At 39.0% G+C, this 144,179-nt stretch overlaps 1 long non-coding RNA gene across 1 annotated transcript; it reads right to left on the bottom strand.

Moving 5' to 3' along the window:
* Positions 1–12,652: 12,652 nt before the first annotated feature.
* Positions 12,653–102,346, bottom strand: LOC128653676 (uncharacterized). The gene is made up of 3 exons (XR_008401384.1): positions 102,249–102,346; positions 46,231–46,332; positions 12,653–12,705 (listed from the first exon to the last, which is right to left on the bottom strand). It is a non-coding gene; the product is annotated as an uncharacterized LOC128653676 (long non-coding RNA).
* Positions 102,347–144,179: the final 41,833 nt, after the last annotated feature.

Raw genomic sequence — 144,179 nt, forward strand, 5'->3', positions numbered from 1 at the left:
TCATTGACTGTACATTAGATGGAAGTAATATCTGCCACAGACTAAGTAAGGTTGCATATTTCTAGGAGCTGACAATACACAAATGTGCTAATATTAGGATAGTAATAGATTAACTTGCAAGTTATATCAGTAAGATCAAAAGGATTACCACAGTTGAAATTAACCCGTAAATGTACTAAGCAAATGAAGACAATCTATGGCAGTAAGTGATTTAAAGCAAGGTGTGGTGCCAGGGCATAATATACGGTAAATATTAAAAAAGTTACTAACAATACAGGAGGTTGGGTGCTGGTAAAATAATATCTTAAAACAGTAGACAACTAAACCAAAAGCAAAATGGAATAGGTGCATCTTGTCTCTATTCAGGTAAATAGCATCCTTTAATGATTACATAATAATGCAGCAGCCAATCAAGACTGGACTCCAGTCAGCCTCTCTGGTACCGTTCTGCCGTGAACTAGAGGGGATTGCATTGGAAGTCCATTGTTGAGAAATAGGCTGGAGTATCTTTAAGTAGAATTTCACAGGGGATCTGATAATATCAGATATTAATTCGGTAAATGAGTATCATAAAATGAAACTTAAACCGTGAAACGAAGACTAAATATTCAATCATATAATATAGGGTAATATATGTATTCCAACTAGCAGGTAATGCAGATTTGACTCATGAAATCAAACAGCATTAACACTTTACAGCAGTGTAGATGATTTTTTAACACAAGCACGCTGTTAATGATAGGAGCAGACATAGGAAAACAGGACTAATCATAAATTATTCCCTAATGGTAAGGAATTTTTCTTAAGGATATGCGAGGCAGTAAAGCAGCTATCCATTTATGTTGTAGGTAAAGGATTACACTTCAACCAATACCCTTTCTCACGATGCAACTCCTGTAGACAAGCGAGCCTCATTAAGCCTGGAGTTCCATTCCTGTAGTATAGGATAAAGAGCGTTTTCTTTGAGCTGATGCATGATGGTTATTGGCAGATGTTGTGAACTGTTGTTGTGGGTGATTTCCTCTTCACTGCTTGATCTGGCTGGAGTATGCGCTAGGGTGGGTAATACAGATAGCAGTTTGCCCCATGTTAGATCACAAGGTGAATCTATGGCAAGTTCTGGCACATGTAGACAGGAGGGAGTTGCCCTAGTCACCGGACTTACTGTTACATCTCTCAACTGTGCGGGTGCTGGGTCCATGAGACATCCATCCGTCTCCCGTGGGTGGGATGCAGCATCGCCTGTCATGGTCTGCAAAGAAGGGCTACATTGACTGGAGATGATTTCCTCCAGCTGAAGAGATTGTTCCGTTAGCTTCATCTCTGCACGCAAGTCTGCGCAGGAGGATAAAAGTCAGTTCAATCTAGGTAGGAATATGGCTTTTATTTCAGCTGGAACTTGGGTGTCTGTGAACGGCTCTTTGGTGGTGTATATATCCATTGTATAGGCACAGTAAAGGGCGCCAAAAGTTGACTAGAAACTATATACAATGTGGCGGTAGAAAACACGCCACTGCGCCAAATGTCCTTTTCTCCTTAACTTGCTTCTCGGCGGCCAAGGGGTGGCATGCCTTGATCCAAGAGGATTCCCGGCACAGATTTTGCCAAGTGATGTGAGGATGACTAAGTTTAAAGTCACTTTTTCTGCAAGCTGCACAAAGCTTCAAGAATTTGTGACCATCTTTAAATGCCGCCCACCGGAAGTTGCGCAAAAGTTATTTTTAGTACTCTAGCAAAAGTCTAGGGCACACTAATATCTTCATGCTGGATAGCACAGGGGCTATATCCCTCACATAACAGACTTCAATGGGGCGTGCAAAACAATTAGTGTTTGATATCACTTGAGCACTAAGCTAATTGTGCTCTGAGTGCACTAAACTGATGATTCTGTGCTATAATATTAATAATATAGAAATTTTACACAGCCCCGCCAGTGTCACTGTTAAAAAAAAATTCAAACGTTCCCACGTTGTTATACACGGTGCTCACAATGCAATACATCATGAGCATGGTATATTATATTGTTCCCACAATTTGACTATTTTGTGAGCACGCCTTAATGGTGGTTGCTTGGGGAAAAAAATTGCCCCAGAGATGTAGTTACATTGTGAGCACAAAATAGATAATTCATGCTCTAGAAGATTGTATAAGTTTAAATATGGTCGCTGCTTCATTACTACATTATAATATCATATTATAAAATACTGTGGAGGTTTGAGAGTTTTATTTTGGAATTATATTTTTTTTTATTATTAAAGGGACAGGAAACCCTAAAATTTTCTTTCGTGATTCAGATAGAACATACAATTTTAATCAACTTTCCAATGTACTTCTAGTATCAAATTGCCTTCATTCCCTTTTTATCTTTTGCTGAAGGAACATTGGAAGCGAGCTGAACACCAGGGCCGGACTGGAAAATCATACCGGCCCTGGAAATTTGTATTAGACCGGCCCAGCCATGCCCCCCAGCCCAGCCATGCACAAGGATCAATTTACTTATGTCTGATCTTCTATGGTAAATCTGAGAAGAGTGTTGCATGTCAACCATTATTACTAATAATCTCATAAACATAAAGGGTGAATGGGATGCACCATCAGAAACCTTTCTGTCCTCATTACATGCAGAGTAGAGTGGGAGAACCTCCTTTGACTCTTTACAACATGTTATTAATCTGAGATCTCAGTTAAAAATATTGCAGCAATAATCAGGACAGACATATACAATATGGATATCTGCATCCACGCCACCACTGCATGATATAGAATAGACTAGTATCAACATAATCAGGACAGACAGACATATACACTAATGTGGGCAGTAGCTAGCTGCGCCCATGACTCACCAGTGCGCCACGACCACTCGCTACCGTACCTGCATGATATAGAAGAATAGACTGACTATCAACATAATCAGGAGTCGCCAGTCAGACAGACATATACACTGATGGGTAGTAGCTGTGCCCCCCGCCTCACCACGCCACCACATACTATCCCGCCTGCTGCCGCCTCTGTACCTGTGAACTGCACATAGTGTGCACTGCTCAGTCAAGATTGTAAATATTCTGTGCACGCCATGGCACCTGGGTGGGTGGAGCTGGAGCCTGGAGTGGAGGTGATTAATATGTGGATCGGATCCACACCCGGTCCACATATTGCAGGGGATGCTCTGTATGCTGCCTGCCTGCCAGCCAGGCCAGAACTTCACGATCACACTGACTCTGCATTACCTCATCTGAGACGACAAAGTGCTTGCACTCTCCCAGCCCTCCACCGCATAAGTGAACGGCTGATCACTCCCACCCCAGAAAGTTGCAGGCTTAAATATATATATATAAAAATAATCTGCAGCTGAGCAGCCTCAACCAGCCGGCGGCCCACCAGGATTTTTCCCGGTATCCCGACGGCCCAATCCGGCCCTGTTGAACACGTCTAATTAGTCAATCACAAGAGACAAATTTGTGCTGGCACTAATCAGCAGCTAGCTCCCATTAGTGTAGAATATGTGCGTATTCGTTTTTAAAGGGACACTGAACCCAAATTTTTTATTTCATGATTCAGATAGAGCATTAAATTTTAAGCAATTTTCTAATTTACTCATATTATCAAATTTTCTTTATTCTCTTGGTATCTTTATTTGAAATGCAAGAATGTAAGTTTAAATGCCGGCCCATTTTTGGTGAACAACCTAGGTTGTCCTTGCTGATTGGTGGATAAATTCATCCACCAATAAAAAAGTGCTGTCCAGAGATCTGAACCAAGAAAAAAGGTTAGATGCCTTCTTTTTCAAATAAAGAAAGCAAGAGAACAAAGAAAAAATGATAACAGGAGTAAATTAGAAAGCTGCTTAAAATTATATGCTCTATCTGAATCACAAAAGAAAAAAATTTGGGTTCAGTGTCCCTTTAACAAGGGATACTAAGAAAACAAAGCATATTGGAAAATAGAAGTGAATTTAAAAGTGTCTTAAAACTGAAACTTTGGCAATACAATATATTTTTTCAATCAAATTCCATATGCTTTTTAATATGAAAAAGGCTGCCATTTATGCAGTGAGGGTGCTGTGTGTTGTGATAATGAGGGTTTAAATGTAAGTATTAAAGCTAAACTTTGGCTAATAATTTGAACCATGGTTTGACTTTCATGCATGCATGATATAAAGGTGTAGAGTTAAGTGACCATAAAATATAAATAATTATAATTAAATTAATAATTTTTTGTTTAATAATGTTTTGTTTAACATATTTATCTGCGATATCAGCAAAGGGCTACAGGGGAAAGTATGTCTCTTTCCAGATGATACAAAAATTTGCAACAGAGTGGATGTTCCAGGGGGGGGGGTAGACAAAATGAGAAGTGATATACAACAATTGGAGGATTGGACAAACGACTGGAATCTAAAGTTTAACACAGCAAATTGTAAAATAATGCATTTAGGGAAGAAAAATCCAAATGTTAATTACAGACTCAATGACACTTTACTGACTGTTACAGACGAGGAACAGGACTTGGGAATTATTATTTCAGATGATTTAAAACTTAGTAAACAATGTAGTAATGCAGCGAGTAAGGCTAGCAGAATGCTTGGATGTATTGGTAGAGGTATTTGCAGCAGAAATAGTAAGGTTCTTATGCCACTTTATAGATCATTAGTTAGGCCTCATCTTGAGTATTGTGTGCAGTTCTGGAGGCCATATCTTCAGAAGGATATTAGCAAACTTGAATCTGTGCAAAGGAGGGCTACCAAAATGGTACATGGTCTAAAAAATAAAACTTACCAGGATAGGCTCAATGACTTAAATATGTATAGCTTAGAGGAGAGAAGGGAAAGAGGTGATATGATAGCAACTTTCAAGTACATTAAAGGGTTTAGTAAAACTGAGGCTGTGGGTATTTTACATAAAATGGAAAATTCAAGAACCAGGGGTCATGAGCTCAAGCTGAAGGGTAGTAGATTCAGGAGTGATTTGAGGAAGCACTTCTTTACAGAAAGAGTGATTGATTTATGGAATAAACTTCCTCAAGAGGTAGTAGCAACAAACACTGTGGGGGACTTTAAAAATGCATGGGACAAGCATAGGGCTATCCTACGAACTAGATAAGATTATACTGTTAGGTAAGGTCGGGCAGACTTGCTGGGCCTATGGCTCTTATCTGCTGTCAATATCTATGTTTCTATGTTTCTATGTTTAATATAGGAATCTATACATACCTACTTTAGCAGAAATGCATATGTATATATAATAACAACAACAACTTGTATATAGCACTTTTACCCAGGTTGGACTCAAAGGGATATTTACATAAGAGGGTTAGAAGTTACTGTCACAACCATGAACGGATTTGAATTTGGGACTCTAGATTCACAACCTGTTCCTCTGTTCCTGCACCAGCAGAGGGCTATGCATTCTGTGGAAGTTTTTGGAGACCTGTTACTTGCAGTGGTTAGCTCTCTGGCGCCACCTGCTTGCCAGCTGCAGGTAGTTCTGCAATCAGCTCTCCTATAAAAAGCTGCTTCACAGACCACTCCCTGCTCTGAACTGGTTCATCTTGTTAGTACCACTAACCATGTCTGAATTTCCCGTTTGGTTCCTGAATCCAGCTTGTTCTCTGACTAACCTTTTGAATCTCCCTTAAATTTGATGTAAGATTGGACTACTTTTCTGTTTACTGAACTTGGCATTGTACCATGACTATTTTAATGGATCTCCCTGGATTTGGTGACTTTTCTCACTGCTCTAAGGTATCTGACCCTTGGCTTTTCTCATCGCTATCCACTCAGTACTAGCCAGTCTCTGCTTTCAGTTTTTTCCTGTGGCATCATTCTCTGGCATCCTGTTCCTGTATCCTAAACCTTCAGAGGGCGCCTGTCAAGTGCTGGTATCATGTTCTAGTGCCTAGCTCTGCAGAGGGTGTTTGCCAAGTTCCTGTATACAGCGCATGTACCCAAGCACTGCAGAGAGTATCTGTCAAGTACCAGTCACCCACTTCTGCATCTAAGTTCTGCAGAGGGTTTCTGACAAGTTCCAGTCTCCAGCTACTGTGCCCAAGTTCTGTAGAGGGTCTCTGCCAAGTGCCAGTATTTCTGTCAAGCATCTGTGTCCTGCTCCTGTCTTGTCCCCAGTGGCCATTCCTGTCTCGGCCTCCAGTGGGCACTCCTGACTTAGGGCTAATTTAGCATTTTGTTCCTGGACGATCCTGCTCCTGGCCCTTTCGTGGGCATTACCTCAGACTCCTGTTCTGGTGTGGACGCACCTGCTCGCCTATCCTGTTTCCAGTCTCCAGTTCCAGTACAATAAACTTGCTTTCTTTCTGTTATTAACCCATGACTGAAAGGGGTAGTACTGTAAAGAAAATCATACCTCTGGCCCCTTTTAGTGCTCATGATGGGACTGTCTGACACCTCTACCCATGAGCTCCAAACCCTGAACCCACTCTGCAGAGAGTGACAGTTACAGATTTGATTCTTGAAAGGTTTGTGTAAACAGGTAGGTCTTGAGTCTTTGGGGCCTGTCTATCAAGCTCCGAAAGGAGCTTAACGACCCGTGTTTCTGGCGAGTCTGAAGACTCGCCAGAAACAGCAGTTATGAAGCAGCGGTCACAAAGACCGCTGCTCCATAACCCTGTCTGCCTGTGTCATGAACTCCTCAGTTCCACCTTAACTTATGTTACTACATCTCACATACCACCTTAAGAATCAATTATCTGGCTCTCTTTTCCTTTAAAAGCTTTCCATTTCCCATACACCTTTGCTGGTTTATTGAAGGTTGATACCCACTCACTCTCCAGCCTTTCTTGTTACTTGAATAAAGCAGAGTATCACTTGTTCTGTGATTAGCTCTGTCTCCTTCAACTGAAGCTACTTCTCATCTAAAGCAGAAGTCACCTGTTGCAACTGCAGCACGCATGCCGCTCTAACAGCTTCCAGCTTAACGGACACAGGCCGCAATCTGCAGAGAGGATCAGAGAGGCTGCACGCACACAGCTGCAAGAGCCAGGTTCCGTATACAAGTGTTAGCATTGCCGTTAAGACTGTGAACTTATCTTTACCGTATGGTGTAATGTTTAACAGCGCAGCAAGCTTATACAGTATTCTTAACACTGTTTACAAATCTTTACTGCAAAGTGTATTATTTAAAGGTCCAGCAAGCTGAAACAGTAAACTTAAGACTGTGAACTTAGCTTTACCACAAGGTGTATTATTTAAAGGGCCAGCAAGCTGAAACAGTAAACTTAACACTGTGAACTTATCTTTACCACAAGGTGTATTATTTAAAGGGCCAGCAAGCTGAAACATTATACTCCACACTGTGAACTTATCTTTACCGCAAGGTGTATTATTTAAAGGCACAGTATTACCTTAAAGGGGACCTCACTTATCTGTCACAAACCTATATAAACTGCTACTTATTATCTAAAAGTTTACATAGTACAAACTTATCTCTGGACCCAGATATAATTCACCTGATCTTACTACTTATAATTTTGAGGTGAATATTCCGGGCTACATTAATCCAGGTGATTAAGACTCTGTCTCCTCACTAGCAGACAGACTTAATCACATGATACATACAAACTATTTACCAGAGAATACTCATAATCAGACTAAAGAAACAGCAATCGAATTGCTGATCATTACAGCCTGCTCTGAGCAGGCAGACAGGAATCGCAACAATTCAACCCGATCGAGTATGATCGTGTTGATTGACACCCCCAGCTGGCAGCCCATTGGCCGTGAGTCTGCAGGGGGGCGGCGTTGCACCAGCAGCTCTTGTGAGCTGCTGGTGCAATGTTAAATGCGGAGAGCATATTACTCCCGGCATTCAGAGATGTCTTGCGGACCTGATCCGCACTGTTGGATCAGGTCCGCAAGACATTTCTTATATATGCCTCTTTGTTTGGCTTCTTTGCTGTGCATGGGAGAACTATTTTTATCATAATTAAATCTGGGTGCATTGAACCATGTCTATATTGCTGTTATCCTTTATATTCCACCTTTGTCTCTGTCCAGGGTGCTAGATGTTTTTTGCTTGGAACCTTAAACAGCATTTCCTCGGTTACTGTTTCTCCCCAAATATAAGGAACTATTTTCCCCTCCACTAACATGTTTTTCTTGGCCCTTCAAATATATCCTGCTAGGGCTGAGCGATATGGGGGGGAAATAATCGCAATTTTTTTCAAAAAACCTGCAATTGCGAATTAATTGCGATTTTCTTAAAAATTGCTATAACACCATCATTTTTCATTAAAAAGTTTATTTAACACTACAGAATCTTAATGTACTTGTTTCTCAATATCCAATACACTCTTGGGGCATAAAAATACAAACCACAAAATAGTTAAAATAAAATTAGCTGCCTGTGCTGTGGTTACATAGTAGCAACTAGCCAGTTCTTAGGTCTTCTGACACACCATTGTCATGTTTTCTTGTACAGTCAGTCTAACTGTGGTAAGATTAACATATGAAGCAGTGTATGCATGGAGAAACCTGAAAAGTGCTGAATTTACAGCAGTATGATTTGTGTACAAGTATACAGTAAAGGTAGTACAATGCACACACAGCTAAATGAATAGCATATGCAGCAGAGTGACTGTATTCTGTAGTACATAACAGAACACTAAGAACAGAATGATATAGTTAGAGAGTACATAATACAAACAAGTGAACTCAAGACACACAAAGCTAATTGAAATGAAATTAGCTGGAGTGGCCAGTTCTTACCACATTGTCCATCTTTTCTTGAGCAGTCAGTCTAGCTGTGGTATGAGTAACAAGTACAAATGAAGCAGTGTATGCATGGAGTAACCTGAAAACTGCTAACTTGATTTTTGACTGACTGATTGATTGATTTTTGACTGACTGATTTGATCAATTGATTGATTTGACTGACTGACTGATGATTTGTGTTTCTAATTGTTGTAAAGGTAGTACAATTCAAACTGCTTCATGTGTTAGTATTTAGCTGAGTGACTGCCCAGGAAAACATGAGGGATGTGGCACTGACAAGGTCAATCCTGACATCCTGCACTGCCTGTCATATTACATAACACAGCTATTCTGTAGTACATAACATAACACTAAGAACAGAATGATATAGTTAGAGAATACAAACAAGTGAACTCAAGACACACAAAGCTAATTGAAATGAAATTAGCTGGAGTGGCCTGTTCTTACCACATTGTCCATGTTTTCTTTGGCAGTCAGTCTAGCTGTGGTATGAGTAACAATTACAAATGAAGCAGTGTATGCGTGGCTAAACCTGAAAACTGCTGACTTGATTTTTGACTGACTGATTGATTGATTTTTGACTGACTGATTTGATTTATTGATTGATCTGACTGACTGATGATTTGTGTTTCTAATGGTAGTAAAGTTAGTACAATGCACACTGCTTCAGGTGTTAGTCATTTAGCTGAGTGACTGCCCACCCAGGATAACATGAGGGATGTGGCACTGACAAGGTCAATCCTGACATCCTGCACTGCCTGTCGTATTACATCACACAGCTATTCTGTAGTATATAACAAAACACTAAAAACCAATATAGTTAGAGTACATAATACAAACAAGTGAACTCAAGACACACAAAGCTAATTTAAATGAAATTAGCTGGCCAGTTCTTACCACATTGTCCATGTTTTTTTGGGCAGTGAGTCTAGCTGTGGTATGAGTAACAATTGCCAATGAAGCAATGTATGCATGGAGAAACCTGAAAACTGCTGACTTGATTTTTGACTGACTGATTGATTTGATTGATTGATTTTTGACTGACTGATTTGATTGATTAATTTGACTGACTGATGATTTGTGTTTCTAATTGTAGTAAAGGTTGTTAGCCATTTAGCCTAGTGACTATCCAGGAAAACATGAGGGATGTGGCATTGACAAGGTAAATCCTGCAACCTGTTTTTAACATCCATGCATTAACTAATAGCAGCAGCACTCCAGCATAGTACAGTACTGTAAGAGTATATTTTTTTTAAATTAAAAGAGAGAATACAATACAAAACATTGGAAATTTGAACCTGCCTTGGTTATGGCATTTATGGCACTGTTTCTTCTTCTACATCTATTACTTTGCATGGGGGACTGCTGATTGCTTGGCTTGGATTCTGCATGACTTGCTACTCAGACACAACGGCCATATCAGACATCACCCTGGCCTTGATGCTTGTAATTTTATCTGCATTTATGTAGGCTGTCTTGAATCATGGATCAAGGAATGATGCCATTATCTAGCATATCTTGAGTATCTTCATCTTCATCATTTCTATTCATATATTAAAGAATTTTGGATTTCAGTGTCTTGGTAAGGTCAGAATCATCTACCTCCAGAGCCAGTATCTTTGTGTTTAATAGATGCAGAACTGGTTTCACATGTGATACACTGACTTTGTTTTCTCCAGAAGTAATAGCGAGATGGCAGTTGGTATCTCTTGTCGAGTGTGTTTATCATTCTTTTGAAGCCTTCTTTACTAACCGTGTATGCAGGCACCATGTCTTTGCATATATAATATGCAATAGCGTTGGTTATTTCTCTATGCCTTTTAGAGGTCTTCGCATATGGTGATGTCACTGTGTTTGCAAATGCCTTTATGATTGATTGTTGCTGCTCAACTTTAGCTTAACAGCTTGTTTGTGTTGTCTTTTCTCTATCAGGGTTTCTTTTTGCCATACATAGTTCAAAGATTTCCTTATGCCGCTGTTTAAGGTGCTGGAACAGGTTTGATGTGTTAGTTCGTTTTGGTTCAACACTCGTTCCACAAGTCTTGCAGATTACTTGGTTCTGTTTCAATTCATCTTCTCTGAATCCAAAATATTCCCCAACAACTGATGTTGAATTTTTCTTTGACACCAACAATTCATTAGCAACATCAATATCATCATCGTTATTGTTGGACACAGACAGCTCTTCAGAACTCATCTTGAATTTTCTGTACAGCGCGCCACACAAAATACCAGCTGGCACGAAAAATTAGGAGATTTAAACTACCGGAGTCTACCGCACACACTGCAAGTTGTCACAAAAAATGAGGAGATTTTACTACCCCACACACTGCTAGTATCACTGGCAATTGTGGCACCATGATAGACAAGAGACCACAGGCTTGCACTTGAATAGAAAGACAGACAACAATTGAATGGCCTTGATTGATGATGCAGTTAGCTGTTAGCTTAGCTCTGATTATGCTAGCATAGCTTCTTCAAGTTGCAGAGATGACACAGCGGAAGCAGTCTTAAAAAAGCTTCTGAAAGATTTTCGAATCCCAATTTTTTTGGATCAATAATAAGGAGGATGATCTTCTTCTGCTGCAATTAAGACAAGAGACCACAGACTTGCACATGAATATAAAGAAAACAACAATAGGCTTGATGATGAAGTCACCTTGATTGAGAAGAGACAAGAGACCACAGGCTTACACTTGAAATGAACTGAATATTAAAAAAAAGACAACAATGTGCTTGATGAAGCAGTCACCTGGGTTGAAGAGAACACAGGCTTGCTGTGCTTGGATATAAAGAAGATAACAATAGGCTTGATGGAGCAGTCACCTTGATTGAAGAGAACACACTCAGGCTTGCTGCACTTCAATATAAAGAGGACAGCAATGGGCTTAATGAAGCAGTCACCTTGATTGAAGAGAACACACTCAGGTTTGCTGCACTTGAATATAAAGAAGACAACAATGGCCTTGATGAAGCAGTCACCTTGATTGAAGAGAACACATGCTTGCTGCACTTGAATATACAGAAGACAACAATGGGCTTGATGATGCAGTCACCTTGATTGAGAAGAGACAAGAGACCAGAGGCTTACACTTGAAATGATTTGAAAATAAAAAAAACAACAATGTGCTTGATGAAGCAGTCACCTTGATTGAAGAGAACACAGGCTTGCTGCGCTTGAATATAAAGAAAACAACAATGGGCTTGATGAAGCAGTCACCTTGATTGAAGAGAACACACTCAGGTTTGCTGCACTTGAATATAAAGAAGACAACAATGGCCTTGATGAAGCAGTCACCTTGATTGAAGAGAACACAGGCTTGCTGCACTTGAATATAAAGATGACAACCATGGGCTTGATGATGTAGTGACATCACCTGGATTGAGAGACAAGAGATCACAGGCTTGCACTTGAATATAAATAAGACAACAATTGGCTTAATGATGATGCAGTCACCTTGATTGTGTAGAGACAAGAGACCACAAGCTTACACTTGAAATTAATTGAATATAAAGAAGACAACAATGGGCTTGCTCATCATCATGTTTATTTGAGACTGAGGCAACACTGGCTTTCACTGAAGACTTACCTTGCAGTTGTAGAATACACTGGCTCTGGAGGACTGACCTTTTGTAGAAAACACTGGCTTTGGATGACTGACCTTGCTTTTGTAGAAAACACTGGCTTTGGACGACTGACCTTGCAGTTGTAGAAGACACTGGCTTTGGATGACTGACCTTTCTGTTGTAGAAAACACTGGCTGAATAGCTGACCTTGCTGTTGTAGAAGACACAGGCTTGCAGAGTTGCAGTGCACTTGCAAGATGACTTTGCTGTTGTAGAAGAAGAAACAGGCTGCAGGATGTGGATGACCTTGCTGTTGTAGAAGAAACAGACTGCAAGTGCAATCTGGAACCACAGGTGTTGGCTGACTTTGGTGAACTTGATACTAGTAGGAGACGACACACAGGCAGTCTTTGCTGTTGGTTGAACAATGAACATAAAAGATTTTTAGAATAAGGTGGTGGGAGGGAGGCAACAATAGACAACATAGAATAGGGGTGTTCAGGGGAGACAAGTTCTACTTTATGGAAATACAACAAACAAACACACAGAAATCATAATGGACTTGTGTTCATGTAATTTATTTTGCGTTCTGAATCAATCAAGAGCAATAGAGCATGCAATTTTAAACAACATTCACAATTGAATTGATGTATATTAGCTTAGCTATTTTCTTATTTCTTAACCCCTTAATGACCACAGCACTTTTCCATTTTCTGTCCGTTTGGGACCAAGGCTATTTTTACATTTTTGAGGTGTTTGTGTTTAGCTGTAATTTTCCTCTTACTCATTTACTGTACCCACACATTATATACCGTTTTTCTCGCCATTAAATGGACTTTCTAAAGATACCATTATTTTCATCATATCTTATAATTTACTTTAAAAAAAATTATAAAATATGAGGAAAAAATGGAAAAAAACACACTTTTTCTAACTTTGACCCCCAAAATCTGTTACACATCTACAACCACAAAAAAACACCCATGCTAAATAGTTTCTAAATTTTGTCCTGAATTTAGAAATACCCAATGTTAACATGTTCTTTGCTTTTTTTGTAAACTATAGGGCCATAAATACAAGTAGCACTTTGCTATTTCCAAACCATTTCTTTTCAAAATTAGCGCTAGTTACATTAGAACACTGATATCTTTCAGGAATCTTTGAATATCCATTGACATGTATATATTTTTTTTTAGTAGACAACCCAAAGTATTGATCTAGGCCCATTTTGGTATATTTCATGCCACCATTTCACCGCCAAATGCAATCAAATACAAAAAATCGTTCACTTTTCACAAATTTTTTCACAAACTTTTGGTTTCTAACTTAAATTATTTACAAACAGCTTGTGCAATTATGGCATAAATTGTTGTAAATTCTTATCTGGGATCCCCTTTGTTCAGAAATAGCAGACATATATGACTTTGGCGTTGCTTTTTGGTAATTAGAAGGCCGCTAAATGCCACTGCGCACCACACGTGTATTATGCCCAGCAGTGAAGGGGTTAATTAGGGAGCATGTAGGGAGCTTTTTGGGATAGTTTTAGCTTTAGTGTAGTGTAGTAGACAACCCCAAGTATTGATCTAGGCCAATTTTAGTATATTTTATGCCACCATTTCACCGCCAAATGCGATCAAATTAAAAAAAAAGTTAAATTTTTCTCAATTTTAGGTTTCTCACTGAAATTATTTACAAACAGCTTGTGCAATTATGGCACAAATGGTTGTAAATGCTTCTCTGGGATCCCCTTTGTTCAGAAATAGCAGACATATATGGCTTTGGCATTGCTTTTTGGTAATTAGAAGGCCTCTAAATGCCGCTGCGCATCACACGTGTATTATGGCTAGCAGTGAAGGGGTTAATTATGTAGCTTGTAGGGAGCTTGCAGGGTTAATTTTATCTTTAGTGTAGAGCTCAGACTCCCACCTGAAACATCAGACCCCCTGATCCCTCCCAAACAGCTCTCTTCCCTCCCCCACCCCACAATTGTCCCCGCCATCTTAAGTACTGGCAGAAACTCTGCCAGTACTAAAATAAAAGGTATTTGGCCATTTTTAAAAAAAAAAAAAAAAGCATATTTACATATGCTGATGTGTATGATCCCCCCTTAGACCCCAACCTCACTGATCCCCCACCTAACAGCTCTCTAACCCTTCCCCTCTGCCTTAATGGGCGCCATCTTGGGTACTGGCAGCTGTCTGCCAGTACCCAGTTTTGCAAAAAAAGTGCCATTTTATTAAAAAAAAAGCAATTTTCTGTAGTGTAGCTTTCCCCCCCACCAAGACCAACCCCCCACCCCTTCCAGATCCCTGAGATTATATTTTTTCAATTTTAAACTTAATTTTTTTTTAATACTTTTTACTAAGTTTTTCTGTAGTGTAGCGGTTCCCACCCGCTCCCGCCCCGTGCACGCGCCCGCCCTCCAACCCCCGTGCACGCGCGCGCTCCCGTGCGCGCCCCCGTGGGTCCTGCCCCCGATCCCGCCCCCCTCCACTCTATACACAACATCGATGGCCGCCCACCCGCCTCCCACGTAAGCTCCCACCCACCAACGATACCGGCCATCGATGTCCGGTGCAGAGAGGGCCACAGAGTGGCTCTCTCTGCATCGGATGGCCAAGGGGGGTTATTGCAGGATGCCTCCATATCGAGGCATCACTGCAATAACCGGAAAGCAGCTGGAAGCGAGCAGGATCGCTTCCAGCTGCTTTCCAGACCAAGGACGTACGCCACACGTCCTCGGTCATTAAGTGTATTTTTTTAGAGGACGTGTGGCGTACGTCCTTGGTCGTTAAGGGGTTAAACACAATTGATTAGGCATACTTCATTCAGGGCTGCTATTTTCTGGCTGCAATAGGGCATTGCACACCTGACACAATGAATGCAGATTGCACATTAAAGCATCATGCTATTTTTAATAATTTTGGCTCACCAAAATGCATTAATGATTTTTTATTGTTGCAGCACTAGCCTAGCAGCGATGATAAAGAAAACAAACTGACTTGCATTGCAGCTTACAATAAAAAATTATTCCAATTTTTTTTATTAATTTTTTTTTAAATGACTTTCATTGCACTGCAGCAGCATCCATCCATAAAGAATGACAAAATAAAAATGTTATTAAACAAAAATTATTTTTTGGGAACATAAATTACAGAATAGATCAATAGATCATTTTTGATTAATTATAAAAAAAATATTTGTGTTATGGTACACTACTGGACTGCAAACTGGTATAATAAGGGTAATGGTAATGTAAATATAAAATCAACACTTATAATTAGAGGAAACATATAATAAAAAAAGAATTGTTGTGCACTGCACCACTGTGTGATTGACAATCTATCTTCTGGGAATCTACACTCACTCAAGTAAATTATATATTAAATAAATATAAATATAATAATTAAATATATCATCCATCTAGTAAGTAACTCTATATCATTCATCCTCTATAATCGATCTACTAGATAGATGATAGAGACAGAGTAGTAGATATTATTTTATACATATATTTTTGTAACATCATGTTGAATATATTATTATTTACAATTCACTTCACAATACATCATACAAGCATGAACATATATAAATAAAATATATTATAAAATGTAATCAAACTCAATGTTATGCGTCACAGAAGTTTAAAAAAAGTCAGTAAGGCACTTTCAAGTTTTTGTACAATACTCACTTTATTGCTCACAACTTTAAGCTGTCCCACCACCACACCACCATTTGACCACCGCCACACCACCGCTTGACCACCGCCACACCACTCCCAGAAGACTCCCAGATGAATGCCTGTTGCTCCCACACACTCTGCAATCTCTGCAAAATGGCTGTTTTGCAGGCATTCTCAGGTTCACCCGCGGCTGCACACTGGTCTGCCTCTCATCCTCCCTCTCTTTCATGACAAACAGAGTATTTTTTTTTTTTTTAAAAAAACCGTGTACTCTCGCGATTTTAAAATTATGGCAATTAATCATGGTTTAAAACCGCATTTGCGATTAATCGTGCAGCCCTACTAACTACCAGTCCTTTACTTTTGCCATACCATGACTGCAGATACATAAACTTCTACTGACCCATTGGGTTCTATTAGGAAGCATGAGTTTTATATTTTAACTACTTGCTGTCTAATTACATGGCTAGCTGGTGTATAAAAGAAATATATCAAATTGAATAAAATAAGCATCTAATTTAATAAAGCAGACAATGTAATGAGGTCCCAGTTAGTCCACAGTATAATTAAAACCCACTATAGCATCAAGGAGAAGTTAAATTGATGTAAAACAGTTTGTTTCATTGTTGTAATAACAAAGCACAAATCATTGCAATATGTATTATTCATAATTTTAAAATTATTCTCCCTTTTTATTTTTTTTTAAACTTAAGTTTTGCAGGGTCCATTACATTCTGTCACAACTCTAAAAGGCACTAGGGTCTCTAGAGGAAGCCAAAGGATGTATGTTTGTGTGGGAGTGAATATATATATATATATATAATGAGCTTATTATGTTTATTTCATAGATTAAACCACTTTCAAAAATTCACTCAAAACCTCTTAAAACATTTTAATGGTAATAAAAAAATGTTTTCAATCAAAATAGATAGTTAAATAAATAAGTAAAATATTTATGAATACTATATAGTTCAATCAATAAATTACATTTAATAACAAATTTGGAATGAAGGAGGGGGTTCCCTGTGCTACAGAGATTTTTTTGATGAGGGAAAAAGAAGAATGGGCCACTACGCTACAGAAACGGGTGAGTGGGGCTTCCTTAGATACAAATCGCTTGGGGGGAGGGGCGATTGTTGCACTACAGAATATTTTTTTTATTATTAAACAATTAAAAAGAAGAGAGATACTACAAACTGGGTACAGTCAGTGTAACAAACAGCAAGCATGCATCTTCTCAGTGTCAGGTGGCGTGCTGTTGTTTTGAATGTAACAAACTGGAATTAATGGCTGAGAGACTCAGCTCACCAAAAGCCCTTACTGATGCACTGAACGTTAACAACATAGTGCCAGATTACAAGTGGAGCGCAAACAATTGTGCATAAGCAATATTGGGTTTTTGTGATTATTTGCGCACTCATATTACGAGTGGAAAATAAACGCGATTGCGCTCCAGCTAGATTTGAGCTAGAATGAGTACAGCAACTTCCGAGCTGTGGTTAGCACAAAGCGCATAACAAATAAAATACAGTTGCACTTATATTTACACCATCTAATAAAAGTTATTAAAAAAGAATTGCACTCAAAAGTGTTCAAAGATATGAGGTCTCAGGTATTAGAAAAAAAAGGCAGGCAAAGGGCTTTAAAATAGACATAAATACATATACATACCTTATGAGGTATATGTATGTGTATATATATATATATATATATATATATATATATATATATATATATATATATATATATATATATATATATATATATATACAGGGAGTGCAGAATTATTAGGCAGGTTGTATTTTTGAGGATTAATTTTATTATTGAACAACAACCATGTTCTCAATGAACCCAAAAAACTCATTAATATCAAAGCTGAATAGTTTTGGAAGTAGTTTTTAGTTTGTTTTTAGTTATAGCTATTTTAGGGGGATATCTGTGTGTGCAGGTGACTATTACTGTGCATAATTATTAGGCAACTTAACAAAAAACAAATATATACCCATTTCAATTATTTATTTTTACCAGTGAAACCAATATAACATCTCAACATTCACAAATGTACATTTCTGACATTCAAAAACAAAACAAAAACAAATCAGTGACCAATATAGCCACCTTTCTTTGCAAGGACACTCAAAAGCCTGCCATCCATGGATTCTGTCAGTGTTTTGATCTGTTCACCATCAACATTGCGTGCAGCAGCAACCACAGCCTCCCAGACACTGTTCAGAGAGGTGTACTGTTTTCCCTCCTTGTAAATCTCACATTTGATGATGGACCACAGGTTCTCAATGGGGTTCAGATCAGGTGAACAAGGAGGCCATGTCATTAGATTTTCTTCTTTTATACCCTTTCTTGCCAGCCACGCTGTGGAGTACTTGGACGCGTGTGATGGAGCATTGTCCTGCATGAAAATCATGTTTTTCTTGAAGGATGCAGACTTCTTCCTGTACCACTGCTTGAAGAAGGTGTCTTCCAGAAACTGGCAGTAGGACTGGGAGTTGAGCTTGACTCCATACTCAACCCGAAAAGGCCCCACAAGCTCATCTTTGATGATACCAGCCCAAACCAGTACTCCACCTCCACCTTGCTGGTGTCTGAGTTGGACTGGAGCTCTCTGCCCTTTACCAATCCAGCCACGGGCCCATCCATCTGGCCCATCAAGACTCACTCTCATTTCATCAGTCCATAAAACCTTAGAAAAATCAGTCTTGAGATATTTCTTGGCCCAGTCTTGACGTTTCAGCTTGTGTGTCTTGTTCAGTGGTGGGCGTCTTTCAGCCTTTCTTACCTTGGCCATGTCTCTGAGTACTGTACACCTTGTGCTTTTGGGCACTCCAGTGATGTTGCAGCTCTGAAATATGGCCAAACTGGTGGCAAGTGGCATCTTGGCAGCTGCACGCTTGACTTTTCTCAGTTCATGGGCAGTTATTTTGCACCTTGGTTTTTCCACACGCTTCTTGTGACCCTGTTGACTATTTTGAATGAAACGCTTGATTGTTCGATGATCACGCTTCAGAAGCTTTGCAATTTTAAGAGTGCTGCATCCCTCTGCAAGATATCTCACTATTTTTGACTTTTCTGAGCCTGTCAAGTCCTTCTTTTGACCCATTTTGCCAAAGGAAAGGAAGTTGCCTAATAATTATGCACACCTGATATAGGGTGTTGATGTCATTAGACCACACCCCTTCTCATTACAGAGATGCACATCACCTAATATGCTTAATTGGTAGTAGGCTTTCGAGCCTATACAGCTTGGAGTAAGACAACATGCATAAAGAGGATGATGTGGTCAAAATACTAATTTGCCGAATAATTCTGCACTCCCTGTATATATTATATATGTATACATATATTTATATGTGTATATATGTATCTACAGACATATATTCACATATAAACACATAAATATGTATACATATATATAGACATACTGTATATAGAAGTGCATTTGGAGTCATTTGCATTAAGTAGATGAAAGCATGTAAAATCATATTTATGAAATATTCATTTTTAATAAAGGCTTTATCTATGTATTTAGTGTAAATAGTTCACATTCCCATGTTCTGCACATAGCAGAATATGTTCTATGTATTTCTAAATAGATATTCGTATATATATATATATATATATATATATATATATATATATATATATATATATATATATATATATATATATAAATAGCAAGAACTAGCACTCGCTGGACTTTTTCAAACACCAAAAAGTTTTAACGTGACGTTTCGGAGACAAAGTATCCCCTTCCTCAGACAAAGGTGAAATGGCAATACAAGCAGTATAAAAAGCAAACAAAGTGATAACCCCTCCCCCCAATTAAGACAAAAAAACGCCAAAAATGGTAGTCATGGCAACCACACCAAACATAGTATCAGTGTTGCTAAACCAAACAACAAATTTGAAAACTTTAGGTTTAGTGATCAAGTGATAAAGATTCAAGCGTGAAGCACTATATAAATGTGAAACCATAATTAAATGTCTGTACACATATATCCAACAATATGAAATAATGATAAAATGAAACATAACATAAGAAATTAATATCCACAAATGGACAAATATTTCACAAACATATCACATTCTGAAACTGTTAGATGGAGAAACCAGCGTAATTAGGAAAATGGGAAGCATATACACGCATACAAATCTCACTATCAAATCGTTCAAAAGTAAGAGACTAAGAGCATGCACAACATAATGGTTTTGGGGAGTGATTATTATACCACAACGCTTATTTCAAAATACTTAAGTACACTTACTTAGTGGCGAACAAAATTCTGAGTCTGTAAACTAATCCTGGTCCGTTCACGCCAAGAACCGGAAGGGCAGGGGCGTGTGATGACATCACGTCACCTAGACTACAGGAGCGTAATGCGCACACAGTGCCAGTTCGCACCGCAAACAAAAGTGACAGGAACAAAAAGTAAAAAGTAAAAAGTAAACATCAGTGGGCTAAGAGCCTAAACACCCAAGGTCTAATATAAATTTCACACACCAATGGGGCTAAGTGGGTAGCATCGCTAATCTAAAGCATATATATTTAAACTGCTTAACTATAAACATGGAACAAGAGGTCCTGCATGACAGATTCCACTAAACCAATGGAAGAGTAAAATGATGAAACTGGTAAAGAGCTACAACTAACCTATACATACAGTGTGAACATAAAATATAAATTGTAAATATAAAACTAACACCCAACACCTCACAATCCCAATATTGTGGGACAGAAATTAAATAACCTAAAAATGGGAGATAGATATCAAAGGCTTTCAATTACCAAATGTGGGCAATACATGGTTCAAGTCATGTCCCCCTAGAACAATAGTGGCAGTGGGGGGAGGGGTTATCACTTTGTTTGCTTTTTATACTGCTTGTATTGCCATTTCACCTTTGTCTGAGGAAGGGGATACATGGGGGTCGATCCGATAAAAATCGTCGCCCGCAAAAGCCGGCGACGCCAATAATTGCGCGGATTTGGTATCCTATATACGGCGTAAGCTAGAAGTTACGTGCGTATATTTCTGCCGTCGCCCGCAGTTTTTAGGGCCATAGGCAGGTATACCAAACCCGCGCAGTTTGGTATCCAATATGCAGCGTAAGGACTTACGTGGCGAAAATGGAGAAAACTTACTCCATTTTCACCTCGCCACAAAAAGCAGCCGTAAGAAGCCTTACGCTGACTATTGGAGCCCCGTAACTCCCTAAACTAGCTGCTAAAATAAACCTAACACCTAACGCATGCGCAATGTCTATCTCCCTGTCAACCGCGATCTTCTAAAATAAACCTAACACCTAACGCATGCGCAATGTCTATCTCCCTGTCAACCGCGATCCCCCCCCGAAATCCCTAATAAAGTTATTACCCCCTAAAACGCCGCTCCCGGACCCCGCCGCCATCTACATAAACTAACCCCCTACTGTGAGCCCCTAAAACCGCCGCCATCTACCTTATCTATCCCGTAATCTGACCCCTTACACCGCCGCCACCTATATAAAAATGATTAACCCCTAATTTAATCTACCTACCCCGCCGCCAGCTATGTTATCTATATTAACCCTAAGTATATTATAGTTAATATAGTTATTACATTATATATATTAACTATATTAACCCTAATTATATTAGGGTTAATATAGTTAATATAGTTACTATAGTATTTATATTAACTATATTAACTCTATCTAACCCTAACACCCCTAACTAAATTTATATTAAATTAATCTAATTAATTTATAAACTAAAATATTCCTATTTAAATCTAAATACTTACCTATAAAATAAACCCTAAGATAGCTACAATATAATTAATAATTACATTATAGCTATGTTAGGGTTAATATTTATTTTACAGGTAAATAGTTAATTATTTTAACTAGGTATAATAGATATTAAATAGTTATTAACTATTTAATATCTACCTAGTTAAAATAATTACCCAATTACCTGTAAAATAAATCCTAACCTAAGTTACAAATACACCTACACTATCAATAAATTTAATAAACTACAAACATCTATCTAAAAATACAATTAAATTAACTAAACTAAATTACAAAAAAAAACAAACACTAAATTACAAAAAATAAAAAAAAGATTACAAGATTTTTAAGCTAATTACACCTATTCTAAGCCCCCTAATAAAATAATAAACCCCCAAAATAACAAAAATTCCCTGCCCTATTCTAAATTAAACAAATTTCAAAGCTCTTTACCTTACCAGCCCTTAAAAGGGCCTTTTGTGGGGCATGCCCCAAAGAATTCAGCTCTTTTGCATTCAACAAATACAATCCCCCCCCCCCCCCATTACAACCCACCACCCACATACCCCTATTCTAAACCCACCCAAACCCCCCTTAAAAATTCCTAACACTACCCCCCTGAAGATCTCCCTACCTTGTCTTCACCACACCGGGCCGAACTCCTGATCCGATCCGGGCGATGTCGTCCTCCAAGCGGCAAAGAAGAAATCTTCCTCCGGCGATGTCATCCTCCAAGCGGCAAAGAAGAATTCTTCCTCCGGCGACGTCTTCCTCCAAGCGGCAGCAAAGTCTTCATTCTTCCGGCGGCATCTTCAATCTTCTTTCTTCGCTCCGCCGCCGCGGAGCATCCATCCCGGCCGACTGCTAAACTTGGAATGAGGTACCTTTAAATGACGTCATCCAAGATGGCGTCCGCCGAATTCCGATTGGCTGATAGGATTCTATCAGCCAATCGGAATTAAGTTAAAAAAATCTGATTGGCTGATTGAATCAGCCAATCAGATTCAAGTTCAATCCGATTGGCTGATCCAATCAGATTGAGCTCGCATTCTATTGGCTGTTCCGATCAGCCAATAGAATGCGAGCTCAATCTGATTGGATCAGCCAATCAGATTGAACTTGAATCTGATTGGCTGATTCAATCAGCCAATCAGATTTTTTTAACTTAATTCCGATTGGCTGATAGAATCCTATCAGCCAAGCGGAATTCGGCGGACGCCATCTTGGATGACGTCATTTAAAGGTACCTCATTCCAAGTTTAGCAGTCGGCCGGGATGGATGCTCCGCGGCGGCGGAGCGAAGAAAGAAGATTGAAGATGCCGCCGGAAGAATGAAGACTTTGCTGCCGCTTGGAGGAAGACGTCGCCGGAGGAAGAATTCTTCTTTGCCGCTTGGAGGATGACATCGCCGGAAGAAGATTTCTTCTTTGCCGCTTGGAGGACGACATCGCCCGGATCGGATCAGGAGTTCGGCCCGGTGTGGTGAAGACAAGGTAGGGAGATCTTCAGGGGGGTAGTGTTAGGAATTTTTAAGGGGGGTTTGGGTGGGTTTAGAATAGGGGTATGTGGGTGGTGGGTTGTAATGGGGGGGGGGGATTGTATTTGTTGAATGCAAAAGAGCTGAATTCTTTGGGGCATGCCCCACAAAAGGCCCTTTTAAGGGCTGGTAAGGTAAAGAGCTTTGAAATTTGTTTAATTTAGAATAGGGCAGGGAATATTTGTTATTTTGGGGGTTTATTATTTTATTAGGGGGCTTAGAATAGGTGTAATTAGCTTAAAAATCTTGTAATCTTTTTTTTATTTTTTGTAATTTAGTGTTTGTTTTTTTTTGTAATTTAGTTTAGTTAATTTAATTGTATTTTTAGATAGATGTTTGTAGTTTATTAAATTTATTGATAGTGTAGGTGTATTTGTAACTTAGGTTAGGATTTATTTTACAGGTAATTGGGTAATTATTTTAACTAGGTAGATATTAAATAGTTAATAACTATTTAATATCTATTATACCTAGTTAAAATAATTAACTATTTACCTGTAAAATAAATATTAACCCTAACATAGCTATAATGTAATTATTAATTATATTGTAGCTATCTTAGGGTTTATTTTATAGGTAAGTATTTAGATTTAAATAGGAATATTTTAGTTTATAAATGAATTAGATTAATTTAATATAAATTTAGTTAGGGGTGTTAGGGTTAGATAGAGTTAATATAGTTAATATAAATACTATAGTAACTATATTAACTATATTAACCCTAATATAATTAGGGTTAATATAGTTAATATATATAATGTAATACCTATATTAACTATAATATACTTAGGGTTAATATAGATAATATAGCTGGCGGCGGGGTAGGTAGATTAAATTAGGGGTTAATCATTTTAATAGAGATGGCGGCGGTGTAAGGGGCTTACATTAGGGGTTAATAATTTTAATATAGATGGCGGCGGTGTTAGGGGCTCACTTTAGGGGGTTATAGATATAATATAGCTGGCGGCGGGGTACGGGAGCGGCGGTTTAGGGGTTAATAACTTTATTAGGTTGCAGCGGGGTAAAGGAGCGGCGGTTTAGGGGTTAATAGCTTTTTTATTGTTAGGCTAGTGAGGGGGGATAGCGGATAGAGGGTTAGACAGTGCGGGCTATGTTATGGAGGCGTGTTAGACAGTGCGGGCTATGTTAGGGAGGCGTGTTAGACAGTGCGGGTGTTTTAGACTTTAGTCAGGTTTTATAGGCGCCGGCAGATTCTAACGTGCCGCAAGTCACTGGCGACGCCAGAAATTTGTACTTACGCAGATTTCTGGACATCGCTGGTTTGTGAGACTTACGGCACGTTAGCATCTGACGGCGACTTATATGGGATGGCTCGAGTTGCGAGCTGAAACTGCGGGTGACGCCGGTCTCCTCGCTTGCGCCGCAAACTGCGATCTATATCGGATCGCGCCCTTTGTCTCCGAAACGTCACATTAAAACTTTTTGGTGTTTGAAAAAGTCCAGCGAGTGCTAGTTCTTGCTATTATTATCTATTACCCACTGGCACCCTGGCTGCTGAACCTTTGAAGTGAGAATGCTCATTTTGGTACTATATATATATATATATATATATATATATATATATATATATATATATATATATATATATATATATATATATATATATATATATATATATATATATATATATATATATATATATATATATATAATCAGGCTGTGCCCTTTCTCAAGACAGTGATTACAAAAATGTTTAAGTAATACATTTATAGGCAGTGAAATTTGTGAATACAGATAAAAGCATTTCATTCATTAAAATTTAAAGAAACAGTGCCATTATATATACTTATAGTAATCTCATTTAATATATCTTTCTTATTTGAGCAATATATTTTTGCTTCTATTGTTTCTTTTCTTTACTAGGTTTATAAAAAGTGTTTTTTTTATTTTTTAATTGTGTTTGTGATAACCATAATGTGAAAAAAAAAAATTTGAGAACACAAAATTTAAACTAACTTTACACTTCACAGATGGGGCAAGATGTTTCATATATTGCTATATATATATTTCTCTCTCTTAAAGTGAACCCAATTTTTTTCTTTTGTGATTCAGATAGAGCATGCAATTTTAAGCAACTTTCTAATTTACTCCTACTTTCAAATTTTCCTCATTCTCTTTATATCCTTATTTGAAAAGCAAGAATGTAAGTTTAGATGCCAGCCCATTTTTGGTGAACAACCTGGGTTGTCCTTGCTGATTGGACAGCACCAATAAACAAGTGCTCTCCAGGGTTCTGAACCAACAATTGGCTTGCTCCTTAGCTTAGATGCCTTATTTTTCAAATAAAGATAGCAAGAGAATGAAGAAAAATTGATAATAGGAGTAAATTAGAAAGCTGCTTAAAATTGCATGCTCTATATGAATCACAAAAGAAAATATTTGGGCTCAGTGTCCCTCTAATTAGTCCAAAATAATTTTTGTTCATGCTTTTTTTTTAGTTTTAATATTTTCATTATTTTGGAATAAGAGAGAGATATATAAGCATAATAGGAGGAATTGTTCATCATGTTCAGAATTATTTTCATTCATTTTAATTTTAATATTTTTAATTTTCTTTAAATATTTTTTTTTTTGATTAATTTTTAATTTTTAATTAATTTAATTTTTGTTTATGATATTTTTTTTACTCTTTTCCTTTTCTCTTCTTTCCCCCTTCCAACTGTTTCTGTAACTCTCGTGGGACACTCCTCTATCAGACCAAACTCGGAAAGTAGTCTTGTTATCCCGGCGTCGAGCCGGAATGATAGGGAATATCCCAGAGCAGAGAAAGTTAGTGAGATGAGGAAGGTGGCACTCACCACAGGCAGGACAGTCCCCAGCGGCAACAGCAGAGCAGTCCAAGGATGAACCACTAGAATGGTCAGGCAGGCAGGGATAGGCAACAGTAAAAGCAGTCCAAGGCTAAACCACTAGAATGGTCAGGCAGGCAGGGTTTGGCAACAGTAAAGCAGTCCAAGGATAAACCGCTAGAATGGTCAGGCAAGCAGGGTTTGGCAACAGTAAAAGCAGTCCAGCAGTTTAAGGGTTAAGGCAGGTAGAGTAGTCAGACAGACAGGTTCAGCAACAGTGATCAATCCAGCAGTTTAAGGGTTAAGGCAGGTAGAGTAGTCAGAAAGTCAGGTTCAGCAACAGTTATCAGGCACAAGAAAGAATGATCTGTCACACCCAGGAGCACACAAAGTAACACCTATACTTGGGCAGTGACAGATCGTTCTTTGAGCATCTAAATAGGCGCAGATTCGTGCCACTGAGCTCAAACCAGCATCCGGAGCGCGCCCCTGGCAATGTGCAGGGAAGGAGACACCGCACCCCTAGCAATGGCTAGAGCGGCGTGGTGTGACATAGCCCCTCTCTCAAGGGTTCCCTCCGGGAACCAGAGTCGGCCTCAAAGGATGAGCAGCATGGAATCTGGAGAGTAGAGATGAAGCATGCACATCACTGGCAGGAACCCAGGAACGATCTGCCACGGAGTAACCCTTCTAATGTATCAGATACTGCAGTTGTCTGTGCCTGTATCTGGAGTCCAGAATCTTAGCTACCTTATATTCGGGGTCACCACGGACCAAGAGTGGAGGAGGAGGAGCTAGGAGCCGGGTATATCTATTCTTGATGTAAGGTTTAAGTAGTGAGATGTGGAAGACTGGATGTATGCGTAGGGTTTTTGGCAAGGCCACTTTGTAGGCAACAGGAGACAGTCTTTTTAGGACCTTGTACTGACCAATAAACCTAGGCCCCAATTTGTGACAGGGTTGACGTAGATGAATATGTCGAGTAGAGATCCAAACACATTCACCCACAGAAATGGCACGTACAGAAGCCCTATGACGATCAGCAAACTTCTTATATCTAGAGACAGCCGAACGCAGCTAAGAGGGAATACATTGCCAATGAGTGGTGAGTTCAGTGACGTGTCAGTCTGCGGCAGGGACCCCAGTTGACTGAGCTGAAAGAGGGAAGACACGAGGTTGATACCCTGCTGTGGCTTGAAACTGAGAACATCGAAGAGAAGTGTGCCAATGAGTGTTTCTTGCCAGCCTTGCTAGGGGTTAGCAATTCAGACCAGTTGGTATGGCGAGCGTTGACAAAGGCTCTAAGGTAGGCTTCAAGATCCTGTTTGCTCTCTCAATTAGTTCATTGGTCTGAGGATGGTAGCCAGATTACAACTTACAAAAGGCTCTCCAGAAGGCAGAGATGAACTGTGGACCTCTGTCGGAAACAATATTCACAGGAATGCCATGAAGTCGCACCACATGTAAGAGAAAAAGGGACGACAATTCCTTAGCAGAAGGCAGTTTGGTTAGGGGTACGAAGTGAGCCAGTCTGGAAAAGTGGTCCACCACAACCCCGATAACTGTATGGTGGTCCGAAGAAGGAATATCCGCAATGAAGTTCATTGTTATGTGTGTCCAGGGTCGTTTGGGAATGGACAATGGTTGGAGCAAGCCAGGAGGCAAGGATCGGGGAGTCTTGTTGGCAGCACAAATTGTGCAGGCTTTCACATAATCCTGAGCGTCAGACTTCATAGTGGGCCACCAAACATGTTGGGAAAGACGCCTGAAAGTCCTAGTCGAATCAGGATGTCCTGAGAGTTTGCTATCACAGGGATACGTATGTTTAGAGGTACAAAGAGGATATCGGAGGCCATGGGGGCACCAGGAGGTTTACTAGACTGAGCATGTTGCAATCTTTGCAGAAGGGTGGTATTGAGTTGAGCGACCACACAGGAGGGGGGTATGATGTGTTCAATAGGAGCTTCTGAGGAATCACTTGAGTGAGGGAACTGACGGGAAAGGGCGTCCGCCTTCTTGTTCTTGGTCCCAGGAAGATTAGAGACCACAAAGTTAAAACGGGAAAAGAACAAGGCCCACCTGGCCTGTCGAGGATAGAGTCGATGAGCAGTTTCTAGGTAAGTCAGATTCTTGTGGTCAGTCAGAATCTGAATAGGATTGGCGGTGCCCTCTAATCAGTGACACCATTCAGTCAAGGCCATCTTAATGGCTAAGAGTTCACAATTACCCACATCATAGTTCCTCTCAGCAGGAGTAAAGTGTTTAGAGAAAAAGGCTACAGTGTGTGACTTGGAAGTCAAAGGGTCCCTTTGGGTAAGAACTGCTCCAGCCCCTATCTCGGAGGTATCTACCTCTAAAGTGAACTGTAGGTCAGGATCAGGATGGCGGAGCACAGGAGCTGAACAAAAAGCCTTTTTCAGAAAAGAGAAGGCATTTATGGCTCCAGGAAGCCAATGTTTACAGTCTTTGTTCCGTTTTGTCAATTCAATGAGAGGAGCTACTGTTTGAGAAAAGTTCTTTATAAACTTGCAGTAATAATTGGTGAAACCCCAAGAACCTCAGCAATTCCTTTAAAGAGGGAGGTTGAGGCCGTTCTAGTACTGCGGTGAGTTTAGCAGGATCCATGGCAAAACCCTCCTTCGAAATGGCATATCCAAGGAATTGGATCTGAACTTGTTAAAACTCACACTTTTCTAGCTTGGCTACCAAAGAATTATCTCTGAGACGAAGAAGCACCTGTCTCACGTGCCTATGATGCTTTTCTAAAATGGAAGAGAAAATAAGGATATCATTCAGATAAACGATGACAGTGTGGTTGAGGAGGTCACGGAAGACATCGTTGACAAATCCCTGGAAGACTGCAGGGGCATTACACAGCCCAAAGGGCATTACAAGGCATTTGTAATGCCCAGATCCTGTGTTAAAAGCGGTCTTCCATTCGTGGCCTGGAAAGATGCGAATCAGATTGTATGCCCCACGTAAGTCCAATTTGGTGAAAAAGCAAGCATCCTGGAGTGAGTCATACAGTTCAGTGATCAATGGTATGGGATAGCGATTCTTGATGGTTATGTTGTTCAAGGCCCTTTAGTCAATGCAGGGTCTGAGCCCACCATCCTTCTTACTGACAAAAAAGAAACCAGCTCCAGCAGGAGTGGAGGAAGGGCAAATGAAACCTTTAGCTAGGTTCTCTTGTGTACTCCTCCATGGATTTGGTTTCAGCCTTGGAGAGTGGATAAGTCTTCCCTTTAGGAAGTGGGACTCCGGGAAAGAGGTCAATCTTGCAGTCATAAGGACAGTGGGGTGGCATCACGTTGGCTGCTTTTTTCTCAAACACATCCGCAAAGTCTGTGTATACTGAAGGAAGGTTTGAAGGAGTCTGTATACTGGCTATGGGAATACAGGGCAGAGGAATAACTTTAGCAAGGCAGGAGTGCAAACAGGAGGTACCCCAGGAGGCCAGTTGTCCCTCAGCCTAGTCGAACTGTGGATTGTTTACCTGAAGCCAAGGAAGACCAAGGATTACAGGCTGTGCTGGGCAATGAATGACCTCAAACTGCATCTGTTCAGTGTGGATGACTCCCACAGTCAGGGTCAGGGGTGCTGACTCAAAATGGATCACGTCCGAACCACAACTGTCATAGTGTAGTAAATTGTATTTGTCTGGTTTTTTTTACATAAAAATATGTTCTGAGTTTTTTAATCCTCCAAATATATTGTTATATCCAGAAAGTCTTGATATTCGTCTTGCATAGTAAACTCTATATTTTGTGAAGCTATTTTCTTCCAAAAATTTATGTAAGAATTTTTTTTCACCCACCCATATCATAAGGACCTCGTCTATATAGCGCCACCATACCTTTGCATATTTTTTTGAACAGTTCATTAGTATATGTATGTTTTTCTTCATACATCCCCATATATATGCCTGCGTATGATGGAGCCATATTGGCACCCATGGCTGTGCCTCTTTTTTGTTTATAATATGTATCTACGAATAGGAAATAGTTATTTTACAAGACAACATTTAGAAGATCTATTATAAAGTCAGTTTGTACTTCTGTTTTAATTTTCAGATTTTCCAAATAGTATTTAAAGGGACAGTCAACACTCGAGATAACAGTATCCGATATTTAAAAATAAAAAATGAAGATCCGCCCGCACTGTATTTTTTTTGTCTTACCTACTTCCTTCTCCTAGTAATCATCGACGATAACTTCTATAATATGATGTAAATATGGCAGCCTAACTTCCCCCACTGTTATGTAGCTACCTTCTTCTTCAAATGATCAGCCAATCAGAATCCAATCCTCGTTCAGAAATTGCAAGCACGTTCAATTTCTGACTCTAATTTCTTACCTAACGGTGATTTAGTTCTTAACTTATAAATCCAAAAAAGTTCTTTTTTGTCGAGAATCTTGACTATGTCACCACTTCCCTGTGTAATCGTGGCTAAATCAATAATTTTTATTTTAAAGTGAAAGTAAATCCTAGCGTTTTACAAACGCTAGGATTTACTATTGAAACAAATAAAGGTCACTTTCATTCATGAAGTATAAGATACTTCATGTAGAAAGCTCCTTTATTTGATTTAATCGATCTCCATTTTTTAGCTGCTTCGGCAGCCCACGGCTAAAAAAGTTTTTGGCTAAGAGGTGATGTTTTCACCTCTTAGCCAATAGCCGTGCGGTAAATCCGGCTTGGTGCCCATAGGAGCTAGATTTACCGCACTGCTATTGGCTAAGAGGTGAAAACGTCACCTCTTAGCCAATTTTTTTTTTAGCCGTGCTCTGTTGTAGGAGCTAAGAACGGCAATCGATTGAATCAATTAAATGAGCTTTCTACTTGAAGTATCTTATACTTCATGAATGAAAGTGCCCTTTATTTGTTTCAATAGTAAATCCTAGCATTTGTAAAATGCTAGGATTTACTTTCACTTTAAGGTTGGGGACATTAGTAAAATGCAAGAGGTTAAAGTGTTTGGCCACAGCTAAATCTTTATTATAGGTTTTCACATCTATAAGATGTTCTCTGGCACAGGATCTAAAGGCCCTGGTCAATTGACCTATGTACTGTGTCCCACACAACTGGCAATCCAACAGATACACTATATGATCAGTGAGACAAGTGGCATAGAAACTAATATCAAAGCATTCTCCTGTTGTTTTACTAGTAAACTTATTTGTAAAATCCATATTATCATACGTTAAGCAGTTAGTCAAAAGGAATCTAAAACTGCCCTTACCCCTAAGCCAAGTGGTTTTGGCTGTTGCTTTAGAGGTAACCAAACTAGAAGAGAGTTTGGAAACCAAGGTAGGTGGTTTCTTGGCTACAAACTTAAAATTGTTTGTAAGATGTCATCACCTTTTAATACGTGCAAATGTTTTTTAATGATGTTACATATTGTATTATAATGTAAAGAAAATTCTGTAGAGAAAAAAATGCTGTTTTTATCTAGATACCCTTTGACCACTTCATTCCTTTATCCATTCCCTTTACCTGTACTATCTGCATGACATGTTGTAGCCCCAATTTCTTTGTCCCGAGCCCTCCAGGTCTTTATTTCTTCAAAGGCTTTGTATAAGGCCCTCTCATTATATCATCTAGCTATTAGTCTGCATTAGTACTTGCATTACGCCTCAGCCTAATAAATTGACTTCTTGGGATAGAACTGACTAAATGCTAAGGATGGCAGGAAGTGGCATGCAGTATGGTGTTGCCCGCTGTCTTTTCTGTAAGTGCTGGATATGATCCTATGTGTAACTGGATCTCCGTATCTGTAACTGGATCTCTGTATAGATGTAGATCTATAAAATTAACTCCATCATGGTTCAAATCCCCAGTGAATCTGAGGTTAAAGTCATTGTTATTGATGACAGTTAGAAAATTGTCAAATGAAAAAGTATCCTTGACAATGAAAATTAGATCATTATATACCTCATGTACAAAAGGATGTTGGACCTGAAAGACTCATCAATATCATAAATGTGTTGGAGCTCCCACCTACTCACAAACAAACTTGCATAAGAGGGGGTGAATTTTGCCCCCATAGCCATACCCTGACACTGTAAGTAAAACTCAGAGTCAAAGATAAAATAATTGTGGGTAAGTAAGAACTCCACAACATCCAAAATAAGTTGTTTGGCCTCATCACTATAGGAGGTTTCATTTTTCATAAAGAACTCCAATGCCCGACACCCATGCACATGAGGTATTGAGGAATAAAGGGAGACAGCGTCAACCACAACCCATTTATATCCCTCCTGCCACTCAAAAGCCTTCACAATATCTAAAAGATGACTTGAATCTCTGAGATAGCTGTACAGGTTTTTCACCACTGGTTGTAGAATATTATTGATCCATTCCGACACAGGCTCAAAAAAAAAACCCAGACCTTTTTTCAGGACTTTTTCATGTATTGGTGTCAAATTAGTGTCAGACAAATTTATAACATTCAGAGTAATTTCTTCTTGTGGGATTTCTGCTGTTCCCCTGATCCTCCTTCTCTCTTTCTTCTTGATCTTCTAGTCCGGCTCCTAAAGGGACACTTGGCTGGTCTTAGGTCACACTGCCACCTGTACTTCCCCTTTATCTTTCTTACATGAAACCTGTAAAGATAAGGAAAGAGAAGAGGGAGGGGGAGACACTGGAGCTGATGGTTCATCACTGGATCCTACAGAGTCACAGTCATGGTCTGTAGATTTGGATTCAGTGGATGAGAAGACCACCCTACAATCTTTATCTTTATCCGCGGTAGGTTTTTTTCAGGATTGGTTTTGGAAATTTACTCTCTTCTCCTCCATTAATACGATTTCTTTGCGGTTTCCACTGACATCTGCGAAATCTAGACAAATCATTCAGTAGTAGTAAATTAGACCGTTGCTTAAAATTGCATGTTCTATCTGAATCATGAAAGAAAAAAATTGTGTTTATTGTCCCTTTAGCTGTCTATTAATTTCCAATATATATTGCTCTTTATCCATAATTACCGAAATTACATAATTGCCCCTCCCTTATTGGCTGGTTTCAAAATTATTTCAGGATTTTTTAAAATGTAATTTAATACATCTCTTTCATTAAATGTTAAATTGTTCCAAAACGGAATACCCTGGTGAGTTCTAATCTCATTTTTTAGCTCTTCTATATTGTTAGTGACTAATGAAATATATGATTCAACAGGGTGATAGTTAGTAGGAGGAACAAAATCAGATTTTATCACTATATCAAAGTCTCTTAACCTTAAACAATTGTCTTCTGTAGATATAATAACATTTTCCATGTTTTTTGGCATTTTTTAAAAATGTGCCTGTAGACGTAACTGTCTAAAAAATCTATATAAGTCAATGTCCAGATTCTTAAGTGTATTGCTAGGAAGGACAAAATCACAAGCCTTTATTTAGTAGTGCAGTCTGTGTCTCACTTAGTTCTAAGTGCGAAATATTGACAATGAGACTATTTACTGTTTCATTCTGAAGTTTCGTTATTTTCTGATGCCGGTTTCTCCTGTGTTTTCGGCCGCCCCTCCTCCTCCGTTGTGTCTGCCTCCCTGTGAGGAAAAAGATGATTGGGAATATGGCATCAAAACTAGGGAGGTATCCCTTGATGAATCTCCTGTTGCGGATTTAGTTGGTTTGCTCCTCTCGTGTCCATTCTGGCGTTCTCCATACTTTCTGTAGTTAAGCGAGTCTTGGAAGTCCCATCTATACAAGTGACCACTGAGGTAGTCATCCACGCCACAGGAGAACTTGTTACGTTTACGTTCCTCATTGGTTTTATGGAACATTTGTTTAGAATTTTTTCGAAAGTTGAACAATATTCTTTGTCCTCCATAAAGAGTGTCGGTCTCAGGGCCTCTCGGTGTTCTTCTTAATCTGTAATACTCTGCAAGAGTGGAGGAATGTAATTCCCAGTTGATTTCTTTCATTTTCTCTCTTTCCCTTTGCTTAGAGTTGATGTCTGTATCCGTAACTGCCAGGAATTCCCTCGGACCTCTTACCAAAGTAGCAATGGCTGCGGCCTCAACATCTGAGAAGGTAAAGACATCTGGTCATACTTCCATTGCTTGTTATTTCTGTGGTTTTTCTTTAGGGAAATGTGCACGGAATGGGCGATCGATGATTGCAAAAGAAAAATGTTCCAACACAAATCTCCAATTATGGTATTGGAGGCAAGCTGCTGCCATCCCACCTAGACAGCTATAACATATAGTTTTAGAAGAAAAGCTGCAGCACTCCAATTCTCTTTTATGAATTTTATTTCAAGCAGACACACATAGGCGACATTTCAGGCTGTGCCCTTTCTCAAGCCAGTAATTAGAAAAATCTTGAAGTGATATGTTTATAGGCAGTGAAATTTGTGAATACAGATAAAATCATTTCATTCATTAAAATTTAAAGAAACAGTGCCATTAGATATACTTATAGTAATCTCATTTTATATATCTTTCTCATTTGTGCAATATTATTTTTGGTGCTATTGTTTCTTTTCTTTACTATATTTATATATTGGTATAGATATATATTAAACCAAAATACCATCACATATATGTAGAAATATGTATTTTTTAATAAATAGAACATATTCTTCTATGTGCAGAAAAAGAACAGAGGCGCCACCATGGCCTAGTACCACCAAAACAGATATACAAAGATTCAGATGAATGTATATACTCACAAACAAAAAGCACCCAGCGGTGCTAGTGGGGCAGACTGGAACTTCGCAGTGGTCCAGCTCACTGTATATACCCAGCAGATGTCCAGTCAGATATCCTTGATGGAGTGTGCCTGTTGCCTTTCTTCTTCCTGTGTAGCAAGCTGGGAAATGTAGTTCTCCAACAACAGAATAATAGGATAGGAGGTTGTGCCACTGCGAAGTTCCAGTCTGCCCCACTAGCACCACTGGGTGCTTTTTGTTTGTGAGTATATACATTCATATGAATCTTTGTATATCTGTTTTGGTGGTACTAGGCCATGGTGGCGCCTCTGTTCTTTTTCTGCAGATCATGATATACCAGGATTTGATCGTCCTTCAATAGGGAGCTGCTCCACCCATTGGTTTATATGGACTTTTTGATTGAGTTGCTTTATGTTTTTTCTTTAATAATTTTATATATATATACAACCATTATAATCAGTTTACTTTATCTATTTTCTTTTTGTATTGTTTACACATATAGGTAGTAGGAAGCGCCACCTGAGGGTGTGGGTGTACGCTTGTACACCACTCTCTATATATTTTTATATATTCTTCTATGTGAAGAACATTGGAATGTGAAATATTCATAATTTTCATGTTGGGTTAGCACACTTGAGAACATGTGATCGGGTTAGTGCATATCAGAATAGGAATTTGGGTTAGCGCATATGAGAATATGAGTTTGGGTTAGCGCTAGGCATCTGCAAATGTGTTTATATTCAAATTTGAATGTTAGAACGAATTGTAGAAATTCGATTTACATAATCAAATGTTGGTAAGAATGAATATTCTTAAAAATTCTAAAATCTAATGCTATTTACAGTTTTTGAATGTCACTTTCAATTTTGATTGAATGTCCACATTCGAAATTTCGAATTAACAAATGCTATTCAGAAGTTCAATAGTTCATGTGGTGGGGAATTTAAATAATTGATACATAATAGATACAAATATATCAATTTGAATGTATCTATTTCGAATATTTGCATAATTCGAATATTACATTTAAAGAAAGCATTGGAAATCCTATTACAAATATGTAAATTTGAATTTGAATATTGCATAATTCAAATTGAATTATTAGAAAAATTCTAATTGAATATTACAATTAAAGAAAGCATTAGAAATACTATTACAAATATATCAATTTAAATTTTTTTAATTCGAATATTGCATAATTCGAATCAAATTATTTGAAAAATTTGAATAGAATATTACATTTAAATAGCAGTAGAAATACTATTACACTAAACGAATGTTAGAATGTTGTAAAAACATTTGAAATTTGAAACTAACAAACGAATGTGTTAAAATTCGTTTCATTTTTAGAATGTTGCAAAACATTCGTCCATCCCTAGTTAGAGCATCATATCAGAATATGTAATCGGGTTAGCACATATGAGAATATGAGTTTAGGGTACAGCACTAGTAGGGTGTTTTTTTTTCCACTTTTTCTTCTCCATTGACTTTTATGGGGTAACACAATATTCTAATTGCGCTAAACGTAAGCTATTTGCGCGGGTTGGGTTAGCACGAGAGCACAATCTTTTTACTTTCAACTCATAATACAAGCGCAACCCGTTGCACGCAAACAGCGCAATTAGCGCTCTAGCGTAAGTGCTAAATAGCGCTCCAAACCTTTCAGAGTTGAATACCAAGTCACTCACAAACAAGGGGTTAATTCAAAAGCATAGTAAGGGAGAAGCAGGTCAAACCAGTATGTCCAAGAAGTAATTGCTAGAGTAAGAGGTTCAGTAACTCAATACACCAGATTATATTTGCTTTAATTTAAACTGTGAACTCAGATTAAATACTCTTTAGATCCAGGAACCACTGTGATCTTTGGTAATGTAAAGTTATCTTATCTTTAGGTGAACATCAATAGTTTAATGATAATGCGTCTTAAAGTAAAATTCATATCAGTGAAGTAGAGAGCTTTTTATCTTTGAGCTTTACAGATAAATTCCTAAATGACTTGGATGTTAATGGCTTCAAATTTAGACAGTCTACATGATCCATAACCACAGAAGGAATTTTGTGTATGAATTCTGGTAAGAGAATCATTACTTAAGCAACTTCAGTCTAGTGAAGCATATGTGATTAATTATCCTGAATGTACGTAGATACAACAATGTAATGTAGGTATTGCTTAAGCACCTAGCTGCTTATTTCAGTTTAGCTGTTTAATTGAAGATGAGTGGTAGAGAAAAACTGAACTTCAGCAAGTTGCCAATTTCCTAGACACAATGGAAGTTATTTCTACAGCAGATCATAAATCTCTTCAAGATGAATATAAAAGGGACATAACTGTCAACCCAAAGAATAGGGTGCAAAGGTGAGAACTGAGTGATGAAATACCAGGATATTGGTAACCACGGCTTAATATGAATTAGCAAATTTACTGGAATGAGTAGATTATGACATAGATCTTTATCAGACCTTACATGTAAAGCATTTAGGCCTTTTACAAACTACAAGAAAAGAAGAACCATACAAAAAAGGTAATTCTCTTACAACCCCCCCTTCACACAAAAAAATAATCAACAACCCAAATATATTTTTCAAAATGCTGGATTTTGCTAAAAAAGTTATGCTAAATCCTCTTGTGAAAATTCATGCCTGGATCAAATTTAGTAGACATGTGCGGTTCGTTTCGGATTAATTCGGAAATTCGGTAAATTCGGAGATTCGGATCGATTCGGATTTCCGAATTAAAATACTTCTGAATCTACCGAATGAATCCGAAATAGCTGCCGTATCCCCGAATAAATCCGAATTAGCTCGTTAAAATTCGGCATTTCACCATAGGAAACAATGGGAGTTTCGGCTGAAAAAAAACTAACACCGCAGCCCCATTGTTTCCTATGGGGAAACACTAAGTCTGCACCTAACACCCTAACATGTACCCCGAGTCTCTAAACACCCCTAATCTGACACTTATTAACCCCTAATCTGCTGCCTCCGCTATCGCTGACACCTGCATTATTTTATTAACCCCTAATCTGCCGACCAAATATCGCCGCCACCTACATTATAACTATTAACCCCTAATCTGCTGTCCCTAACACCGCCGACCCCTACATTATAGTTATTAACCCCTAATCTGCCCCCCCCAACGTCGCCGCAATCTAACTACAAGTATTAACCCCTAATCTGCCGACCCGATATCGCCGCCACCTACATTATAACTATTAACCCCTAATCTGCTGTCCCTAACACCGCCGACCCCTACATTATAGTTATTAACCCCTAATCTGCCTCCCCCAACGTCGCCGCAATCTAACTACAAGTATTAACCCCTAATCTGCCGACCGAATATCGCCGCCGCCTACATTATAGCTATTAACCCCTAATCTGCTGTCCCTAACACCGCCGACCCCTACATTATAGTTATTAACCCCTAATCTGCCCCCCCCAACGTCGCCGCAATCTAACTACAAGTATTAACCCCTAATCTGCCGACCAGATATCGCTGCCGCCTACATTATAGCTATTAACCCCTAATCTGCTGTCCCTAACACCGCCGACCCCTACATTATAGTTATTAACCCCTAATCTGCCCCCCCCAACGTCGCCGCAATCTAACTACAAGTATTAACCCCTAATCTGCCGACCCGATATCGCCGCCGCCTACATTATAGCTATTAACCCCTAATCTGCTGTCCCTAACACCGCCGACCCCTACATTATAGTTATTAACCCCTAATCTGCCCCACCCCAACGTCGCCACAATCTAACTACAAGTATTAACCCCTAATCTGCCGACCGCAAATCGCCGAAACTATAATAAATGTATTAACCCCTAAACCGCCGCACTCCCGCCTCGCAAACACTATAATACATTTTATTAACCCCTAATCTGCCCTCCCTAATATCGCCGCCACCTACCTACAATTATTAACCCCTAATCTCCCGCCCCCAACGTCGCCGCTACTATAATAAGGTTATTAACCCCTAAACCTAAGTCTAACCCTAACACTAACACCCCCTAACTTAAATATAATTTAAATAAAACGAAATAAATTTACTATAGTTAAATAAATGAATCCTATTTAAAACTAAAGACTTACCTGTAAAATAAACCCTAAGATAGCTGCAATATAACTAATAGTTACATTGTAGCTATTTTAGGATTTATTTTTATTTTACAGGCAACTTTGTATTTATTTTAACTAGGTACAATAGTTATTAAATAGTTAATAACTATTTAATAACTACCTAGCTAAAATAAATACAAATTTACCTGTAAAATAAATCCTAACCTAAGTTACAATTACACCTAACACTACATTATCATTTAATTAATTAAATAAATGACTCATATTTAAAACTAAATACTTACCTGTAAAATAAACCCTAATATAGCTGCAATATAACTAATAGTTACATTGTAGCTATTTTAGCATTTATATTTATTTTACAGGCAACTTTGTATTTATTTTAACTAGGTACAATAGCTATTAAATAGTTATTGACTAATTAATAGCTACCTAGTTAAAATAATTACAAAATTACCTGTAAAATAAATCCTAACCTAAGTTACAATTAAACCTAACACTACACTATCATTAAATAAATTAACTACAAGTACCTACAATTAAATACAATTAAAAAAACTAAACTAAAGTACAAAAAAAACAAACACTAAATTACAAAAAATAAAAAAAATTACAAGAATTTTAAACTAATTACACCTAATCTAAGCCCCCTAATAAAATAACAAAGCCCCCCAAAATAAAAAAATGCCCTACCCTATACTAAATTACAAAAGTAATCAGCTCTATTACCTTACCAGCCCCTAAAAGGGCCTTTTGCGGGGGCATGCCCCAAAGAAAACAGCTCTTTTGCCTGTAAAAAAAAACACAATACCCCCCCCCACATTACAACCCACCACCCACATACCCCTACTCTAACCCAAACCCCCCTTAAATAAACCTAACACTACCCCCCTGAAGATCTCTCTACCGTGTCTTCATCCGATCGGGCAGAAGAGGACATCCAGACCGGCAGAAGTCTTCATCCAAGCGGGGCAAGAAGAGGTCTTCCATCCATCAGAAGTCTTGATCCAGGCGGCATCTTCTCTGTTCATCCATCCGGAGCGGAGCGGCAGCATCCTGAAGACATCCCACGCAGAGCATCCTCTTCTTTCTTGATCCGACGACTAGGTGACTGTACCTTTAAGTGACGTCATCCAAGATGGCGTCCCTTGAATTCCGATTGGCTGATAGGATTCTATCAGCCAATCGGAATTAAGGTAGGAAAAATCTGATTGGCTGATTCAATCACACAATCAGATTCAAGTTCAATCCGATTGGCTGATGGAATCAGCCAATCAGATTGAGCTCGCATTCTATTGGCTGTTCCGATCAGCCAATAGAATGCGAGCTCAATCTGATTGGCTGATTGGATCAGCCAATCGGATTGAACTTGAATCTGATTGGCTGATTGAATCAGCCAATCAGATTTTTCCTACCTTAATTCCGATTGGCTGATAGAATCCTATCAGCCAATCGGAATTCAAGGGACGCCATCTTGGATGACGTCACTTAAAGGTACAGTCATCTAGTCGTCGGATCAAGAAAGAAGAGGATGCTCTGCGTGGGATGTCTTCAGGATGCTGCCGCTCCGCTCCGGATGGATGAACAGAGAAGATGCCGCCTGGATCAAGACTTCTGATGGATGGAAGACCTCTTCTGCCCGATCGGATGAAGACTTCGGCCCGCTGGGTGAAGACACGGTAGAGAGATCTTCAGGGGGGTAGTGTTAGGTTTATTTAAGGGGGGTTTGGGTTAGAGTAGGGGTATGTGGGTGGTGGGTTGTAATGTGGGGGGGGGTATTGTGTTTTTTTTTACAGGCAAAAGAGCTGTTTTCTTTGGGGCATGCCCCGCAAAAGGCTCTGTTCAGGGCTGGTAAGGTAATAGAGCTGATTACTTTTGTAATTTAGTATAGGGTAGGGCATTTTTTTATTTTGGGGGGCTTTGTTATTTTATTAGGGGGCTTAGATTAGGTGTAATTAGTTTAAAATTCTTGTAATTTTTTTTATTTTTTGTAATTTAGTGGGGGGGTTTTTGTACTTTAGTTTAGTTTTTTTAATTGTATTTAATTGTAGGTACTTGTAGTTAATTTATTTAATGATAGTGTAGTGTTAGGTTTAATTGTAACTTAGGTTAGGATTTATTTTACAGGTAATTTTGTAATTATTTTAACTAGGTAGCTATTAAATAGTCAATATCTATTTAATAGCTATTGAACCTAGTTAAAATAAATACAAAGTTGCCTGTACAATAAATATAAATGCTAAAATAGCTACAATGTAACTATTAGTTATATTGCAGCTATATTAGGGTTTATTTTACAGGTAAGTCTTTAGTTTTATATAGGATTCATTTATTTAGTTAATTTAATGATAGTGTAGTGTTAGGTGTAATTGTAACTTAGGTTATGATTTATTTTACAGGTAAATTTATATTTATTTTAGCTAGGTAGTTATTAAATAGTTATTAACTATTTAATAGCTATTGTACCTAGTTAAAATAAATACAAAGTTGCCTGTAAAATAAATATAAATCCTAAAATAGCTACAATGTAACTATTAGTTATATTGAAGCTATATTAATAGCTAGTCGGGGGCTTAGATTAGGTGTAATTAGTTTAAAATTATTGTAATATTTTATTATTTTTTGTAATTTAGTGTTTTTTTGTATTTTGGTACTTGTATGATGGATGGAAGACCTCTTCTTGCCCCGCTTGGATGAAGACTTCTGCCGGTCTGGATGTCCTCTTCTGCCCCATCGGATGAAGACTTCGGCCCGGCTGGGTGAACACGACTCAAGGTAGGGAGATCTTCAGGGGGGTAGTGTTAGGTTTATTTAAGGGGGGTTTGGGTTAGAGTAGGGGTATGGGTGGTGGGTTGTAATGTGGGGGGGGGATTGTGTTTTTTTTTACAGGCAAAAGAGCTGTTTTCTTTGGGGCATGCCCCGCAAAGGGCCCTGTTCAGGGCTGGTAAGGTAATAGAGCTGTTAACTTTTGTAATTTAGTATAGGGTAGGGCATTTTTTTTATTTTGGGGGGCTTTGTTATTTTATTAGGGGGCTTAGATTAGGTGTAATTAGTTTAAAATTCTTGTAATATTTTTTTATTTTTTGTAATTTAGTGTTTGTTTTTTTTTGTAATTTAGTGGTGGGTTTTTGTACTTTAGTTTATTTAATTGTAGATAATTGTAGGTACTTGTAGTTAATTTATTTAATGACAGTGTAGTGTTAGGTTTAATTGTAACTTAGGTTAGGATTTATTTTACAGGTAATTTTGTAATTATTTTAACTAGGTAGCTATTAATTAGTCAATAACTATTTAATAGCTTTTGTACCTAGTTAAAATAAATACAAAGTTGCCTGTAAAATAAATATAAATCCTAAAATAGCTACAATGTAACTATTAGTTATATTGCAGCTATCTTAGGGTTTATTTTACAGGTAAGTCTTTAGTTTTAAATAGGATTCATTTATTTAACTATAGTAAACTTATTTCGTTTTATTTAAATTATATTTAAGTTAGGGGGTGTTAGTGTTAGGGTTAGACTTAGGTTTAGGGGTTAATAACCTTATTATAGTAGCGGCGACGTTGGGGGCGGGAGATTAGGGGTTAATAATTGTAGGTAGGTGGCGGCGATGTTAGGGAGGGCAGATTAGGGGTTAATAAAATGTATTATAGTGTTTGCGAGGCGGGAGTGCGGCGGTTTAGGGGTTAATACATTTATTATAGTGGCGGCGATTTGCGGTCGGCAGATTAGGGGTTAATACTTGTAGTTAGATTGTGGCGACGTTGGGGGGAGGCAGATTAGGGGTTAATAACTATAATGTAGGGGTCGGCGGTGTTAGGGACACCAGATTAGGGGTTAATAGCTATAATGTAGGCGGCGGCGATATCGGGTCGGCAGATTAGGGGTTAATACTTGTAGTTAGATTGCGGCGACGTTGGGGGGGGCAGATTAGGGGTTAATAACTATAATGTAGGGGTCGGCGGTGTTAGGGACAGCAGATTAGGGGTTAATAGTTATAATGTAGGCGGCGGCGATATCGGGTCGGCAGATTAGGGGTTAATACTTGTAGTTAGATTGCGGCGACGTTGGGGGAGGCAGATTAGGGGTTAATAACTATAATGTAGGGGTCGGCGGTGTTAGGGACAGCAGATTAGGGGTTAATAGCTATAATGTAGGCGGCGGCGATATCGGGTCGGCAGATTAGGGGTTAATACTTGTAGTTAGATTGCGGCGACGTTGGGGGAGGCAGATTAGGGGTTAATAACTATAATGTAGGGGTCGGCGGTGTTAGGGACAGCAGATTAGGGGTTAATAGCTATAATGTAGGCGGCGGCGATATCGGGTCGGCAGATTAGGGGTTAATACTTGTAGTTAGATTGCGGCGACGTTGGGGGAGGCAGATTAGGGGTTAATAACTATAATGTAGGGGTCGGCGGTGTTAGGGACAGCAGATTAGGGGTTAATAGCTATAATGTAGGTTGCGCCGATATCCGATCGGCAGATTAGGGGTTAAATAATGTTATTATAGGGTTTGCGATGTGGGGGGGCCTCGGTTTAGTGGTTCATAGGTAGTTTATGGGTGTTAGTGACTTAGTGTACTAAATGGGTGTTAGTGTACTAAAAACATACCGAATTTCGGAACGGAATAGAACCGAATTCAGCCGAATCCGAATAAATCCGAAACGAATTTATTCGGATCCGAATAAATCCGAAACGAATTTATTCAAATTTTGCCGAATCCGATTCGATCCGAAACGAAATTCGAAAAGTCTGAATCGATCCGAACCGAAAACGAACCGAATTTTTTAGCCGTGCACATGTCTAAAATTTAGGATGACAAACCCTATAGCTTCATTTGCATATGCAAAACGTAATAATTTTCCATGGGATCATTGTGTGGTACCTTCTTCTCCACTTTTGTATTTCACAAGGCAGAAATCTCCTGAAATAAGTTGGTTGGGACCATGAACTCCAAAAGCACGTTTTATCCATTTAACTAAGTTAAAGCTGGATGTAATATGTGATAAGCATAGTTTGTTTTAGCCAACTTGTGCCTTCAAAAAAACAGAACTTTCTTGATGTAAATCAGTCTGTTTATTCCAACCAAAATTACAGTCTAGCAATTCACACCCTAATGATTGGCTTTCTTTACTGTGGGAGTTATGGCTAAGCTTTTACCAGTGGGCATTTATCTAAACTACCGTAATCTAAAAAAAAGAAAAAGTAGGTCTCCCCAATTATTATTGCAGCAAGTTCAATTGTCAAAAATAAATTTGCCTTTTTTGACAGGCCCTAGATCCTATGATCCTAGCTGTTAAATCCTATGCCACACTTCTACTACTACTAAACTACTAGATGTATGTGGTAGCTGAGTAACAAGAGCTTCCAGGAGGTTGCTTAAAGGGCCATGATACCCAAATGGTGAAACACTTGAAAGTGATGCAGCATAGCTATAAAAAGCTGACTAGAAAATATCACCTGAACTCTGATCTCTATGTAAAAAAGAAAGATATTTTACCTCAAAATGTCCTAAGTATTCTCACCCCACTATAAAGGACTTTAAGAAGCAAATCAGTATGTCTGTCCCGGGACCTGCAATGGAGCATGCCTCATGCACACTCATCTTATTTTCCTATTTAGTTTAAGGAAGTTTACTATGAAATCTCATGAGAGTTAAGTAAAATCTCATGATATCACAGTAAAAGAGTTCATGACCTCAGCACTGCTAATGCTGATTGACTGCTGTTCATCTCTTCCCATTTTTTTATTTTTTTTTTACCTGCAGCTGAAGTATATTTTTTTTACACAGAACTTACTCTGGTGAGCTGAGGAAGTTGTGAGGTAAAATATCTTCCTTTTTTACATAGAGATGCTCAGGTGATATTTATGTCAGCTTTTTACAGCTATGCTGCATCACTTTCAAGTGATTAAGCATATGAGTATTATGTCCCTTTAAAAAAAAAAAATGTTTCATGGTTTAGGTAGTACATACTATGTTAAACAACTTTCCAATTTACTTCTATTATTTAATTTGCTTCCTTCTCTTATTATTCTTTGCTGAAAGTTTTATCTAGGTAAGCTCGGGAGCAACAAAGAACCGAGGCTCTAGCTGCTGATTGGTGGCTGCACATATATACCGATTGTCATTGGCTCACCCATCTGTTCAGTTAGTAATCAGTAGTGCATTGCTGCTCCTTCAACAAATGATATCAACAGAGTGAAACAAATTTGATAATAGAAGTAAACTGGAAAGTTGTTTAAAAATGTTCTACCTAAATCATGAACGAAAAATGTTGGGTTTCAAGTCCCTTTAAACAAAGTCAATTTAGAAATAGTATCCTATGGTAGTTCCTTCAATGCTTCAACTTCCATGCATCAATTTCTATTTTTCAACTGATTTTACTTAAAGGCACATGAAATCCCCCCAAAAATCTGTTATGATTCAGATAGAGAATACAATAAAAAAAAAAAGTTTCCAATTTATTTCTATTATCAAATTTGCTTTGCTCTCATGTTATTCTTTGTTGAAGAGATATCTAGCTAGGTAGCATGCACATGCCTGAAGCACTACATGACAGGAAAAAGTGCTGCCATCTATTGCTCTTGCTAATGTATAACATTGTTGCAAAACTGCTGCCATATAGTGCTGCAGACACGTGCACACTCCTGAGCTTACCTTCCTGCTTTTCAACAAAGGATAATGAGAAAACAAAGACAATTTGATAATAGAAGTAAATTGGAAAGTTGTATAAAATCGTATTCTCTATCATGTTTGCATGATAGAGAATACATGTTTTATCTGAATCATGAAAGAAAATGTTTGGGTTTTACAATTTTAAAATAATATATAGAAATTGATTATTTAAATTAATAATTATAACAAAGAAAATGCTAATAATTAACAAATCAAAAAACATTAAAATATATATATATTTTTAATATAAATATCTGTTTATGAGCATACTACACATCTGAACATAAGACTGCGTATTCTAAAAAAAACACTGCTTTTTCTGCGTCTGTTTCTTCACTCAAGATGACTCATCATGATATTTTTATATATCAATCATCTCAGCCATACAGATTGCTAGCTGTCTTTATGCACAGGCAGCAACATCAGGAGAGTGTACAGCAAAAGGTGGGGTAGGCAGTGGTAGAGATGTGAGCATCAGTTCTATGCATTATGATGGCGGTGGTGGAGACTGAAACATATTGGTAAGCCTATAGGTGAAGGTGCTAAGACCTTTGAATTCATAGGCTATAGTTCTAATAGACAATAATCTTCCATGCCCTAGAGGGAGCAGTGAGTATTCACTCACTGGAGATATGTTGGACTCTTTGGATAGATGCTGGGGGACAAGTGTTACCGTCTTCCTACAGGAGTGCCAGGTAGTACCTCTCATGGTGGGCCTAACTTCTTTATAGAGGGGATCTTCAAATCGCTCGCCTTCCTCACAAGGCTCCTTGCCTTGTTCTTCATCTCTCATCTGTGCCACTGCTGAAGGAAAAACTATTTTTAAAAATGAATATGTCCTAATTAGTAAATAGCAACAAAGGGTTCAATTTACATTTTACTACCATGTTGGGATGGACACAATGCAACTTCAATTCAGTTCAATTTTACTACAATTTTAGGCTAAACATCAGGTGCTTGTACTAACAATCAATGGGTGATTGTCTCTGAGGTTTATGAAAGGAGGATAGGGTACTGTCTTGGGTAAAGGCACTGGTAATGGGGGTAGGTAACAAATCAGATGTGACAGGTCAGGGGAATTTAGTCAAATGTATTGGGGCAGTCAGTAAAGAATAAAGAAAGTCAGTAGAGTCCAGCACACTAATACCTAATGCACTCTTCCAGGGAGACTGTAGTCCCACAAAACGCAAAAAATAACAAAGGCACAGCAGCATAAATACTCACAAAGTTTATTCGCAAAAAGCCCACAATGTTTCGGGGATCACCCCTTAGTCATGTGGATCCAGAGTAACACTGAATCTTTGCATTTTATACACAGGTGTAATTAACACATCATTATCAATTACAGGTACAAATTCCTTTTAATCAACCCCCCCCCCTAGTGGTGGTTTCAGAGAATCACACACTTCAATATTAATAAAAAAAGAACAAAAATAAATAAAACATACATCATAGAAGCAGCCTATCCCTAAACCATTGCATACCATTTCATAGGAAAATAGACCAATCAAGGTCCCTAGTCATACCTTTTGGTTGCAAGGTCCCTAAATTAAATATCCAGAAAGCCTCTCTCATTTTTAATAAAACCTCTCTATTTCCAACCCTTCTAGGTCTATGAACCTGTTCAATAATTTGGAACCTAAATTGCGAAATTTGATGATTTACCTAAATAAAATGATGAGCTACAGGGGCTTCCAGATCCTTCCTTCTGATGCTGGATTTGTGCTGATTCATCCTCTCATTAGCCTTCCTTGTCATCTCACCCGCATAGAGCTAACCTTTTGGGCATTTAACCAAGTAAATAACATACTCACTATTACAATTATAATAGCCCTTCATGTCAAATCTTTTGGCTGTATGTGGGTGAAAGAAAGCAGCACCTTTAATAATTTTTCCACAGCTAAAACATCCCAAACATGGGAAACAACCTTTGCTGGCACTAGTAATATATTGAATGCCACTAGTTTTCATTATTATTATCGGTTATTTGTAGAGTGCCAACAGATTCCGCAACACTAATTGTGCCAATATCTGTTCTGATTAATTTATCCCTCAAGGAAGGGGCACGTTTAAAGGCGGGCATAAATATACCCTTAAAACGAGTAACGTGGGGGTTACATTCCTTCAAAATGAGCCAATGCTTTCTCAAAATATTCAACACCTTATTACTTTGTCTATTATATTCTGTGACAAAAGCAATACTCTTTTTTTTTTCTCCTCACCATCACTGATTTTTTTACTGGTATTTTTAAACAAATCCTGTCTGGACCACCCCTCAACCTTTTTGATGTTACGTTAAATAATATCATCTGGGTAACCCCGCTCCCTAAAATATTGACTCATTTCTTCAAGTCTGAAACAATTTTCTTGACCCTAAGAAACTGGCTATAGGGAAGAGAATTTAATAATGCAGGAGGATGAGCACTCTAATAAGGCAAGAGATTATTGTGGTCAATTGGCGTCCTATAAATATCTGACTTTAAAAGATTCAGTGTTACTCTGGATCCACATGACTAAGGTGTGATCCCCGAAACGTTGTGGGCTTTTTGCCAATAAACTTTGTGATTATTTATGCTGCTGCCTCTTTTTTATTTTTAGTGAGTAAAGGATGTAAGGGATAAAATAAAAAACAAAACAAATGTATTGTGAAAATAGATATAGAAATAGATTATGAAAAAATGTGGGAGGGCAAGGGTGAACAAACAGTGCTGGGGCAGGTATTGATAAAAGGTAGGTAGGAAGGGGTCAAATGGGTGTTAGGGACTATCACCTAGATTACGAGTTTTGCGTTGAGGCTTTGAAAGCTAAAAAAAATGGCAATTTCAGCATAAAAGCAGTAACACACTATTGGGTATAACTATACCGCAAGCATTTTAGACTGTAACGCAACGTCAAACCCGCACTAAAAAAAATAACCCCTAAACCTCCGGCTCCCCACATCACAAAACACTAAATTAAACTATTAACCCTTAAACCTAACACCCCCCTAACTTTAAATTACAATATAACTCCATTAAATAAACTTAACATTAAACTATAAATTAACCTAACATAACTAATCTAATAACATAAAAAATACTATTAAAATATCTAAATTGCAAATTTAAAAAACCTAACACTACGAAAAAAATAAAAATCTAAATTACAAAAAAAAAATCCTACAAATTGTTTTAAAAAATCTAAGCTTTTATTTGACCAGCCAATAGGATTTCAGAAGCTCTCATCCTGTTGGCTGATTTGAATTTGAAGAATCAAATCAGCCAAAAGGAATGCAAGGGACCACATTTTGAAATGGCTACCTTGCATTTAACTTCAGTGTACGGCGGCGACCCTATGAAGAGGACGCTCCGCGCAGGATTGCATCGGCTTCCAGGATGGCTCTGCTCTGCACCGCCGGGATGAAGATAGATGACGCCCCCGGGAGGGATGAAGACCTCGCCACCTGGATGAAGACTTTGCCGCCTGGATGGAGATGGATGTCCAGACTTCAGGAACCATGAGTAGATCTTCTGGGGTTAGTCTTAGTTTTTTTTTTGTTTTTTTTAAGATTAGGGTTTGGGCTTTGAAAAACAGCTAAATGCCCTTTTAAGGGCAATGCAAAAGAGCTAAATGCCTTTTTAAGGGCAATGCCCATACAAATGCCCTTTATGGGGCAATGGATAGTTTAGGTTCTTTTTTAGATTTAGGTTTTTTATTTTGGGGGGTTGGTTGGGTGGTGAATTTTACTGTTGGGGGACTTTGTATTATTTTACAGGTAAAATAGCTGATTTCTTTAGGGCAATGCCCTACAAAAGGCCCTTTTAATGGCTATTGGTAGTTTATTGTAGGCTAGGGAGTATTTTTATTTTGGGGGGCATTTTATCTTTCTAGGGCTATTAGATTAGGTGTTATTGTTATATTTTTGATAATTTTGTTAATTTTTATGTAATCTAAGTGTTTTAGTTTTTTAGTGTTTTTTTATTTTTGGGGTAAACAGATTTTTTAAATTTTTCGTACGATTTGTTGTTTTTTTTTGTTGTAATTTAGATTTTTTATTTTTTTTCGTAGTGTTAGGTTTTTTTAAATTTGTTATTTTATTAGAATAGTAAGGTTAGGTTAATTTATAGTTTAATGTTAGGTTTATTTTTATTTTACAGGTAAGTTTTTATTTATTTAAAGATAGTTATATTGTAATTTTAATTTAAAGTTAGGGGTTGTTAGGTTTAGGGGTTAATAGTTAAATTTAGTGTTTTACGATGTGGGGGGATGGAGGTTTAGGGGTTAATAGGTTTATTTAGCGGCGCAGATGTGGGAGGCCAGAGGTTTAGTGGTTAATAATAGTGGCGGCGATGTCGGGGAAAGGCTGAAAAGGGTTTAATAACTTTTTTTAGTGGCGGCGATGTCGGGAGTGGCAGATTAGGGGTTAATAACTTTATTTAGGTGTCGGCGATCTCGGGGGCGGCAGATTAGGGGTGTTTAGATTTGGGGTTTATGCTAGGGTGTTTAAACGTAACTTTTTTTCTCCATAGACATCAATAGGGTTGCGTTAAGGTGATCGCCATTCCACACTACAGGTGTTAGTTTTTTTTCTAACACTCTCTCCCCATTGATGTCTATGGAGAAAGTGTGCACGAGCACGTATTCTCAGCCCTTGGCTTTTGGCTTAACGCCACCATATCACATGCGTAAGGAGGCTTTTCAGAGACTCGTAATAGCAGCGCTATGGGGCGTGAAAAAGCGCAACTTTCTTTGCTTTTGTTTCACACCCTGTTTAGCGCAAAACTCGTAATCTAGGTGTATGTGTTTTGTGTATCTATGTACCTATGAAAACAATATATATTATATCTACAAGTGTAAGTGACAATGTAGACCTATGCACTCCAAATACAATTAAAAAAAACATCTTACAACCGCTACGTTTCTTTATTTAGTTCACTGAAATCAATCACAGGTGAGGAAATGGAGTGAAATCCAATCATTTTGTAGCATCAGGGGTAGTGTTACTTGCCAGTGAACATGCTCTAAAAGCATTAAATGCCTTCTAAGCTCCCTACCTCCCTTACACACCAGGACCTACAGTACATATATAGGGTAGGGATGGCACATGGTATTATATGATATGGTCAATGAAATGGAACCACTATACAGTGTTTCCTGCTTGTGTCTGTAGCTTCCATAATAGAGACTTCCATAAAATATAGCCATTATTGTATTTTTTCATTTGAGTTATACTGGATTCTTTTTTTACTTGAGATAAGTGACTAGCGCCTAGATGAGTATACCGGCTACACTATAAATAGACCCCCTAATTAGGTCCTAAACAAGATACGATACAAAAGATATATAGGAGCGCCAATGGCTTAGGTATACAACAGGTTACAAATGTAGTTATACACCGCTGAGTGGGGTGTGACTAAACTTCGCTATCCCAACAAGCAATATAATCTTGGGACTGATTGGTTAAAAAATGTAATATAATATTTATTCTACATGGGTTAAAACCATAAGCAAAAACAGGACAGACCAATAAATATACATAAAATGAATTAAAATGAGTAAAATACAATCAAAAAACGGAGGAAATGGATTTAACCGGATCCATAAACTCCCACTGTTGGGTGGTTTGATATCAGAATGAGATAAGCAATAAAAACCATAAAAATCAATATATAACTCAAAAATAGACCAAAAAATTTGTTCAAAAAATGGGTGACCCCCAAGAAAAAAAAAGGAGGTTAAAAATCAATACTGGTATGATCAAAAAAGTGTGAAAATACAAATATCAGTGATAAAAATACATATCAGTGTGGATAACAAACTGAAATATGTGAACAAATTAAACCAATACAGGGAGTGCAGAATTATTAGGCAAGTTGTATTTTTGAGGATTAATTTTATTATTGAACAACAACCATGTTCTCAATGAACCCAAAAAACTAATTAATATCAAAGCTGAATAGTTTTGGAAGTAGTTTTTAGCTTGTTTTTAGTTATAGCTATTTTAGGGGGATATCTGTGTGTGCAGGTGACTATTACTGTGCATAATTATTAGGCAACTTAACAAAAAAAAAATATATATACACATTTCAATTATTTATTTTTACCAGTGAAACCAATATAACATCTCAACATTCACAAATATACATTTTTGACATTCAAAAACAAAACAAAAACAAATCAGTGACCAATATAGCCACCTTTCTTTGCAAGGACACTCAAAAGCCTGCCATCCATGGATTCTGTCAGTGTTTTTATCTGTTCACCATCAACATTGCGTGCAGCAGCAACCACAGCCTCCCAGACACTGTTCAGAGAGGTGTTCTGTTTTCCCTCCTTGTAAATCTCACATTTGATGATGGACCACAGTTTCTCAATGGGGTTCAGATCAGGTGAACAAGGAGGCCATGTCATTAGATTTTCTTCTTTTATACCCTTTCTTGCCAGCCACGCTGTGTGATGGAGCATTGTCCTGCATGAAAATCATGTTTTTCTTGAAGGATGCAGACTTCTTAATGTACCACTGCTTGAAGAAGGTGTCTTCCAGAAACTGGCAGTAGGACTGGGAGTTGAGCTTGACTCCATCCTCAACCCGAAAAGGCCCCACAAGCTCATCTTTGATGATACCAGCCCAAACCAGTACTCCACCTCCACATTGCTGGCGTCTGAGTCGGACTGGAGCTCTCTGCCCTTTACCAATCCAGCCACGGGCCCATCCATCTGGCCCATCAAGACTCACTCTCATTTCATCAGTCCATAAAACCTTAGAAAAATCAGTCTTGAGATATTTCTTGGCCCAGTCTTGACGTTTCAGCTTGTGTGTCTTGTTCAGTGGTGGTCGTCTTTCAGCCTTTCTTACCTTGGCCATGTCTCTGAGTATTGCACACCTTGTGCTTTTGGGCACTCCAGTGATGTTGCAGCTCTGAAATATGGCCAAACTGGTGGTAAGTGGCATCTTGGCAGCTGCACGCTTGACTTTTCTCAGTTCATGGGCAGTTATTTTGCGCCTTGGTTTTTCCACATGCTTCTTGCGACCCTGTTGACTATTTTGAATGAAACGCTTGATTGTTCGATGATCACGCTTCAGAAGCTTTGCAATTTTAAGAGTGCTGCATCCCTCTGCAAGATATCTCACTATTTTTGACTTTTCTGAGCCTGTCAAGTCCTTCTTTTGACCCATTTTGCCAAAGGAAAGGAAGTTGCCTAATAATTATGCACACCTGATATAGGGTGTTGATGTCATTAGACCACACCCCTTCTCATTACAGAGATGCACATCACCTAATATGCTTAATTGGTAGTAGGCTTTCGAGCCTATACAGCTTGGAGTAAGACAACATGCATAAAGAGGATGATGTGGTCAAAATACTCATTTGCCTAATAATTCTGCACTCCCTGTAGTGGTAACAAATTGATATGTGATCAACCCCCTAATCGGTGAAATACGTGCAAATAAAAATCTAAATGATATCTAATTAGTATCTAAATGGTAAAAAATGATACAAAAACAGTGGCCCTAAATTCAAACGTTAATCAATTGATATACAAATTTATATGCAAATTGATAATTAGAGTAATATGTTATAATATAAAGTCCAAGGTGATCCGGTTTAAACCTATAATCCAAAATATCCAAAATAAAATCCCAATACTTCAAAAGATTCCAAATGATTCGAAATATAACTTAATCCAAGGGTCCAAATAACATAAATGCAGATTAAAAGTCAATTAATGTCCAGTCCTGTGTCCAAATTCGGTACCAAGACAGTGACCTAAATAAAGAAATAAACAAACGCTATACAAATTGCATTTGGGATAGAGTCTATTGGTTAAATGACTCACCCAAATGTCGTGGTCCTGGAAATATATTGAGCCTCACAAATCTTATTTCAACTTCGTCTACGCGTTTCAGCCCTATACTAGGGCCTTTTTCAAGACATATTGAGGCTCAAGAAATACTAACCTTATATACATATTATCAGAGGAGTGGCTTATATCTTTGGCGCCAAAAATGGTTCTGCCGCAATAATCAGAACTCCCGCTGCCTTTGCCGTTAACAAACGTCACATCCGTTTCCTTTGCCAGATGTCGTCATGTCCGGTACTTCCGGTTACAATATTTCCCTTCATACGGGGCCATATTGGTAATGGGCAAATCGGAAGAGCGGCTTATATCTGATACTGATAGTTATACTTAATATCTAAATAGATATATATTATGATTAGGTGAACGATCCATCCCAATGCTAGGAATGTCAGGGAGGTCTAACTTTTAATATATTTTTGTGATTCAAAAGATTGCCTACAATTTCACCTATGTGATAAACTTAGGGAATGGGATATAAATAAACTGATTATTATGATGTCATTATAGGTATAAAGGATTAATTTTATACAGAATGAATTTTATAATGTTTCTACCAACAGATGAATTATCCTAATTTTTTCAAAGATTAACAACCTTATCCCAATTTTATAGGTATAATTTATCCTTTGGGGATTTTAGGCTCAATATACTCCTGGACTTACATGATTAACACAATCTCTATATGTAACGTTAACAGATGACCAATATCATTAGATATATTCCAAGATTTTCTGAACATACAATCTCTTTTATTTTTAACAGATTTAGCAACCATTAGCCAATATGTTTGGGTCTAATATAGATTTAATTTATAACCATTAATTGTGAGGGGTCCTTGTACTGAGATCTAATATAATATAGATTTAATTTATAACCCTAAATTAGGAGGGGTCCTTATACTGAGATCTAAGTACTATCCTGGGGTTCAAAAGCTTGTACTTCCGTCAGAGGGTACATTGGACATGATAAAGGGTTATATTAGTGTCCATTAGTACTGTGGGACTGGTGGTAATTTATAATTTAGGAGGAGGGTGGATTAGATGGTATATTGGAGAAGATTAAGGATTATAACAATATCCATTAGGTTGGAGGATATTTCTAAGTGGTTAGTACTGGTGATTTTCTAAGGAATGTTTAAAATAGATGGACCATTTCAAAATTAGCATTTAATTCTTTAGGATGAATGCAATCTAAATTAAAGATCCATTTTGATTCTGTCCTCAGCATCTTCAATTCCATATCACCTCCTCTCCAGTCCTTTGTTAATTTGCTTATCCCCATATATTTGAGACTTTTATCACTCCCTCCATGTACTTCCTTAAAATGTTTGTAGATAGGCAGATCTACTTTGTTCCACTTCTGTAACAGGTGCTCTTGGATCCTATCTCTAAGTTTTCGTTTGGTCTGGCCCATATATTGTAGGCCACACCCACATTTGATGAGATAGACAACATCTGTGCACTTTATGGTTTGCTTAATATTGAACATTTCATTGGAGACCTTGGACTTGAATGTATCCGATTTCATTCCATGTGTGCATGCCTTACAGAGGTGGCACGGATAGAAACCGTATAACTTCTTACCCATAATTCCCATAGAATTTGTGGATTTCTTGTTCTTGGGGATGCTGGGAGCTAAGATCGACTTGAGATTGTTGGCTTTCCTATAAATGAGCTGAGGTTGTTCTGTAAGATATTCTCCTATAATGTCATCATTCCTTAAAAGGTGCCAATGTCGCTTTATTATATCTTCGATGGATTTCTTTCTTTCACTGTATTGGGTGATGTACAGAACTTTCAGACCTTCATGGGTACCTTTCGCTTGTTTCGGTTTGTAAGTGAGTGAAGAGTGTCCCTTTTTATACTGCTTATCTCATTGATGGTTTTGTCTATAAAAGAACCGTCATAACCCCTTTCCAAGAATCTGGCCTTGAGTACCAGGGATTGTTCCATCCACATGACTTCACTTGAGCAGTTCTTCTTTATTCTCATAAATTTTCCCTTAGGGATATTTGAGATCCACTTCTTGTGGTGGCAGCTAGTCTGATGTATATAATTGTTACAATCCACTTCCTTGAAGTGGGTTGATGTCTCAATTCTTCCGTTTTTCACCCTGATATCCAAATCCAAAAAAGTTATGTGATCTTTGCTGAAATTATGGGTAAATTTAAGGTTCAACTGGTTTAAATTCATGACCTCTAGAGTATGTCTTAGATCTTCCAGACTGCCTTTCCAGACCATAAGGAGATCATCAATATATCTCTTGTACAGGACCAGGTCTGCGCCAGCCGGGCAGGAATCCCAAAATATTGTTTCCCATCTGCCAATGTATAAATTGGCGTAGCTAGGCGCGAACCTGGTCCCCATAGCTGTACCACATACTTGACGATAGAACACTTTCTCACAGGAAAAATAATTATGTTTAAGTATATAGTCTATACCATCAAGTATAAATGTCCTCTGAGCCTGAGGCATGTTTTCATTTTTGTCCAGATAGTAGCCCACTGATTCCAGGCCTTCTTCATGTGGGATACAGGTATACAGTTATGTCACATCACTGGTTACCATGATGTAGCTGTCGTCCCACTCCATGTTTCTTAGTAAATTTAAAACTTCAGTGTAGTCCCTGAGGTAAGATGGTAAGGTCCTAACATATGGCTGCAAGTTCTTATCTATATACTCCGATAGATTGCTGGACAAGGAGCCTATGCCCGATATTATTGGTCTCCCAGGTGGATTGACCAAACTTTTATGAATTTGGGGCAAATAGTAGAACACTGGAATCTTAGGATGTTTATTTGTCAAATATTCAAACTCTTTGTCATTTAGAATGCCCATATTGTTGGCTTCTGTGAGTAAATTGTCCAGTGTTCTCTTGTAATCACACGTGGGATCGGATCTCAAAATGTCATAGGTCTCCTTGTATTCCAAGATTCTCTTGGATTCCTTAAGGTAGTCGATCTTGTTCAATATCACTATCCCACCACCTTTGTCGGCCGGTTTAATAACAATGTTGTTGTTATGTTCAAGTTTCGATATTGTATTAAGTTGTTTTGCACTAAGATTCTTTTTGTGTGCATTTTTAGACTTTAGTTTCTTAATATCATTACAAACCATAGTTGCAAATGTTTCAATGGCTGGTCCCTTACAGTGGGTGGGATAGAAATGAGACTTAGGTCGGAGGTCTGAATGTACATACTGGTCTCTACTCTCAGATCCATATGTGACAGTACCGGTCCTTTCTACCAGATTTTAGAAAGTATCTCTTAAGGGTGAGTTTCCTCACAAATTCCTTGGTATTGAGATAGGTTTGGAATATATCTAATCCTCTTGATGGGGCATAGGAGAGACCCAACCCTAATATCATCTTCTCTTCTGGTTTCAGGGTGGTGTCACTCAGATTATAGATTCCCTTCACTTCATTTTCGATTTGACCAATATTGTTATCGGTTCTATCATTCTCAGATCTGGCTATTGAGCGGTCCAATTTGGGTCTGTTCTTGAATCTTGACCCTGATCTTCTTCCTCGATATACCTTCTTTTTATCGGGGTATCTACGTTCTCCAACGTTATCTGTTTTCTTTTTCCCTTCAGGTCTCTCATTGGCAAATTGTTGTAACCCATCCCTAAAAAAGTCGAGGATGAGGATGCTATATTGGCAACTTCCCTAGGGGACTCTCTAGATGTATCATTAATTTCCCTTGATGTGGGAGTCTCAAGGGAAGATAATCTGTTAGGCATCCCCCTATAGTTCTCTTTCCACTCTTGTGGTTGTCCCCTTTGGTCCCCTTGGGGGTAATTGTCAGTGTTCTGACTATTATATTGTCATTGTCTAAACGGATTCCTTTGTTGGTGTTTTGTCATAGTCTCTCCCTGATGATCAATTTTGAAGTTATCAAATTGTTGTTGATGATGTCTATGGTCTTCCCTAACCTGATAGGTTTGGGCAAATCTATTTTGATACCCATTATTATTATTAAAATTTGATGTATGTTGTCCCCTTCTAAAATTATATTGGGGGGTGTTAGTGTACCCATAGTTTCCATATGGTCTATAATGATAATTGGGATCTCTCTGCCAGTTACCTTTATAATTATAGTTGCCTCTAATATTACTATTAGAAAAGAATCTCAAATTGCCATGATTACTCCTAAACCTATTGCTGTTCTGAGGATTTTCTCCTTGATAATTCCCATAGTATTCCTCACTTTGGAAATTTCTTTGTTGTGGTGTGTTGTTTCTAATTTGTGGATTGTTACCAGAGATTTTGTTAGATCTAGAACCTCCCCTCCTCCCCATATATCTATTATTGGGGTATACTTTGGGGGTTACCTCATTCCAGTCATCTTGAATTGGTGTCTGGATCACATTTGATTGTTGGATTGGATCTGAAACAACCGAATTACATCCTACAACCATATTATTGTCAGAGATCTCTTGGGCAGCGTTGAGATCTCTATTTATTTTCTTGGTTTTTTTAGCAATGGTATCATCTTTAAGTTTATTGATCTTAGTATAGAGATGATCTTGTTTCTCTTTAAAAGTCTGCGAAACGAATCTTTAAAGAGTTCCATATTCTTTTCCTCGATCTGAATATCAGAATCGATATGGGTTAGGAGAAGCTCTCTATATTTTATGATAAGTTTCCTTAATTCTTGAGAGGCCTCAGTTATAATCTTATTCCAATTATCGGTAAAATCTTTGGAATTCGTATTAAACATTATAAAATTAATTCTGTATAAAATTCATCCTTTATACCTATAATGACATAATAATAATCATTTTATTTATATCCCATTCCCTAAGTTTATCACATAGGTGAAATTGTAGGCAATCTTTCGAATCACAAAAATATATTAAAAGTTAGACCTCCCGGTCCCTGTTCCGGCATATCTTCTCAACCACTTTCAATCCATCTTTACTAAATACGTGTGGAAGGGACGCCACGTGCGACTTCCCCTGACCCAACTACAAAAGCCAAAACGCTGCGGAGGCTTGTCGATGCCAAACATTACATTATATTATAAGGCTGCTATGCTTTCGCATATCACCGCCTGGGGGGTGAGAGATTGCTCTGCAAGATGGTACCAATTGGAACAGGGATCATTGCCCGCTGGCGTGGACTTGGCCACTCTCATATGGATCCCAGACCACGCAGAAGTACTGAGCGGAATACATTGCCGCACAATCAAGACCTGTCTGAAGCTTTGGAGAGAGCTACGTTCTCTTGATTCGGTAGCCCCGCACCCCTCCCCTATACACTCCATTAAAGCTTTACTGCAATGCCTTCCTGACTCACATCCCAGGAAATGGGAAGCCCTAGGGATCGGACTAATCTCAGATTTATATAGGAGAGATGCTCTAGCTATCCCACCCCAAATTTATCCGACAGACAACTTCCCTAGAGAGTTGCAATTTGAATATCTCCAATTGGTCTCACTCCTTTTATCCTGGGGATTTCAGAAAGCTAACATGAGAGTACTCACCAAATGGGAGAGGAGGTGGTTGGTCGGTAGGCATCTACGGGGCTCCCTATCGTTCCACTACAGAATCCTCCTTAACTCCCCACACTTCCTAAAAACCCGGACCACAGAGGACTGGGAGAGAGACTTGGGGGTAGTAACACCAGACGACAAATGGCAGCGTGCTCTCCAAGATGCTGGTGCAGCGGTACGCTGCTCCAACCTTTTCGAACTATACCTTAAAATCCTACTTCGGTGGCATTGGGTCCCAACCAGGCTACACAGAATATATCCCTCTAAATCAGCGGACTGTTGGAGAGGATGCGCCCAGCGAGGCACCCATCTACATATCTGGTGGGAATGCCCCAAATTGACCCAATTTTGGACTCAGGTGGCGGGTCTACTTCGGAGATTGGGTCTGGTAGATGACCTCACAGGAGATACGGCGCTCTTTCATCTTGGCTTGCAAAGCCTCCCAAGGGCAACCCGACTACTAAGTGTTGTCATCCTTTTAACGGCAAAGCTAGTTTTAGCTAGGCAATGGATGAAACAAACCCCGGTGACACTTACCCCAGTCCTTGAGTCTTTGGACTACATCCAAAACATGGAAGAATACGCGTTAAGGGTTGAAGGTCGCTACGACTTCTATTGCTCTATATGGTTGACATGGGAAGAGTTTAGGAGACCTGGCAAAGCCGACACTCTGGGAGATGACCAGATAGTGGGACAACTTTAACCCTGGCATTGGCGGCCTGGCTACTCCTCCACTTTTCAGTGATCCTCCATTCTCCCCCCTCTCCCCCCCCCCTTTTTTTTTTTTTTTTTTTTTTTCTTCTCTTTTCTCTCTCTCCCTTCTCCCTTTTCTTACCTTACCCTTCCCCCTCATCTTGACCATGGTTCTCGGGGAAATACCCCTTCACAGTATTCATGAGTTGACCTCCAGATGTTCCCCCCTTCAGAACCTAACAAATACCTCAGTGATTGTCTTAAGATGTTGACAACTATTCAAAACTTTCTTTCTTCTCTGCAAGACCTATACTGCGAACCCTTGATCCAGAGAGTTTCTGTCTCCTAATAAGTACCAGATTGCAGGGCCCATAAGTGGCCCTAAGTTACACTGTTGACGCTTGCATGTTATGTTAATTTATTATAAGAAAAGAGGCATTATTAAGGGCAATACCATGTTCCCAAAATAGCTAAGTGTACCTATGTTTGATTGCAGGAATTATTGTCATATAATATTGATTGAGATATTGTCCTTGCAACTGTGAATGTAACCTTACTTATTTCATTGCCTCAATAAAAATAAAATTAAAAAAAAAAAAAAAAAAAAAAAAAGTTAGACCTCCCTGACATTCCTAGCATTGGGATGGATCATTCACCTAATCATAATATATATCTATTTAGATATTAAGTATAACTATCAGTATCAGATATAAGCCGCTCTTCCGATTTGCCCATTAACAATATGGCCCCGTATGACCAGAAATATTGTAACCGGAAGTACCGGACATGACGACATCCGGCAAAGGAAACGGATGTGACGTTTGTTAGTGGCAAATGCGGCGGGAGTTCCGATTATTGCGGCAGAACCGTTTTTGGCGCCAAAGAAACAGGCCACTCCTCTGATTATATGTATATAAGGTTAGTATTTCTTGAGCCTCAATATGTCTTGAAAAAGGCCCTAGTATAGGGCTGAAACGCATAGACGAAGTTGAAGTAAGATTTGTGAGGCTCAATATATTTCCAGGACCACAACATTTGGGTTAGTCATTTAACCAATAGACTCTATCCCAAATGCAATTTGTATAGCGTTTGTTTATTTCTTTTTTTAGGTCACTGTCTTGGTACCGAATTTGGACACAGGAATGGACATTAATTGACTTTTAATCTGCATTTATGTTATTTGGACCCTTGGATTAAGTTATATTTTGAATCATTTGGAATCTTTTGAAGTATTGGAATTTTATTTTGGATATTTTGGATTATAGGTTTGAACCGGATCACCTTGGACTTTATATTATAACATATTACTCTAATTATCAATTTGCATATAAATTTGCATATCAATTGATTAACGTTTGAATTTAGGGCCACTGTTTTTGTATCATTTTTTACCATTTAGATACTAATTAGATATCATTTAGATTTTTATTTGCACGTATTTCACCCATTAGGTTGATCACATATCAATTTGTTACCACTGTTGGTTTGATTTGTTCACATATTTCAGTTTGTTATCCACACTGATATGTATTTTTATCACTGATATTTGTATTTTTATCACTGATATTTGTATTTTCACACTTTTTTGATCATACCGGTATTGATTTTTAACCTCCTTTTTTTTTCTTGAACACATTTTTTGGTCTATTTTTGAGTTATATATTGATTTTTATGGTTTTTATTGCTTATCTCATTCTGATATCAAACCACCCAACAGTGGGAGTTTATGGATCCAGTTAAATCCATTTCCTCCGTTTTTTTAATTGTATTTTACTCATTTTAATCCATGTTATTAAGTATTCATTTTATGTATATTTATTGGTCTGTCCTGTTTTTGCTTATGGTTTTAACCCATGTAGAATAAATATTATATTACATTTTTTAACCAATCAGTCCCAAGATTATATTGCTTGTTGGGATAGCGAAGTTTAGTCACACCCCACTCAGCGGTGTATAACTACATTTGTAACCTGTTGTATACCTAAGCCATTGGCGCTCTTATATATCTTTTATACTGGATTCTTAGCAGCTGAGCACAGAATAATCTTTTATGTTTGTTTTTTTTTTTTTTGCTTATAGGACTTTGCTTGCTGAGCATACTTCAGCATTGGGTTGAATTCTATAAATATACTTAAGTAAAATAAACAGGCCTATGTATTAATCTAAAAGGAAAGTTCAAATGTAGAGTTGAAAAGCAGCATTAGTGTTGACATACTATATCTGGTCTGCAAGCACACATTCTCTTTGTTATGTCACCCAGATGATCTGTGATAATCTCTGGCAGAAAATTCCTAACTCCTGCATTAAGCTAGGGGACAAGACAAAGTAACTTTTGAAAATGTAACTTCATTTAACTGGCCCAAATTCAATAAAATGTAACAGTAAGATATGTTTGCAAGATAAGTGAGTTGGCTAAAGAAGGTGTTCCTTAGGCCATGTTTTTAGTTGAGTTTGTATGCAATAAGCTTTTTAATTGTCACAGGTCTGATGATATGCTATACTTCCAAAGATCCCTCAAAGAATGAGACAGACTGTTCAAAGTGAGAGCAAGAAACAGCAAATATAACCCCCTACAAACTGGCAGAGAATCATTTAAAGCCCAAATTAAAGGGACAATAAAGTTGAAATTAAACATTCATGACTCAGATAGAGCATGTACTTTTAAGAGACTTTCCAATGTACTTCCATTATGAAATTGTGCACAGTGTTCTTATATACACACTCTCTGACACACCAGCTACTACTGAGCATGTGCAAAAGTTCTTAGTGTATATGAGTCTGTGATTGGCTGATGGCTGTTACATGATACAAGGGGCTGGCAAATTAAAATACATTTAGAAAATTGGCAGAAAAAAAATTCAGTGAATTATCTTTTTTAATATGCACTTGTTGAAGATGTAATTCTACTGTATTTAATGGTCTTTTTGGAAACAAAAACTTCCTATTTATGCCTTCCAACATTTGAGAAAGCCATAGAGGGCCACTTCTCTCTTCCTCTAACAGAGCCCCACTGCTTCCCCTCATACTGTTAAACTCACTATAGAAATGCTGCTCACGACTCGCAGAGCGCTGCTGGTCCTGAGTGGAAAACATCACTGATCCAATTTATTAAAGGGACATGAATGTACAGTCCCAGCATACTATTGAAAGGTAACAGGCAGAGGTAATTTTACTTTTTTCTGTGAATAAAAACCACAAAAAAGGGCGCCTCCTAGTGTAACAATGTTATGACACAATTTCGAATAACACTTCTTATAGAAGAACCATACTCACCAGTGTGGCAGCACCCTATTGTGCTAAATTGAACAGACTGGGATCTCTCAGGGTCCCAGCTCACTGATTCTTGGTGCAGGACAATCTCCCCTTTAGTTGCTCTTGGTGTAAACTCGGGACAAAAAAAGGCCAGGCTTCCAGTGCAGTGGATATATATACATTTTAATAAAATGACATGTATAACAACTTTAGGTCTTACAATAGCCTTAAGTATTAAAAACAGTTACAACGCGTTTCTCGGTTGTACTAGCATGAGATGCCTGAGGAAACAGCTAGCTACCATTAATGTACCAGGAAACTTTCCTCAGTGTGGGGGATCCCAAAAAACAAATGCAAGATTATACCCTTTGATGGACCTACTTAATGGGTGAACTAGTCATCTTTGCAACCGCTGAGACATTGATTGTGCCAATAGGGTGCACAACAGTTAGGACAAGAAACAATCCATCAGCATTTACCAGGTGTCAGCCCAGGCACAACATGAGGGACTACTCCAAAAAATAGTTGCTGGATTACTGCACTGTGCCTCCACCCCAAACTACTAACATCACATCATGTATCTATACAATAAAATTCATGGTCAGGAAATAAACTGGTAATTATCCTCATGCCATTTATAATGGTCTGAAAGAGCCCCCAAAGGCACCCCACTCCCTATTCATACTACACTACTGAATGGCTTACAAATTGGCAGTCTAGGAGTTCACCCAAAAGTTCACTAGGACTGTGTGTGTGTGTATATATACATATGTATGTATATGTATATATGTGTATATATATATATATATATATATATATATATATATATATATATATATATATATATATATATATATATATATATATATATATATATAAATATAAAGTCCAGACAGATCGCACTCCAGACCACCAATAGCAACAACCCAGGGTGCAGCAAAACGAGTTATAGACAACAACATAGGAAGCACACTCCAATAGGAATCCTTTTTCAATCTTTCACTTTATTTGTGAACGTTTTCGGACCATATGGTCCATCCTCAGACAAAAAGTGTGTACAAAAAAACTTACACTCCACCAAGCCTATAAGCAGTGCAGAAAAAGACAAAGATGGAGGGTGCTAGAAGCAGAGTATTATAAAGGACTCATTTTAAATAATCATATACAGTACTTTGAATCCGAGACAATTGATTATTATAAAAATATCACAATTTATTAGCTCTTAGAATGTCACAATAGGTAACTCTCAGCAGGTAATAATAGATCTCTATGAAGATAATAAATTATAGTCTCTCTAATGAGACATATATAGATACAATGTAATGACAGAATAATGTGTACACAACAGTGTACTGAGATAGGTTAAACTAAAGTAAATGATTAGTGTACGTATCTTATACAGGAATATAGCTGTAAGGTCTTCATAAGATACATCATTAGGCTAAACAAAACATACAACACAGTTAGAAATTCAAACTAAATTATTAACATGTACTAAAAGCGTTGCAATACGCATATACTCTAAAAAATGTATTAAAAATGCCTCTAAAAATACCTATGAAAAATATAATAAGCCTATCTGGCCTATACAAATTATGAAGCCTTAAAATAGGAAACCTGGTAAAATACAAACTATTAACATATACATACACTCGGGAAAATAATTCTTGTCTCAGATTCAAAGTATATGATTATTTAAAATGAGTCCTTTATAATACTCCACTTCTAGCGCCCTCAATATTTGTCTTTTTGTGTCTAACGGGTGGTGTTTCACGTGGAAGAGGTTACCTAGGAGAGGCAGTCAGTTTTTTTTCTTGTCCAGCGCTACACTCTTTTCTTTACTATAAGTAGTGCAGCAAATGCTGGTCTCCACATTCTCCTGGGTAGACACGCCCCTAATTGTGATGTCCTCATCCCGGGCAGCATGGGCCAGTACAGTCTAAAAAATATTCATAGTCAAACAATATCAACTGTGGCGTTTCCTTGCTGCTCTATATTACGGCATTATTTCACCTTTTGTACTACACTGCCATTGCATTTTTATATTTATGCTTTATTTATGTTATATTTAAGTTGTTATTCTGCCTAAGTCGTTCCTATTCCAGATAGGAGGATATTGTCAGGGTGCCAGGAATCAGACTGAGACAAGAAGTGCAAAAATAATCACACCTTTATTAATAACAAAACATAATAAAAGTACACAAGTCAAACATCAAGTCAGGAGTCTAAGCCAGAGCTGGTAGTCAGACAAACCGAGTCAGGAGCCAAAGCCAATAGTCAGACGAGCCGAGTCAGGAGCCAAAGCGAGTAGTCAGGAACCAGGAGGGACGTCAGACAGCCAGGTAATACACAGGAACTGGAACACAGGAACTCACAAAAAGGTCTGAGAACGCAAGGGCAAAGCATACTGAACAGGGGCCCTTTAAATAATAAGTGATGACATCACAATACTGAGACTGCAACCTGTCTCACACGGATGATGTACACCAGTCCGGCCATAAGAGGGCGTGCAGGAAATGAGCAGCATCAGAAACTCTGCACCAGATTCAGTAAGAGGTGAGTAAAATGGCTGCCAGCAGCACATGGCAAACAAAGCAGGGAAAAACCCCTGACAGTACCTTCCCCTCAATGACCCCTCCCCCACAGGAGGACAAAAGGCTTATTGGGGAAACGGGCATGGAAGGCACGGAGGAGGGTGGGAGAATGAACATCAGAGGAGGGAACCCATGAACGCTCCTCCGGACCGTAGCCCCTCCAGTGAACCAAATACTGTATGCGGCCCCTGGACATACGAGAGTAAATAATGCTGCTGACCTCATATTCTTCATGGTTGTCAACAGAGATAGGACGAGACAACAAAGTGGTAAACCGATTACAAACCAATAGTTTCAAGAGGGAGACATAAAAAACATTGGAGATGCGCATTGCAGGAGGAAGGTCAAGAGCGTAGGCCACAGGATTGACCCGTCGGAGTATTCGAAAAGGACCAACATAACGGGGAGCCAGTTTATTGGAAGGCACACAAAGGTTCAAGTTGCGGGAGGACAGCCAAACCCTCTCACCAACCTGGTAGGAAGGCGCGGGCAGACGCCTAACTTCAGCTTGGAACTTTTGGCGCTGCATAGAACAATGAAGGCAATCCTGAATCTGCACACACGTGGAATGTAGTTGCCGGTGATTCTCCTCCAAGGCCGGAATACCCTGAGACATGAATGAATTGGGCAACAAGGATGGCTGGAACCCATAATTCGACATGAACGGGAAAAACTGTGAGGAAGCATTAATAGCACTATTACGAGCGAACTCTGCCCAAGGTAGCAGTTCAGACCAATTATTATGGTGATCTGAGACATAGCAACAGAGGAACTGTTCCAGAGCTTGATTAGACTGTTCCGCAGCCCCATTGGATTGAGGGTGATATGCCGAGGAGAATGAAAGCAGGATCCCAATTTGAGTACAAAAGAAACGCCAAAATCTGGAGACAAACTGGCTACCCCGGTCCAAGACTATCTCCTTGGGTAACCCATGTAAACGGAAGACCTCCCGGGCAAAAATTGAAGCAAGTTCCTGAGCGGTAGACAGCTTCTTCAAGGGAATGCAATGTGACATTTTAGAAAAACTGTCAACCACCATTAGGATAAGAGTATTGCAATTGGAAACAGGCAACTCGACAATTAAGTCCATGGAAAGATGTGTCCAAGGACGCTCACCATTAGCAATAGGCTGAAGAAGACTCACAGGAAGACATTGAGGAGTCTTATTCTGTGCACAGACTGAGCAAGAGGCAACATACGCAGCAACATCAGAACGAAGACCTGGCCACCAGAATTGTTGAGTGACAGACCAAATCATTTGGTTCTTGCCCGGGTGACCTGCGGCTTTAGGATAGTGGTAAGTGTGCAATAGTTTAGTTCAAAGATTCTCAGGAACAAAGCACTTACCACTAGGTTTCTCAGGAGGTGTATTGGTTTGTGCAGCCAGGATCTCCTCCCCCAAGGAAGAAGTCAAATTAGTACATATGGTAGCCAAAATATGGTCAGGAGGTATAACTGACATAGGTACAGACTTCTCATTGGACAGAGGCAAAATTTGTCAAGAGAGGGCATCAGCCCTAACATTCGGCTAGATTACGAGTTTTGCGGTACTAACTTGCAAGTTATTGTCACCGCTCACCTCCCTATAGCGCTGCTATTACAGGTTTTCATAAATCCGGCATTAGCAGGCAATATGTGAGCGTTGAGCAAAATTGAGCTCCATACCGCACACAAATACCAGCGCTGCTGTGAGCTGGTTTTACGTGCTCGTGCACGATTTCCCCATAGACATCAAAGGTGAGAGCCGGCTGAAAAAAAGCCTAACACCTGCAATAAAGGAGCGTAAAGCTCCGTAATGCAGCCCCATTGATTCCTATTGGGAAAGAAAATGTATGTTTACACCTAACATTCTAACATAAACCCTGAGTCTAAACACCCCTAATCTGCCGTCCCGACATTGCCGACACCTACAATACACTTATTAACCCCTAATCTGCTGCCCCCAATGTTGTCGCTACCTACAGTACACTTATTAACCCCTAATCTGCCACCCCCAATGTCGTCACTACCTACACTTATTTACCCCTAATCTGCCGCACCCAACGTCGCCGCCACTATACTAAAGTAATTAAACCCTAAACCTAACCCTAAGTCTAAGTCTAACCCTAACCCTAACATCCACTAACTTTAATATAATTAAAATAAATCTACATAAAAATTACTATCATTAACTAAATAATTCCTATTTAAAACTAAATACTTACCTATAACATAAACCCTAAGCTAGCTACAATATAACTAATAGTTACATTGAATCTAGCTTAGGTTTCATTTTTATTTCACAAGCAAGTTTGTATTTATTTTAACTAGGTAGAATAGTTAATACATATTTATTAACTATTTACTAACTACCTAGCTAAAATAAATACAAATTTACCAGTAAAATAACACCTAACCTTACACTACAATTAAATAAATTACATTTATTAAATACAATTAACTAAATTAGAAAAAAACAAACACTAAATTACACAAAATAAAAAATAAATTATCAAATATTTAAACTAATTACACCTAATCTAGCCCTATAAAAAAAAGCCCCCCCCCCCCAAATAAAAAAAACCCTAGCCTAAACTAAACTGCCAATAGCCCTTAAAAGGGCCTTTTGCGGGGCATTGCCCAAAAGAAATCAGCTCTTTTACCTGTAAAAAAAAAATACAAACAACCCCCCAACAGTAAAACCCACCACCAACACAACCAAACCCCCCAAATAAAATCCTATCTAAAAAACCTAAGCTCCCCATTACCCTGAAAAGGGCATTTGGATGGGCATTGCCCTTAAAAGGGAATTTAGCTCTTTTTCCACAGAAAACACTAATCTAAAAATAAAACCCACCCAATTAACCCTTAAAAAAACCTAACACTAACCCCTGACGATCCACTTACAGTTTTTGAAGACCTGTCATCCATCCTCAATGAAGCGGCAGAAGTCCTCATCGAAGCTGGCAGAAGTCTTCATCCAAGTGGGCCGACGTCTTCATCCAAGCCGGCAGAAGTCTTCAACCAGACGGCATCTTCTATCTTCATCCATCCGGCGCAGAGCGGCTCCATCTTCAAGACATCTGGCGCAGAGCATCCTCTTCTTCCAATGGCTAATGAAGAATGAAGGTTCCTTTAAGGGACGTCATCTAAGATGGCGTAACTGGAATTCCTAGAATTCTATCAGCCAATCGGAATTAAAGGTTGAAAAAATCCTATTTGCTGATGCAATCAGTCAGTAGGATTGTGCTTGCATTCTATTGGCTGTTCCAATCAGCCAATAGAATGTGAGCTAAATCCTATTGGCTGATTGGATCAGCCAATAGGATTGAAGCTCAATCCTATTGGCTTATTGCATCAGCCAAAAGGATTTATTCACCTTTAATTCCGATTGGCTGATAGAATTCTATCAGCCAATCGGAATTCAAGGGACGCCATCTTGGATGATGTCCCTTAAAGGAACCTTTATTCTTTGTTAGCCGTCGGAAGAAGAGGATGCTCTGCGCCATATGTCTTGAAGATGGAACCACTCCGCGCCAGATGAATGAAGATAGAAGATGTCGTCTGGATGAAGACTTCTGCCGGCTTGGTTGACGACTTCGGCCCGCTTGGACGAAGACTTCTGCTGGCTTCGCTGAGGACTTCTGCCGCTTCGTTGAGGATGGATGTCCGGTCTTCAAAAACTGTATGGATCTTCGGGGGTTAGTGTTAGGTTTTTTTAAGGGTTTATTGGGTGGGTTTTATTTTTAGATTAGGGTTTGGGCGGAAAAAGAGCTAGGGCCATTGGCAGTTTAGTTTAGACTAGGGTTTTTTTATTTTGGGGGAGATTTTTTATTTTGATAGGGCTATTAGAATAGGAGTAATTAGTTTAAATATTGGATCTTTTTTTAATTTTGTGTAATTTAGTGGTTTTTTTTTGTAATTTAGTTAATTGTATTTAATTTATATAATTGATTTAATTGTAGTGTAAGGTTAGATGTTAGTGTAACTCAGGTTAGGTTTTATTTTACAGGTAAATTTGTATTTATTTTAGCTAGGTAGTTAGCAAAAAGTTAATAACTATTTAGTAACAATTCTACCTAGTTAAAATAAATACAAACTAAGCTAGATACAATGTAACTATTAGTTATATTGTAGCTAGCTTAGGGTTTATTTTACAAGTAAGTATTTAGTTTTAAATAGGTATTATATAGTTAATTATAGTAAGTTTTATTTAGATTTATTTTAATTATATTAAAGTTAGTGGGTGTAAGGGTTAGACTTAGGGTTAGGTTTAGGGTTTAATAACTTTAGTATAGTGGCGGCGATTTGGGGGGCAGCAGATTAGGGGTTAATAACACTTATGTAGGTTGCGGTGATGTTAGTGACAGCAGATTAGGGGTTAATAATATTTAACTAGTGTTTACAATGCGGGAGTGCGGCGGTTTAGGGGTTAATATGATTATTATAGTGGTGGCGATGTCCGGAGCGGCAGATTATGGGTCAATAATTTTATTTTAGTGTTTGTGATGTGGGAGGGCCTCTGTTTAGGGGTTAATAGGTAGTTTATGGGTGTTAGTGTACTTTTTAGCACTTTATTTATCAGTTTTATGCTACAGCTTTGTAGCGCAGAACCCATAACTACTGACTTTCAGTTTATGGTATGGATCTTAACGGTATAGGCTGTACCACTCACTTTTTGGCTGGTTAGGCAAACTCATAATACTGGCGCTGTGGAAGTCCCATTGATAAAGGACTTTTTGAAAGCTGCGGTAGTTATGTTGCATTACGGCCAAAAAAGTGTGCGGTGCAGCTAAAACTGCAAGGATCGTAATAGCAATGGTAGTGAAAAAGAGCCATAACGCTGCTTTTTCACCCATAATGCAAAACTCGTAATCTAGCCAATTCTTACTACCAGGCAGGTAGGAGACCACATAATTAAACTGAGACAAAAATAGCGCCTATCTGGCCTGTTGGGGGGTGACAAACGTTTTGCTTCGGATAGATAAGTCAAATTTTTGTAGTCAGTAAGACTGAGCACTGGTACGCTAGTACCCTCGAGAAGGTGCCTCCATTCCTTGAGTGCCAAAATTATGGCCAGTAATTCCCTGTCGTCAATTTCATAATTGCACTCCGCCGGAGACAATTTCTTAGAGATGAAACCGCACAGATGCAAGGAACCGTCAGGCGTAGGACGTTGAGACAAGAGGGCACCTACTCCAGTCTCAGACACATGGACCTCTAGAATGAAAGGCAGGACAGAGTTAGGATTAGCCAGAACTGGAACGGCAGCAAAGGCAGTCTTAAGACTCTCAAAAGCCTTATTGGCAGAATGTGACCAATGGAGTGGATCATTCTCCTTAAGGTCAAAGAGAGAAAACAGCACTCCATGAGATAGAATAGAAGCTGGAATAACTTCCATGCATGTTCATTTTTATTGAATTCCTCAGGGTGCCAGTTCTTTTTGCACACTACGCCCCTTCACAGAGAAAAAATATCCTGAAGCATATCAGTCTGACCCTGCCCAATGACAGTCCAGCGCCGAAATACCAGGCAATTCTTCTCTGAACAAGGGAAGCAACAACCCCAGACGATCGTTTCGGCCTCCTATGGGCCTCGTCAGTGAGGTGCAGTTGTATCTCTCTAAGGGCAAGTGTGCATGGAGTCCACGTCTGGTTTCCCCATTACTCTTAGGGTGACCCAAGAATAATTTGCATAAAAAGTCAAAGAGAGAGAACAGCACTCCATGAGATAGAACAGAAGCTGGAATAACTTCCATGCATGTTCATTTTTATTGAATTCCTCAGGGTGACAGTTCTTTTTGCACACTACGCCCCTTCACAGAGAAAAAATATCCTGAAGCATATCAGTCTGACCCTGCCCAATGACAGTCCAGCACCGAAATACCAGGCAATTCTTCTCTGAACAAGGGAAGCAATAACCCCAGACGATTGTTTCGGCCTCCTATGGGCCTCGTCAGTGAGGTGCAGTTGTATCTCTCTAAGGGCAAGTGTGCATGGAGTCCACGTCTGGTTTCCCCATTACTCTTAGGGTGACCCAAGAATAATTTGCATAAAAAGTCAAAGAGAGAGAACAGCACTCCATGAGATAGAACAGAAGCTGGAATAACTTCCATGCATGTTCATTTTTATTGAATTCCTCAGGGTGCCAGTTCTTTTTGCACACTACGCCCCTTCACAGAGAAAAAATATCCTGAAGCATATCAGTCTGACCCTGCCCAATGACAGTCCAGCGCCGAAATACCAGGTAATTCTTCTCTGAACAAGGGAAGCAACAACCCCAGACGATTGTTTCGGCCTCCTATGGGCCTCGTCAGTGAGGTGCAGTTGTATCTCTCTAAGGGCAAGTGTGCATGGAGTCCACGTCTGGTTTCCCCATTACTCTTAGGGTGACCCAAGAATAATTTGCATAAAAAGTCAAAGAGAGAGAACAGCACTCCATGAGATAGAACAGAAGCTGGAATAACTTCCATGCATGTTCATTTTTATTGAATTCCTCAGGGTGCCAGTTCTTTTTGCACACTACGCCCCTTCACAGAGAAAAAATATCCTGAAGCATATCAGTCTGACCCTGCCCAATGACAGTCCAGCGCCGACATACCAGGAAATTCTTCTCTGAACAAGGGAAGCAACAACCCCAGACGATCGTTTCGGCCTCCTATGGGCCTCGTCAGTGAGGTGCAGTCTGGGGTTGTCATGTTCCTTGTTCAGAGGAGAATTGCCTGGTATTTCGGGGCTGGACTGACCTTACTTGGCAGGATCAGACTGATATACTTCAGGAAAGTTTTCTTCTGTGAAAAGCACACTGGTCTAAAAGAAGCTGCCTCTGGGTGGTAAATCGCCATAGAACAAGCCACTGAGCTGTTGTTCGTTCCTGGTAGAGCGCTTCTCTCTTTGTATGCAAATTATTATAACCCTGGGGAAGTCTCCCTATGGGTGATGGGGGAAACCAGACGTGGACTCCTTGCCCAGTGTGCTTAGAGGAATGTGGCTGCACCTCACTGACGAGGCCCATAGGAGGCTGAAACGATCGTCTGGGGTTGTCATGTTCCTTGTTCAGAGGAGAATTGCCTGGTATTTCGGGGCTGGACTGACCTTACTTGGCAGGATCAGACTGATATACTTCAGGAAAGTTTTCTTCTGTGAAAAGCACACTGGTCTAAAAGAAGCTGCCTCCGGGTGGTAAATCGCCATAGAACAAGCCACTGAGCTGTTGTTCGTTCCTGGTAGAGCACTTCTCTCTTTGTATGCAAATTATTATAACCCTGGGGAAGTCTCCCTATGGGTGATGGGGGAAACCAGACGTGGACTCCTTGCCCAGTGTGCTTAGAGGAATGTGGCTGCACCTCACTGACGAGGCCCATAGGAGGCCGAAACGATCGTCTGGGGTTGTCATGTTCCTTGTTCAGAGGAGAATTGCCTGGTATTTCGGGGCTGGACTGACCTTACTTGGCAGGATCAGACTGATATACTTCAGGAAAGTTTTCTTCTGTGAAAAGCACACTGGTCTAAAAGAAGCTGCCTCCGGGTGGTAAATCACCATAGAACAAGCCACTGAGCTGTTGTTCGTTCCTGGTAGAGCGCTTCTCTCTTTGTATGCAAATTATTATAACCCTGGGGAAGTCTCCCTATGGGTGATGGGGGAAACCAGACGTGAACTCCTTGCCCAGTGTGCTTAGAGGAATGTGGCTGCACCTCACTGACGAGGCCCATAGGAGGCCGAAACGATCATCTGGGGTTGTCATGTTCCTTGTTCAGAGGAGAATTGCCTGGTATTTTGGGGCTGGACTGACCTTACTTGGCAGGATCAGACTGATATACTTCAGGAAAGTTTTCTTCTGTGAAAAGCACACTGGTCTAAAAGAAGCTGCCTCCGGGTGGTAAATCGCCATAGAACAAGCCACTGAGCTGTTGTTCATTCCTGGTAGAGCGCTTCTCTCTTTGTATGCAAATTATTATAACCCTGGGGAAGTCTCCCTATGGGTGATGGGGGAAACCAGACGTGGACTCCTTGCCCAGTGTGCTTAGAGGAATGTGGCTGCACCTCACTGACGAGGCCCATAGGAGGCCGAAACGATCGTCTGGTAAATCGCCATAGAACAAGCCACTGAGCTGTTGTTCGTTCCTGGTAGAGCGCTTCTCTCTTTGTATGCATTCTCCTTAAGGGTCATATCCGTGATAGGTTTGACCAAGGAACAAAAGTTTTTAATAAACTTCCTATAGTAATTGGCAAAGCCCAAAAAATGTTGAAAAGAATGAAGACCAACTGGGCGAGGCAACTGCATGACTGCAGACATCTTGTCAAGATCCATGGAGAACCCTGCAACAGAGATTACTTCACCTAGGAAGGTTACTTGAGTCTGAACTCACATTTCTTGAGTTTACAAAACAGGCTGTTCTCAAGTACCTGTGTAACATCAGAATGATGAGCCTCAAGAGTGGGTGAGTGTATGAGGATATCATTTAAGTACACCACAACACACTGTTGCAACATATCTTGTAGGACATCCTTAATAAATTCCTGAAAAACAGCTGGAGCATTACATAGGTCAAAGGGCATTACAAGATACTCATAATGCCCACTCCTGGTGTTAAATGCTGTTTTCCATTCGTGGCCCTTTTTAATCCTAACAAGATTATATGCTCCTCTCAAATCAAGTTTAGAAAAGACCGTTGCTCCCTTGAGGCGGTCAAAGAGTTCCGTAATGAGCGGAATAGGCTAAGCATTCTTAATGGTAAGACGATTAAGACCCCTATAATCGATGCATGGTCTTAACTCGCCACCCTTTTTCTTCAAGAAGAAGAAGACAGCCCCTGTGGGAGAGCAGGATTTGCGGATGAGCCCCCATGACAGAACACCGGCAACATATTCCTCCATAGCACAATTCTCCGCAAAAGACAGAGGGTAAACCCGGTCCTGAGGAGGAATGGCTCCGGGTTGCAGATATATGGCACAATTGTAAGACCGGTGAGGAGGCAACATACCAGCACGCACCTTGTCAAAAACGTCTAGGAACTCTCTGTACTCCTCTGCCAATTGAGATACCGAAGAAGTACACAAGACTTTGACTGGTTTCCGAAGACAAGTGGAAATACATTGCGAGGACCATGACAAAATTTCAGACCTGTGCCAGTCGAGACTGGGATTGTGCTTTTGGAGCCAGGAATAACCTTGAACAACCAGAAAATGTGGAGAGTTTATCAACTAAAACTGGAGGGTTTCAAAATGGAGAGCCCCAACAGCCATGGATAACGGAGCGGTTTCATGAGTAACGAGTGCGGGCTGAAGGGGCCTGCCATCAATGGCCTCAATAACATGCGGAAAGGACTGAGGCAATACAGGAATGGAGTGCTTTGATACAAAAGCACTGTCAATGAAATAGCCCACAGCATCGGAGTCAACAAGAGCCTGGGTGACTATGGAGGAGTCCACCCAGGAAAGGATAACCATGACCAAAGGTTTCTCCTTTAGCGGTTCCAGGGACAATAAACCACCCAAGGTCTGCCCCAGACAGGACCTTAGGTGCAAGTGTTTCCCGGCCGTGTAGGACAAGACTTTAAAAGGTGGCCCTGTAACCCACAATAGAGGCAGAGGCCCTCCCTCCTCCTAAAGGCCCTCTCCGCCATGGAGAGATGCGTGAATCCCAACTGCATCGGCTCAGCAGTACCTGGTGACTCGGGACCAGGAGGCATGGTAGGAGAGGGAGGCATGGGTGGGAAGGAACACGTAGGAGACAACGTAACAGGAGGCTTCTGCAAGCGCTCCTTGAAAGAGGGCCTCTCATTTAGTCTGATGTCAATTAGGATTATAAAAGACACCAATGCCTCAAGATCTTCTGGTAAATCTCTGGCAGCAACTTCGTCTTTAATCACATCAGAGGGCCCATGAAAGAAGGCGGCGACAAGCGCTTCATTGTTCCAACCTACCTCTGCAGCAAGCGTGCGGAACTCAATGGCATACTGAGCAACAGATCACTTACCTTACTGAATGGACATGAGTTATTTAGCAGCAGAGGAGGAGCAAGCCTGAACATCAAATACCCTTCGAAAGGAGGCCACAAATTCAGGGTAATTTGAAATCACAGGTTTATTAGTCTCCCGCAAAGGATTAGTCCAGGCAAGAGCTGTGTCATAGAGTAACGAGATGAGAAATCCCACCTTAGCTCTGTCAGAGGGAAACGCCTGAGGTGAGGTAACATCTCAAAGTAAATGCCCACCTGGTTCAAAAACCCTCTGCATTGAATAGGATCGCCTCCATATCTCTGAGGTAGAGGTGCAGAACCGGACATGCTCCTGGTAGAACTAGGTGTAGCAGCGGAAACAGGAGCAGCCATAACTTGTGGGATACTCTGATCCAAATGTGCAGTGCGAGTCAGCAGGGTTTGCAGGGCTAGTGCAAATTGATCCAAACGGTGATCCTCTTCATCCATCCTGGAAATGATGGTAGGTAAAGGTGGATTATTAGCACCATCAGGATTCATGGCCCTTGCATAATGTCAGGGTGCCAGGAATCAGACTGAGATGAGAAGTGCAAAAATAATCACACCTTTATTAATATCAAAAAATAATAAAAGTCCACAAGTCAAACATCAAGCCAGGAGTCTAAGCCAGAGCTTGTAGTCAGATGAGCCTAGTCAGGAGCCAAAGCGAATAGTCAGACGAGCCAAGTCAGGAGCCAAAGCAAGTAGACAGATGAGCCAATTCAGGAACAAGGAGAACAGCAGAGTCAGGAACAAGCCAGGGATCAGGAACCAGGAGGGACGTCAGACAGTCAGGTAATACACAGGAACTGGAACACAGGAACTCACAAACAGGACTGAGACAACGCAAGGTCAAAGCATACTGAACAGAGGCCCTTTAAATAATAAGTGATGACATCACAATACTGAGACTGCAACCTGTCTCACACGGATGATGTACACCAGTCCGGCCATAGGAGGGTGTGCAGGAAATGAGCAGCATCAGACACTCTGCACCAGATTCAGTAAGAGGTGAGTAAAATGGCTGCCAGCAGCACATGGCAAACAAAGCAGGAGATTCTTGACATTTTTGATGTCTTGATGGTGTACGAGCATTTCTGACACTACATAAACCGATCCTATTTGGACAATCTTTTTGCTCCTCCATTGTTTGCTATGGTCGGTTGCTAAGGCAACCTTTGAGGCGCTATTTTATATGGCATATGTAGTACAGGTACAGCTTGTCTGAATTGCATGTCTTTATTGATAGCAGCTACATGATACCCTGTTTAACCATTTTTTATGTTCTTTGATGTTGTTTGACTATGTATATTTTTTAGACTGTACTGGCCCACGCTGCCCGGGATGATGGAGTCACGATTAGGGGCGTGTCTACCCGGGAGAACGTGGAGACCAGCATTTGCTGCACTTCTTATAGGCTTGGTGGAGGGTACGTTTTATTGTACACACTTTTTGTCTGAGGACGGACCGTATGGTCCAAAAACTTTCACAAATAAAGTGGAAGATTGAAAAAGGATTCCTATTGGAGTGCGCTTCCTATGCTGTTGTCTACGTATGTATATATGTATGTATATATATATATATATTTATATATATACAGGGAGTGCAGAATTATTAGGCAAGTTGTATTTTTGAGGATTAATTTTATTATTGAACAACAACCATGTTCTCAATGAACCCAAAAAACTCATTAATATCAAAGCTGAATAGTTTTGGAAGTAGTTTTTAGTTTGTTTTTAGTTATAGCTATTTTAGGGGGATATCTGTGCGTGCAGGTGACTATTACTGTGCATAATTATTAGGCAACTTAACAAAAAACAAATATATACCCATTTCAATTATTTAGTTTTACCAGTGAAACCAATATAACATCTCAACATTCACAAATATACATTTCTGACATTCAAAAACAAAACAAAAACAAATCAGTGACCAATATAGCCACTTTTCTTTGCAAGGACACTCAAAAGCCTGCCATCCATGGATTCTGTCAGTGTTTTGATCTGTTCACCATCAACATTGCGTGCAGCAGCAACCACAGCCTCCCAGACACTGTTCAGAGAGGTGTACTGTTTTCCCTCCTTGTAAATCTCACATTTGATGATGGACCACAGGTTCTCAATGGGGTTCAGATCAGGTGAACAAGGAGGCCATGTCATTAGATTTTCTTCTTTTATACCCTTTCTTGCCAGCCACGCTGTGGAGTACTTGGACGCGTGTGATGGAGCATTGTCCTGCATGAAAATCATGTTTTTCTTGAAGGATGCAGACTTCTTCCTGTACCACTGCTTGAAGAAGGTGTCTTCCAGAAACTGGCAGTAGGACTGGGAGTTGAGCTTGACTCCATCCTCAACCCGAAAAGGCCCCACAAGCTCATCTTTGATGATACCAGCCCAAACCAGTACTCCACCTCCACCTTGCTGGCGTCTGAGTCGGACTGGAGCTCTCTGCCCTTTACCAATCCAGCCACGGGCCCATCCATCTGGCCCATCAAGACTCACTCTCATTTCATCATTCCATAAAACCTTAGAAAAATCAGTCTTGAGATATTTCTTGGCCCAGTCTTGACGTTTCAGCTTGTGTGTCTTGTTCAGTGGTGGTCGTCTTTCAGTCTTTCTTACCTTGGCCATGTCTCTGAGTATTGCACACCTTGTGCTTTTGGGCACTCCAGTGATGTTGCAGCTCTGAAATATGGCCAAACTGGTGGCAAGTGGCATCTTGGCAGCTGCACGCTTGACTTTTCTCAGTTCATGGGCAGTTATTTTGCGCCTTGGTTTTTCCACACGCTTCTTGCGACCCTGTTGACTATTTTGAATGAAACGCTTGATTGTTCGATGATCACGCTTCAGAAGCTTTGCAATTTTAAGAGTGCTGCATCCCTCTGCAAGATATCTCACTATTTTTGACTTTTCTGAGCCTGTCAAGTCCTTCTTTTGACCCATTTTGCCAAAGGAAAGGAAGTTGCCTAATAATTATGCACACCTGATATAGGGTGTTGATGTCATTAGACCACACCCCTTCTCATTACAGAGATGCACATCACCTAATATGCTTAATTGGTAGTAGGCTTTCGAGCCTATACAGCTTGGAGTAAGACAACATGCATACAGAGGATGATGTGGTCAAAATACTCATTTGCCTAATAATTCTGCACTCCCTGTATATATATATATATATATATATATATATATATATATATATATATATATATATATATATATATATATAATTTGACATAAAGGTGGGGACTGCACTCACTGGATTTAAAACAAAAGCTATTTATTTTGTGATAACCTTTCAGGGTTTGCAGACCCCTTCCTCAGACCAAGCATTGAGCAATACAAAAACAATTCAAAAATTGCGCCAAAAAGTCAGTAATCAGGGCAACCTAACAGCAGTTGCTAGGTTACTACAATAATTGTATACAAAAATCAACAAGTGTCATATACATATAAATCAGTTTATAGAAAAATAGTATCTAATATTGGAAGTCTCAAAAATAATCTGTGTACTATAAACACATATTCACCAATCATTGCATAATATAGCCCTTAATAAAGTCACTGGTCACTTTATTAAGGGCTGTATTATGTAATGATTGGTCAATATGTGTTTATAGTACACAGATTAATTTTGGGACTTCCAATATTAGATACTATTTTTCTATACACTGATTTATATGAATATAACACTTGTTGATGTTTGTATACAATTATTGTAGTAACCTAGCAACTGTTGTTAGGTCCAAATTGTTCTTTAAGATAAACCAAATGCAGCAAACAAGGGGATAATAAATTGCAAACATTTTCAAACGAACTGTCTATGTTACTTTATTAGAAGACTACATTAAAATATTGTTATTACAAGGTGTTTACTGTCCCTTTAAGATCGGTAACAAAAAAGAAATACCTGAGGCCTATCATGGAAAGTGCTTCAAATACACAAATGCTGACAAAGTGCAATGCCTACTGAACTTTGATATGGGCTAGAAGTGATAAATATTGTTTGGCTGTTGCTACTGATTGACAATAATTCATTTGTTATGGAGATAATTTGGCAATGACGACGATCTCTACCTAAGCCAAGTATGGGCAGAGACAGGAATTTTATATGGGTGAGGATGGAATTGGGCTTCACACTGTTCCACTGTTTGATGTACTGAACGGTGCAGTCCCAAACCATCCTCTAAAACAAATCAATATTCTGGCTCCTTACATTAAATGTTTTATTATTAGGTACAAAGTTTATTAAAATAATACAGCCCATATTTAATAAGTGTTAATTATTATTATCAAATTTGACTTCGGTATAATAAAAGTGTATTCATTCTCTGTTAAATGTTTAAAAGAATAAGCATTTTGTAGTTTAATGCAAATAAAAATAATGACAAAACCTATAGATTGGTAACAATACATAATTGCAAAAACACACACTGCATAATCAAAACGGCAATCATTGTTCTTAAAGGGATAATAAGATCTTTATTATTTAAAAATATAGATAATCCCTTTATTTACCATTCCCCAGTTTTGCATAACCAACAGAAATATACTTTTAACATCTGTAATTACCTTGTATCTAAGCTTTTGCTGATTGTCCCCTTATCTCAGATCTTTTGACAGGCTTGCATTTCAGGCAATTAGTGCTGACTCCTAAATAACTCCACGTGCGTGAACACAGTATTATTTATAAGAAACACATTAACTAATACCCTCTAGCTGTGAAAAACTGCCAAATGCATTCAGATGAGAGGTTTAGCTTTCAACTAAGAATACCAAAGCAAATTTGATGATAAAAGTAAATTAGAAAGTTGTTTAAAATTACGTGTCCTATCTGAATCATGAAAGTTTAATTTAGACTTTACTATCCCTTTAAACATTGCTTCTTATTTTGCATGGTGTCATGATGGCACCATTGTGGTTTAAAGGAACACAAGTCAAAATTAAAATAATTTCATGATTAAGATAGTGTGTACAATAAAGGATTGAAAAGTTTCCAGTTCACATCTATTACCAAATGTACATCTTTCTTTAGGTATGCTATGTTAAAATCCAGCTCAATTTCAGAAGAGTATACTGAGGTATGCTAAATAGTGTGCACATGCTTTAAACACTATGGGGTAGATTTATCAATGTGCGGATCATGTCTGCCGCACATCGATAAATGCTGACAGCATACGCTGTCAGCATTTATCATTGCACAAGCATTTCTAGTGAAATGCTTGTGCAATGCTGCCCCCTGCCCATTCACGACCAATCTTATGACCGCTGCTTCTTAACTCACATTTCTGGCGAGCCGGAGAGTAATAGGGTAAATAGCAGCATCCGCTGCTTGGTAAATCTACCCAATTTTTTACCATATTTACATTAATTGATGTAAAGGTTTTCTGTTTTGACGTGATCAACAAGAAGAAGGTTTCTATTAGGAGGACTTATGACATCTTCTTATATGGGATTTTAATAGTACTGAAACTGTATAGTTTGACACCACTCCATTGAAATATTGCATCTGCAAAGATGTTCAAAAAAGATCATGCCTTTATCAACGTGTTTTTAAAAGGATCGGATACACACTATTTTTATTAAAGACGATCGGACCAGGACTTATAATTATTGCTTTGCACAGACATTGTTGTCAGCACACACAAAACTCCTACCCAGGTAGACTACCGTGATAGGACTCATATAATGAGTCCCGTGGTGGGGTTGGAAAAGCAAGCAATTTCATTATAAAATTACATGAAAACTGCGGGGAAATGATAATGGTAAGTAATTGGTAAAAATGATTTATTAGAACTATCTTGATTGTTGGGGGAAAACAAATTTCAGTTTCATGTCTCTTTAAAGGGACAGTCAACACCAGAATTTTTTTTGTTTTAAAAGATAGATAATCCCTTAATTACCCATTCCCCAGGTTTTCATAACCAACACAGTTATAATTATACATGTTTTACCTCTGTAATTACCTTGTATCTAAGCCTCAATAGACTGCCTCCTTATTTCAGTTCTTTTGACATACTTGCATTTTAGCCAATCAGTGCGCACTCTTTAGTAAATTCACGTGCATTAGCTCAATGTTATCTATATGAAACACATGAACTAACGCCCTCTAGTGGTGAAAAACTCTCAAAATGCATTTAGATTAGAGGCGGCCTTCAAGCTCTAAGAAATTAGCATATGAACCTCCTAGGTTTAGCTTTCAACTAAGAATACCAAGAGAACCAAGCAAAATTGGTGATAAAAGTAAATTGGAAAGTTGTTATAATATATAAAAATGATATTTGAATCATGAAAGGTTTTTTTAGACTTGACTGTCCCTTTAATACACACACTTCTGCCAAGGTTTAACTAAGAAATCAGGTATGTTTATTATTCTGTGAATATGCTGTTTTTCAGATGATTATCACTTTTAAAAGACCACTAAACACAGTAGAATAGCATAATCAATAAATGCATACAGGACTAGCTCAAGATATTGTGCGGCCAGGTCCGACAATACAACAACGTGTCCCCCCTCAGTAGTATCATTACTGGTTAACTTATCAACCTACTAGCAAGGCCACTGACCTTACTAAAGCCTGCCTACCTGCATACAACTAATGGTTATGCACAATTTCGCAATAAGTGGGAAGGAAGTTAGGGAAGATATGCACTTGTCCCACCTGACTGGGTCTTTGTCTTTGTGAATGGTGGGGTTATGCTACTGGGAGCCTGCAACTTCCCCCACAGAGACAGAGGACAGGAGTTGTGTGGGACTGACAGTGACTGACTCAGTTACTTAAGTGCTGCCCCTTGTCAAGAGCTGCCTGGGTCCTTTGGACCCACTTGGTCCCATGGTTGAGCCGGCCCTGAATACAAATTAAATAGACAATGCAAAAGTACATTCTGCATTTCATATGAGTAGTAGATGTTTTTCTGACAAATTTTAAAGTTTATTTTATTTTCCTTCTGTAAATATTGCACATGCTCAGTAGGAGCTGGTGCCTTTAGAAATTGTGTATATAAAAAGATTGTGCACATTTAGATAATGGAAGTGAAATGGAAAGTTGTTTGAAATTGTGTGCGGTATCTGAATCATAAAAGTTTAAAGGGACACTGAACCCAAATTTTTTCTTTTGTGATTCATATAGAGCATGCAATTTTAAACAACTTTCTAATTTACTCCTATTATCATTTTTTCTTTGTTCTCTTGCTATCTTTATTTGAAAAAGAAGGAATCTAAGATAAAGAGCCAGCCAAATATTGATTCACGACCCTGGACTGCACTTATTTATTGGTGCTGTCCAATCAGCAAGGACAAGCCAGGTTGTTCACAAAAAATGAGCCGGAATCTAAACTTACATTCTTGCTTTTCAAATAAAGATACCAAGAGTATGAAGAAAATTTGATAAAAGGAGTAAATTAGAAAGTTGCTTAAAATTGCATGCTCTATCTGAATCACGAAAGACAATTTTTTAGTTCAGTGTCCCTTTAATTTTGACTTTAGTGCTCCTTTAAAAAGCTTAAGGTATTGAACTGCTGTGACACAGAATTAGGAAGAGAGAGAGACTGTGATAGATAGAAGAATGAAACAAAAACTGATAAAAGCCTCCCACTGCTAACTATACGCCAAAATTACTATCAGACATCATAATAAATCATTTTTTTCAGGCTGACTCAAAGCATTATGAAGTCTGAGATGTGCTACCAGTTAGTAAGGAGTCTAATTTCATAGACAGCTTGTTTTATCTTTGACTGGCAAACTGACTAGACAGCATAATTACAACATCATAACAAAATCTAAATCTACTACAGTCTCTAATAATAGTTGACTTAGCTGTTCAAACAAATTTATAATAGCAAATCTAGGGCCCGATCCGAAATGCAGCGTCGCCCGCAAAAGCCGGCAACGCCGAAATTTGCGCTGGTTTGGTATCCTATATACGGCGTAACCTAGAAGTTACGCTCGTATATTTCTGCCTTCGCCCGTAGTTTTTTGGGCCATAGGCAGGTATACCAAACCAGCGCAGTTTGGTATCCAATATACAGCGTAAGGACTTACGTGGCGAAAATGGAGAAATCTTACTCCATTTTCACCTCGCCACAAAATAGTAAGCCTTACGTTGTCTATTGGAGCCCCGTAACTCCCTAAACTACCTGCAAAATAAACCTAACACCTAACCCATGCGCAATGTCTATCTTTCTGTCAACCGCAATCCCCAGCCGCAATCCCTAATAAAGTATTTAACCCCTAAACCGCCGCTCCCAGACCCCGCAGCCAGCTATATTAAATCTATCACCCCCTAATGTGATCCCCCTACACCGTCGCCATCTACCTTACCTACCCCCTAAAGTGAGCCCCTACCCCGCCGCCATCTACCTTACCTACCCCCTAAAGTGAGCCCCTACCCCGCCGCCATCTACCTTACCTACCCCCTAAAGTGAGCCCCTTACACCGCCGCCATCTATTTTAAAAATATTAACCCCTAATTTAATCCCCCTACACCGCCGCCAGCTATATTAACTATATTAACCCTAATTATATTAGGGTTAATATAGTTAATATAGTTATTATATTATATATATTAACTATATTGACCCTAATTATATTAGAGTTAATATAGTTAATATTGTTATTATATTATATATATATATTAAGTATAATAACCCTATCTAACTCTAACATCCCTAACTAAATTCTTATTAAAATAGATCTAATTAATATTAATATTATTAATTAAAATATTCCTATTTAAATCTAAATACTTACCTATAAAATAAACCCTAAGATAGCTACAATGTAATTAATAATTACATTGTAGCTATTTTAGGGTTTATATTTATTCTACAGGTAACATGGCATTTATTTTAACTAGGTACAATAGCTATTAAATAGTTACTAACTATTTAATAGCTACCTAGTTAAAATAATTACCAATTTACCTGTAAAATAAATCCTAACCTAAGTTACAAATACACCTACACTATCAATACATTAAATAAACTACAAATGTCTAAACTAAAATACAATAAAATAATGTAAACTAAATTACAAAAAAACAAACACTAAATTACAAAAAATAAAAAAAAGATTATAAGATTTTTAAGCTAATTACACCTATTCTAAACCCCCTAATAAAATAATAAAGCCCCCCCAAAATAAAAAAATTTCCCTACCCTATTCTAAATTTAAAAATTTCACAGCTCTTTTACCTTACCAGCCCTTAAAAGGGCCTTTTGCGGGGCATGCCCCAAAGAAAACAGCTCTTTTGCCTGTAATAAAAAAACACAATACCACCCCCAACATTACAACCCACCACCCGCATACCCCTATTCTAAACCCACCCAAACCCCCCTTAAAAAAACCTAACACTACCCCCCTGAAGATCTACCTACCTTGTCTTCACCCAGTCGGGCAGAACTCTTCATTCGATCCGGGCGATGTCCAATCAAGCGGCAGTGAAGTCTTCTTCCATCCGGCGATGTCTTCAATCAAGCGGCAGTGAAGTCTTCTTCTATCCGGGCGATGTCTTCAATCAAGTGGCAGTGAAGTCTTCTTCCATCCGGCGATGTCTTCAAGCAAAGCGGCATCTTCAATCTTCTTTCTTCGCTCCTCCGCCGCGGAGCATCCATCCTGCACGAAGACTCAACTAGGAATGAGGTACCTTTAAATGACGTCATCCAAGATGGCGTCCGTCGAATTCCGATTGACTGATAGGATTCTATAGGTTCAGCCAATCGGATTGAACTTGAATCTGATTGGCTGATTCAATCAGCCAATCAGATTTTCTACCTTAATTCCGATTGGCTGTTAGAATCCTATCAGCCAATCGGAATTCGACGGACGCCATCTTGGATGACGTCATTTAAAGGTACCTCATTCCTAGTTGAGTCTTCGTGCAGGATGGATGCTCCACGGCGGAGGAGCGTAGAAAGAAGATTGAAGATGCCGCTTTGCTTGAAGACATCGCTGGATGGAAGAAGAGTGACTTCACTGCCGCTTGATTGAAGACATCGCCCGGATGGAAGAAGACTTCACTGCCGCTTGATTGAAGACATCGCCGGATGGAAGAAGACTTCACTGCCGCTTGATTGAAGACATCGCCGGATGGAAGAAGACTTCACTGCCGCTTGATTGGACATCGCCCGGATCGGATGAAGAGTTCTGCCCGGCTGGGTGAAGACAAGGTAGGGAGATCTTCAGGGGGTAGTGTTAGGTTTTTTTAAGGGGGGTTTGGGTGGGTTTAGAATAGGGGTATGTGGGTGGTGGGTTGTAATGTTGGGGGGTGGTATTGTGTTTTTTTATTACAGGCAAAAGAGCTGTTTTCTTTGGGGCATGCCCCGCAAAAGGCCCTTTTAAGGGCTGGTAAGGTAAAAGAGCTGTGAACTTTTTTAATTTAGAATAGGGTAGGGAATTTTTTTTTATTTTTGGGGGCTTTATTATTTTATTAGGGGGCTTAGAATAGGTGTAATTAGCTTAAAAATCTTGTAATCTTTTTTTTTATTTTTTGTAATTTAGTGTTTGTTTTTTTTGTAATTTAGTTTAGATTATTTTATTGTATTTTAGTTTAGATATTTGTAGTTTATTTAATTTATTGATAGTGTAGGTGTATTTGTAACTTAGGTTAGGATTTATTTTACAGGTAAATTGGTAATTATTTTAACTAGGTAGTTATTAACTATTTAATAGCTATTGTACCTAGTTAAAATAAATGCCAAGTTACCTGTAAAATAAATATAAACCCTAAAATAGATACAATGTAATTATTAATTACATTGTAGCTATCTTAGGGTTTATTTTATAGGTAAGTATTTAGATTTAAATAGCAATATTTTAATTAATAATATTAATATTAACCCCTTAATGACCGGACCATTTTTCAATTTTCTTACCCTTAATGACAATGGTTATTTTTACATTTCTGCAGTGTTTGCGTTTAGCTGTAATTTTCCTCTTACACGTTTACTGTACCCACACATATTATATACCGTTTTTCTCGTCATTAAATGGACCATTATTTTCCTCATATCTTATAATTTACTAAAAAAAAAAAAGATAAAATATGAGGAAAAAATGGAAAAAAACACACCTTTTCTAACTTTGACCCCCAAAATCTGTTACACATCTACAATCACCAAAAAACACCCATGCTAAATAGCTTATAAATTTTGTCCTGAGTTTAGAAATACCCAATGTTTACATGTTCTTTGCTTTTTTTGCAATTTATGGGGCAATAAATACAAGTAGCACTTTGCTATTTCCAAACCACTTTTTTTCAAAATTAGCGCTAGTTACTTTGGAACCCTGATATCTGTCAGGAATACCTGAATATCCCTTGACATGTATATATTTTGTTTTAGAAGACATCCCAAAGTATTGATCTAGGACCATTTTGGTATATTTCATGCCACGATTTCACCGCCAAATGCGATAAAAAAAAAAAAAAGTTCACTTTTTCACAAATTTTGTCACAAACTTTAGGTTTCCCACTGAAATTATTTACAAACAGCTTCTGCAATTATGGCACAAATGGTTGTAAATGCTTCTCTGGGATCCCATTTTTTAGAAATAACAGACTTATATGGCTTTGTGGTTGCTTTTTGGTAATTAGAAGGCCGCTAAATGCCGCTGCGCACCACACATGTTTTATGCCCAGGAGTGAAGGGGTTAATTAGGGAGCTTGTAGGGAGCGTGTAGGGTTAATTTTAGCTTTAGTGTAGTGTAGTAGACAACCCCAAGTATTGATCTAGGCCCATTTTGGTATATTTTATGCCACCATTTCACCGCCAAATGCGAGCAAATAAAAAAAAAAAACTTTACATTTTTCACAATTTTAGGTTTCTCACTGAAATTATTTACAAACAGCTTGTGGTATTATGGCAGAAATTGTTGTAAAAGCTTCTCTGGGATCCCCTTTGTTCAGAAATAGCAGATTTATATGGCTTGGGCGTTGCTTTTTGGTAATTAGAAGGCCGCTAAATGCTGCTGCGCACCACACGTGAATTATGCCCAGCAGTGAAGGGGTTAAATTAGGTAGCTTGTAGGGAGCTTGCAGGGTTAATTTTAGAGATCAGCCTCCCACCTGACACATCCCACCCCCTGATCCCTCCCAAACAGCTCTCTTCCCTCCCCCACCCCACAATTGTTACCGTCATCTTAAGTACTGGCAGAAAGTCTGCCAGTACTAAATAAAAGTTTTGTTTTTTAAATAAAAATTATAAAATATTTTAGTTGTGATGGACCCCTGCCTTAGCACCAACCTCCCTGATCCCCCCTCCAGCTCTCTAACCCTCTCCCCTACCTAATTACCGCCATCTTGGGTACTGGCAGCTGTCTGCCAGTACCCAGTTTGGCCCCACAAACCAAACTATTTTAATTTTATTTATAACTTTTATTTGTATGTTTAATTATTTCTGTAGTGCAGCAGCCCCCCCACAATACCCCCACCCCTCCCCCTCCCAGATCCTTTTAAATGCAAAAAAAAAAAAAAAACTTTTTTTCCCCTTCCTTTTTCATTGGTGTCAGTGTGGCTAATGCGCGCACGCGCGCGCACACGCTCCCTCCTCCCACCGGACAAAGGCACCATCGGCACCATCACTACCGGTGCAGAGAGGGCCACAGAGTGGCTCTCTCTGCATCAGAGTCTTGTAAAGGGGTATTGCAGGATGCCTCCATATCGAGGCATCACTGCAATACCCTCAGAGCTGCTGGAAGCATTTGTGATCACTTCCAGCACTCTGTTAGACAACTGACGTACCAGGTACGTCCATTGTCACTAACTGCTTGTTAATACATGACGTTCCTGGTACGTCAGTTGTCATTAAGGGGTTAATTAGATCTATATTAATAAGAATTTAGTTAGGGATGTTAGAGTTAGATAGGGTTATTATACTTAATATATATATAATATAATAACGATATTAACTATATTAACCCTAATATAATTAGGGTTAATATAGTCAATATAGCTGGCGGCGGTGTAGGGGGATTAAATTAGGGGTTAATATTTTTAAAATAGATGGAGGCGGGGTAGGAGCTCACTTTAGGGGGTTGGTAAGGTAGATGGCAGCGGGGTAGGAGCTCACATTAGGGGGTTATAGATTTAATATAGCTGGTGGCGAGGTCCAGGAGCGGCGGTTTAGGGGTTAATAACTTTATTAGGTGGCAGCGGGGTCCGGGAGCGGCGGTTTAGGGGTTAATAACTTTATTAGGTGGCGGCGGGGTCTGGGAGCGGCGGTTTATGGGTTAATACATTTTTTATTGTTAGGATAGTGAGGGGGGATAGCGGATAGAGGGTTAGACGTGTCGGGCTATGTTTGGGAGGCGTGTTAGACAGTACGGGTGATTTTATAACTTTAGTCAGGTTTTGTAGGCGCCGGCAGTTTCTAAAGTGCCGTAAGTCACTGGCGACTCCAGTAATCCGGCTTACACAGATTTCTGGACATTGCTGGTTTGTCAGATTTACGGCACTTTAGCCTCTGACGGCGCCGTATATAGGATAGCTCGAGTTGCGAGCTGAAACTGCGGGCGGCGGGGGTTCCCTCGCTTGCGCCGCAAACTACGATCTTTATCGGATCGCGCCCCTAATAGGTTAAGAAAACAGAAACATACAAATAGCTGGAGAGATTAATGTTTTGCTCATTAAGCTAAAATTCTTTGGTTTGAATATCAATACATGATTTGTTTAAATAGCTGTATTTGTGAGTATCATAGTCATATTTTTACAGCATCAGTATTAATTATCTTTACAGATAGCTGATAGGTCCAATGGCTCCAAATCATTATTTTGTGTGTTTATTAACCAATGAGGTATAGAGTCTGACGTATGAGTTGTACGTTAAAAACAGAAGAAGATATTTTATCATTCTTTGATGTTATTTTGTAATCTACATAAAAATAATGAATACATAGAAGATTTATGTTACTGTCATTAGTACGACTATGGTTTCTCATCCCGTTTCATTAATTTTGTCTGATTATATTGTTTTTATTTAAAGAATAAATCAGTAAGAGGTACTAAAGATCAATTACGTTTTAGCAATTCTCATACTTTTGTTAGTGCATTTTAAGAATACAACTGTAATTACTGTAAAAGCTTTCAAAAATATAAACAAGTCAAGACAAAAAAAGCTGTCATTAAAGGGAGATTAAACTCCAAAATTTTATTTCATGATTCAGATAGAGAATACAATTTTAAACAACTTACCAATTTACTTCTATTATCAAATTTTCTTAGGCCTAGATTTAGAGTTGCGCGGTAGCCGTCAAAACCAGCGTTAGAGGCTCCTAACGCTGGTTTTGGGCTACCGCCGGTATTTAGAGTCAGTCATTAAAGGGTCTAATGCTCACTTTCCAGCCGCGACTTTTCCATACCGCAGATCCCCTTACGTCATTTGCGTATACTATCTTTTCAATGGGATCTTCCTAACGCCGGTATTTAGAGTCGTGCCTGAAGTGAGCGTTAGAAATCTAACGACAAAACTCCAGCCGCAGAAAAAAGTCAGTAGTTAAGAGCTTTCTGGGCTAACGCCGGTTTATAAAGCTCTTAACTACTATGCTCTAAAGTACACTAATACCCATAAACTACCTATGTACCCCTAAACCGAGGTCCCCCCACATCGCCGCCACTCGATTAAATTTTTTTAACCCCTAATCTGCCGACCGCCACCTACGTTATACTTATGTACCCCTAATCTGCTGCCCCTAACACCTCCGACCCCTATATTATATTTATTAACCCCTAACCTGCCCCCCACAACGTCGCCGCCAGCTACCTACAATAATTAACCTCTAATCTGCCGACCGCAAAGCGCCGCCACCTACGTTATCCTTATGTACCCCTAATCTGCTGCCCCTAACACCGTCGACCCCTATATTATATTTATTAACCCCTAATCTGCCCTCCTCAACGTCGCCTCCACCTGCCTACACTTATTAACCCCTAATCTGCCGAGCGGACCGCACCGCTACTATAATAAAGTTATTAACCCCTAATCCGCCTCACTCCCGCCTCAATAACCCTATAATAAATAGTATTAACCCCTAATCTGCCCTCCCTAACATCGCCGACACCTAACTTCAATTATTAACCCCTAATCTGCCGACCGAATCTTGCCGCTACTGTAATAAATGGATTAACCCCTAAAGCTAAGTCTAACCCTAACACTAACACCCCCCTAAGTTAAATATAATTTAAATCTAACGAAATAAATTAACTCTTATTAACTAAATTATTCCTATTTAAAGCTAAATACTTACCTGTAAAATAAACCCTAATATAGCTACAATATAAATTATAATTATATTATAGCTATTTTAGGATTTATATTTATTTAACAGGTAACTTTGTATTTATTTTAACCAGGTACAATAGCTATTAAATAGTTAAGAACTATTTAATAGCTAAAATAGTTAAAATAATTACAAAATTACCTGTAAAATAAATCCTAACCTAAGTTACAATTAAACCTAACACTACACGATCAATAAATTAATTAAATAAAATACCTACAATTATCTACAATTAAACCTAACACTACACTATCAATAAATTAATTAAATAAAATACCTACAAATAAATACAATTAAATAAACTAACTAAAGTACAAAAAATAAAAAAGAACTGTTACAAAAAATAAAAAAATATTTACAAACATTAGAAAAATATTACAACAATTTTAAACTAATTACACCTACTCTAAGCCCCCTAATAAAATAACAAAGCCCCCCCAAAATAAAAAATGCCCTACCCTATTCTAAATTAAAAAAGTTCAAAGCTCTTTTACCTTACCAGCCCTGAACAGGGCCCTTTGCGGGGCATGCCCCAAAGAATTCAGCTCTTTTGCCTGTAAAAAAAAACACATACAATATCCCCCCCAACATTACAACCCACCACCCACATACCCCTAATCTAACCTAAACCCCCCTTAAATAAACCTAACACTAAGCCCCTGAAGATCTTCCTACCTTATCTTCACCTCACCGGGTATCACACCGATCCGTCCTGGCTCCAAAATCTTCATCCAAGCCCAAGCGGGGGCTAGACATCCATCATCCGACGGCTGAAGAAGTCCAGAAGAGGGTCCAAAGTCTTCATCCTATCCGGGAAGAAGAGTAGATCCGGACCGGCAACCATCTTCTTCCAAGCGGCATCTTCTATCTTGATCTGATGAGGACCGGCTCCATCTTGAAGACCTCCACCGCGGACCCATCTTCTTCTTCTGACGACTTCCCAACGAATGACGTTTCCTTTAAGGGACGTCATCCAAGATGGCATCCCTCGAATTCCGATTGGCTGATAGGATTCTATCAGCCAATCGGAATTAAGGTAGGAAAATTCTGATTGGCTGATGGAATCAGCCAATCAGAATCAAGTTCAATCTGATTGGCTGATTCAATCAGCCAATCAGATTGAGCTCGCATTCTATTGGCTGTTCCGATCAGCCAATAGAATGTGAGCTCAATCTGATTGGCTGATTGGATCAGCCAATCGGATTGAACTTGATTCTGATTGGCTGATTCCATCAGCCAATCAGAATTTTCCTACCTTAATTCCGATTGGCTGATAGAATCCTATCAGCCAATTGGAATTCGAGGGACGCCATCTTGGATGACGTCCCTTAAAGGAACCGTCATTCTTCGGGAAGTCGTCGGAAGAAGAAGATGGGTCCGCGGTGGAGGTCTTCAAGATGGAGCCGGTCCTCATCGGATGAAGATAGAAGATGCCGCTTGGAAGAAGATGGTTGCCGGTCCGGATCTACTCTTCTTCCCGGATAGGATGAAGACTTTGGACCCTCTTCTGGACTTCTTCAGCCATCGGATGATGGATGTCTAGCCCCCGCTTGGGCTTGGATGAAGATTTTGGAGCCAGAACGGATCTGTGTGATACCCGGCGAGGTGAAGATAAGGTAGGAAGATCTTCAGGGGCTTAGTGTTAGGTTTATTTAAGGGGGGGTTTGGGTTAGATTAGGGGTATGTGGGTGGTGGGTTGTAATGTTGGGGGGGGTATTGTATGTGTTTTTTTTACAGGCAAAAGAGCTGAATTCTTTGGGGCATGCCCCGCAAAGGGCCCTGTTCAGGGCTGGTAAGGTAAAAGAGCTTTGAACTTTTTTAATTTAGAATAGGGTAGGGCATTTTTTATTTTGGGGGGGCTTTGTTATTTTATTAGGGGGCTTAGAGTAGGTGTAATTAGTTTAAAATTGTTGTAATATTTTTCTAATGTTTGTAAATATTTTTTTATTTTTTGTAACTTAGTTCTTTTTTATTTTTTGTACTTTAGTTAGTTTATTTAATTGTATTTATTTGTAGGAATTGTATTTAATTAATTTATTGATAGTGTAGTGTTAGGTTTAATTGTAGGTAATTGTAGGTATTTTATTTAATTAATTTATTGATCATGTAGTGTTAGGTTTAATTGTAACTTAGGTTAGGATTTATTTTACAGGTAATTTTGTAATTATTTTAACTATTTTAGCTATTAAATAGTTCTTAACTATTTAATAGCTATTGTACCTGGTTAAAATAAATACAAAGTTACCTGTAAAATAAATATAAATCCTAAAATAGCTATAATATAATTATAATTTATATTGTAGCTATATTAGGGTTTATATTACAGGTAAGTATTTAGCTTTAAATAGGAATAATTTATTTAATAAGAGTTAATTTATTTCGTTAGATTTAAATTATATTTAACTTAGGGGGGTGTTAGTGTTAGGGTTAGACTTAGCTTTAGGGGTTAATCCATTTATTACAGTAGCGGCGAGATTCGGTCGGCAGATTAGGGGTTAATAATTGAAGTTAGGTGTCGGCGATGTTAGGGAGGGCAGATTAGGGGTTAATTATTGTAGGCAGGTGGAGGTGACGTTGAGGGGGGCAGATTAGGGGTTAATAAATATAATATAGGGGTCGGCGGTGTTAGGGGCAGCAGATTAGGGGTACATAGGGATAATGTAAGTAGCGGCGGTTTACGGAGCGGCAGATTAGGGGTTAAAAATAATATGCAGGGGTCAGCGATAGCGGGGGCGGCATATTAGGGGTTAATACGTGTAAGGTTAGGGGTGTTTAGACTCGGGGTACATGTTAGAGTGTTAGGTGCAGACGTAGGAAGTGTTTCCCCATAGAAAACAATGGGGCTGCGTTAGGAGCTGAACGCGGCTTTTTTGCAGGTGTTAGGTTTTTTTTCAGCTCAAACTGCCCCATTGTTTTCTATGGGGGAATCGTGCATGAGCACGTTTTTGAAGCTGGCCGCGTCCGTAAGCACCGCTGGTATCGAGAGTTGCAGTGGCGTTAAATTATGCTCTACGCTCCCTTTTTGGAGCCTAACGCACTGAAAACCCAGCCATTCTGTGAACTCTAAATACCAGCGGTATTTAAAAGGTGCGGGAGAAAAAAAGCACGCGTAGCTAACGCACCCCTTTGGCCGCAGAACTCTAAATCTAGGTGTGAGTTTTTTCTTATCCTTTGTTTAAAAGCAGGAAGGTAAGTTCAGGAGTGTGCACTTGTCTGCAGCACTTTATGGCAGCAGTTTTGCAACAATGTTATACATTATCAGGAGCACTAGATGGCAGCACTATTTCCTGTCATGTAGCGCTTCAGGCATGTGCCCGCTACCAACCTAGGTATCTCTTCAACAAAGTATAACATGAGAACTAAATTTGATAACAGAAGTAAATTGGAAAAAAAATTGTATTCCTCATCTGAATAATAAAAGAAAATGTGGTGGTTTCATGTCCCTTTAATATCAAGAGGACAAAGTAACAAAGCCAGATATGGATGTAATCTATGAGTTCAGCAACTAAAAAATGTATAGTATCATGAAAATCTCTCCTTGAGGCAGAAGTTAAAGGGACACTAAACCCACATTTTTTCTTTCATGATTCGGATAGAGCATGCAATTTTAAGCAACTTTCTAATTTAATTCTATTATCATGTTTTCTTTGTTCTCTTGCTATCTTTATTTGAAAAAGCAGGAATAAAAGCTTAGGAGCCGGCCCATTTTAGGTTGAGAACCTTTGTTGCGCTTGCTTATTGGATGGCTAAATGCAGGAACCAATCAGCAAGACCTATCCAGGGTACTGAACAAAAAATAGGCTGGCTCCAAAGCTTTCATTCCTGCCTTTTCAAATAAAGATAGCAAGGAAGAAAAATTGATAATATGAATAAATTAGAAAGTTGCTTAAAAGTGCGTGCTCTATCTGAATCATTAAAGAAAAAATTTGGGTTCCGTATCCCTTTAAAGGTACATAAAATGCCTTGTAATAACAATACTTTTCTACAGTGTTTCAATAAATTAACTTACAAGGTGAGTGTGAAAATGTTTAAAAGTATTCATACCATGTTTACTTCAACTGTTTTTCAATAGCCAATTCACCCACCACTTGTCTTAATTGGAAGACTCTATCTGGACTTGTTAGTTGGGAATACATGGTTTGCCATCGTAATTCCCCAAGCCCTAATCTAAAAATAAAAACCCACCCAAAAAACCCTTAAAAAAACCTAACACTAACCCCCGACGATCCACTTACAGTTTTTGAAATCCTGCTTGAACGATCTTCATCAAGGCGGTGAGAAGTCTTCATCCAGATGGATAGTAGCTGGAGCCAAGGGGCCCCAGGGAGGTGCGCTAGTAAGGTCAAAGAAAAAGTCCCAGGTGTCGGCAGCACTCTTAGCAAAAGTCGTGAAGATGAAGGATCCTGTAAGCACAGAAACAGAGAGGTGCAGGATAGAGCAGTATCGTCTGTACAAGCGGCAAAATCAAAGCAACGAACACAGATCTAGTGGAAAGCTACTCACAAGTGAAGTGGCACCAGCAAAGTGCCTAAGAAAGCATGTCGGGTCTGTTTAAGCGTCGCCCGACAGACACTCCCCAGGATAATACGACCAGGTAATCCACGATCCGCACACACCACTCCGATCTGGGCGGCCAGCCAACACAGGGGGTGTGGGAGAACAAACCAGCTCCGGATAGGTTCCCAGAGGGGTGTGACGATCAGACAGTCACCGGGTGGGTGGTTAGCAAGCAATAAGTCCCGTCAGAATAAGCAGCTGCCACAACGAACCTGCTGCTAGATAACCAAGCAGGTTCATTGTGGCAGCTGCTTATTCTGACGGGACTTATTGCTTGCTAACCACCCACCCGGTGACTGTCTGATCGTCACACCCCTCTGGGAACCTATCCGGAGCTGGCTTGTTCTCCCACACCCCCTGTGTTGGCTGGCCGCCCAGATCGGAGTGGTATGTGCAGATCGTTGATTAAATGGTCGTATTATCCTGGGGAGTGTCTGTCGGGCAACGCTTAAACAGACCCAACATGCTGTGTTAGGCACATTGCTGGTGCCGCTTCACTTGTGAGTACCTTTCCACTAGATCTGTGTTTGTTGCTTTGATTTTGCCGCTTGTCCAGACGATACTGCTCTATCTTGCGCCTCTCTGTTTCTGTGCTTACAGGATCCTTCATCTTCATCCAGATGGCCTCTTCTATCTTCATCCAGGCAGCATCTTCTATCTTGATCCCTGCGGAGCGGGTCCATCCTGAACACATCCGGCATGGCGCATCCTCTTCATACATTTAGTGTAATACTTAAGTGTACATACATATGATAGGCAGAACAAATAATTCATTTAAAGTTTTTTTCCCTGGAAGTTCTGTAATAATTACTATACAATAATATGATTAATAATACTAATAGATGGGTATAAAATTGATATATTGCATGTAAAATAAGAGTATGCCTGTCTAGGTGTAGCTGACCGCTCAAACCAGCTATCACTAGGAAGAGGAAAAACTTACAAAACATGGGGCCCGATCCGATATAAATTGCTGCCCGCAGAAGCCGGCGACGCCAAATTTTGCACTGGTTTGGTATCACATATACGGCGTAACATAGAAGTTACGCTCGTATATTTCTGCCTTCGGCTGTAGTTTTTTGGCCCATAGACAGGTATACCAAACCAGCGCAGTTTGGTATCCAATATACAGCGTAAGGACTTACGTGGCGAAAATGGAGAAATCTTACTCCATTTTCACCTCGCCACAAATTGGAGGCGTAGTAAGCCTTACGCTGTGTATTGGAGCCCCGTAACTCCCTAAACTAGCTGCAAAATAAAACCTAACAACTAACGCATGCGCAATGTCTATCTACCTGTCAACTGCGAACTGCAAAATAAAACCTAACACCTAACGCATGCGCAATGTCTATCTACCTGTCAACCACGATCCCCCGCCGCAATCCCTAATAAAGTGTTTAACCCCTAAACCGCCGCTCCCGGACCCCGCTGCCATCTACATTAAATGTCTAAACCCCTAATGTGAACCCCCTACACTGTCGCCACCTACATTAAAATTATTAACCCCTAATGTAATCCCCCTACACCGCCGCCATCTATATTAAAATTATTACCCCCTAATGTGAGCCCCCTACACTGCCGCCACCTATTTTAACTATATTACCCCCTAATCTAATCCCCTTACATCGCCGCCACCTATATTAAATGTATTAACCCCTAATCTAATCCCCCTACACCGCCGCCACCTATATTAAATGTATTAACCCCCAATCTAATCCCCCTACACCGCCGCCACCTATAATACATTTATTACCCCATAAAATACTAAAATGTCCCTACCCTAAACTAAATTAAAAATAGCCCTGAAAAGGGCCTTTTGCGTGGCATTGCCCCAAATTAACCAGCAATATTACCAGCCCTTAAAAGGGCCTTTTGCGGGGCATTGCCCCAAAGTAACCAGCTCTTTTACCAGGCCTTAAAAAGGCCTTTTGCGGGGCATTGTCACAAAGTAATCAGCTTTTTTGCCTGTAATCTAAATCCCCCTACACCGCCGCCACCTATAATAAATGTATTACCCCCTAATCTAATCCCCCTACACCGCCGCCACCTATATTAAATTTATTAACCCCTAATCTAATCCCCCTATACCTCCGTCACCTATATTAAATTTATTAACCCCTAAAATACTAAAATTTCCCTACCACTAAACCTAAGTCTAACCCTACAATTAGCCCTGAAAAGGTTCTTTTGCGTGGCATTGCACCAAAGTAACCAGCTGTTTTACTAGCCCTTAAAAGGGCTTTTTTTTGCGGGGCATTGTCACAAAGTAATCAGCTCTTTTGCCTGTAATGTAATCTAATCCCCCTACACCGCCGCCACCTATATTAAATATATTAACCCCTAATCTGACCCCCCTACACCGCCGCCACCTATATTAAATATATTAACCCCCTAATCTAATCCCCCTACACCGCCGCCACCTATATTAACTATATTAACCCTAATTATATTAGGGTTAATATAGTTAATATAGTTATTATATTATATATATTAACTATATTAACCCTATCTAACTCTAACACCCCTAACTTAATTATTATTAAAATAAATCTAAATAATATTAACTAAATTATTCCTATTTAAAACTAAATACTTACCTATAAAATAAACCCTAAGATAGCTACAATATAATTAATAATTACATTGTAGCTATTTTAGGGTTTATATTTATTTTACAGGTAACTTGGTATTTATTTTAACTAGGTACAATAGCTATTAAATAGTTAATAACTATTTAATAGCTACCTAGTTAAAATAATTACCAATTTACCTGTAAAATAAATGCTAACCTAAGTTACAAATACACCTACACTATCAATAAATTAAATAAACTACAATTATCTAAACTAAAATACGATTAAATACACTAAACTAGATTACAAAAACAAACAAACACTAAATTACAAAAAATAAAAAAGATTACAAGATTTTTAAGCTAAGTACACCTATTCTAAGCCCCCTAATAAAATAACAAAGCCCCCCAAAATAAAAAAAATTCCCCACCCTAATCTAAATTACAAAAGTAAACAGCTCTATTACCATCCCTTAAAAGGGCCTTTTGTGGGGCATTGCCCCAAAGTAATAAGCTCTCTTACCTGTGAAAAAAACAACAACCCCCCCATTACAACCCACCACCCACATACTCCTATTCTAACCCACCCAATCCCCCCTTAAAAAAACCTAAGTCTAACCCCCAAGTGCTCCTTACCTGTCCTGAAGACCGGCAGAGAAGGTCCTGTTCCAGGCGGAGAAGTCTTCTTCCAGGCGGCGACCTCTTCTTCTTCCAGGATCCATCCGGCGTGGAGCGGAGGAGTTGAAGACCGATGACCGCAGAGCTGAAGACCATCCATCTGGAACTGAAGATCGGCGATGCTGGAACTGAAGCCCACTGGAACTGAAGACCAGAGCCGGAGCGTGGAGGATCCTCTTCATACGATCGCCGCCGTACACTGAATAGGAATTCAAGGTATGCAATTAAAAATGGCATCCCTTGAATTCCTATTGGCTGATTTGAGCCTTCAATTTCAAATCAGCCAATCGGATGCAAGCTACTTTAATTCTATTGGCTGATATGAATAGCCAATAGAATAAGAGCTACTGTAATTCTATTGGCTGATTAGAATAGCCAATTTGGGGGGCTTTATTTTATTAGGGGGCTTAGAATAGGTGTAATTAGCTTAAAAATCTTGTAATCTTTTTTTATCTTTTGTAATTTAGTGTTTGTTTGGTTTTTGTAATTTAGTTTAGTGTATTTAATTGTATTTTAGTTTAGATAATTGTAGTTTATTTAATTTATTGATAGTGTAGGTGTATTTGTAACTTAGGATAGGATTTATTTTACAGGTAAATTGGTAATTATTTTTAACTAGGTAGCTATTAAATAGTTATTAACTATTTAATAGCTATTGTACCTAGTTAAAATAAATATCAAGTTACCTGTAAAATAAATATAAACCCTAAATAGCTACAATGTTATTATTAATTATATTGTAGCTATCTTAGGGTTTATTTTATAGGTAAGTATTTAATTTTAAATAGGAATAATTTAGTTAATATTATTTAGATTTATTTTAATAATAATTAAGTTAGGGGTGTTAGAGTTAGATAGGTTTAATATAGTTAATATATATAATATAATAACTATATTAACTATATTAACCCTAATATAATTAGGGTTAATATAGTTAAAGGGCCATGATACCCACATTTTTTCTTTCATGATTTAGAAAGACAATGCATTTTTAAACATCTTTCTTATTTACTTCTATTATCTAATTTGTTTTATTCTTTTGATATTCTTTGCTGAAAAGCATATCTAGATATGCTCAATAGCTGCCGATTGGTTGCTGCACATAGAAGTCTCATGTGATTGGCTCACCCATGTGCATTGCTTTTTCTTCAAATAAGGATATCTCAAAAATGAAGCTAAATAAATAATAGAAGTAAATTATAATGTTGTTTAAATTTGTATGTTCTATCTGAATCATGAAAGAAAATTTTTGGGTTTAGTGGTCCTTTAAAGGGACACTGTACCCAAAAATTTTCTTTTGTGATTCAGATTGAGCATGAAATTTTAAGCAACTTTCTAATTTACTTCTATTATCACATTTTCTTCATTCTCTTTATTTGAAATGCAAGAATGTAAGTTTCGATGCCGGCCCATTTTTGGTGAACAACCTGGGTTGTCCTTGCTGATTGGTGGATAAATTCATCCACCAATAAAAAAGTGCTGTCAAGAGTACTGAAACAAAAAAAAAACTTAGTTGCTTAAAATTGCATGCTCTTTCTGAATTACAAAAGAAAAATTTGGGTACAGTGTTCCTTTAATATAGATGGCGGCGGTATAGTGCGATTAGATTAGGGGTTAATAATTTTAATATAGGTGGCGGCGGTGTAGGGGGATTAGATTAGGGGTTAATATAGTTAATATAGGTGGCGGCGGTGTAGGGGGATTAGATTAGGGGGTAATACATTTATTATAGGTGGCGGTGGTGTACGGGGATTTAGATTGCAGGCAAAAGAGCTGATTACTTTGTGACAATGCCCCGCAAAAAGCCCTTTTAAGGGCTGGTAAAAGAGCTGGTTACTTTGGGGCAATGCATCGCAAAAAGCCCTTTTCAGGGCTATTTGTAGGGTTAGACTTAGGTTTAGTGGTAGGGAAATGTTAGTATTTTAGGGATTAATTAATTTAATATAGGTGGCAGTGGTGTAAGGGGGTCAGATTAGGGGGTAGTACATATATAGGTGGCGGCGGTGTAGGGGGATCATATTAGGGGTTAATATAGTTTAAATAGGTGGCGGCGGTGTAGGGTGATCATATTAGGGGGTAATATAGTTTAAATAGGTGGCGGCGGTGTAGGGGGATCATATTAGGGGGTAATATAGTTTAAATAGGTGGCGGCGGTGTAGGGGGATCATATTAGGGGGTAACATAGTTTAAATAGGTGGTGGTGGTGTAGGGGGATCATATTAGGGGGTAATATAGTTTAAATAGGTGGCGGCAGTGTAGGGGGATCATATTAGGGGGTAACATAGTTAATGTAGGTGGCGGTGGGGTAGGGGGCTCACATTAGGGATAAAACATTTAATATAGCTAGCGGCGGTGTAGGGGGATCAGATTAGGGGGTAACATAGTTAATGTAGGTGGCGGCGGGGTAGGGGGCTCACATTAGGGGGTAAAACATTTAATGTAGCTAGCGGCGGTATAGGGGGATCAGATTAGGGAGTAATATAGATAATGTAGCTGGCGGTGGGGTCCGGGAGCGGCGGTTTAGAGGTTAATATATATATTGTTAGGAGTGAGAGGGGGGAATGCGGATAGAGGGGCATACGTGTCGGGCTATGTTTGTGAGGCGTGTTTGACAGTAACGGGAGATTTAATAACTTAGTCAGGTTTTTTATGCGGCGGCAGTTTCTAAAGTGCTGTAAGTCACTGGCGACTCCAGAAATTTGTACTTACGCAAATTTCTGGACATCGCTAGTTTGTCAGACTTACGGCACTTTAGCATCTGACGGCGCCATATATGTGATAGCTCAGGCGTGGAAACCTGCGCCGTATATCGGATCGCGGCCATGGTCTTACTAAGACTAGCTTGAGTAAACCTACTCCTGCCATGCTCCCCTAACAATGAAACATAGTTGCAACTCACTACTACACTTCACAACCCTCAGAACCTTAACCCATAAGCTTGTTACTAGCCCATATTGAGCTCTACACTACCATTATAGTATTAAAATAACATGCTATAATCTGTTAGAGGATGCAATTTTAATACTGGCAACTCCACGCAAAGGGGTTAATCACATGGTTAAAGTCACTCTCGGCACCCGGGTCACTAGTCACACAGCAGGGTCATGCAACTAGTGCTGCTGATTGGACGAGTGGCAGTTTCCACGTCAAAAACAGCAGTGCTCTGCGGGTCCTGTTGAATAGATTTATTAGAGCATGTAATTCTAACACTATAATAGCCCTTTAAAGGACCTCTAAACACAATAGAATAACATAATCAATACATGTATAATAAGTAGACAATGTAAAAGCACGTATTTTTAATTTCACGAGTAGTAGATTTTTTCTAACCTGACAAATTTCAAAGTTAGTTTTATTTTCCTTCCCACTTTATCATGTGACAGCCATCAGCCAATCACAAAATGTCAAGTATCAAGTATTCAACCAGAAAGTCCAGTATTTTAGAAGGCTGTCCAGTAAAATCTCTACAGATTACTGTACACTTAAATTTCTTTTTCAAGTCCCCTGCATGTCAACTAAATGTAAAAGGTCTTCTATGCCTCTGTGCATTACGGATGTGACCAGGAAAGAAATGAAATGCAAGCACTAATCTGTGTGTTACTGCTATTCAAGGGGGTCAAATCCTTACTGTGTATGTGTGTTACTTGACGTCAAAGAGAAAACAATATTAGTGTGGAAGTTAATATCAGCCAAGCAAATAAAATGACTGCTCAAATATATATGGTGGGTTCAATTGCTGGGCCAAAGGTAGAGTTCTTGGGGGGAACCATTGCATGATCTCACCTACCACCAGTGCCAGGTAATAATCACCTACAGGTTATCCAGTATTTTTGTGGAGGAGAGCTGGCAACCTTAGTAGGAGCTAGAGCCAATGACAAGAGGATTATGTATGCAGCCACCAATCAGCAGCTATCTCCTAGAAAAGCATTGCTGCTCTTGAGTCTGAATAAAAAGGAAATTAGATAATATAAGTAAATTGAAAAATTGTATAAAATTACATTTTCTATCTAAATCATGAACATTTAATGTTGCCTTTACTGTTTCTTTAAAATTCAGCATGTTATCCCATTGTATTTTTATTATGCACTTGTTGACTATGGAAACCTACTGCATACAACTCTGAAAATCATTATTGCACACGGCAGTGGCAAGCCTTGTCTACTCCAGTAATAAGTATGGATTTACTACTCCAAATAAGGCAAATGGCGATTGGCGGGCTTGAATTAAAAAAGAAACAATTGCAGCAAACAATTTGCTACATTAATACGGATGCTTGTTAGGTTGTTGATGTGCCTTGTTCTGAATGAGAGATCATGAAAGAAGAAATTTATTGAGCCTCACTTCCACTATCTATAAAAAAAATATTTTTACAGAATTATTAATGGGCCTTCCTGCATCTGACTTTTATAGCTGACCAGACATTAAACAAGAACATATTGCTAAAGCCATTACAAGTGTAACAACTTCAGAAACACACTCAAAAAGCTGTAAATGTAAATGTTTGTGAGTGTAAACTATTTGCATATCTGTTTAGTTATAGAAAATGGTAGCTAGAATGAGCTGGGTCTTGGAGACCACACAAACATGAACGAGAGGTTGACCATGGGCATCCTGGGGCATGGTTAGGATTTTTCACAGACATTAATGCCAAGTATGAGGAATTCATATTGACAATATTCCTCTTGTGAAGTATCTTGCGGTCATGTCTTGCTATTTCAAACCTGACAAGGTTTCTCAATTTTTCTTTTCTTTAACTTTTTCAGGTTTTTGTTTTAGTGTGAACTATTTTGTCATTGATTTTTTTCCCCTGTTTTAAAAAAAAAAACACAAAAAAACCTACAACACCCTTATTGTTAAGTCTGCACATCCTATAATAATGGAGCTCTAGCTGTGTTTACAGTTAACCAATCACATTCTAAATCATGCCTGTAGGTACATAGCATACATCCAGATTGAGGTCAACTGTGGCGGTAGGATTTGCTTGAATGTTTGGGGTTGCATCCTACATGGCCCGCAAAGGGTTGCCAAAGAAACTGCAAGGGTAATTGTTGAAAAGTACCAATCAGGAGAGGGATATAAAAGAAGGCAATAGATGTACTATGGAGCACTGTCAAAACCATCATCAATAAGTGGAGAAAATGTTGAACCACATATACATTGCAAAGATCAGGACGACCCTCCAAAGTTAATGAGAGGACAAGGACAAAATGTATTAGCGAGGCTACCAAGAGGCCAACAACAACACTGAAGGAGCTACAGGAATTTCTGTCAAGGACCTGTCACTCCTAGCATGTGACCACCATCTCTTAGATTCTACACGTCTCATCTTTTGAGTATGGTGGCAAGACAGAAACCCTATCTTACAAAAGGAACATCCAAGCCCATTTAAAATGATGCCAAAAGAGTAATTCAGTCACCTCAAACCATGTGATAAAATGTGCTATGGTCTGACGAGATAAAGGTTGAACTTTTAGGACTAAATTGTAGATATGCTTGGCAAACAGGCAATAAATCTCATCATCAGAGGAACACCATACCAACTTTGAGGTATGGTGGTGGCAGAATCATGCTTTGAGGCTACTAATCTTCAGCTGGGTCAGGAACTCTTGTTAAAGTTTATTTTAGTGTTAGGACTGTACTCCTATCTGTATTAACGTATCATACGGCTAGGAGTACGGCGCAAAGCCAAAACATGTCAGCCAATTCATGTCTGTTATGACAATTGTTTTTTACTCTATGGATTTGCTTCTTTTACTTATGTAACATACAAAATAAAAGCTAAGTTTTAAACCTTGAAACCGGTGCTCCTTGATACATTGATTATATACCTCCACAATAAACTTCCTGCCACAAACCTCCAAAAACACTGTTGATGAAGTTAAGCTGGGACACCCAGTGAAAGTGGCTGGGAAAACAGAAAAAGCATAGACTCCCTCCTCTCCGCTTTCCTGCATGTGGAAAAAACAGGTTATACAAACAGGAGCCGCAGAAATCTGTAGACATCAGTACACATCTAAAACTTTGGGCTTAGTAAGGAATCTAAGAATCAGCACAATGTTATTTAAATGTAATACAACTTAAAGGACATAATCTGAAGTGTAAGGTAATATAAAATAAAAAGGACAAAGTGTAAGTGTGACAAAAGTCTCATGTCATGCAATGCTATATTGCACTGGACTTGTCTCATTCACATACAGAAGTGCAGAGAACACCCCTTAAATAAATATAGCAACATTTACCTTTCTAGAATCTTGTGAGGATCTGAAGTATCATGTTAGATCATCTCATGAATGGAGAGCTTTATGGGAGGCAGCTCTCATCTCTCTGGGAATTCCAGGTTCCATCTTTTTTCTTAGAGAATGCAGAGAGTTCAGCCCCTTGGAAACAGGGGGAGAGAGGAAGAAAAAATTGGAGAGAGAGAAAGAAGGAGGGGGGAGAAAGAGGGGAGAAAGAAGTAAAGAGAGAAAGAAGAGGGGGGGGAGAGAGAGAAGAGAGAGAAAAAAAGACAGAAATAAAGGGGGAGAGTGAGATTAAGTGGGTGAGAGAAATATTGGAGAGAGAGAGAGGAAAGGGGGGGTGAGAGAAAGTGAGAAAGAGTGGGGAGGGAGAAAGGGAGAATCATCACCGACAAGACTCGTAATGGCAGCAGTGCTGTTTTAACGCTGAAAATACCATATTTTCAGCGTTAAAAGACGAACGCACAAACTTGTAATCTAGCTGATAGTCTTTCTTTTTCAGACATGCTGTGGAAAGTCTGTTATTTCTCTCATTATTTTTGGGAAGTATTCATCCCTTAAGAGTTTGAATCTTGTACAGTACAAGAGGAAGTGCGCTTTAGTTTCTATGTCCCTGATGATACACTGCGCACATTGTCTGGCTGCCCTGGATCTCCATTTTTTCTGATATCTGCCAGTCTCTATTTCCAGTTCCCGTGCTCTGTAGTATTGCTCTACAACACCTCTACAGTTCCCATGCTCTAAATTAGTGCTCTACTACACCTCTACAGTTCAAGCGCTCTGTAGTAGTGCTCTACTCTACCTCTACAGTTCCTGCGCTCTTAAGTAGTGCGCTACTACACCTCTAAAGTTCCTGCCCTCTGAAGTAGTGCTCTACTACACCTCTACAGTTCCCACGCTCTGAAGTAGTGCTCTACTCCACCTCTACAGTTCCTGCGCTCTTAAGTAGTGCTCTACTACACCTCTACAGTTCCCGCGCTCTGAAGTAGTGTTCTACTACACCTCTACAGTTCCTGCGCTCTTAAGTAGTGCTCTACTACACCTCTACAGTTCCCGCGCTCTGAAGTAGTGTTCTACTACACCTCTACAGTTCCTGCGCTCTTAAGTAGTGCTCTACTACACCTCTACAGTTCCCACGCTCTGAAGTAGTGCTCTACTCCACCTCTACAGTTCCCATGCTCTTAAGTAGTGCTTTACTCCACCTCCAAAGTTCAAGTCAAGAATACTTTATTAGCATGACATTATAACATGTGTTGCCAAAGTAATATGTTACAATAAAACAGATCAATAACAATATTGCGTATTGCTCTCCGCATTCAGTGATGTCTGTCGGACCTGATCCACACTGTCGGATAAGGTCCGACAGACATTTGATAATTCGGCCTCACAGTCTTTCTTGTTTTCCAACATCTGTGGGAAGTCTGTTATTTCTTTCATTATTTTTGGGAAGTATTTATCCCTTAAGAGTTTAAATCTTGCACAGTACAAGAGGAAGTGCGCTTTAGTCTCTATGTCCCCGATGTTACACTGCGCACATTGTCTGGCTGCCCTGGGTCTCCATTTTGTCTGATATCTGCCAGTCTCTATTTCCAGTTCCTGTGCTCTGTAGTAGTGCTCTACAACACCTCTACAGTTCCCATGCTCTAAATTAGTGCTCTACTACACCTCTACAGTTCCTGCCCTATGAAGTAGTGCTTTATTCCACCTCTACAGTTCCCGCGCTCTGAAGTAGTGCTCTATTCCACCTCTACAGTTCCCATGCTCTGAAGTAGTGCTCTACTCCACCTCTACAGTTCCAATGCTCTGAAGTAGTGCTCTATTACACCTCTACAATTCATGTCCTCTGAAGTAGTGCTCTACTACACCTCTACAGTTGCCGCGCTCTGAAGTAGTGCTCTATTCCACGTCTACAGTTCCCACCCTCTAAAGTAGTGCTCTATTCCACCTCTACAGTTCCCATGCTCTGAAGTAGTGCTCTACTACAACTCTACAGTTTCAGCGCTCTAAAGTAGTGCTCTACTCCACCTCTACAGTTCCCATACTCGGAAGTAGTGCTCTACTCCACCTCTACAGTTCCAGCGCTCTGAAGTAGTGCTCTACTACATCTCTACAGTTCCAGCGCTCTGAAGTAGTGCTCTACTACACCTCTACAGTTCCAGTGCTCTGAAGTAGTGCTCTACTACACCTCTACAGTTCCTGTGCTCTGAAGTAGTTTTCTACTCCACCTCTACAATTCCTGCACTCTGAAGTAGTTTTCTACTCCACCTCTACAATTCCTGCGCTCTGAAGGTAGCTCAGGCAAGCTGTCACCCTTTTTAAACAAAAATGTGTTTTGAGGATCTAAGCACTCATGCCCTCTCAAATAGTGCTTTACTCCACCTCCCACAGTTGCCACAGTATGAAGATAGTGCTGTACTAAGCCATTAAAATAATAATTTAAAAAAATGATTCTTGCATGATAAATTTGATACTTTCTTGGTGGTGAGAGTGCAAAAAATCCTTACTTGTGGAAATTCATCTCCTGGCCACCAGGATGAGGCAAATACTCTCTGCACCAGAGCTTTAAGTATCCCTCCATTTCCGCTTTCCTCCCAGTAGTACCTATAGACAAGGATAGAAGGAAGTAAAAATTGACAGAAGGGTAAATAGTTACAAACCAGAACTGCTGCCAACTAGGAAAAATTGGCAAGTTTATGGACTCCCACCACCAAGAAAGGAATTTGTCAGATAAGAATAAATCATTTTTTCTTTCTATGCTGGTTTCTATGGTGGTGAGAATCCACGAAAATCCTTACTTGTGGAAACTAATACCCAAACTGGGGAGTCTGCAAAGGAAAACGAGTGGGAAAATAAAGAAAAGGTAGGCACCTATTTACCAGGAACTACAGAGTGAAGGACCCAACCTTCCTTCCAAAAAACTACCTCTACTGAGGCAAATACATCATATAAAAAGATAACATTAACCACATCCAAATTATACAGTAATATTTCCTGTGGATATCTTGGATAGGGACATAAGGAGGGCACCATAATATCCTGATTAGGTAGAAAACTGGACAAGGTTTGTAAAACAGACGTGTCCTGGTGGGTCGCAAGAGAGAGCTGACAATTCAGATACTCTCCTCGCTGAGAAAATGTTCCAAGATAACAATTGAATTATCTAGTTTGTGCTTAGGTTCAAAAGGTGGATATTGTCAAACATTTAGAACCAGATTCAAATTCCATAGAGGAGAAATAGCTTGATTACAAGACTAAATCGAACTAAAGCCTGAATGAACGTCGGGTTGTGCTTAAATTATGAGTTGAAAGTAAAAAGTTAGTGTTCATGCGAAAATCCAACGCCCTGAAAAATAGAACTTCAAATATCCCAACTGCATTAACATATTCTCCCATCCATAGACTTCAATGTAGAGTGGAAACTGAAAGAAACATCCATATGCGAACTTCAGATTTCACAGCCGCATTAACATATTCTTCCATCCATAGACTTCAATGTAGAGTGAAAACTGCAAAAAACACCCATACTCGTGCACTAACCTGTTTGCATTTATTCATGTGACCTAAATCTGACAAAAAATATGAATATTTCAAATTCCAATGTTCTTCACATAGAAGAAAGAATATGTTCTAATTATTATTAAATAATAATAAAAAGTTCTCTCTCTCTCTCTTGCTCTCTCTCTCTCTCTCTCTCTCTCTCTATATATATATATATATATATATATAGTGTTTTTTTGGTAAAATATATATCTATTACTATATACTGTATATATGATTATATATAGGCATAGGTATATACAGATAGATATATAAATATTTCTACATAAATTTGATGCTTTTTTTAAACAAATATATATTTATACCTAGACATTGGTACTTATTGAGCAAGTCTAACCCTCACATTGAGGAATTTTGTAAATCCCCTATTAATTCCTATAAAAGGGTTAAAAACATCAGAGATTTAGTTGTAAAATCAGATGTGGGGACTAATAAAAAAGAAACAATAAATAATCTAACCACAGCCAACAGAGGGTCATACCCTTGTTTAAATTGTGCCCAATGTAACTCTATGATTAAAGGGAAATTTATTGCACAAATTAATGATAATAAAAAGCGAGAAATCAAGGGCCTTTATACGTGCAATACAGACTATGTAGTGTATATTCTCAAATGCCCATGTGGGTGGGGCTATGTGGGAGAGACAATTAACCCCGTAAAGGATAGGATATGTGCCCATAAATCATAAATTAGATGTAAAGATATGACATTGCCAGTGTCATTCCATTTTCTTATTGCAGGACACTCTGTTAGCCAGCTGAGATTCCAGATAATCGACCATATACCCAAACAAAGGAGAGGTGATAATAGAGAGTTACTTTTGAAGAAGAGGGAGGTATGGTGGATTCAACATTTAAAAACACTCTATCCGAATGGTCTGAATAAAGATTATGATCTTCACTTGTTTTTATAATTTTTTATAATATTTTAGATATTTTTTGTATATTTTTTGGAATCTTGGGGTTATCCTACCTATAAGAAGATATTCCAGTACTGTATAATATATGAATAATTTATGAATTGTAAATAGAGAAGAAAGGTTTGGTATATATATATATATATATATATATATATATATATATATATATATACTAAAAAGTATTGGCTTGAAACCTGACCTGTAGGGGGTATAAGTCTCACAATAGATATGGGAACCAATGTGGTTAATTAAAGCTAATTAGCATACAGGAGGTATAAAAGGTGGTGATTTCCCATAATCCATAGCATGACTAAGGGTCTGTGAGACTCGAAACATTGCTGTTTTAATCTGTTTGTTACTTAAATAAGATTAGATATGGGTGGGATAAGCGCTCTGGAAGGAGCTAACCAATCTATTAGAGTATAAATGAACAAAGTAAATATCTAGTGATATCTAATATGTATATATATATAATATCAAAGTATGAGTAGATAATAGATGGATGTTTAAAAAAGAGCAATTTATTTTATAGTATATATCAGCAGTATGCAAACAGCAATATCAAATAGTGAATAGTATTAATATATAGTGAATAGTATTAATTAATATTACTCGACTGGACTTCCGGTTGAAGGCGGGACCAACAGGTAGCTGCAGGTAGCTGCAGGTGTACCTGAAGCTCCGCGCCTCCATGTGAGGCCTAAACCACCTACGACCTACGCTGTTCTCCCTTGGCCTACACTAGGCTTGGGTAAAAGGATTACGATCCGGCGAGGGAAGTCTACCGATACAGCCTAATGGTGCACGGTGGCTGGTGCACATCTATTACCCGGTGACGACCACTGCAGGATACCACCAAACTTCTCTCTAACCTGCTGGACTTTGCCTATCCCCCCAGGGTTTGTACTACAGCTTACCCGGACGTGGGACTGTCGGTGGGCTGCTTCTGGCCGTGCCGGACCCGGCCACGCTGGTCCCTGGGTGCCTGGTTTCACCCGACCTGGGGGTGCGTTGTTTTGGCCCACCTGGAGGGGCCATCTTGTCCGCGGCAACACCTGGGTCCCCTGGTGGTGACGCAAGGGCCGGTGTGTATGGTCCAACCCCGCCCTCCTAGAGTCTCGGATCTGCTGCATTGAGGCGTTTTGTGAGACTCCGCATTCGGCCGGCTTGGATTTTGCAGAAGGTGGTCCCGCTGGGCCTCCGTATTACTCACACATACGTCATCTTCGGGGAGCTCGCCTCACATTACGCTGCGCCGATAGTCCGCAAGGATAGCGGAGGCACTGAGGGAGGTACTAGCCTGGCAGAAGCGGTGACGGCCTACAAACAAGGTACTGTTCCCGGTCATTGGCCAAAATATACTAAGGTCTTGACTTAATTTGTATACCGTAAGCAACGGGACATTGTCAATGTTACTGTGGGCTACAGGTTTACCTTCATCCTGTAGCTTTGGAGCCGGTTTTGCTAATTTGCCTACCCCTGAGTAAAAAAATATTTCTGGGTCCCCGAAAACGAAGTTAGGATCCTCAGGACAGGGGTTGGTACCGTGCTGTGCTATACAGGTCAAGACCTCTGGATTTCATTCCCTCTTGTTTTTGTTCTTGGTCACACTTATGACTGTGTCTGAATTGGAGCTATGCAGTACACTTGACTCTAACCACTGTAACTTTATGGTTTTTTATGGTTTTTCCCATCTATCAAGGTTCCCTAGCATGGCAAGTTCTACAACTGGACTTGATAAGTGAAGTGAAGGCTCAAACTAGGTTGCAAGAACTTGGGGGACTTAGTCCTACCAAGCAGACTTTCTGGTTTATTCAATGCTTTTTTTTTTTTTTTTTTTTTTTTTTTTTTTTGGATTTTGCTTTTTGTTTTTCTTTTTGTTTTATTGCCTGGTTTTTTGTGTTCTAATTATTGACATATATTGTGCACTATGGAAATTTTTTGCTACAAATTTATATAGTTAATTTGGGGGGCTGTTTCTTGTGTTGCCTCTCTCTCTATTTAGACACTTAGTTGGGTTCTACACTAAGACACAGCATTTTTTTTTCTCTAGATACACTTTTAACTGCCTGGGTTGTAAGAACCTGGGGGACACACTTCTATTAAGCAGATTTTTTGGTTTTTCTTCAATGTATTTATTTTGATTTTTGTTCTTTGTTTTTCTTTTGTTTTTTGCTGGTTTTTTGTGTTCTAATTACTGATATATATTGTGCACTATGAAAGTTCTTTCTTACAAATTTATGGAGTTATTTTGGGGGGTTGTTCCTTGTGTTGCCTCTCCCCCTATTTAGACACTTAGTTGGGTTCTATATTAGGACACAGCACCTTTTTTTCAAACTTCCTGCTGATACCCAAAGCCTCTAACTTGTTTTAGTGGCAGGCAAATTAGGAATGTCTGTCTGTTAGTCTGGAAACAATTTAAAATTTAAATTTAACATACAAGTAATATATTTCCACATTAGTACTTAGCACAGTTCCTTATTTAGAGGGTATACAACGTCAGAATCGTAATCAAGGGTGCACCTTAATAAGGTGGGTTTACTCACAATAGTAGTAACTAAGTTAATATCTCCTTGGTAAGGGCATATAACTATTAAGCTACTTAACTCTCTTTAATTTGCACGAATATACGTTCTTTTGAAAGCACCTCTTTTAAGAGAGGAGAAGGAAAAAAGGGGAGAAAGGGACAAAAACACTTGACTGGAAGAGAGAGGGTAGGGTAGGGCAGAGCGGACTTTTCCTTTTTTAGTTTTTTTTTGTTTTTTTTCTCGCAGAAGCACTTGCACTTTACTATTATTGTACAGAAAGTTCCGTAAGAGGAGTAAGACAGGCTTTAGATCCAAGAATAGATAAGCCGGTAGAAACAGGCAGACATAGTTATATCTCTGGGGGCTCCGGCACACCATACCTGGTTTGGGACCCCGATACGCCTTACTCTCTGTCTCCCTCTCTCCTTTTCCCTTGCAATTTCCCCCCTTTTTCTTTTTTTTTTTTTTTTCTTTCTACTTCTTCCTCTCTCTTTATAAAGTCCTTGAATAATCTACCTAAAGGCCCTTCAGTACATGGACAGATACATGCTCCAAAGGAGCTCACCCTCCAATATGCCCCCCAAAGCTAAAGACAAAAAAGGGAGTGGCAGGACTCTGGATGTCAGCATTGACACTCCCCCAGAGAAAGGGAGCTCCTCGGGGAATAGTATGACAGAATATGCAGCGGAGGTGGCTAAAATTCTACTACCGCAATTTGATTTGATTAAGCGCGAGATTAGGAGCGAGATTTCTAATCTCACGGCCGAGGTTCGGCAGTTTTCATCAAGATTAGATGAGGCTGAAAACAGGGTGTCCGATTTAGAGGACAGGCTTAATATTCATGATTCCACTATGGATGCACATAGTAAAACGATTGTAGCGTTACAAGCAAAAATTGAAGATCTTGAGGATCGCTCAAGACGCAACAATCTAAAAGTGATTGGCCTCCCCGAGTTGCCAGAATTCCAAGATTTACTGAATTTTGCATCCAATACATTACCTAAGGCACTGTTGATTCCAGCTCCTGTCACTCCCTTTCAGATCGAAAGGGCACACAGAATAGGCCCACGCAGGGAACAAACCGAGGGCCAGAGACCGAGGCCTGTGATATTTAAATTTGTAAATTTCTAAGACAAATTGCTATATCTTAAGTACTACAGGAAAAGTATGCCCTTAGTTTTGGACTCGCATAAGTTACTACTCTTTCAAGATTTCTCCTCTGAAACTCTATCTAAGAGAAGGGATATGTCCTTTTTCTATGGTAGATTACAGAAAGAAAATTATAATATCAAAATGCTTTACCCTGCAAAATTGATAGTATCCAAAGAAGGAATCTCTCATACGTTAAATAATGTCTTGGAGGCTGATAATTTTTGTCGAGAAGCAGGTGTTCCGTAAAATACCTTGAGTCAATATTACGGGTCCCCCCAGAAGTTTTTCTGTGGTTAAAAAGTACGGCTCTGTGTGGGTTTGTTTATTGGGTGTTTTTTTTTTTTTTTTTCTGTCTCTCTCTCTCTCTCTCTCTCGCTCCCTCCCCGTTCCCTTTTCCGCGCCCCCGCTGCCCTTGTTCCATTGCATTCGGAGGTCTTCTTCCTCCATATGAGTATGACAATAGAAGTAGGATTTGATGGCTCTTAATATTAATTTACTTTCCTGGAATGTTGGCGGCATAACCTCCCCAATTAAACGGAAATCTATAATAAAGTACTCAGGGAAATTCAACCCCGATATAGTTTTTCTTCAGGAACTACACTTGAAACCTCCAGAAATTCCTAAACTGAAGAGTAAATGGGTAGGGGAGGTTATAGCCGCTACTTCTACAACCAGGAAAAGGGGGGTGGCCATTTTGTTGAATCGGAATCTGGAATATAAAATAACAAACACCGAAGTGGACCCTGAAGGCAGATTCCTGATTCTGGAGATTGTGATTAGAAAGATCAAATATATACTTTGTAATATTTATGGTCCTAACCAAATTGATCAGAATTTCTGGGCGTCCTTAATGGCTAGACTATATAGATTTATAGGGCGCAATTTAATTGTTGCAGGGGATTTTAATTTGACCGCTGACGCAACTCTAGATTGCTCTAAAAAGAGAGCCCTTAACAGCAGAGGTAGGAAAGTGCGCATTTTCCAGAAATTCTGCTCACAGTTGGGTTTAGTAGATATCTGGCGGGTACAGAACCCGGATGCGCGAGTATTCACATGTGTATCACATGCTCAGCAAGCTTTCTCTAGGATTGACTACTTTTTAGTGTCAGACTCGTTAATAAGCTGGGACTGGCTCACTAAGATTGAAGATATAGTTATATCGGACCACGCTGCCATCTCACTGCGTTGCAAATCCAACAGTTCGTATTTAGGGAACAAGCAGATATATTTTCCTAGATTTCTGAGTAACAATTCCAGTTTTCAAAACTGGCTACAAATTAAATGGGCAGATTACCATAACATCAATGGTAACTACCTGGACAAAGTGGAAGTGTTTTGGGAGGCTTCGATGGCCGTCTTACGCGGCGAAATTAAAGCATATATGATACACTGGAAGAAGAAGTGTAGTCAGGCGGTTAGACAGTGTGCAAATCAAGTAAAAAACTCGTTTAGAGCATATTTAAACGATCCTAGCAGGGAACACTGGGACGCTTATGTAAGGGCTAAGGCTTTCCGTGACATCCAGATCAAGCAGAATAGTGCACTAGAGGATCTCAGAACTAAAGCTCGATACAGTGGGTTCGTAGGTAGATCCGCTAAGTTCCTAGCTAGAATAGCTAAATCTTCACCTAGGCAGGTAATCTCTGCTATTAAACAAGGTACAAAGAGGTTCACGAGCCACCCCGACATCGAACGAGTGTTTTTTGATTTCTTTCAAGACCTGTACAAATCAGAACCGTCCAAGGAAGGACAACAAATAAAATTCTGGTCGAAGATTAAGACCCCGAGACTAGCGCCGGAAGCCCTGGAAGCTATTAATGCCCCCATATCTGAGGAGGAGATCAGATCTGCAATTAAGAACGCCAAACCCAATAAAGCGGCCGGGCCCGACTCCTTCCCTATTGAATTTTATCGAATATTACAAGCTCAGGTGACCCCTATTTTGTCTAGGTTATTCAATTTTTACTTTTCAGATAATATCAGTTGCTCGCCTTCTTTTGCTGCGGCAAACATAACGTTAATCTTAAAAAAGGGCAAGGACCCGGAGCTTCCTAGTTCATATAGACCTATTTCTGTCCTTAATACTGACTACAAACTACTAGCATCTATTATAGCTTCCAGATTAAAGCCTTATATCGGGGACCTAATCCATGAGAATCAATCCGGATTCATGCCTGGCCGGAATCCTGTGCGAAACACTAGGAAATTATTAGTCCTCATTGAGTCTTATTGGAACAAACACAAGGTCCTTCATAGTAATGATATTCACGATAAGGCTATTCTTACGGTCGACGCGGAGAAGGCCTTTGACCGGGTCGGGTGGGACCATCTATTCACAACCCTAGAGAAGTTTGGTTTCTCCGGGTTTTTTCATAATTACATCAGGTTAATCTACAGTACCCCTACATCATCGGTCATTATCAACAACGTGACCTCCCAGCGATTTATTATGCATAGAGGGACCAGACAAGGGTGTCCGCTATCCCCCCTATTATTTAACATCAGTTTGGAACCGCTGGCCATACGATTACGGCAAGAACTAGAAGGTATTCTATTTGCAGGTGAAAAAATGGTCCTTCTATCATACGCGGATGATCTATTGATATGTCTATCAAATCTTTCGGTTTCGTTGCCAATTCTCCAGGATATTATTCAGGAGTTTGGTGAGATCTCCGGATTCCGGGTTAACACATCGAAATCAGAATTAATGTGGCTCTATAGACATCCATTAGGTGACGTATCACATCCCTTCGTCGAAGTCTCTCAGATTAATTATTTGGGGCTTTATATCTCCAGAAATCCAGAGGATTGGTACAAGTTGAATTACGCGTTCGGGGTTAGCCGATGTAAAAAAAAACTGGATGAATGGTCCTCACTGCCTATCTCGTTATCTGCACGGGTAACATTAATTAAATCAATTATTTTCCCGAAACTTATGTACATATTTCAAAATATTCCGATATTCTTACACCACAAAGACATTGTCGCATTTAATAGAGCTTGTTCCAGATTTCTATGGAAAGGGAGTAAACCACGGATTGCCGTTCATCGACTCATGAACTCTAAGTTGGCCGCCGGCCTTGCACTCCCTAATATCCAGATGTATAATCTAGTGACCATAGCTAGATTTGCTTTAGATTGGATAACGGGTAAGGACCAGATCTCGGCGTCCATTTGGGAGTCGCGGGTTGTGGCCCCGTTTAATCTGAAGGCTCTATTACATTGTCCGATGACTTCTCTTCCTTCGAACATATTTAGTCTGTCCACGTTTAGGAATATAATCATAGCATGGCAAAGGTTGTGTTCCGCGTTAGATTACTCCCCTTATCTCACACAATATTTACCCATATGTGGGAACCCCAATTTCTGTCCTGGACTCTCAAGTCAGATATTTAAAGTCTGGGATATGAAAGGCTTAAATACTATGAGTCAATTTCGGAGTCCTGATGGATATTTATTATCCTATACTGAAATTGCAAATAAATTCAATTTAGGGCCGCGAGAATTTTACGCCTACCTTCAAGTCAGACATTTCTTACAGGAGCTGCAAAATAACTTTGGTAATAACTGGTCTTTGGGCGAATTACAGCCCAGGATCTCCCTATATGCAGCAGGGAAATTTGGAATTTCCCCATTATATCAACTTGCAACCCAGAAAGCTTCTGATTTTCAGGTAGGCGAGATGATCACTAAATGGTCTACCCAATTCCCCGATATAGATGAGCAAACCATCGTAGGAAGTTTTAAAATTATTCAACAGAATTGGGTCCCCACCGTTTGGAGAGAATCCCAGATAAAAATCGGGCTTAAGAGGTATTTTACCCCTGGCTTGCTTTCGAAATGGTACAATGCTAGGGTCCTATGCTCCAGATGCTCGTGGATGGATGCAGACTTATTCCACTGCCTATGGGGTTGCTCCAAAATTCAACAATTCTGGAGTAAGATCGCATATTGGATGACCAGGGTCTTAAATCTGGAGCACGAGCTAGTCCCCATTGAGATTTTCTTTTTAGTGAGATATCAAGGTCGTAAAAAAAATTACCGTCTGATAAACACAATAATACTAACGGGACGCAATCTCATTCTTAAACTATGCAAGTCAAGCTCGGCTCCCACATTGGTCCAACTCAAAGCGGCGGTAGTCAGTCAATACACAACAGAGCAGTACAATATGCCCTCCCCGCACGATCAATACTTGCCCGCGTTTTTTAGAAAATGGGAGAAACTTATAAGATCCCTACCCCCAGCTTATCAGAAAAAAATGATTAAACCCTTTAGGGAATCGGCCTATGTTCTGACAAATATTCTAGCAGGCCATTTCCCCGGGAACTGGGTGGGGGACGCGGAGTGAGGGTTGGAGGGGGGGCGATTTGTGAGAGGGAACCCCTCTTTTTCTTTTTTTTTTTTTTTTTTTTTTTTTTTTTTGTGTGTGTGTTCTCTGTTTTGGTGTGACCTGGTTAGTATGCACTTTGTGGTATTACGGTTAATGGATGAATCTGTATCTTTCTTGATTTTATAGTGCTGGGGCAGGGTGGGGGGGAGTGGGGTTCTCGGGTTCAGGGAGCTCAGGCGTATTGTGGCGGGTGTGCCGGAGCTCACTATGCATTTCCAAGGTGGGGTCATGTTTGCACAAGTAGGCAGTAGTACAATTATAGAGACGAATTTTGGATTAGTTCGGTCTAGAAGATTAGTGACCGCCTGTAATTTGGGGTAATGTCTTTCTGTATATGATGGTCGTTTCTAGGGTTGCAGTATATATAATATATGGCTAGATACTGTAATGTTGAGATCATTAGTAATCGCTGGGTGGAGACACCCAGCATCTTAGATGTAACTTGTTACAACACATCTGCGGTGTACTCTCTTATTTTAATGTATTAGTAATTTTTTGTAAAAATTGTTCATGTGTATAAAATTATGCTTATGTTAAAAAAAAAAAAAAAAAAAAAAAATTAATATTACTCTGCCAAAACGCGTAGAATTTGCTTACTCCTGGTGAGACTCTCTCTCACACAGCATTATCACATATTGCACTTTATAGGTTCATCTCTATCTCTATAATTTATTTAGAGTTAGGCATATGAGTAATTCCTGTGTGCATAACCTACACGCTAGCTATAGCAACAAATCTTCCTCCTTACCAGCATACAGCGGCACTTATAACAGGTTCATCTCTATCTCTCAAACATACTCTGAGCTAGACACATGAATAATTCCTGGGTGCCTGCACCTTGCACTTTGTTCTAACTACAAGACTATCACCTGCTGCAAGAATTCCTGCATTAACTACTCTACAGGGGATAAAACACTGCCCGGAGGCTTCTACATCTAAAGACGGACCACTGTTTATACCTACGAATACAACGCTGTTACGAACAGCTGGCAGATCGACCTTTATAAAAGATTTGAGGAAAGTGATCCGCTATTCGCAAGTATCTTTGACATTATTAAGTTAATATAATAGACTGACACAAAGTTTCTTTTTACCGGTATATATTTTTTCAAAATAACATTGAATTCAGTCTGCTTGACACTATTGGACCACTTCCACAAGTCAGGTGACGTGACGTCACAATTCACGGATCTCATTCACAAACTACCTCTAACGGACATATTACCGGGTCTGTACTTTGTTTGTCCCGGCTTTCAGGACTGTTTGCATTATCAGTCTGTTATTACATATATTTGTTATCGCTCCTTACGTAAGCATTATAACCAAAAACGTATTGTATCTTTTTCTATTTTTTTTTATTTACATATAGGCTAGGTCGAATTACCTAGCAGTCACTTAGCCGCAATTGGTTTTATATCTGTGTACTGGGTAAGCACATTATTGTAATAATCCTGACCTCCAGATTTAAAGATAATTCTTTGTCCATTTTTTTAACCACTTTTTATTGATGCCGGCATCGTATATTAATACTATTTACTATTTGATATTGCTGTTTGCATACTGCTGATATATACTATAAAATAAATCGCTCTTTTTTAAACATCCATCTATTATCCACTCATACTTTGATATTATATATATATATACATATTAGATATCACTAGATATTTACTTTGTACATGTATACTCTAATAGATTGGTTAACTCCTTCCAGAGAGCTTAACCCACCCATATCTAATTTTTCTTTTATTAGTCTGTATTTGGAGATTATACGTGACTGCACAGGGATTTAAGCATATACCACGTAGTTAGCACTCACACCACCCCTAGACTTGTCCATGTTACTTAAATAAAGAATGAAAACCTTTTAAGAAAACAGTGCTGACGCAAGCCTCTTGTTCTATTATATTTATATAAGTGAGGTTGGCAGGCCTCATTGGTGTTCGTGCACTATTTAAAAAGAATGAAAAGATAAATGATGTTGGGACATTAACATAAGAAAGGTGCTGGACTTACCTTCTGGATTTATACATATATATATATATATATATATATATATATATATATATAGGGCCGCCATCAGGGGGGTGACAGGGGTGACTCCTGTCAGGGGCCCAATGGGCCAGGGGGGCCCCATAAGGCAAGAACAACTTATTAAAAAAAATATTTAATTTTGGCAGCAACCAGAGGGTAACACAGCAGAGTGCTATTGAGTGTGGTAAATGTTATTACAAGGAGTAAAGCATTAGCATTTAAGAGGATTTCTGAGTGTACACTAAACCACTATGCACAGTGTGAGACAGACTTGGCACTTAAGCTTGTACAGTGTGTGCCTGAGTCAGACGGAAGATCATTTTTATTTGCAGAGGAGGTAGGACTTACTTAGTAAAGGTTTTTTATTTCTTTGTGCAGATTCGGATTGTAACAGTGTGGTAGTAATGGTATGGTGGGGCCAGGGGTCCATAAAAACACATTTTTTTAGCAATATTCAGCAGTGTATTTATGATTATTTGACAATGCTGTAGAAATTCTATATTTAAGCCATGCAGAAATGTTTTCTCCTCAATACACAAATGGTAGGTGCCCTTTTGGCAGATATGAGTTTTTTTTATTAATAAATATATATATTAATTACATTCCAGGTTACTGCCCCTTTATGCAAGGACTTTCCAGATGCAAAGAGGCATTTTATCTAAGATTTTTACATCTGCAAAAAAATGTTATACTCTCAGACTAACGGCTAGATTTGGAGCTTTGTCGCTAACGACCCGAAAAACTAACGCCGGCTTTTTTCTGGCCGCACCATAAAAATAACTCTGGTATTGAGAGTCCACAGAATGGCTGCGTTAGGCTCCAAAAAAGGAGCGTAGAGCATTTTTAACGCAGCTTCAACTCTCGATACCAGAGCTGCTTACGGACGCGGCCAGCCTCAAAAACGTGCTCGTGCACGATTCCCCCATAGGAAACAATGGAGCTGTTTGAGCTGAAAAAAAACCAAACACCTGCAAAAAAGCCGCGTTCAGCTCCTAACGCAGCCCCATTGTTTGCTATGCGGTAACCCTTCCTACGTCTGCACTTAACACTCTAACATGTACCCCCGAGTCTAAACACCCCTAACCTTACACTTATTAACCCCTAATCTGCCGCCCCCCCGCTATCGCTGACCCCCTGCATATTATTATTAACCCCTAATCTGCCGCTCCGTAAACCGCTGCTACTTACATTATCCCTATGTACCCCTAATCTGCTTCCCTAACATCGCCGACCCCTATATTATATTTATTAACCCCTAATCTGCCCCCCACAACGTCGCCTCCACCTGCCTATACTTATTAACCCCTAATCTGCCGAGCGGACCTGAGCGCTACTATAATAAAGTTATTAACCCCTAATCCGCCTCACTAACCCTATAATAAATAGTATTAACCCCTAATCTGCCCTCCCTAACATCGCCGACACCTAACTTCAATTATTAACCCCTAATCTGCCGACCGGAGCTCACCGCTATTCTAATAAATGTATTAACCCCTAAAGCTAAGTCTAACCCTAACACTAACACCCCCCTAAGTTAAATATAATTTTAATCTAACGAAATTAATTAACTCTTATTAAATAAATTATTCCTATTTAAAGCTAAATACTTACCTGTAAAATAAATCCTAATATAGCTACAATATAAATTATAATTATATTATAGCTATTTTAGGATTAATATTTATTTTACAGGTAACTTTGTATTTATTTTAACCAGGTACAATAGCTATTAAATAGCTAAGAACTATTTAATAGCTAAAATAGTTAAAATAATTACAAATTTACCTGTAAAAGAAATCCTAACCTAAGTTACAATTAAACCTAACACTATACTATCAATAAATTAATTAAATAAACTACCTACAATTACCTACAATTAACCTAACACTACACTATCAATAAATTAATTAAATACAATTCCTACAAATAAATACAATTAAATAAACTTGCTAAAGTACAAAAAATAAAAAAGAACTAAGTTACAAAAAATAAAAAAATATTTACAAACATAAGAAAAATATTACAACAATTTTAAACTAATTACACCTACTCTAAGCCCCCTTATAAAATAACAAAGCCCCCCAAAATAAAAAAAATGCCCTACCCTATTCTAAATAACTAAAGTTCAAAGCTCTTTTACCTTACCAGCCCTGAACAGGGCCCTTTGCGGGGCATGCCCCAAGAAGTTCAGCTCTTTTGGCTGTAAAAAAAAAACATACAATACCCAAGCCCCCCAACATTACAACCCACCACCCACATACCCCTAATCTAACCCAAACCCCCCTTAAATAAACCTAACACTAAGCCCCTGAAGATCTTCCTACCTTGTCTTCACCTCACCGGGTTCAACGATCTGTCCAGAAGAGCTCCTCCGATGTCCTGATCCAAGCCCAAGCGGGGGGCTGAAGAGGTCCATGATCCGGCTGAAGTCTTCATCCAAGCGGGAGCTGAAGAGGTCCATGATCCGGATGAAGTCTTCACCCAAGCGGGAGCTGAAGAGGTCCATGATCCGGATGAAGTCTTCTATCAACGGCATCTTCAATCTTCTTTCTTCCGGATCCATCTTGCAGACCTCCGACACGGAACATCCTGCTGGCCCGATGGACTAACGACGAATGACGGTTCCTTTAAGGGACGTCATCCAAGATGGCGTCCCTCGAATTCCGATTGGCTGATAGGATTCTATCAGCCAATCGGAATTAAGGTAGGAAAATTCTGATTGGCTGATGGAATCAGCCAATCAGATTCAAGTTCAATCCGATTGGCTGATTCAATCAGCCAATCAGATTGAGCTCGCAATCTATTGGCTGTTCCGATCAGCCAATAGAATGCAAGCTTATTGGATCAGCCAATCGGATTGAACTTGATTCTGATTGGCTGATTCCATCAGCCAATCAGAATATTCCTACCTTAATTCCGATTGGCTGATAGAATCCTATCAGCCAATCGGAATTCGAGGGACGCCATCTTGGATGACATCCCTTAAAGGAACCGTCATTCGTCGTTAGTCCGTCGGGCCAGCAGGATGTTCCGCGTCGGAGGTCTGCAAGATGGATCCGGAAGAAAGAAGATTGAAGATGCCGTTGATAGAAGACTTCATCTGGATCATGGACCTCTTCAGCTCCCGCTTGGATGAAGACTTCATCCGGATCATGGACCTCTTCAGCTCCCGCTTGGATGAAGACTTCAGCCGGATCATGGACCTCTTCAGCCCCCCGCTTGGGCTTGGATCAGGACATCGGAGGAGCTCTTCTGGACAGATCGTTGAACCCGGTGAGGTGAAGACAAGGTAGGAAGATCTTCAGGGGCTTAGTGTTAGGTTTATTTAAGGGGGGTTTGGGTTAGATTAGGGGTATGTGGGTGGTGGGTTGTATGTTGGGGGGCTTGGGTATTGTATGTTTTTTTTATAGGCAAAAGAGCTGAACTTCTTGGGGCATGCCCTGCAAAGGGCCCTGTTCAGGGCTGCTAAGGTAAAAGAGCTTAGGGTTGGGCATTTTTTTTATTTTGGGGGGCTTTGTTATTTTATTAGGGGGCTTAGAGTAGGTGTAATTAGTTTAAAATTGTTGTAATATTTTTCTTATGTTTGTAAATATTTTTTTATTTTTTGTAACTTAGTTCTTTTTTATTTTTTGTACTTTAGCAAGTTTATTTAATTGTATTTATTTGTAGGAATTGTATTTAATTAATTTATTGATAGTGTAGTGTTAGGTTAATTGTAGGTAATTGTAGGTAGTTTATTTATTTAATTTATTGATAGTATAGTGTTAGGTTTAATTGTAACTTAGGTTAGGATTTCTTTTACGGGTAAATTTGTAATTATTTTAACTATTTTAGCTATTAAAAAGTTCTTAACTATTTAATAGCTATTGTACCTGGTTAAAATAAATACAAAGTTACCTGTAAAATAAATATTAATCCTAAAATAGCTATAATATAATTATAATTTATATTGTAGCTATATTAGGGTTTATTTTACAGGTAAGTATTTAGCTTTAAATAGAAATAATTTATTTAATAAGAGTTAATTAATTTCGTTAGATTAAAATTATATTTAATTTAGGGGGGTGTTAGTGTTAGGGTTAGACTTAGCTTTAGGGGTTAATACATTTATTAGAATAGCGGTGAGCTCCGGTCGGCAGATTAGGGGTTAATAATTGAAGTTACGTGTCGGCGATGTTAGGGAGGGCAGATTAGGGGTTAATACTATTTATTATAGGGTTAGTGAGGCGGATTAGGGGTTAATAACTTTATTATAGTAGCGCTCAGGTCCGGTCGGCAGATTAGGGGTTAATAAGTGTAGGCAGGTGGAGGCGACGTTGAGGGGGGCAGATTAGGGGTTAATAAATATAATATAGGGGTCGGTGGTGTTAGGGGCAGCAGATTAGGGGTACATAAGGATAACGTAGGTGGCGGCGTTTTGCGGTCAGCAGATTAGGGGTTAATAAGTGTAGGTAGGTGGAGGCGACGTTGTGGGGGGCAGGTTAGGGGTTAATAAATATAATACAGGGGTCGGCAGTGTTAGGGGCAGCAGATTAGGGGTACATAAGGATAACGTAGGTGGCGGTCGGCAGATTAGGGGTTAAAAAAAATTATTCGAGTGTCGGCGATGTGGGGGGACCTCGGTTTAGGGGTGCATAGGTAGTTTATGGGTGTTAGTGTACTTTAGAGCACAGTAGTTAAGAGCTTTATAAACCGGCGTTAGCCCAGAAAGCTCTTAACTACTGACTTTTTTCCTGCGGCTGGAGTTTTGTCTTTAGATGTCTAACGCTCACTTCAGAAACGACTCTAAATACCGGAGTTAGAAAGATCCCATTGAAAAGATAGGATACGCAATTTACGTAAGGGGATCTGCGGTATGGAAAAGTCGCGGATGAAAAGTGAGCGTTAGACCCTATTTTGAGTGACTCCAAATACCGGCGGTAGCCTAAAACCAGCGTTAGGAGCCTCTAACGCTGGTTTTCACGGCTAACGCCAAACTCCAAATCTAGGTCTAAGATTGCTCAGTGTTTGAAATGAGACAGCTTAACTTAACACTGTTCAGTTTACACTACAGCTGACTTAATTTTGAAATGCATACAAGCAAGCCTAAATCCTGCATTTAACCAGATCTAATGGTATGAGACTGAATACCACAGCTTATGGTTCCACCAAGACCATATAGAGTACAGCATTTTCACAATCCATAAGTACAGATGACATATGGGAACATTTGTACACCATATTTAAAGTGGTGCTCTTGGTTGGGGAAAATGGGGGGAAAAAACAATGCAATATGTCAACCTTTCAAAAGTATTTTTCTTCATCTAGCCATCTATCCAGATAATTAATGTACAATTTTAAATTCACAGAATTATTTTTGTTTGCCCATGTACAAATTTGATTCTTTAAAAAGTGATCTCTTAATTTCTGCAATTTTTTTTATCATGCATGACACACTGTTGATTTAGGGGATGCAATGTGCAGAAATTTTACCTTCTGTGGATGGCTGTGTTTATGTCTTTGTGCTTTTGTTTGTGTCTCTATGAGTGTGTATGTATTTTTTTTCTGTGGGTCTCTCTGTGAGGGTGGGTGTGTATGTCCTTGTGCATTTGCTGTGGATGTCTGTGAGGGTGTATGCATATGTCTTTGTGCTTTTTCTATGGGTGTCTCTGTGAGAGTGTGTATATGTATGTCTTTGTGTATTTTCTATGGATGCCTCTGTGAGGGTGGGTGTGAATGTCTTTTTCTGTTTTCTGTGGATGTCTCTGTGAGGGTGGGTGGGTGTGTGTGTGTGTGTGCATATGTATGTATGTCTGTGTTTTCTGTGTATGTCTCTTTGAGGGTGTGTGCATATGTCTGTGCGTTTTCTGTGGGTGTCTCTGTGAGGTTGTGTGTATATCTGTGCATTTTCTGTGGGTGTCTCTGTGAGAGTGTGTGTATCTCTTTGTGTGTTTTCTGTGGATGCCTCAGTGAGGGTATGTGTGTATGTATGCCTTTGTGTGTTTTATGTGGTTGTATCGCTGTGTGTATATGTTTTTGTGTGTTTTCTGTGGGTGTCTCTGTCAGTGTTTCCTTGGGTGTATGTGCAAGTTTGTGTTTGACTGTGTGTGTCCATTGTCTATTCCTTTTTAGGACACTTTGACCTTACTACTGATTATTCACATCTTTCTACAAACTTTGAGACTAATGAGACCTTTCCGGGAAAGTCACCAATTCACCATTTAACCTTTCAATTATTGTTTAGGCAGTTCAGGGCCCTTCCTTTCAGCCACTGCATGTTGTTGTCATCATTTAGTTGGTATCTTCCTTGACAAAAAAATAATCAGAACTCCATATTTTGTTTTGTAAATCTCCTTTTTTGACAAAACTGTAGTCTACCTCATTACTTGTCAGGCCAATGTAAACAAGTGCTGAGTGTCTGGGTGTCTGTGTCTGTGTTTGTATGTTTCTTTGCTTCTCTGCTATAGTGTCTATATGTGAATCCTTATGTGTGAGTGTGTGTTTCAGTGTATGAGTGTGTCTGTGTGTTTCTGTGTTTGTGTGTTACTACCTTTACAACATTTCCAAGTTTGACTACACTTAAGAATAAAGGGCATATACGTTTTAGTCATTTGTTTAAAAAATGCACATGTCAAAGGGGGGGGTGGGGGGGCTGATCAATGGTTAAGTCAGGGCCCCCAAAATTTCTAGTGGCGGCCCTGTATATATATATATATATATATATATATATATATATATATATATATATATATATATATATATATATATATATATATATATCGAAGTAGAAGGGGTATACACTTATGAACTAAACCGGAATATATGTCACACAAAGCGATTAAAGCCCCTTAAGGTAGTCAGTAGGTAGCAGACAAATCTCCCAGAATCGAAACTGCACAGATAGTATCTGTGCTGGGAGCCTCAAATATGTATATGTGTCAGCCGTGAGATTAGAAGAAGCTTGAACTTATCACACCAGCAGGAGAATAACAAAAGCAGTCTATGCTCAACAGCTAATAGCCGTATCAACTCACCGCTTCAAGGTGTTCAAACTGGAATCCAGGCCAGAAAAGTAAGCGTTCTATCACTCAAAAGCCACCTGCATCCACTGCATTCATTGCAGCGCAGTAAACAGCTGAAGGAGGTGTGTACGGTCACTTGATGTAGACAGCCAATCGGGAGAGAGGAATCACAGAGCTAATTTTCGCTCTATGTCAAGGGCGATCCGGGATCTCTCATAGCCTATGGTTACCTGGTCCATGTAGAGTAGGCAAAAGAAGGTGAGTACTGTAGGCAAGGGTGAAGGTAAAAGTTAATTTATTGAAAATTCCAAGTAGGATATAAAAACAAACCAGGAGGTCAAAAAAAAAAACATGCACACTTACAGAGTACACGTTTGCTAACATGTTTTGGCCGGTGGCCATAATCATAGCCAGCGGCCGAAACATGTTAGCATACTTGTACTAAATAAATTAACTTTTACCTTCACCCTTGCCTACGGTACTCACCTTCTTTTGTCTAATATATATATATATATATATATATATATATATATATATATATATATATATATATATATATATATAAATACATGATTATATATAGGTATATATATATATATATATATATATATATATATATATATATATATATATATAGAATATCTATTTAGAAATACTTAAAACATATTCTGATATGTGCAGAACATTGGAATGTGAAATATATACAGTAAATAAATAGTTAAAAATGTAATAAATATGAATATTGCATAAATATGTTTTTACATGTTTTCATCTACTTAATGGCAAAATACTCTAATGCACTTATATATAGGTCTATATATGTATACATATATATTTATGTCGATATACAAGAAATAGTAGAATGTGAAGGGCGCTCTGCGTATCTAACTAATAGATTAAATAAAAATAAAAATAAAAATAGATATAAAAAAATCTCTATAAAGTGTATAGATATAAATATATAGCTCATATAGATATATGTTGCCTAAAAGAGCCACTAAAAGATATTGGTCGCTTGAGATAAAAGTAAATAGATAATTACCAATAGTTTACAATAGATATAGTGTAGCAATAAAGACAAGGATTGGCTGGTTTTTCCCTCCAACATGCAGCTGAGATGACATTAGCTGAAGTATAACTGTTCACACAGCACTTTATCTGGTGATCTGAAGACATTTTGAGGAGCTTCAGCCTCTTCTGCGCCCGGATCGCCCTTGTCTTCTAGAGTGTCTCATCATCTGTGAGGAAACGCCTAGGAATCTTCCTGCTTCTGGACGACATCTTCAGCAACTTCTTCTGCAACAACAGCTACAGCAGCTCCTAAAACCAAAAAGTTCACAGCCTTTTGGAACTATTTTTGTATGTTGCACAAGGATATATTTTGAATCTCTTCAATCACTCCTAAAAGGCAATCTTGAGATCCCTCCTCCAGCTTTGATCCAGAATTCAGCAGCACAGACCTAAGAGAAATTCACTTAAAATGATATGAGCGAAAGATCTGGAAGGGACATAGTGACAAGCCTTGGGACACCTGGAAGCCAGAGGAAAGTTTCTACTTCTACTTACCCTGTGCGACACTTACTTCATATGGATTGAGGTTAAGGAGAGTAAGTAGAATCCCCTGAGGGGAATGTGTTACTCCTGGCACTGGGAATCTCTATCTTGGCTCTCTACATAGAATCGCTTATGGACTCTAACTCTACCTATAACTGTGTGTTTTAACTCTGTGTTCTACATTACATTAATCACAATTGGTGGTCTAATAATAACACTACTATTATCTCTATTGTGACTTTAAAGATTATATTTGTCTTTTAATATGCACTGTTAAGGCAACTGTCATATTTTAAATATTGCAAACACTGTATGCTCACTTACAATTGTTTAAATCCAATGGTTTTATAGTTCTCCATTTGAATAAGCGGTGTGAAGATATTTGTCTTTATTGCTACACTATATCTATTGTAAACTATTGGTAATTATCTATTTACTTTTATCTCAAGCGACCAATATCTTTTAGTGGCTCTTTTAGGCAACATATATCTATATGAGCTATATATTTATATCTATACACTTTATAGAGATTTTTTTATATCTATTTTTATTTTTATTTTAATTTAATCTATTAGTTAGATACGCAGAGCGCCCTTCACATTCTACTATTTCTTGTATATCGATATCCTCCAGTTCTTATTGAGGTTGGGAGGTTTTTGGGGACCCAACAGCCTCAATAGGTAGTTTGTGGCAGCACTGTGTTTATTTTAGTCTCATTAGCTTTCTCTGCCCAGGCTAGCACCTTTTATTTGCGCCATATTCACAACTCCTTTCTTTCAAACATATATATTTATGTGTTTATATGTGTATATATGTCTGTAAATAAATATATACTCATATAAATACATAAAAAAAATATGAACACATATATAGAGTGCTCAAAAATAGAAAGGACTTCAAAGACTGCAGGTGCTTAATAAGAGGAGCAAATGGATTAAAGTTCCTGTGAACAAAGTTCAGGATGCGGTAGCTTGGTAGAAGCAGTTCAAACTTATCAGGGCAAAAAATGCTGAAACTTCAAGCAGGAGACAGTGTGTAACGACACAAATACAGGAGAAATGTAAAGGGGGTCTTCTCTCACCACAAAATCTTCCTGATCAGCACCGCCACTGATGCGCTCCGGGAAGACAGGGGGAATGGAACTGCCTCGTTTTCACTCCATCTGTGTCCATCTGTGTCGTAAGTGCGTGGTAACAACAAGCTCAACACGTCTATGATGTGGTCGATACCGCTCCGCCAACCTGAGGTAGTAGTAATGCTCCAGCTGTGTGAAGGCTGTGTTTAGCCCATGAATAATTTCAAAGGTAATGATATGGATTTCCAAAACTGTTCCAAGATAGCAAACAGCAAAAGGGGAAAATTAATTTCAATCTCAAAAAAGCAAAGTGTCCAGTGCTGTAAGGTTAAAAAGTCCAACTTTAATGGTCAGATTAAAAGTACAACAGACATTAGTAGGTAGCATCTGACATGTTTTGGCCTGGGGTTTTACTCATAGACATAAGCTTGGTAAAAATACTGCCATTTTAAAACCAAATATATGTTGCGGGTAAGGTCAGATATTGGGTAATCTTAGGATTACCTGGGTAAAATGGGCATTATGTTATTGTTGAGGAGTGGGGCTATCCTTAATGACCTATCAATTGCCTTCTGTGTAGGTCAAAACATCTAATGCAAAGTTTGTCAAATATAGCATTATCGCATCATAAGTCACTGTTGGGCACACAATCTGTGATAAATGTGTAGATAGTAATCCCTCTTGAAACCAGTCAATCCCTTTCGATGACAAGCTGGTGCAAACCCGTAAAGTAATGTTCATATATTCGTAAAATACGCTCACCTCGTATCCAGACCAGGCTGGCCTCCAAACCCTTTTCATGTACGGCTGTTTTCCGGTATATCCGCCGGCCTCAGGGATAGTCACAGCACTCCAGACTTGTGACCACTCCCAACGCTTACACAGCGTGGCCGCTTAGCTGGATAGTTTGCTACTTCAATCAAGCCGCGCTCCGAGGGAAGGGAGGAAGGTGACGTCAAAGGGTTAGCTTGAAGACATCCAATTGGGACTGGCACATAGAGGTGTGTAGCCCAACTCCAATTCGGATTGAATGAGTATCCACGGTTTCTCCAAAGTGCTTGTAATAGTGCAAGATAAAACAAAATAGTATCCGCTCAATATGGTGACGGGCTGTCCTGGCTGGTGCAAATCTCAGAGTAATACAAAAGGTGCGGACAGTCCGTTTGTAAAATCTAAATTCTTTATTGTGCAATAGCTTTAAAATACAGGAACAAACAGGAGTAGACAGAGTAGGTGTATTTACCTAAGCTGGCTTACGCGTTTCGGCATTAGCCGTAGTCATAGCCATAGGTGTAGGGCGTTACCCCTGCCTTATATATTACGTATTAAGACATCATTGGTTAACAAAGATTCAAGTTAAAAACAAAAGAGAAGAATACACCCACTCATATATTACAGACCTTTCACAGATACAGATATTATAAGGCATATACTAAGGAGCAACTAGTGTTACCAAGAGCCACATAAATAGAAGTATATTTGTGTATACACCAAACCTCCACACAGCAACTATAAAACAATAGTGGAATATAACAAAAGCCTAAATTACAACTTGGTACAAAGTAAGGTGTATAACAATATATACAGACTTCATCATACACTAAATAAGTAAAAAAAGGTATATGATTAAGGGTGTCTATATAAACATATTTTATATCTATAAAATAGTTAGCTAATACATTCAATCCTATTATACTGTTCCTTAGTAATCCAGAGCATGAATTCAAACAGAAATGAACATTAAGAACCTGTTAATATTAATATAGAATAGGTTACAGTCTTAGCCCAAAGCCTCTTAGTATACTAGAAAGCTAATATGAAAATATATGCTAAACATTATATATATCTAGAGGCAACTTAAGCCCGGACTGCATCCCACAAAACATTGACTAAATAGCACAGGTTATTTATTCTATATATTGAGCTGATATTTATATATACATTGTATTAAGGAGAGATAATACTAAAAACATAGTGGAAAACCTAGGTTTCAAGTATACAACACATTCACAATTAACCTGTTGTATACTCTGTCTACTCCTGTTTGTTCCTGTATTTTAAAGCTATTGCACAATAAAGAATTTAGATTTTACAAACGGACTGTCCGCACCTTTTGTATTGCTCTGAGATTTGCACCAGCCAGGACAGCCCGTCACCATATTGAGCGGATACTATTTTGCTTTATCTTGCACTATTACAAGCACTTTGGAGAAACCGTGGATACTCATCCAATCCGAATTGGAGTTGGGCTACACACCTCTATGTGCCGGTCCCAATTGGATGTCTTCAAGCTAACCCGTTGACGTCACCTTCCTCCCTTCCCTCGGAGCGCGGCTTGATTGAAGTAGCAAACTATCCAGCTAAGCGGCCACGCTGTGTAAGCGTTGGGAGTGGTCACAAGTCTGGAGTGCTGTGACTATCCCTGAGGCCGGCGGATATACCGGAAAACAGCCGTACAAGAAAAGGGTTTGGAGGCCAGCCTGGTCTGGATACGAGGTGAGCATATTTTACGAATATATGAACATTACTTTACGGGTTTGCACCAGCTTGTCATCGAAAGGGATTGACTGGTTTCAAGAGGGATTACTATCTACACATTTATCACAGATTGTGTGCCCAACAGTGACTTATGATGCGATAATGCTATATTTGACAAACTTTGCATTAGATGTTTTGACCTACACAGAAGGCAATTGATAGGTCATTAAGGATAGCCCCACTCCTCAACAATAACATTTTCACTATTTGATACTTCTGGTGGTATCATAGGGGTTTATCTTTGGCTCATTATCTGCTCAACATGGAAGGAACACAACAGGTTACACCACAATTTTTTGCATTAAGACCGGACACAGTACGTTATAAGGACACCTCGGACTGTGACCTTATATTCTCAGAAGATAAAGGTGCCCTTACTTTAGGAACTCTATTTGACCAAATGGAGGGTTTATTGCTGAAAGAGCTAAAAGCACAGTGGGACATCTGGACTTTCGAGAGTTATATGAAGGCTAAAATGATACCTAGAGGGTTACGAGTCTATAAATTTCCAACTTTTGAAATAGACTTAAATGACACGGACTTTATTAATACATGGAATGATATTTTATCAGAGTGTTCCTCTAGGTTAATGTTTATGTTGGTCAAATATAGGTCACAGGATTTGATAAAAATAAGGAAAGAAATTGGTGAATTGCAGATAGAAATGAACAAAAGATGTTTTGAATCAAACTTTGTAAAGTATGACAAAATTCTACAACACACAGTGGCACAAGGCAAATCACAGATTATGGAAAACAAACACTTAAAGTTCATGCGTGATAAGACTGACTATGATTCAGGCTCTGTGTACATTTAGAACAGGAGGGTTAGAAATGAATATAGACGTAATCAGCCCAAAGCTAGAAACAACAATAATAATAAAAATAAAAAAGGCAGAAAAAATAGAAGAAGAAGCAAGTCAGTAACCTTTTCTGATTCTGACACTGACTATTCTTCAGATGAAAATAAGACCCAAGTAGATTCTTCTGTCGTTTCTGCTGACATCAATAGTGGTTCTAATGTCACAGAGCCAAATACTCAGGTGGAAGTGGCTCCTTCACGTTATTTAGATGCTAGCCCTATGCAAGAACTACAGGTTAGACCAAAGGACACTATTGTTACACACATGAATCCATCCAATTTAGCAACTAGGTCTGACACATCACAATTAGAACTAGAACAGGTTTTTCCCCAGGTACATTTGAAAACCGGGGAGGGTACAGTTCAATCCAAACCACAAAATCGGGAGATGTATCAGCTGAGGGGAGGTCGTCCCCAAAGCAAATACAAGTAAATAAAAATACTAATGTGATTAACCTGTCCAGTGCAGTACTAAATTGTGATCAGGAATATGTACTAGGTCTAGGTCTTGGGTTTGCACCACATCAGATTTTAATGTTTTTCAAACGCTGATAGATGTGAACAGATTGGTGAGGAATCTTACTCTTAAAAAACACTTTCACACTTCTGGTGCTGTTCAGAGTGAGCATAATCATCAGACCAATTTAATCCGTCAACAGGATAATATATTTAATTTTTCAGAGTCCTGTGACGTTGTTGCATTACAAATGCTTGAGTCTGAGGCTAGGATCGATTCTGACACCATTGAAAGTGGACCAAAATTTAAGAGTAAATCCTCTTTTTACCCAGTACAATCTAGGGGTACTATTCTGGAAACCTTCCATGCCAGGGTTGAAAGAGATCTAGTATCTTTAGGGAATAACATTGCTAATGAGAGGACCAAAAGAAAACACAATTTGACAAAAACACAAAGGGAAGCTTTAGTGTCACTTGAACATAATGATTCTCTGGTCATTTGTCCGGCAGACAAAGGTGGTTCTGTCGTAGTTATGGACCGTGCCATGTACATTGCAGAGGCACACAGACAGTTGCATAATACTGAAGAATACTTTAGATTGTCTGGTGATCCAACACCTACTTTCAAAAAGGAACTGATTAGCCTTTTAGATGATGGAATCCAAGGAGGTTTTATTGATCGTCAGACAATGGATTATTTGATAGTGGAACAACCTAAGACCCCTTGGTTCCATCATCTACCTAAGGTACATAAGTCCCTCTCCAATGTACAGGGTAGACTGATAATAAGTGGCATTGACTCACTTTTAGAACATGCCTCTGAATGGCTGGATGCTTTGTTGCAACCTTTGGTACTTTCATTACATTCCCATATTCAGGATACTAAACATGTATTGAATATAGTCCAAAATATTACTTGGAAAAAGGAATATATATGGCTTACTATAGATGCAGTGTCACTGTACTCCTCCATTCCCCATTCCATGGGGTTGAAAGCCTTACAGTTTTTCTTATTTCACTTCACTAAATATTCCGAAGACTTTCAAAAGTTTGTTGTGGAGATGGCCAAGTTTTTGCTTACACACAACTTTTTTCGTTTCGAGGGGGATTTCTTCCTCCAAAGGTTTGGTACGGCCATGGGTGCCAAATTCGCACCATCCTATGCCAATCTTGTGCTGGGGTGGTGGGAAATGACCCACATCTTTGGAGAAGGAAATCCTTATCGTGAGTACATCAAAATGTACAAACGTTTCATTGATGACCTGCTGTTGATTTGGAGTGGTCCCCAACATCTAATTTCGGATTTTGTAGGTTATCTTAACAATAACAGTGATGGTTTGTGGTTCACAATCGAATTCAATTCAGTGTCCATTAATTTTTTGGACTTGACTCTCATTGGTAAAGAGGATGGCACTATTGATTCTACTGTATACCGCAAACCAATATCTGGGAATACCCTCCTCCACGCAACTAGTAGCCATCCTGAGCATGTGAGATATGCGGTAGCCAAAGGGCAATTTACTAGGCTCAAACGTAACTGCAGTAACCCTATAGACTACTTAGCAGCTGCAGATGACTTGGTGATTAGACTTAAAGAAAGAAAATACCCCAAAAAGGATATCTTGCGAGCCAGAAGAGAGGTGGATCTGATAGATAGACAAACATTAATTACCCAAGATATGGTACCTTGCAAATCTGCAGGTGAGGAAGGTGTCTATTTTGTGACAGGGTATAGTTCCCAATATTCCCAAATCTGTGCAATAATCAAAAAGCATTTTGCACTACTAGTGGCGGATGATGCTTTACAAGATACGGCCAAATTAGGCCTTAAGTGCTCCTACCACAAAAATCACACTTTGGGCTCAAGATTGGCACCCACACAGTTGAAGCAAACTAGTAACTCGGAATCTTCTTGGTTAAGACATCTAGGTATGTTTAGATGCGGGCGAAGAAAGTGTAGGCCCTGTGATTTTGCCCTGATCACCACTAACTTTAGATCATGTGTGACAGGAGAGAGTTTTGATATAAAATCTTGTCTGAATTGTACCACTGAATGCATCGTGTATCTTTTAGAATGCACTCTTTGTTACAAACAATATGTAGGACTCACTGGGAGAGACGCTAACTCTAGGATCAGAGAACATCTGTCCACATTGTCACTAGGTAAGGCTGCTACACCTTTGGTACAGCATTTTGCAACCAGGCATAATAAAAGTGTTGACTCCCTTAGATGGTGTATTATTGAAAAGATAGTATCACCAAAAAGAGGGGGCAATAGGGACCAGATTTTGGCCAAGCGAGAGATGTACTGGATCTTCAAATTGGAGACACGTATCCCCAAAGGTCTTAACTCTAAATATGACCTAATCAATTTTTGGGAATAGTTTCATCCAATACATCTCTCGCATGTTCTAATGTTCCTATGTTCTAATGTTATACAATGATGTGTACCTACAAAATATACAACAGGTTAATTGCGAATGTGTTGTATACTTGAAACCTAGGTTTTCCACTATGTTTTTAGTATTATCTCTCCTTAATACAATGTATATATAAATATCAGCTCAATATATAGAATAAATAACCTGTGCTATTTAGTCAATGTTTTGTGGGATGCAGTCCGGGCTTAAGTTGCCTCTAGATATATATAATGTTTAGCATATATTTTCATATTAGCTTTCTAGTATACTAAGAGGCTTTGGGCTAAGACTGTAACCTATTCTATATTAATATTAACAGGTTCTTAATGTTCATTTCTGTTTGAATTCATGCTCTGGATTACTAAGGAACAGTATAGTAGGATTGAATGTATTAGCTAACTATTTTATAGATATAAAATATGTTTATATAGACACCCTTAATCATATACCTTTTTTTACTTATTTAGTGTATGATGAAGTCTGTATATATTGTTATACACCTTACTTTGTACCAAGTTGTAATTTAGGCTTTTGTTATATTCCACTATTGTTTTATAGTTGCTGTGTGGAGGTTTGGTGTATACACAAATATACTTATAATTTTCTTTATATATCGTACAATCAATTCCATCTATTTATGTGGCTCTTGGTACCACTAGTTGCTCCTTAGTATATGCCTTATAATATCTGTATCTGTGAAAGGTCTGTAATATATGAGTGGGTGTATTCTTCTCTTTTGTTTTTAACTTGAATCTTTGTTAACCAATGATGTCTTAATACGTAATATATAAGGCAGGGGTAACGCCCTACACCTATGGCTATGACTACTGCTAACGCCGAAACGCGTAAGCCAGCTTAGGTAAATACACCTACTCTGTCTACTCCTGTTTGTTCCTGTATTTTAAAGCTATTGCACAATAAAGAATTTAGATTTTACAAACGGACTGTCCGCACCTTTTGTATTACTCTAAAATGGGCATTACCCAAGCGGCTGTGGGTAAAGCTCAATGTATGATCATAAATCCCCTCAGAGTGCGGAGTCACCACATCAAACATATATAGCATGCACTGTTATTCCCCATCTTCACTATCTATTTTGCCTCCACCTGGGGGGTACAAAGCCCCCCTTGTAAAACACATTCCCCAAAGTTCCCTGAACCCCCCAGACAGAGGCAAAAGAAATAGTGTAGATGGGGAAATTACAGCACATCAGGCTTTACCCACAGCCACTTGGGCGATGTCCTTTTTACAGGATTTCTTACTTTACTCGTAAAACATATTTATATACATATGTTTATATTGTGTAGACATATGTATTTATGTATTTAGAAATGTGTTTTCATGTATCTCTATGTTAATATGAGAACTCATATCTTTGAGCCTTTATCGCTTTTTAATGCCATTTTTAAAATAATTTTTATCAGACAGTGTTATTATGTGTGTAACTGTACTTTTAAGTAAAAGTTAATCAGAGTTCTGAAGTCGAGCTAACGCATTTAATTTCAAGCGAATGCATTTACTTTCAACTGATAATATGAGCACTATTTATGTTACACATAAAAAGCCAAAAAAAATCAGTATTGCTTGTGTGCAATAGTTCACTGTGCCACTCATAATCTAACCCATTGTCAGCCATAAAATATTTTCATGGGCATTCAACAAGACTCAACTCTGGGCCTTTGCAATGATAGTAAAGTCAAGCACCCTGTGCACTAAGCTGAATGAATTAACATTATTTGTACCTTTTTCCATTTACTTTTGGTTAAGAATTTATAGAATCCTAATTTATGTAGGCGTTAATAGTAAATGGGAAAAAATGGGATGTGGGTTACCTAGGCAATAATGGTTGTACTTTTTGTTCAGCCAGCTGTTCAATATTTGTTGCCAAAATGGCCAGTGCGATTGCCAGAGACACTTTTAGATAGCCTTGCCATACTGCTACTTTATGAGAGGACCCTTATAAAAAATGCATATCAGAGTTTTTGTAATGGTAGATTTTCAAACAATCTCTTTAAAAGACCATGGCATAGATATTTGTATTTCTTTCATGTAATTAACAAGAGTCCATGAGCTAGTGACGTATGGGATATACATTCCTACCAGGAGGGGCAAAGTTTCCCAAACCTTAAAATGCCTATAAATACACCCCTCACCACACCCACAAATCAGTTTTACAAACTTTGCCTCCAAGGGAGGTGGTGAAGTAAGTTTGTGCTAGATTCTTCGTTGATATGCGCTCCGCAGCAAGTTGGAGCCCGGTTTTCCTCTCAGCGTGCAGTGAATGTCAGAGGGATGTGAAGAGAGTATTGCCTATTGAATGCAGTGATCTCCTTCTACGGGGTCTATTTCATAAGGTTCTCTGTTATCGGTCGTAGAGATTCATCTCTTACCTCCCTTTTCAGATCGACGATATACTCTTATATTTACCATTACCTCTACTGATTCTCGTTTCAGTACTGGTTTGGCTTTCTACAAACATGTAGATGAGTGTCCTGGGGTAAGTAAGTCTTATTTTCTGTGACACTCTAAGCTATGGTTGGGCACTTTATTTATAAAGTTCTAAATATATGTATTCAAACATTTATTTGCCTTGACTCAGAATGTTCAACTTTCCTTATTTTCAGACAGTCAGTTTCATATTTGGGATTATGCATTGAATTATCATATTTTTCTTACCTCAAAAATTTGACTTTTTTCCCTGTGGGCTGTTAGGCTCGCGGGGGCTGAAAATGCTTCATTTTATTGCGTCATTCTTGGCGCGGACTTTTTTGGCGCAAAAATTCTTTTCCGTTTCCGGCGTCATACGTGTCGCCGGAAGTTACGTCATTTTTTTGACGTTATTTTGCGCCAAAAATGTCGGCGTTCCGGATGTGGCGTCATTTTTGGCGCCAAAAGCATTTAGGCGCCAAATAATGTGGGCGTCTTATTTGGCGCTAAAAAATATGGGCGTCGCTTTTGTCTCCACATTATTTCAGTCTCATTTTTCATTTGCTTCTGGTTGCTAGAAGCTTGTTATTTGGCATTCTTTCCCATTCCTGAAACTGTCTTATAAGGAATTTGATCTATTTTGCTTTATATGTTGTTTTTTCTCTTACATATTGCAAGATGTCTTACGTTGCATCTGAGCCAGAAGATACTACAGGAAAATCACTGCCTGCTGGATCTACCAAAGCTAAGTGTATCTGCTGTAAATTTTTGGTAGCTATTCCTCCAGCTGTTGTTTGTAATAATTGTCATGACAAACTTGTTAAAGCAGATAATATTTCCTTTAGTAATGTACCATTGCCTGTTGCAGTTCCCTCAACATCTAAGGTGCAGAATGTTCCTGATAACATAAGAGATTTTGTTTCTGAATCCATAAAGAAGGCTTTGTCTGTTATTTCTCCTTCTAGTAAACGTAAAAAGTCTTTTAAATCTTCTCTCTCTACAGATGAATTTTTAAAATGAACACCATCATTCTGATTCTTTGGACTCTTCTGGTTCAGAGGATTCTATCTCAGAGATTGATGCTGATAAATCTTCATATTTATTTAAGATGGAATTTATTCGCTCTTTACTTAAAGAAGTACTAATTGCTTTAGAAATAGAGGATTCTAGTCCTCTTGATACTAATTCTATACGTTTGGATAAGGTTTTTAAAGCTCCTGCGGTTATTCCAGAAGTTTTTCCTGTTCCTAATGCTATTTCTGCAGTGATTTCCAAAGAATGGGATAAATTGGGTAATTCATTTACTCCTTCTAAACGTTTTAAGCAATTATATCCTGTTCCGCCTGACAGGTTAGAATTTTGGGACAAAATCCCTAAAGTTGATGGGGCTATTTCTACCCTTGCTAAACGTACTACCATTCCTACGTCAGATGGTACCTCGTTTAAGGATCCTTTAGATAGAAAAATTGAATCCTTTCTAAGAAAAGCTTATCTGTGTTCAGGTAATCTTCTTAGACCTGCTATATCATTGGCTGATGTTGCTGCAGCTTCAACTTTTTGGTTGGAAACCCTAGCGCAACAAGTAGCAAATCGTGATTCTCATGATATTATTCTTCTTCTTCAGCATGCTAATAATTTTATCTGTGATGCCATTTTTGATATTATTAGAGTTGATGTTAGGTTTATGTCTCTTGCTATCTTAGCCAGAAGAGCTTTATGGCTTAAGACTTGGAATGCTGATATGGCTTCTAAATCAACTCTACTTTCCATTTCTTTCCAGGGAAACAAATTATTTGGTTCTCAGTTGGATTCTATTATTTCAACTGTTACTGGTGGGAAAGGAACTTTTTTACCACAGGATAAAAAATCTAAAGGTAAAAACAGGGCTAACAATCGTTTTCGTTCCTTTCGTTTCAACAAAGAACAAAAGCCTGATCTTTCGTCCTCAGGAGCAGTTTCAGTTTGGAAACCATCTCCAGTCTGGAATAAATCCAAGCCTGCTAGAAAGGCAAAGCCTGCTTCTAAGTTCACATGAAGGTACGGCCCTCATTCCAGTCCAGCTGGTAGGGGGCAGGTTACGTTTTTTCAAAGAAATTTGGATCAATTCTGTTCACAATCTTTGGATTCAGAGCATTGTTTCAGAAGGGTACAGAATTGGTTTCAAGATGAGACCTCCTGCAAAGAGATTTTTTCTTTCCCGTGTCCCAGTAAATCCAGTGAAAGCTCAAGCATTTCTGAATTGTGTTTCAGATCTAGAGTTGGCTGGAGTAATTATGCCAGTTCCAGTTCCGGAACAGGGGATGGGGTTTTATTCAAATCTCTTCATTGTACCAAAGAAGGAGAATTCCTTCAGACCAGTTCTGGATCTAAAATTATTGAATCGTTATGTAAGGATACCAACGTTCAAGATGGTAACTGTAAGGACTATATTGCCTTTTGTTCAGCAAGGGAATTATATGTCCACAATAGATTTACAGGATGCATATCTGCATATTCCGATTCATCCAGATCATTTTCAGTTCCTGAGATTCTCTTTTCTAGACAAGCATTACCAATTTGTGGCTCTACCGTTTGGCCTTGCTACAGCTCCAAGAATTTTCACAAAGATTCTCGGTGCCCTTCTGTCTGTAATCAGAGAACAGGGTATTGTGGTATTTCCTTATTTGGACGATATCTTGGTACTTGCTCAGTCTTTACATTTAGCAGAGTCTCATACGAATCGACTTGTGTTGTTTCTTCAAGATCATGGTTGGAGGATCAATTTACCAAAAAGTTCTTTGATTCCTCAAACAAGGGTAACCTTTCTGGGTTTCCAGATAGATTCAGTGTCCATGACTCTGTCTTTAACAGACAAGAGACGTCTAAAATTGATTACAGCTTGTCGAAACCTTCAGTCACAATCATTCCCTTCGGTAGCCTTATGCATGGAAATTCTAGGTCTTATGACTGCTGCATCGGACGCGATCCCCTTTGCTCGTTTTCACATGCGACCTCTTCAGCTCTGTATGCTGAACCAATGGTGCAGGGATTACACGAAGATATCTCAATTAATATCTTTAAAACCGATTGTTCGACACTCTCTAACGTGGTGGACAGATCACCATTGTTTAATTCAGGGGGCTTCTTTTGTTCTTCCGACCTGGACTGTAATTTCAACAGATGCAAGTCTCTCAGGTTGGGGAGCTGTGTGGGGATCTCTGACGGCACAGGGAGTTTGGGAATCTCAGGAGGTGAGATTACCGATCAATATTTTGGAACTCCGTGCAATTTTCAGAGCTCTTCAGTTTTGGCCTCTTCTGAAGAGAGAATCGTTCATTTGTTTTCAGACAGACAATGTCACAACTGTGGCATACATCAATCATCAAGGAGGGACTCACAGTCCTCTGGCTATGAAAGAAGTATCTCGAATTTTGGTTTGGGCGGAATCCAGCTCCTGTCTAATCTCTGCGGTTCATATCCCAGGTGTAGACAATTGGGAAGCGGATTATCTCAGTCGCCAAACGTTGCATCCGGGCGAATGGTCTCTTCACCCAGAGGTATTTCTTCAGATTGTTCAAATGTGGGGGCTTCCAGAGATAGATCTGATGGCCTCTCATCTAAACAAGAAACTTCCCAGGTATCTGTCCAGATCCCGGGATCCTCAGGCGGAGGCAGTGGATGCATTATCACTTCCTTGGAAATATCATCCTGCCTATATCTTTCCGCCTCTAGTTCTTCTTCCAAGAGTAATCTCCAAGATTCTGAGGGAATGCTCGTTTGTTCTGCTAATAGCTCCGGCATGGCCTCACAGGTTTTGGTATGCGGATCTTGTCCGGATGGCATCTTGCCAACCATGGACTCTTCCGTTAAGACTAGACCTTCTGTCGTAAGGTCCTTTTTTCCATCCGGATCTGAAATCCTTAAACTTAAAGGTATGGAGATTGAACGCTTGATTCTTAGTCAAAGAGGTTTCTCTGACTCTGTGATTGATACTATGTTACAGGCTCGTAAATCTGTATCTAGAGAGATATATTATAGAGTCTGGAAGACTTATATTTCTTGGTGTCTTACTCATCATTTTTCTTGGTATTCTTTTAGAATTCCGAGAATATTACAATTTCTTCAGGATGGTTTAGATAAGGGTTTGTCCGCGAGTTCCTTGAAAGGACAAATCTCTGCTCTTTCTGTTCTTTTTCACAGAAAGATTGCTATTCCTCCTGATATTCATTGTTTTGTACAAGCTTTGGTTCGTATAAAACCTGTCATTAAGTCAATTTCTCCTCCATGGAGTTTGAATTTGGTTCTGGGAGCTCTTCAAGCTCCTCCGTTTGAACCTATGCATTCATTGGACATTAAATTGCTTTCTTGGAAAGTTTTGTTCCTTTTGGCCATCTCTTCTGCCAGAAGAGTTTCTGAATTATCTGCTCTTTCTTGTGAGTCTCCTTTTCTGATTTTTCATCAGGATAAGGCGGTGTTGCGAACTTCTTTTGAATTTTTACCTAAGGTTGTGAATTCCAACAACATTAGTAGAGAAATCGTGGTTCCTTCATTATGTCCTAATCCTAAGAATTCTAAGGAGAAATCGTTACATTCTTTGGATGTTGTTAGAGCTTTGAAATATTATGTTGAAGCTACTAAATCTTTCCGAAAGACTTCTAGTCTATTTGTCATCTTTTCTGGTTCTAGAAAAGGCCAGAAAGCTTCTGCCATTTCTTTGGCATCCTGGTTGAAATCTTTAATTCATCTTGCCTATGTTAATTCGGGTAAGACTCCGCCTCAGAGGATTACAGCTCATTCTACTAGGTCAGTTTCTACTTCCTGGGCGTTTAGGAATGAAGCTTCAGTTGATCAGATTTGCAAAGCAGCGACTTGGTCCTCTTTGCATACTTTTACTAAATTCTACCATTTTGATGTATTCTCTTCTTCTGAAGCAGTTTTTGGTAGAAAGGTACTTCAGGCAGTGGTTTCGGTTTGAATCTTCTGCTTATGTTTTTCATTAAACTTTATTTTGGGTGTGGATTATTTTCAGCAGGAATTGGCTGTCTTTATTTTATCCCTCCCTCTCTAGTGACTCTTGTGTGGAAAGATCCACATCTTGGGTATTCATTATCCCATACGTCACTAGCTCATGGACTCTTGTTAATTACATGAAAGAAAACATAATTTATGTAAGAACTTACCTGATAAATTCATTTCTTTCATATTAACAAGAGTCCATGAGGCCCACCCTTTTTTGTGGTGGTTATGATTTTTTGTATAAAGCACAATTATTCCAATTCCTTATTTTATATGCTTCGCACTTTTTTCTTATCACCCCACTTCTTGGCTATTCGTTAAACTGATTTGTGGGTGTGGTGAGGGGTGTATTTATAGGCATTTTAAGGTTTGGGAAACTTTGCCCCTCCTGGTAGGAATGTATATCCCATACGTCACTAGCTCATGGACTCTTGTTAATATGAAAGAAATGAATTTATCAGGTAAGTTCTTACATAAATTATGTTTTTTCATACGTCCTCTTATAAAGCTCTGATATGACAACCCTACATTTAGATAACTGCGCAGATAAACAGGGGAAGCACTAGGTCAACTGTATTTCCTAAAAATACCTAATACAGTGTACCATTATCACAGCTGAGATGCTAGAACATTTAGACCAGCTTCTATTCATCACATGTCACAATACAGAATAATCCCTTTTGTCATAGGACTCTCTGAACTAGCATTTGTTGTTTTAGATAAAGGTCACTTTTGCTATTTCAAATGGTAAATTAAATTTCAGAAGAATTAGACATTAGACACAGTCGGCTAGATTACGAGTTTTGCGGTACAGCTATACCGCTGAAAATTGGCCATTGCACGTGGAATGGCCGGGAACACATGCTACGAGTCACGGAGGTATAGCTATACCGCAAGCATTTTAGCCTGTAACGCAACGTCGATTCCGCACTCAAAAAAATGATGTTTAAGTGCGGGATTTTCATTGCGCCTGTATTACAGGTTGTGGGGTCCTGCTAAAATGCTTGCGTTACAGCCTATACACTATCCATACCGCCATCTGAGAGCAATAGTTATTGATTTTGCAAAACAAAAATGTTTCACAAAACTCATAACTAAAATGTTACAAGATACACTAACACCCATAAATGACCTATTAACCCCTAAACCGCCACCCTCCCGCAACGCAAACACTATATTACACCTATTGACCCATAATCTGCCGCCCACCCACATCGCAACTATTGAATAAAACTATTAACCCCTAATCCGCAGCCCCCAATACCTAAATAAACCCATTAACCCCTAAACCTCCAGCCCCCCACATCATAACTACTAGCATTTCATTTTAGTTTTCGGATGTTTTTCCGTTTTCGGTATACAAAGAAAATAACTAAAATGTAATTTTTGTTATTTTCTTTCATTCTTCTGAATGCACACCCCTAGTTAATATTTACTCACCTAGATTACGAGTTTTGCACTAAACAGGGTGCGAAAATAACGCCAAAAAATTTGCATTATTGCAAACTTGAATTTAATACTCAAAATGGCAAAATTAATGTTCAGTTATATTGCTGGGAAGCATTGCACTCACGAGAGCGCGCTTCCATAGGCC

Source organism: Bombina bombina, chromosome 3 (genome assembly GCF_027579735.1).
Source record: "Bombina bombina isolate aBomBom1 chromosome 3, aBomBom1.pri, whole genome shotgun sequence".
Taxonomy (NCBI): Eukaryota; Metazoa; Chordata; class Amphibia; order Anura; family Bombinatoridae; genus Bombina; species Bombina bombina.